General features: G+C 34.5%; 3 protein-coding genes and 1 long non-coding RNA gene across 5 annotated transcripts; 2 read left to right on the top strand and 2 right to left on the bottom strand.

Moving 5' to 3' along the window:
- Positions 1 to 11,610: 11,610 nt before the first annotated feature.
- On the top strand, positions 11,611 to 14,322 carry LOC124362214 (enhancer of split mbeta protein-like). The gene is made up of 2 exons (XM_046816533.1): positions 11,611 to 11,907; positions 12,859 to 14,322. The coding sequence occupies exons 1-2, from the start codon at positions 11,830 to 11,832 to the stop codon at positions 13,405 to 13,407; spliced, it is 627 nt and encodes a 208-aa protein (XP_046672489.1). The 5' UTR covers positions 11,611 to 11,829; the 3' UTR covers positions 13,408 to 14,322.
- A 34,480-nt stretch (positions 14,323 to 48,802) lies between these two features.
- Positions 48,803 to 66,083, top strand: LOC124362213 (trypsin-1-like). Its single transcript, XM_046816532.1, has 8 exons — positions 48,803 to 48,924; positions 57,624 to 57,683; positions 58,496 to 58,622; positions 58,798 to 58,964; positions 60,527 to 60,752; positions 61,520 to 61,684; positions 62,858 to 63,058; positions 64,387 to 66,083. The coding sequence occupies exons 3-8, from the start codon at positions 58,556 to 58,558 to the stop codon at positions 64,515 to 64,517; spliced, it is 957 nt and encodes a 318-aa protein (XP_046672488.1). The 5' UTR covers positions 48,803 to 48,924; positions 57,624 to 57,683; positions 58,496 to 58,555; the 3' UTR covers positions 64,518 to 66,083.
- LOC124362212 (nucleolar MIF4G domain-containing protein 1) lies at positions 62,936 to 69,675 on the bottom strand. 2 transcript variants are annotated; one of them, XM_046816531.1, is made up of 3 exons: positions 69,526 to 69,675; positions 68,134 to 68,426; positions 62,936 to 63,074 (listed from the first exon to the last, which is right to left on the bottom strand). In XM_046816531.1, exons 1-2 carry the CDS (start codon positions 69,658 to 69,660, stop codon positions 68,142 to 68,144), a joined length of 420 nt encoding a protein of 139 aa, XP_046672487.1. In that variant the 5' UTR covers positions 69,661 to 69,675; the 3' UTR covers positions 62,936 to 63,074; positions 68,134 to 68,141. The 2 variants fall into 2 exon arrangements, with proteins under 2 accessions (XP_046672487.1, XP_046672485.1); XM_046816529.1 differs by having other exon boundaries at positions 62,937 to 63,074; positions 68,129 to 68,426.
- An 8,776-nt stretch (positions 69,676 to 78,451) lies between these two features.
- Positions 78,452 to 91,343, bottom strand: LOC124362211. The gene is made up of 3 exons (XR_006922446.1): positions 90,885 to 91,343; positions 83,485 to 83,602; positions 78,452 to 81,838 (listed from the first exon to the last, which is right to left on the bottom strand). It is a non-coding gene; the product is annotated as an uncharacterized LOC124362211 (long non-coding RNA).
- Positions 91,344 to 144,179: the final 52,836 nt, after the last annotated feature.

Here is a 144,179-nt window from a genome sequence, read left to right as displayed (position 1 = left end):
ACGGAGTACCGCAACAAACTACTTATTTAGGGGAGTCGATAGGTGTGATGCGGGTACTGTGACTTTCAAATGGACGAAAATCTGTAACCGGCGCTCGCTATAAATATTAAAGTATCTGTTTAAGGCCGGGAGCCCGTTCCGGAGGGTTTTTGTGAGCTGACATCTTGCGATTACGAATGCAGCTGTAGGAACGCGTCTTACACGCGAGTGGGGTGGGGTGGGCCGGCATCTGGGCTGGTGCCGTGCCCGTCGTGGGAACGGACCGTGGGAAAGGCTACTAGTGAGCACGTGCCACCAGTTTGGCGCCCACTAATGTTGGCGCCTTGGTGGCCACATAAGTTGGCGGCACGCCTGCGCCAAGCTACCGCCACAGCCACCGACTGCCACCTCGCATTTGTTTACGATCATGCACGCGCATGTGTTCTCTCACTTGTCACTTACTTTCTGCCTGCCGCTTCTACTTTACTGATCTCTGGAGAAACGAACAGTACCTGTGTATTAACCATTATGTCAAAATTGGCGGACGAAAATATTTTTCAACAATTTGATTTGATACTGATCTCTCCACCCAACATTCCTTCCTGTACATAACCCTTTCAGGCAAGGATCCCCACATTTTATATTGGCACGAATTGTAAATAAAATTGACAAACACTAACAACTCTTCCCGTTGTGTAATGTAGACTATATACGAAGACAGAGTTGTGTACATCTCTTCCGAAAGTAAACAAAGGCAGAAGACAACCAGGAGTAACTGATGAAAAGAAAAAAAAACGAATTATTAAATAGACATTGCACATCACCGCTTTGTTCTAAATAAGGCCACGAGATCAATAATTCATGCTCAGATCCCACTATAGTGCCAATAAAATTTGAAAATGCTGCAAAACGAAGCAAGACGAACCAAGTAAAATTTCGGTGAAAGCACTAAAATTGATAAAAAAGTAAGCAAAACGTATTAGTTCAAATTTTACAAGTGGTAATTAAGGATGAAAATAAGGACATCTCACACTGACTTAGCTTTGGTTTTTACGTGCATCGCAAAAGTGTTACGTGCTTAAATATTTCGTGCAATGCTTTAATAATATCTGCAGTGGATTGGGATAGTTAGAAACCACTATAACATAGACAGTTCTAACCCAATAAAACAAATTAAAATGAGATAGAGAGACAATAATATAATTAATATGAGAGGCGTTAACGTGGTTACTTCCTGTTCCCACCCAATGATGAGACAGAAACTGGACAGTGTGAAGATAGGATGCTGTGGAATGGAAGTACGCCATTGCATACTGAGGCGCTGCTTCCGGACTGGGGCGTGCGTCATGCTAGACGCCCGACTCTTTCCGGGAACCATCAATAAACATGATGGGAAGCGAGGTGGACTGGCCGCTTACCGCCTGTGACTGCTGTTAGCACGGGTCGCCGCACATTCCCACATACTTGCCGGCCAACCGGGCAATTAGATCGTATCGACCTTTCCAGCCGAGACAAGGTTACCAGTCCTTACTTCGCTCAGGCTGGAAGTAGATTTAACCATTTGTGGACTTTGGACTCTTTATATGGTTTCAAAGCTGCTATTAGTTGTCCATTAACTAAAACAATTCTAATTCGCCGATCGGAATGTTCTAGATTATACCCAAATAATAAAACCTGGGTAAGTCGTTAGTATAAATAAGAAACAACATTGGTCCCAAAACAGGCCTTTGGGGTACACCATAATTAACTGTCGTCCATCAACTAAAACAAATCTAATTCGCCGATCGGCATATTCTAGATTATACCCATATAATAAAACCTTGGTAAGTCATCAATATAAATAAGAAACAACATTGGTCCCAAAACATGCCTTTGTGGCACTCCATGTTGATTATTTAGAATAGGTACATTTTAGGAAAACACTATGAATTCTTGGTTTAGGAAAAAGGCCAGATATGTTGAAAACAAAAAGTGAGATTCTATGAATAAGCAAAAAGTGAAAATTAAGCACAATAATAATATTGTTCCTAGTATGTAATTTAAACAATGTTCTGTATAGAAACTCTTTGATGACAAAAATCTTTCGATGCCGGATGTTTTAAGAGGTTTGACAAAAACGTGCCTGTAAAACGTAATTTAATAATCGGTTGTAATAGTATTACAACGGTGATTTAAATAATATATAAAATCCGACGATCCACTTTCCCAACAGACAATCTCTTTTTAGTCAAACAAAAACGCAGTTATAGGGACGACGTGTCAATCCACGTCAGGGCTATTGACAGTTCCATTACGATTCTGACAGCAACAACTCGTCCGCGTACAATAAATTCCTACAGCCGCGTCAATAAATACCAGACACTTTCCAATCGCTCAAAGCGGAGTGGGACAGGTCCGATATACCAAAGCGTCTGAAAGAGACGTCAAGTCCAGCAACCGGGTTCGCGACTGGTTCTGCCTGGATATGAATTATGGTCACATCACGTCAAAGTCCACTTCTACTCAGCAATCAAGAACCCACCGAGCCGAGTTATCAGACCCGTGTCGCCGAGCATTGATGGCCGGCCATTCGTTACTCGGGCTTGCGCAACTTCTGCGGTCGGTTGCCCAACAGAAGCCAGCGAGGGCCTGATCTCCGACCGGCGGCTCTGGCGGATCATGACCGGCATGAGCTGTGAATTAGCCTTCATTCGTGATTGATTACAACAAGCAGTTCATGCGATATGAGGAAGAGCTAAGGTGATACTGCAAGGACTTTCATGATGAGCATTACCACAAAGTTAGTTATGATGATGATTCGAAGGTGACTCAGGAATTAAAATGGAACTGACTAAAAGTGTAATATATGGAAAGTACAACAAATTATAGAAAAAGCTCACCGTGCAACACCAGCAACTCTGTTGAAATAGATAACACTAGATAATAGCACGACCATTACAGTTCGGTGTGCTTTACTCCAGAGTGTTGTTACATCTTCCATTTCTGTACTGAAAATGTTCTGTTGCTCTCTGCTTGAGATGAGATTTCCAGTACGGCTAGCTGTGTCGTGTGGTAATGCTAATGACAGTGTCGGCTTGCGGCTGGGATATGCGGCTGCCCCGCTAGGTCATCTAGCCGCCACAACTACAACTTCCCACACATCTTGATTTATAGCCCCTGAGACTACTTAACTAACAGCTCGCAGTTTCTGTGGTGCTTAGGGTGAGTGGCAATCCAATCTGTAAGCACCAGATACATATATACAGTATCATATATACTGTATATGATATCCATACATATGTCTGAACATTTTAACCTACAAGAAGTAGACTTAATAGATATTACACCATCGATTGAACAGTTCCGTGCTTTCCAACAAGAAGTGAATGTTGTTTATTACTCTTCCTTTCCACTTTGAAGTTGTGCCAAAGTATAGTTTTATATTTATATCGCAGTAATCTCCTATGTACCTTAAGCAATGATATTTGTAAGCAGATTAGGCTGTCAACAACAAGTTTACAAATTCGAGATAAATAAGCAAATTCTTATTTAATTTTTAACTTATATTAGTTCTTTTACTATGGGTATTAAAATGCTCGCAATCATAATTTATGTTCTTAAGTGTGTTTCGTTAATATGCGTCCCGGTAAAAAATTGAAAAACACAATTAGGCATATTTATTAATTGTTTGTTAATGTATTCAAACTGGTATATTGATACCCCGCTTTGATACTTCAATCACATCTGCGTCTGATTCTATTATATTCTTGTACTATATAAATTTAATAGCGTACTGTTAATTAGTTAATTTATTCCAAACCATGTTCATCATATTGGAGGTGTAATTCTAATACGAAATATTGTAATATAAAATGGGTTTCAAGATGGATTCACTGTTTTTATTACGAAAGTTTTTACTTAACTGCCGTAAAATGAAGATGAGAAACTTACTATGTATAAATACGGCGTGTCAAGTCCAAAAACACGTACAGACAATATACATACGTGTTCAACAATGCAGTTAGAAATAAATTAAATGACGTTCAACCAACAAATTATGCAAAATGTATGATGAAATGCAATGAAAAGATAAAATAATTGGGGATATAAATGAGGGATCAAAACAAACATAGTCATTGGTTAGGCCTAAGTAAAATTAACAATATAGACAAAAGAACAACTAATTAGTGATTTTACTGAAAGCAACCGGACCCATTTTGAAAAATAACTTTGATGGAGTTTTCTGGCTTCCCTGTAACATACTTAATTAATTCTTAAAGTCTTCAGGTGTTAATTCAGTTGTCTAATTTACATGACCAGAATATTCTAGAATTATTACTTAGAGGGTGATGACGTTCGAAGTATAAAAACATGTAAGAAATAGAATTGTTTAACAAGTTTACTGAATATGACGTCAAAGGTCCTTTACATATTAGTATTGTAATGTTAATGCCGTATGTCAGTGAAGATGTGGAAATTCATACAAACTACTTACGCAGGACATGTCAGTATTTTACGCCACAAACTCGGAATTACAGTGATGTTTAATTTCAGATTAGAGCTGTCAACGTCAATCGCGATTCACAATTACTCGTCAAGCGTTGAAAGTGTTTCCTCAATGGGTCGTGTACCAGCACGCTCTGCGTCATATCTGTGAAACACAGCAAATAAAGCACTTTAAATCGTAAAACACCTGCTCGCTTGAGGCTTACGTGATAACCGTCTTATCACGCATTGGAGGTGTGCCACTTGTTATCTTTAGGGCTCCATTCAAGAGTTCGTTTCCCGTGTAATTAGGTCGGATTTATGTAATGCAAAATGGTTTCTGACAACTCATGGTTCGGTGGTGACGGAAACAACAGGGTGTTTCCGGTACATTATACCGGGAAATCGAGAAGGATTAACGACTTGGCATGTACCATTTCTGAAAATATTGATAACAGTTTTGAAATGTTTATAAGTACTCAATCTACTGACTCTAAATAAAAAAGCCATTTTAATTTTTTTATTTTATAGCTGGTAGTTAATTTAGTTTGAAATAAGTTACGTAAGGAATGTTGGAGATGAATGATATAAAAGCAAATTATATTGCTGCAAATTTTCACTAGAGCAAGACGGGCCAAAATAGTCTGATGACATTAGAAGCGGTGTTGCCATATCGCTGTTGACCATCAACTGATCTTTGATAACCACCTAACAACCACACCGGACCTAACGGGTGTATTTCTAGACGGATCAGTATATTTTCAAACATGTAAATCTGGCAACAGAAATTTGAGGCGGTGCTGCCATACCGCTGTTGACCATCAACTGCTCTGATAACCACCTAACAACCACACCGGACCTAACGGGTGTATTTCTAGACGGATCAGTATATTTTCAAACATGTAAATCTGGTAACAGAAATTTGAGGCGGTGCTGCCATATCGCTGTTGACCATCAACTGCTCTGATAACCACCTAACAACCACAACGGACCTAACGGGTGTATTTCTAGACGGATCAGTATATTTTCAAACATGTAAATCTGGCAACAGAAATTTGAGGCGGTGTTGCCATATCGCTGTTGACCATCAACTGCTCTGATAACCACCTAACAACCACAACGGACCTAACGGGTGTATTTTTAGACGGATCATTAAATTTTCAAACATGTAAAACTGGCAACACTGTTAGGCGCGGGGTGTAGAGGGGGATTAAAACACAATAACCACCATTGGACTGTTGTTAAAAGCCATAGTGAGTATGGATGATTTGGAGATTAATTGACATTTCTGCAATCCTGTTTTAATACATTTTCTAATAAATTTTACTTTATAAGGATTATAACGCCACACTGTTGAGCACAAATATTAGAATAGGATTTATTATTATTATTATTTACAGTTCTAATCAGGTATTTAAATAAGTCGTGTTTTCTGTAGGGCCTAATCGATTTGTCTGTACAAACTTTTTAGCAACCAAAATTCGAATTTTTTCATATTTAATTTCTGAGAAGCATTCATAAAAAATTTTAACGTCAAATACTAGCTACGTGATATGTAGACTATCTTCATTATTAGGTAATTCACAGTTCTAGAATTGTGCACATATTTTATGACAATTCCAGTGATATGTAGTTTGTTAGTTTGTACTGCTAAGTATTACAATTCGGATAAGAAAATTAAATTAATAGAATTTAAAAGTACTTAGTTGACTTTAAAAGTACTTAATTAAAAAAAGTAAAATAGTAAAAAAAATAATAAAAAGTAATAACTATATGTGTATTTAAATTGAGTCATAAACTGTCAGATGTTTCTTTCAGTTGTTTAGTAATGTTATATAAATGAATCACTAATGGATAAGTATATTACCAAGTATTACTGTAATAATAATACAAAAGAATGTAACACTTTAACAAGTTTCAGGTAAACACCCAGTCCTCGATCGTGTTATGATCTTCCAAATGTCCTACAACTGTAACGTGTCCCCGGGGGAGGGGGGGGGGCTACAGCCACGGCCACGTGTAAAGCACAAGACCTGAACACGGGAAGGGAAGACAAACAAAACAAAACGCGACCGAAGCGTGAGTCACCGGCCCCGGCCCTCTTGCAAGAAACGGACGATTTGAAATTCAAAAGGGTATAGTGAGTGAGTAGTAGTGAAGGTAAGGTTAGGCTGGCGGCAGCTGTGGGGGGAGATTGCACGCCTGGGGTAACAGTACAAGGCGAGGCGAAGACCAGCCCGACCACCTGCCGTATATTCCCACGAGTCTCCAGCAAGCCCAGGATTGACTGCGGAAGTCCCCCTTCCCCTCCACCTCTCCGACGCGAGGCCACCACTTTTTGTTAAATATTAAATTGCAAACTAACATCACTTGATAAGTACGCAGGACCCGCGACCGGACCTGGCCAATGACTAATGACGCGCGCTCTGCGCATGCGTATTAATGTTGGATTGCGCCGGCGCCGCGCGCTATTATCTGCAATTATCGAAACCCGCTCCACTAATGTTGCCTTATCACTTGCAGTTTGTTGGTTGGCTCTTAATCTGTCCAAACAACAAAACTAGATAAGTCGAGAGCTTTGTTGACGAACTTTTCAATTATATTTGATAAAGATTACAGTATCAATGTGCTATTCATTTGCATTTTTTTAAATACACAACAATTTTAGACTGCACACAAATTCATAGAAAATTCAGCTTTTTTGCAGATTTACGGGGATGTTTTTGCTCATCAAATACCTTGTGTGAGGACGTCATTATGATGTTTTAAGGAAGAAATTGTATAGAATAATTACAAAAATTGATCCCAATTACCTCAGGTGTTTTCGTACAGATATTAAAGTCGGGTTGAAGCAATCATCAAAATCTATCTGTCACTTCTAAATCAATATATTACAAAGTAATTTGAGTTTAAAAACGAACACTACATAAAGAGTATATGGCTAAGGCCATATTACAATTCATAACTTGTTTCTAGATTATCAACATTTCACTGTTTCTTAGATGTCCTTTTAAACCACATGCAATTTTTTGTATTCCTTTTTTATAAGTCTAAACGTCCATGTCTTGTTTCGAAAAAACCTTTGGTTAACCCTGATCATTAGTAAAGGTCTAACTGTTTTTGTCTTTAAAGTGACAAATACTAATCCATTAGAAATATTACTCATGTTCATTTTTCGAATACCTTATTTTCCTATCTGCCAAGTTGTAGATGACATGTATTAATTATGTACATTTGATTAATACTCCTATACAGTTCCACAATATATTTTACAGTTCTTTGCAGAACTTCTTACTGCTCAATGACTAAGCTCTTTCCCTCGTATTTAAATGGTCATAGTGAGGTACTGACTCACTTCAACCTAATTCTGTTCTTCTTCTTCTGTGTTATATCTTTGCCATTCTTGTTCCAAAAACATAATACGGTACACCTCAGATGTGTTTGGCAGATGAGGACGTTCGACAATTCTTTGAATTACTAACACAATTTGTCTCAAGAAGTACTGACTGGGGATGCCTCGAATACGATGATCCTGATAAGGATTCTGTCTGTGTTGAAGATCTCCAACAACACTACCCACGACCCGATATGCTTTGAGTAAATTTGACCCAGAATGTCTTCCGGGTTTTTGTGATGATGACACTGTCAATTTCTAGCCTGGACACGATTTGTTCAATAACTTCTAGGTTTGTATTGTTCAATTCTACATTGCATCTTCTGAATACTATGGGTAAAGATTCTTTATTCTTTAATAACAGGAAAAAATAGACAGATTTCTGCGGGAACCCACATCCTAAGGTGCAACACAAGACGAATCCTTCGGGCTATTAAAAGATTTGGAAAGTGTTGGTGTATTTATGGCTACCAGCTATCTACTGAGATACCCGGCAGACGGTATAAAAACGGGGTCAGATAGTTAAGTGGGAAGGCGATGGCCTAGCACGCGCTCGTTGAGGTTAGGTTATGTAAGTGACGTTCATCGGCTGACATTGCAACAGTGATTCAGGAGCACAGGTCGCGGCTCTGCTTGCGGCCATTTCTCGGAATTATCCGTTGAGCGCTTAGGTTATGTTTAATCAAAACTATACTTGTTACTTTTGGTACATCGAATTTCCATATTTAGATAACTGACTTGATCGCGTTTTCCATGAGGATACTTCGTTGTATTGCTGAAAATATTCTTTACATTTTACGTTAGTCTACGCTTATCATTGTATTAGGCTACTACACTCATTGTTAGTCTTCCATAAATGCGATAACGTCACATTTAGCAAAACACATAATCGCTAAAATTTCACAATTGCAACACCACTAATGGGTTGTTTATTTTCCACCCGTGACCAAATGACGCGGCATTTACATAATGTACAATCTACGCACTTAGTTCAGACCGCTACGTCAATCGCCTAATCTCGAGTGTTTTTACGTACTTTTTTACTCTTTGTTTCAACTCAGAGATTGTTATTCGAGTAGGATCATTGTATTTTTAGCCCTGTTATCTTGTCAGATACAAAAATAGAACAGGTAAGGACAAGAATGAGTCAGTTATAATCAACTGGTGACTCACAATCCGAAGTTAACTTGGAGGAATGTTATCAGTTATGATTCGGCTCGATTAGGCGAGGCGATGTGGAGGAATCCTACTCCACTTCCTTCCCAGGAGCGACCTTTGACGGCGGAATGCATCCTTATTAGAGACGCCTCATTGGTCGGATTTGAATAAAATTCGAATGCCCAACCTGCCTGTTGGAAACGATTAGATTCATTCTGGACCAGAAAAGGTCCAGTGTGGGATTAGATATGGAGACTGTAGATTCTTCAACTGCACCCCAGCAACATATATAACAGGGATCTTATCTGAGTATACCCGGGAATATTTATTTGGCTGGACTGTACTAAACGTTTGCATGCACATTCATTTGCATTTCAGCTGCAGCAAAATTTCGTTTGCTAAGGCTAATTGGAACCAGAAATATTCGGATTGGCAAAAGTCTCGATTGACCGGCCATCATAACTCTCGGACACCGCGCAAACCAATTTAAAAAGCCAAGAAGATTGCTGATAATCTTTCGTACATCGTTGCCAGGCAACGCGATTTCAAACTGTTTCAAACTGATTTCTCTCATTTGCCCCAAGTCTTATCGCCATAAACACTAACGGTCCAAAAACGGTAAAAGCCGAGAACAATCTCGTGTAGGTGAAGGTCGGATAATCGAGTTGGGAGTGCAAGGTTCATGAATTGTTGGAGAAGTTAAAACTATATGAACCGAAACTTGTATTCTGGGCCACTTCCTTGGCCTTGCTTCCAGAATTAGCTATTTTAAAGGTACATTTCATACTATATATACATAAAATAGCAATTGATCGTTTTAATCAAAATATAAGAGGTTTCCTTTCGAATGTGTTATTTAAAAAATAGGAATTATCGTTGTTCGTGTGCAAACAATTTAGAAGGTCGCAGAAACAGCCAGCTGTTAATAGGCCACGGTTATATAAAAAAAACTTAAATTGCAGACTTGGACAATGAAAATAATTTTGAACACGTACCGTACACGATTTTACATAAATCTTTATCATGAGAATCAAAAACGTATGATTTTCTTATCTTCGCCCAGTGAATAAACACCCATAAAATCCACGAGCCGATCCACTGATAAGCGAAGAATGCGGAGCAGTTTGGTTCATGTGGCTAACGATCACATAACATAGGTTCAGCTCGTTTGGTCGTTCCTATACATATCTTAATGGGTTGTCGAGATGTGCGACAACAACAAAACTATTCCAAACAAACATTTCTTGTGATAGCTTCCCAGCTATCAGTACACGCCCAGAGTCACAACAGGCTGCTGGTTCAGAGTTCAACCACTTTTCTGCGCTACTTCACTATTTTTGTCTATTTGTTCATTTAGTTGGAAGAGCACGTTTTGATCGTCGACGATTCAATAAATTATCTATTGAATAAATTGAATAAATAAATAAATAATAATTAAATAAATTCAATAAATTGAATCTATTGAATAAATTATATATTAACTAAGATTTTTCTATATTCTGAATAAATGTTTTTATAGGCCAATTTCAGCTTTTCCCAAAACCTTCGAGTTTATACCTGAAAGACACTGGCACGTGTGACTGTTTTGTTGATGGTTTCCGAAAAGGATAATGTTTTCCAAAACGCACTACCCTTCTTGGGTCACAGACCTTACCTTCAAAACAGACCTGAAGACGCATTGTCCTTTAGAATCCCCCAGGATAAACGGGACGAAGACTCCTTATTGAGCGGAATCGAGCCTCCTTAAATTCAATCATACGCTTATGCAGGTCTAATTAATTAATTAAATTTCTCTTGAAATATAATACCGGAACGTAATACGTCATGATATTTTTGTGAGTAAGTTCATTGATATTAAATTCCCAGTTTTTAATCTTTTTATCTTAATATAACTGAAGAAACCAAAACTATTAAATATTGTTTGGAAATGTACCACTATACCAGAACTCATATTTTTTACGATGATACTTCAGATGCCGCGATGAAACCACACAAATCAAACGCAAAATTTTAAATTCTGACAGTTTTTAAAATTCAACTATTAAATAATTTAAGTGGCGTATGACGCGAAAACAATTTTTTCCGATCTTTAACCGTGTAATTTTAACGTTCATTATGAAATTCCAAAGAAGGGTTAAATTGAGTTATCTGCTCCCCGTACACTCTTTTGGAAGTTACGGTTAGCTGAGTTTTGTAATATTTGTCAACTCTGTCAAACATTCGTGATCAGACCCTATAGGAATTTGATCTGTTGCGTGATCACCAGAGGTGTCACCATCAGCCTACTCGGTAACAACCATACCAACATTTTCTTGGTTTGGAAAATAAAAAGAATTACTGCAGTCAACTGATTATATTCTAGATGTTCATTGAGTACCAGAGTTGGAAATCACTTATCAGTAAAATGCCCAGCATCATGAGCCAACCATCAAAGCGAATTACACCGGACAAACCCGTAGTAACGCAAGCTCACACAGTGACCACGTGCTGTACCGAATGTACTGTCATGCCAGTTTTATGAAATCTTAGGGGCCGAGGGACCAGGGGGGCGTGTGCCTGACGGTGAGTAAGACATTAGGCGCGTGGAAGGAGTGTGCGCAGCTGGTCCGCTCAGGTGGTGGCGGCTGGCTGCTAGCTGCTGTGGGAAAACGTAGCGAAGGCCCGTTCCCACGCGCCACACACCTGGCCCTGGTATATAGGCGGGTCGGCCCCTCCACCCGCCATTCCAACACTGTCCGCCGAGCTGTTCACATCGCTCTACACTCCGTGCTGCCGTGTGTGTGCTGCTGTGTTATCAGTGTTAGTGTTGTGCCCCTTGTGGATACTTGGTGAATATGCTTCACGAGACCATGATCACTTCTGTTGACATCGACCAACTGCAACCCATCTCGAGAACCTATCAATACAGAAAGGTAGGTGTTATCACTGTGTATTCTACAATTTATAATATTTTACTTTTTAAAATCGAACATTGCTTTTAATCAATTCAAAGAACAGAGATAATTTAATTTATAACGGGGAGTCTAACTGAACTCGCCTTTATTAATTTTGACTAAATATTATGATTTAGCTGTACATTATAAAATATTCCAAGTATTGTAATTTTTTATTTTGGGGTCGATACTTCTTGAAGATGAACGTAAATTTCTAACTTCATTAAAATTTATATATATGAGAATTTGGGCGCTTCGGTGTAATAAATATATTTTCCTTTGCCTCATAGTGTGCTTTTTAGTCTACATTTTTCGTTGCATAACTATAAATACATGTAGACTAAAAATAAATATTGTCATTTTAAATACAAACCTGAGGAATAGATTCCATGTATGAAAATGTGGTTGCATTTTAAAATAGTCCTTTCCTTGATATTTAAAAATTTTTGTAACTACTACAAACTTTTGTCAAACGTTAAACTGACAGTCTGTACGATACGTTTTTATAATCTTACTTTTTTTAAATTAAAAACATGTTTTTGAGCTTTGCTTTCAACTTAGAGGTTTCACTATTGAAAATTTCTAAAAATATTTAGTAAAACGATAACATGAGAGTTAGCTGCTTGCCCACTTCACAGAACCGGACGCAATCGAAGTATTGACGTCAAAAATGCCACGTGCTCCTAATTAATCTGTGATAACATTGGAACTGAAGTCTGAGCGATAACGATAACCCGCATACTGCGCCGACTGTGTGCGTTATCTGACGCGTCACTTGTCGTTAACTGCGTTTCACAAGCCAATTGTTTGGCCCCTTTAGTCAGTTACGTTATTTTCTGTGATACTTGGGTTTGTTTAGAATTTCAAAATGTGACTATGGAATGTTTCGTTGTTTGGTTAGCTACAATGATTTGTTTTTTTCTTGTCCAGGTTATGAAGCCTATGCTGGAACGCAAGCGACGGGCACGTATCAACCGATGCCTGGACGAACTGAAGGAGCTGATGGTAACCGCTCTCCAGGCCGAGGGCGAGAACGTCAGCAAGCTGGAGAAGGCCGACATCCTGGAGTTGACTGTCCAGCACCTCCACAAGCTGCGGCGTCAGCAACGACTCGCCGCCAACCCCGTGACCGACGCCGACAGATTCCGAGCAGGGTTCACCCACTGTGCCACTGAAGTGTCGCGGTGCCTCGCCTCCACCCCCGGCGTCGACGTCAGGCTCGGTACCAAGCTCATGACTCACCTCGGTCACCGCCTGAACGAGATGGACCGTCTGTCCCCCTTGTCAGTTCGAGTGGTGGACTCTGCCTCCCCCGCACCCAGCTCGCCCGCGTCCTCCACCTCCAGCAGCCATTCCTCCGCCAGCTACAGCATGCCCTTAACCCCCGCCTCCTCAGAGAGCTCCCTGGACGGTCTGCTCAAGGTGGTCGACATGTCCGTCAAGACCCGCGTCTCCGAGCCCGTCTGGAGACCCTGGTAATCCCTGGAGATTCTGCTAAACTTTGAACATCCCCCATCGTCTTTCATGTTGAATCTCATTAGGCTAGGATAGATTTTGCTCTTTAAAGATTTAAAGTATTTTTATATATATTATTTTTAAAACGATTTGTTCAAATCTTTAACCATTGTTGACTTTTTGAGATGATCGGAATTATAGTGCAAATCATGTTTAATTCAACACACTTTTCACGATTGTTTACAGAATATAACAAAATTGATTCGTTTCAAGAATTGAAATCTGCAAATTGTTTTGTTCTAATTGTTTAGCATCTTTAAAAATAGCTATTTTTAATATTCAGCCATTGTCTATAGTTTTTTGTTATTGCTAAGAAATGTTTCCAATCAAACGTGTAATGTTAGTAATTGTTATTAATCACTAATATCTTTTTGACCTAATGTTAATAATTGTTATTGATCAGTTGAATTTCAAGTATTATTTGTTAATCTTTGTATCTTATCAGTTCTGTTATTTAATTTACAATGTTAAACAAACTGTTTTAGCATTGTTGTGTAGGGTTTCAATTGGGTTAGACCTGTTTTTATTGTTTTCATTTAAAAAGTTCACAATCTACATAATACAATTTTAACATTTTATAATGTATAATGAAGTTATTTTAGCCTCTTTCTGTAATGTATGATTAAGTTTATTGTTGACATTCATCAATTGTGCCTTGTTCTGTAAATAGTGTGTTGTAGTTTGGATATTAGCTTTAGAGAGTTTTTATTTTTCAATCAGCGTTTATTTTTCAAATGTGTTAAAAGTTTTTATTGTGTTCATGAGCTAACGCTGATGTGATAAGACTGCAAACTGTGATATGTATATTGTTATAACAAAGATTTATTGAATGTATTACAAGCTTGCCTGTGATACAATAAAATTTTATTTCAATCAAAACTCTGTGTTGACTACATTGATTTAGTTTTAAGAACCTGGTGCATAACAAAACAAAAAAATAGAAATATAAAAACTTTATCAGAACAATATTTTTATGATTTTCTTTGAGAATATTCTGTAGAAAATCTTAATAAATTGATAGTTGAAATATATTTTGGCCAATAATCAATTAATAAGTTCCAAGTTTTTATAATTTATTTAGGAAAGTAACACTAAAGTCTTGTTTATCTTTGAAAACTTGGTGCTCCACATTTTTATTTTTTACATCTATGGAAATCAGCTGTGTAATGGGATGAAATAGACCTATAATATTGGTCACAAAATATAAAAAAAGAATAAATAACATCTTTATTAAAAGAGTGAAGACGTCTATTCTTAAAGGAAGTTGGTATGAAAAGGTTATAATCTAGTACATCCAGTGTTGTGTTTTTTACTGGTCACGGACTACAATATTTCTTATTAACTGGGCTGAAAAGTTGGCGGCCGAATCAGTACTAGCATAAATTATTCTAAACATATGAGGAGAAATTGAATTGCAGATTACATGAGGTGATAACTAATATGACAGGACGTAAGTTTCCGTATCGAGGTTGGCAGCGGATCAGCTGATGCTACTGCGATCACCTGACTATGACGTCACCACTGACAACCGGCTGGGTGACTGGGTAAACATAACCTCAACAAGTGTTCACCTGCCTCTAACTGTGTTATTAGGTAACACACCGCACTCACTCTCTGGTGCCAATTAGATTAGTGCTAAAATAGTAGTAAACACACCGTTTTGACAGTTTGCCCCGGTATATTTACCGAGTTATTTTACAATTGAAGTTTACTCCAAAGACGAAAGCACAAATAATGATAATCTGCTTTTGTTTCTATTAAATCATATACGCAATGTTTTATTTCGGTACGTTGACTGACGTATTGGATCTCCTAAACGAAAATAAATTTAACAGTTGAAGATGTAGCTTGTATTGGCTATTATGAACTTAATCACCACATTTTAACAGGATACACTATTATTATAAAATAAGATTGGTATGAACATCAATTAATATAATAATTGCATTACTGAATTGCTATTGCGAATTGCGCAAGGCTAATAAAACTATCATACCAGTGCCTTGCTGGATATAGCTGGTCTTAGTAATCAATAGTTAACGGCTTAATACAATTAATGTGTAAACACTTCCGGAGTAAACCGGATGGAAAGTTTTTCTGGCTCATCCCGTAGTTACCTAACTGGCTGGACAACCTTCTCCAGGTCCGCTCTGGGAGTAGAAGTTGACAGTAGTCGTTGCTTTGTTACCTATTCAGTGGTTTATTATTTGTCGATAGATCCGATTTACGAAGTTGGTGAAGAATAGAAGACGAAGCAGACAGTCAATTCAACTATTTAAATATCAAACGTGTCTCTGTTGTAATTAATATGAATCCATATTTAAAATTGTAAAGTTTATTTAGGGATATTTAAATTTAAACAACGGAATTAAAATACAATATAGTACATGAAGCTACAAACTGTATGGGATAAACTATGATGTCTTTCTTTGCCAAGTATATATTGAACACATGCATAGTATGGACGCGCAATGTAGAAATACTCCCACAACATTAACGACGCAAAATATAACTACACAATTTATAGGTCCTGCTTTTCTGCATCATACACATTCGATAACGTGGGGAAAAAATATTCAGTGTCTAAGAAAAGCAACACCATAGCATTATTCATAAATTATTGTAGTATAGACGATCTTTAAATTATTATTGTTGGTTTAATTGTATAATTTCAATTGTATACTACAGGAAAAAATTTACTGGATACTTACTCATTAACAAAAACTGTATACATAACGTAAGTATAAAGTAAGAATTAGATAATTAATACAATCATTCTACCCAATCAAAAGTTTGATATACTCGTATAAAAGTTTGACGCGTTCTCACTAAATTCCCTTTTTGAAGATCAGAATAATATGGGCGCTTTCTGTGATGATTGGCCAGTTGCTATTAACCAAATGTGTCAATGGGTGTTGGTAAGGTCAAAAATGAATTTTGAAATTTTTTGTTCACACAAAAATTCTTGAACCTTTTAAGATGTTTTATGCCTAGAATTAATTTTTAAAATTCATTATGTGTTAAAATGAATGAGCTTTGTTGCTGCAAGCGCTTCCCATTATTGTATAAATCTTGCCTTAAGCCAGTTTAGGAATTCTAGGAACCTCCCAAGTTTCTTCCACTGAAGGAAGCTGTGAAGTGCTCTCAAATACTGGCGGTGGGTGTGAGTCAGAAGTAGACAGACGGCCTTGATACGTTATCACTGACTGATAAGACAACTTGCGCCGCTCCGCTCGCTTGCCAGCGCTGTGACTCACTCGGCGCCAACCCATCTTCTTCAGCTTATTCTTCTCAATGAGTGAGTTGGGACCAAGAACATCCCATCTTCTTTAGCTTCTTCTTCTCAATGAGTGAATTGGGAGCAAGAACAGCCCATCTTCTTTAGCTTCTTCTTCTCAATGACTGAGTTGGGAACAAGAACAAACCATCATCTTTAGATTCGTCTTCTCAATGAGTGAGTTGGAAACAGGGAAAAACCCATCTTCTTTAGCTTCTTGTTCTCAATGAGTGAGTTGGAAACCAGAATAACCCCTCTTCTTTAGCTTCTTCTTCTCAATGACTGAGTTGGGAACAAGAACAACCCATCATCTTTAGATTCGTCTTCTCAATGAGTGAGTTGGAAACAGGGAAAAAAACCCTCTTCTTTAGTTTCTTCTTCTCAATGAGTGAGTTGGGAACAAGAACAACCCATAATTTTTAGCTTCTTCTTCTCATTGAGTGAGTTGGGAACAAGAACAACCCATAATTTTTAGCTTCTTCTTCGCATTGAGTGAGTTGGGAACAAGAACAACCCACTTTGCCAATGGTGACTGGAGATACTATCTCTTCAAAAATGCTTAGTGTTTAGGTAATGTCTTTGATTTTGATAAGGTTTTATAATGAATTATGGTTTTGGTATAATTTCATAACTGAATTAAATACAATGCAACCCTTAAGTTATTTAAAAAATTAGGTCTCATGCCAATCTTTTATTGATCTACAATTAATATCGATTACATAATTTATTTACAGTTTGTCTTCACCTGAATAAAACAGCAAAACAAATCTGTACAATAACAACAATGATTTAAAAATCAACCATCTGACGCTTGATTTGTGAAATATTTACACAGCTAGGGGTATAAAACATGTAAAATATAAATGCGCCTAAACATTTTTTTCCTTTAACGCCGTCATTGCTGACTATCCAAAGGTCGTGACTGCGTCCACAGTCAACGTGTTATACATTCCAGATATTTTTCGCTTCCTGCGTTTACAAAAACACTTTCTTCATTGACAAAAAAACTCAAGCGTTCATTCATGGGACCATAGAGCTGTAGTTAATGTTTTTCACAATGAAATATCATCGTGACCTCGGCATATTTTTTTAAAGAATTGGTCTGGTTTTAGACAACACCAGAAATAATAAAGTAATAAGCGTTCGTTTTAAAGGCGGATTACTGTTTGGGTCATAAAAATGTTAAAATTTAATTTACAAATCTTTAATACTTAACTAAAGTCTTTTTTTATCTTGTATCTACTTAAGTTTTAAATCGGTCAAATTTTATTATATGCCCGCATAATCTAACAATTTGTAAAGGAAGTTACGAGTGGGTGGTTCTATAATATTTATTAGTTGTGTCAGGCATTCGTGCCTCTAAATTTAGATCTATTACGTGATACACTCAATATCGAGGAATGTTTTCCTTCGTTGCCCTCTGGGGGGGGGGGGAGGGGCTCACAGAGGGTGCTGCAGCAACTCTTATCGATGGAAGAAATATGTAGGGTCAACCCATTCAGGAACTAGAAACAAAATTGAATATAGTCTAAAGAACGGTAAAGAATGGTTTTTTTTTCTCTGTCATAATTTATATGACATCACAGCGCCCTTCTGATTACACCCCTTAGAACATTTCCAGAGAATTGTTTTAAAATTATTTGTTTAAGTCCTTTTACTGCTTTGAATTCTTGATGATGATGATATCTAACTGATGATGCCTTAACCGGTGAAAGCGCTTTTAAAATAAAATTAATGTGGAAGAATGAAAAATGTCTTTTGAATTAAGTCCTTTTACTTGCAAAAGTATCTCCAAGGCAAGAATGAAACAGCTTTTTTGAAGAAGTCCTAGGCGTTGTTACACCTAGAGGTGTAAAAACACCTCTGAACAACTAACGACTTATCAGTTATGTATCAACGTGAGGCTGTCAGTCAGTCCATGTGTAGTAGGCTACTTGTATACCTGCTGCTAAACAGTCGTGTACACTGTGTTGTTGAGAGTGACAAGTTCACGTCAACTACGTCTGTCTGCAGCTGGCACTGTAGACTCAAGTGTGGCAGTGTTGTGTCAACGGTCGCACCACACGCTCTTCTCCTGTATCAGGCGGGGAAGAATGAAGTACGTGTGCGCTTATTAGTGCATCGACAACCCGAGTTACATCACGCTTCAGTATCAATATCGGCTAAGGTTAGACATTCTTAGTAGCCACGGAAGCGAAAGTACATATACAAAATCAGTAGGCGTGTTTATGTTAAGTAGGAAAGGAGTTGATTTTCAATTCGCTAACACCAATTTAAAACGTGGAGAATAGTACAGTATATGTGCATAAACAATGACACGAGAAACACGTTGTGGAAATAATGGTGTAACTTTATGAAGACCTTTCATTATTTCCACAAAGGTACGGAAAACGATGAAAAGATTGTTCAACCCCTTTTCTGTGGAGGACAAAAGTAATACTCGTAGTAAATAGAAACCTGAAAATGAAGTCACCTCACTGTATGATACTATCCTAATTATACCGAACATTTTAAGCATTCAAAATAGCCCTACTTGGATTTTTACAAAAACAAAAATTGTAAAAGTACAAATACAAAAAGGCTTTAAAGCTGGACGTTTATTAATTTATCAAAATTTATTTCATTTAAACCAGTCAATAAAACATTTCCTTTAGAAGCATTTTTAACAAGGACGTGATAAAGGAAAGATGTTTAATTATGTATTACAACTTACACAACACCGTTAGAATTGTGTAAAACGTTTGAGTGAGTGAAAATCATTGAGATTCTGGAGAAATTATTTATATTTTGTCTCTCAAGTGAAGTAAACTATGTATTCCAGCTTGTGTAAAACGTTTGAGTGACACTTGTTAACATCATTGAGATTCTGGAGAAATTATTTATATTTTGTCTCTCAAGTGAAGTAAACTATGTATTCCAGCTTGTGTAAAACGTTTGAGTGACACTTGTTAACATCATTGAGATTCTGGAGAAATTATTTATATTTTGTCTCTCAAGTGAAGTAAACTATGTATTCCAGCTTGTGTAAAACGTTTGAGTGACACTTGTTAACATCATTGAGATTCTGGAGAAATTATTTATATTTTGTCTCTCAAGTGAAGTAAACTATGTATTCCAGCTTGTGTAAAACGTTTGAGTGACACTTGTTAACATCATTGAGATTCTGGAGAAATTATTTATATTTTGTCTCTCAAGTGAAGTAAACTATGTATTCCAGCTCGTGTAAAAAGTTTGAGTGACACTTGTTAACATCATTGAGATTCTGGAGAAATTATTTATATTTTGTCTCTCAAGTGAAGTAAACTATGTATTCCAGCTTGTGTAAAACGTTTGAGTGACACTTGTTAACATCATTGAGATTCTGGAGAAATTATTTATATTTTGTCTCTCAAGTGAAGTAAACTATGTATTACAGCTTGTGTAAAAAGTTTGAGTGACACTTGTTAACATCATTGAGATTCTGGAGAAATTATTGATACACTTTATTTCTCAAGTGAAGTACACGATGTATTTCGCAAAATAAAGGCGCTGGCAATTCGAGGGCAAATATAGACAGGTTCAATGTCAGAGGAGTGCACAAAAGAAAATATACTTCATTATACACACTGTTACTGAGAAATTGTGCAACTCGCAGAGGCCTGCCGCACGTCCTACATACGGTGATGTTTGTTTTGAACGTGATTCGCGTGCAAATATTAGCAATATCAATGACCTCAGGTGCGATAAGGTGGGACAGGTGAGGTGCGGGGCCGCGCGCAGCTTATCAGCGATAAGGTCACTCAAGGTCGATGAGTCAGGCGCGCGCGCCCGTGCGTGGCAGCGAGCACGTCTACAGATACTCCATACTCGTACTCGTGCACTTGTAACTGACTGAGAGGTGACATGAGATAGTGTCGCTCCTCGACTAGTACAGACCACAAAACTGACAGTTAAAGCTATCTACATTCTAACCGCAATTCACAAGGTCAACTATAATATAACTCATAATTACGTGTTTATTTGTTAAAAATACTGTATGTGTCCTCGTGATGTGATTATGCACAAAACGAATGTGACGCATTGAGTTTTTTCTGCCAAATAATTTTTAAAGTCAAATTTATATAAATCAAAAAAGCATGAAATACTTGTTTGTTAATGCTTCAAAAATTAAAGAATGTAATTAAAGTAATAATTTATGTAATTTTGTAAACCGACCCAAAAAAGTAGCTGTAAATAAATATGTAAATTTACATTCTATAGCTATAGAATAAACATTTTTTAACTAATTTATCACTCGAGGAAAATTATATTTTTTAATAAAATATGATTAGTTTTAACGAATGTTACTATAAATTTAAAATTTTCACGTAATTCCCTCAACTTATAGGTATTTTGAAAAAACTATATTCTTGTCTGCAATACCTTTATTTTTGGCTTTCGATTCCCGAAAATTCCGCTTTTAAAGTCTATACTTCTAGGACTATCAGAATCATTAAAGTATCCCCGTATTCAAAAAGGATGTGTTAAAAGGCTGACCATAGTTTTGTTTTAAAAATTACAAATCATTATTTCAACTGATAAGCGATTGATGAGTTTATAAAGCGTGTTTTTCTCTCTCAAAGAGTAATTTATTAATGTTCCCACCAACTTAACTTCCAGGATCGTGTACGTCATCCTTTGAATAAGTGTCTTAGCAAAACGTTGGCATAACCGGAATGCACTATAATAGGAGTGTAAAATTAAAAACTAATTTATTAGGATCAATACACGGTTGAACGTCATCTCAGCGCTACCTACCCGCAACTAAGAGAACTACGTGGACAAGGAGAACTAAACGAAGAATGTTAAACAAAATCACACTGTTGACTGACCCTTGCTAATGAAACGGAAACAATGCAACTATTTACTATTTCAGATACAAACACGTAACTGATCCAGAAACTTTCCATAAGTGAGTGTGGAGTGGAGAGGTTATGTTTACAATAAACTGATGGCGGCATTTTTGCAAAGGGAACAAACTTCTATATTGACACTAATCCGTCTGTCTTAACCTAGGTTACTGGAATGTGTTGTGTAGCGAAAAACTAATAACTTAAAAGGAGAAAGACGAATATATATCTCCGAACACACATATCACATGATCTTCTTGGACACAAAAGAGAAAAAGAATTAACAATAGGTCTTTATAAACTGCCTACTCTAGTAGTTTCGTAGATTAGGACTTTTTGTATCTAATCTAATTGCGCAAACAACCTTAACTTTTGTATTTTATCAATCCTTGACGCTGTTTTACTGTGACAAGTGTTTTCGTCAAGACAAAAATATAGATTTACGTATAATTTATGGAGAAATGGTTTATCTTTATCCCTTGTGGTAGCATTTGGGTCTTTTTCGTTTAAGGGCCAGCACAAAAGACCCTAGCTTGCCTATTCAAAACTCAGATCACGCGATGCTTGCCCGGTGCGCAGCGCCTTGCGCTGCTTGCTCTTTTAGAAAAAAAAAAATAACTCGAGCTTGCAAAGTCCAAGTCCAAATCAACTCACCACGCTAAACTCAGACAGAACTAAAGCAGGTTTCATTACAGGCAAAAGATAAGCGGCGCGCGTTTATCACTGATAAGATAAGACGAGTTTATACTAGAAGTAGTACCTGGATTACTGCCCTACGAACTAATAACACACAAAAAAAAACAAAACAAAAAAACGATTAAATACTGTCAGTCAGGTATAGTATGTTTGTAAGGTGCTGGCCCTTAAACGAAAAAGACTCTAGCACTTTTATGTTTTAATTACATCTCCAACCAGTCAATTCCCGCCAGTAGAAGAGCCGTGAGTACGCTATACTATACCACGTGTGGTATAACAGGCTTTGCAGAGGTTGCCAGCAAATATTCAAGTCTATAACACATGTGTTACTATGTTATAGCACATGTTGAAGTGCCGTATGATACTTTGTTTAAAAGTTTATTTACTGTGCAAGTTTCTAGTTGCAACCATAATGTTCACTAATGCTCAGGCAAATCCCATGGAGTGACATGCACCATAATCGACTCGATGTTGCTTATACAGAAATGGCGGTTCATGCACAACTTCAAGTCTTTAGTTTAATTAGTTCGTTCTCTAGAATATCATGTAGACACACAGAGAGAAACGGAAACTTCCAGCCTCTTCGATAACGCTCAGCCAATAACATTACGCTTGAGCACAAATCAGTACATATAATGAAATGGTATATAGTGATTATTGCTTTTAATTAAAATAAAACAATATTTCACATAGCGTTAAACTCGTGAAATTAATATATAATTAAATGAAATAACCCGCAGCACGGCCTTGCTAAACGAACTCCAATACAATTTCTTTTACGCTCCACAATACAATTTAAATTTGATCATTATAATTAAAAAACAGTACAAACTTTATTACAAACAAATCCGCGTAAGCTAGATAAATATTTTTATAACTTACTTGCCTCAATTAACTACAATCTTATTTATATAAAACAATTCTCATTGATGTAACTTAAGAGCGTTAAACTCATGAAATTAATATATAATTAAATGAAATAACCCGCAGCACGGCCTTGCTAAACGAACTCCAATACAATTTCTTTTACGCTCTACAATACAAATTTAAATTTGATCATTATAATTAAAAAAAACTATACAAACTTTATTACAAACAAATCCGCGTAAGCTAGATAAATATTTTTATAACTTACTTGCCTCAATTAACTACAATCTTATTTATATAAAACAATTCTCATTGATGTAACTTAAGAGCGTTAAACTCATGAAATTAATATATAATTAAATGAAATAACCCGCAGCACGGCCTTGCTAAACGAACTCCAATACAATTTCTTTTACGCTCTACAATACAAATTTAAATTTGATCATTATAATTAAAAAAAACTATACAAACTTTATTACAAACAAATCCGCGTAAGCTAGATAAATATTTTTATAACTTACTTCCCTCAATTAACTACAATCTTATTTATATAAAACAATTTTCATTGATGTAATGTAAGTGTACAATTTAATTTAGCCTATAGATCCTTGAATATATTAGGTTAGATGAGTAATATTCCATTGTCTTACCTATGTAAACTGTATTAATTTTATCCAGCTGCAGAAAAATTATCTTTGTTAATTTAAGTTTTTTATATTCCACAAGTTTTATATACATGATATACCTACACATTGAAATCGTTGTTAGTTGTAAATTGTAAACGTTGTAAACAATTAATTGTATACAACTGTAAACGTTGTTTTTTCCTAAAACAAAATTTAGTAGATGACGAGATTTTGAGTTTGCCGTTTACCATAACAAGTTCGTATCAAAAAATTAACATTCCTCCATACATTACACTTAAAAATCATTCTAAATCCTAAATTCTATTTAATAACTAATATTGCCTGCTTGCCAGATGTTGAACGTAGGATTAGAGCCAATGAATCAGTATTCTCATGGAATTACAGTATTTTAATTCAATAATATTATATTCAATAATAGTAAAACAGTATTTCAGTTTTTAGTAATTCATCAATTAATACTAAAATATTATAGTTTTAGTATTTATTTTTTATGTTACGAACACTTGGTTATCTGTAGGCGCTTAATTTTGTATGATAAAATTGTTTTACATACGCGTGTATTCTTGGGCGCCTTCAATAATTGAACGTATTCTCATAACAGTAATGTGAATAAATGCGTATAATGGCGTTTGAAGGCACGAACTAAAACCATTGACCAAATCTAGTGTGATATAAGTTAAACATTAAAACAGCTTTACCAGTGATTAATAAAATAATACTATAATTAAAAAATTAAAGTAATTACATAGCTTTTGTAATTATAATCTGTATTATAGCTGACAAAATAGTCTTTGCATTTAGAATATTGCAATCACCAATAGTGATCAAGAACTGAGCCAGGAAAAATTTTGAAAGGGCTCCAGACAACTGATATTTTCCCGTAGTGGATAGAGAGTAAGGCCCTATTTTGTTCCTTAAAAAGTTCTCCGTCCGCTCCTTTGTTGATCTTTCAGCAGTACATGTCTTTAATACTAAATTATTTAAATAATAATAATCGTTTACTAAAAAAGTAATTTAAAAATTGAAAATTTGGGGTAGGGTTCGGACCCCTTGGACCCCCTAGCTAAGTCCTTGATAGTGATCCAATCTAACTTAATAGGTCTTTACCTTAAATTAGAATCCGTTGGTGGAGATAAATGAAAATTATCTTCAATTTTCAAGCAAAGTTGCGACTACATTTCTTACTGTTAAACCTGATGAGGGCTGGACTGAGTATTGATTAAAATTAAAATTTGTCGGGTTGGTTTGATAGTCATTTCTTACTTGCTGGGAATCAGATACTATTTAATAGAGCGCAGATTTAGAATAGAATATGATTTATTTTTGAAAATATTACAATAACACATTATATACATTGGTATACACAATGTAATACATCAATAAAGTAACCTAAACAACCAAATGTATACACAATGTACAAACCTAATGAGCAAACTTAAATAAAAATGTAACATTCTTGTAAATAAAATTAAAACAAAAACACTAGTAAATTAAAAGAAATATTTTCAATAATAACTAGGGCCTCTAGAGGCAAGTGCCTGTGGAGAGGTTCCTTTTATAACAAAAAATCTTTTTTAGCTCAAAGAAAATTTCAACAAAGATTTTTAGTCACTTTTAATGAACCTCCTTATAAATGACTTGTATAATATTAGTTTTTACTTGAGGTTTTCAAATTAACAAGTTAAAAAAAAAATAGTCCAAAGTTGCCTTGTTCTAATAATTTAAAACTCGGATGTGAAAGAAACTATTAAAAAAAAGTATTAATGTTGACAATTAAATCAAATTAAATGGGCGTATACAAGGGGGGGAGGCTTATGGGGTTGTAACCCCCCATCACTCCGAAATTTTGAAAGCAAGCAACATTACAAGCAAACAAAACACAATTATGAGATCTTAAATCTCAACAATTTACCTAGGGAGGTTTTCCAACCCCCTTTTTGGAGGGCAATTTACACCTCCTAAACCACTCCCTGAAATACTCTTTTATATGCACCACTAAATTAAATAAAAGTTTTACATAGTGGGATTGAATTGTTTAATTTTTTTTTAATACAAACTATAATTATGTTAAAAGTTTAATATGGTGTGAATCAGAGCACGTAGGCTAAATAAAATGCTACATAATTTAGTCAAAATTTCGTTGACTTCATTTTGTAATTGGGCCAGATAGTTTGGTTTATTTTTTCGGATTCGAAATGAACAAAAGAGCAGTTGAAACTCAGGGCTGTAGAAGTTCACCTAATTCTTTCCAACCAATTTTCACGCGAAATATTTGCCCCAAAGAACCCGGTCTCAGTTCGCTAACGCTCAGCCTCATCCCATGCAGTGACATGCACTATCATAAAACCCAGTATTCCTCATATAGAAATGAAGCTTCATTCGCAATTTAATGAAGGTGAGATGAAGGTCTCGAGATATCGTGTGAATACACAGCCAGATACACAGAAATAAAATATTTCCTCCGCCTTGAGCGATCGGCTTAGGTGATTTTTTTGTTTTATTTTTATTAATGAATTTTTGTGTTTCAATAAGCCTCTAGGGTGTTACTTAAAAATAACACTACATAACTAGTCTGTTTCTTCTGAAACTTTAGTTTTTGAATGATTTTTTGAGTTTCAAGAAACCTCTAGGGTGTTACTTAAAAATAAAACTAGATAACTAGTCTGTTTCTTCTGAAACTTTAGTTTTTGAATGATTTTTTGAGTTTCAAGAAACCTCTAGGGTGTTACTTAAAAATAAAACTAGATAACTAGTCTGTTTCTTCTGAATCACTTTAGTTTTATTAATTGATTTTTGTTTTTAAAGAACCTTTTGGGTTTTACACACAAAATCGTAACACCACGTTTCGAGATCTGATCTCCTCATCAGGTGAATAGCCAACCTAACACAATAATACGCGTACAATATAGCTAAAATTTAAATTTCTCTCCATCATAATCATAATAATATTATAAATGCGAAAGTGCCTTTGTTTGTTTGTTTTGCGATATAGGTTTTTTCTTCGAAAATCTCTCCGGGCTACGCCCCACTGGTCTCTAAAGCAACAAATATATCATATTGATGTCTAAAGTTGTGTAATATGAATTGAAAGAGCTTGTCAAATATGATCAACTGTTCTGTGTAAACATCATATCGTGACAGCACGACAATCAGTTTATTCAATTTAACCACTATTTTAATTATAATATTTGTGTTTCAAAATTAAAATTTTCTAACTCTAAACTCCTGTTCTCAGTCCTAATATGTACATTATGTACATTTTCTTTATCGTGAAAACAAGGCAAACTCAACTATAACACTATAAATATCTTAGACCAAAAGTAGATTGCAAGAGACGTAACTAAACCCTTTTTGACGGAAGCAGTTTTCTGAGATCTACATATGTATATATTTCTTGTTCGGGAGAATAAAGTAAACTCAAATTTGACACCATAAATACACTATATTGTTAATTTAAACGGCATGAATTAGGCACATTTTTGGTTTTAGCCGAAATAGACTTTTCAGTTTTACATGTTTCCATATATTTTATTCATTATGATAACGTAGGAAAATCTTATATAGCACTGGGAATATCTTGGACCGGATGTCAACGCCTTTTGACAGGAGTAGGCTTCGTAAATCTACACACACTCATATATTTTAACATTTTTTTGATCCAGTACATAAGGTAAACTCAACTATAAATACATTATACTAGAGGTGAATTTAACACCCGATTGTAGACACTTTTTTTTATCGAAGTAGGCTTCTCAGTCCTAAGTAGGACATATATATATATATATATATATATATATATATATATATATATATATATATATATATATATATATATATCTTCGTCGGGACAACGAGGCAAACACAACTATGGCGCTGGAAATATATTAGACCGGAAGTAGACCACAAGAGCTAGAAGCGTTTTCTTGACCAAATTAGTTTTTTGAGATCTATGTTTGTATTTTTTTGACGAGGCCAACGAGGCAAACTCAGTTGTGTCATGGGAAATATAGCTAATTAACCAGAAATAATCTTATACACGCCAAATTAGTTACAAGAAACCTTAACCTCTGATCGTCTAAACATGAACACTGAAATAATATGAATATGATCGTAAGCCTAATTACGTTTAAAAATATCACATAGAGCCATCATATAACATCGTAAGTGATTTTAAAAAGTAGGTCGGCTACGGACTCTGATTTGAAAAACCGCGTGCGAAGCTGCGAGTAACAACTAGTATTTTAATATTTCTTAAGTGAAAAACATACGTTTAAAAAATAAGTTGTCATAACATTGTGTATTTGAACAAATCAAAGGAAGGCAATAAGATGTTTTCTGTGGTTTATTGAATTAAAAGAAGTACATATAATTTAATTTAATATGATAATCGTACGCCGTGGAAGTTACTAAATAGTTCTACACTTAATGGAGCAACCCCAGTTACCTTTCTCAATGCAATGACTGGAATCTGACTACAAAACACATCAGAGACACCTAGACTACAAAATATAGTGTACTTTAGGTGGAGGTATTCTCATCGTCTCATGAGGAGCACATAGAGTGTACTGCGATGTTTTAGACACGAGGAGCACGAATGTGCTGTGACAACGTTAGATTTCAGACGCTGCATTTAGAGGGAGATGAACTGGAGCTAAACTCAACATTCGTTCTAATATGTTTTCCAAGACTTTTATTTTCTTCGGACCACGCGTGCCACGCCCTGATCTTCTTTATTTATTATTCACATCATCACACATAATTCTTTATACGACTGTACGTTCATCAGCATTGAATGATAGCCTACGCGGCTGTAGAGGAAGCTTCTTCTGTGCGCAAAGCGAGTATCAAGCTCACCTCCACATGCTTTCTATAATATACATATGACTATGGTGTTTATAGGTATATTTTATGAACACCACTGTAGGACGATGTGCTTTTTCATGTAATGGATGAGATAACTTCATCTCCCATCACAATAAGACTACCATGCACAATAAAACAATCTGACATTATGACAAAGCGTGCACAACTGGCATATTTATTACACAATTATACAAACCTACAATTAAACCCACAGACAACCTCTGATATGATGTTCAAACCCTTTCCGTCTCAGGCCACTGCCAGCTTCTGATTCACAAAAAGCCAGTATGTTATCACAAAACCAAGGCAATGGTGATAGCAGGTTGATATATTATGATGCATGGAAAAAAGAAAAACATCCTAGGAAAGTGAACCATACGAATTTGCCTGCAGAAGTTCTTGACTTCAACATGTCTAATAGATATAATGTGCTGTCCCATTCAAATCTAGAGCAACCACAATTAAAAAACACAATGGAAAAAAAGAAAAAAACAAAACTAGTCTTAAAAGTAAAAATAAAAGACAACTTCATATTTCTGCTGAACCTTTTCAAGAACAAGTGAAAGTTGAACTATATGCTGATAGTCAGGGCAGAGGGCTCCCAGAAATTGTTGGTTTGTGTAAGCAAAGGAAAGGTTTACATGGACGGGCTGGTTAAACCCGGAGCTGATATTAGTTATGTCTATAATCAAGCTAGCAAGGCACAGCCACGACCCATTTTCCTCCTAGCAGGAACTAATAACCGGTGGACTGGATCCCTCCAAGACATCTATCAAGAAATGGAAATCAAGTTACTGGCTCTTAGTCAGTCGAGACCAGTCTGTATCACAACCATTCCTCCTCGTTTTGATGTGCAATCCAATGATGCCATTCACTATGACATAGCACTTGCTAATAATTACATAAGGGAGCTTGTCTCCAGAATGAACAATGTAGATCTTATTGACTTGGAACTATTCGAAAGACATTGTTTTACAAAGCATGGACTGCACTTAAACTATAAGGGAAAAAAGAAGTTAGCGTTCAAGATAATTAGTTCAATTAAAAATCTAGTTACAAAACAACACGTAACTGTTTGCATCTGGAGATGGCAGCCTCACTGTAAATAACTTAGAAAATCCATCACATGACAACGTAACCAACTTAGAAGCCATAAACATACTTAACTCAAACATGGCAGATGTTATTAAAAACTATAGACACAAGAAAAAAGTGGGGTTCGCTCAGAGCATCTCTGCTGATTTCCACGATAAGCGCCACATGAACAGCTGGAGTGGCAGTCGTCTTTAAAAAGCAGTTTGGGAAACCTAATACTGCCCATTGCATCAACTAGACATTTGGCTCTGCAGGATAGTCCGAATGGTGCTTCTGTGTATAGTTTAATAACCAAGAGTAGGTATTACAACAAACCAAATCTGCACAGGATACAATGCTGCCTTTTCTGACTTGGAAGCGAACTTCAAGAGTAGGGAACTGGGATCACTTGGTATGTTCCCCAATTGGTTGTGTGCGTGATAGAGTAGATCTGTCACATTTTATATGCAACATAAAAAAATTTCAACGTAAAACCAGGGCTAGAGTCACTATAGTCTCATGTCCTGAAGAGTCTTATCGGACCCTGAGAAATGGTATGTCTCATGAAAATTTCTTAGTACAAATGAATAATCTGATATATGGAAACTCAAGAACTTCTTTCTCATCAGTTATTTTTAATAACAGCACAACCAATGATCATGCACCTGCTGACCAAGAAGATAAGGAACACAACCGTTCTTCACTAAATGTAACACCTCTGGCTCATGTTCAACCAACTGTAGCAGCCTCGAAAACAAGTGCAAAAGTTATAGTGGTTCCAGGTGACCTCACATACAGTGAGGCACTAAAGCAGAGTATGAGTGAATGTGTATCAAGTGTTTCACCAGTTGTAATTAATGTAAATAAAAGTCAAGAAGTTTGTACGGTCAACGAGGAAGACCTGCTTGTAAATAATAGTTTAAGATCTGAATGTTTAGTTGACTCATGTAATGATTCTGACAATGGTAGCCAAGAAGAATACAATAGTCCACAATCTAGTTTTTTAGATTTGGGAAAAAACCGAGTAAAAATAATGTAGTCCCCTCTAAGAATATTAAGATTAGTTCATTTCCTAAGGAATGTGTGAAAATGTAAAAAATACTTTACCTCAATATTCAAGGTCTCAGTAATAAGGTAACTATTTTGGATAGTTTCCTATCTGATTTAAATAATGCTTATATTGTTTGTCTGACTGAGCATTGGCTATGTTATAACGATATACTGTTTTCTTTTCCAACAGGGTACCATTGTGCTGGAGCTTTCAATAGGTCCAACCATATTAGAGGGGGTTCTGTGGTGTTTGTCCATAACTCTCTTTGCAGACTAGAGTTTGTGACATAAGTAGATATTGCTCGGAATTACACTTTGAGAGTTCTGCAACTTTTATCGATGAACTGAATATGATAGTAGTAGCTGTCTATCATTCACCAGCTGGTGACTCCAATATCTTTTTGGATGCATTAGATAACTTACTACTTTTTCTTTCTAACTGGAGGGATTACTCTGTGGTGGTCGGTGGTGATTTAAATTACAAATTTTGACTTAACCACTAAAAATGGACCTGCCTTTGCACTACAAAATCTTCTAAAGACAGCCACAACTTCCTTAAATCTGAAACCGTAATGCCACAAGGGGCAAAAATTGCCTGGATAACGTTTTTATAAATAACAAAAATATTTCGAGTCATGTCTCCTGCAAAATTATGGATTTTCCTTATTCTGATCATAATGGTATCCTAGTAGACATAAATAAATTCCTAAAATATAACAGTGGTCCTCATAGCAGTGTCAATAATTTTAAAACTATTTTGCCTAAAAAATCATTAGATAGTATTGTAATAACACTAGCCTCATATGACTGGGATAAATTCATGACCAGCATAAACAATGTGATGCAGTTACATTTTTTCAATAATTTCTTTTCAACCATTAATAATGTATTATTTTATTTTAAAAAAACTAAAAAAATCAAATGGAAAAAGTTATAATATATCAGGAAATGAGTGGTATACCTCAGATTTGTCTGAAATGAAAAGTAATCTTATATACCTTCATAAATTTGCAAAACATGATACCCAGTTATGGCAAAGTTTTTTAAATCTAAAAAAAAAAATACAGACAAGCTATTGCCTTAGCAAAGCAACGCCATAATGAACATTTTATAAATACAAGCAAAAATAAATGCAAGGCAGCCTGGAAAAAATTATTAATAGCAACAACTGTTTTTCCAATGCCAGTGATGATAAGCCTGGCATTAGTCCTGACGTTTTTCAATCACTATTTCATAGACTCTGTTCTCAATATTAAAGCCAACTTAGACAATGCAACAATTTCTGCAAGTGATCTGTTAATAAAAAGTAATATCAATAAACCCTCTCAGTTTTTTCAGTGGGCTAAAATAACATCAGATCATATTCTAAATTCAGTTCAAAATATGAAAAAACTCTGACAGCTGTGACGTTTATTGTATGTCTAATAATATGATAAAGCAAATAACCCCTCACATTTTATCTCCATTGACACATTGCTTTAACCTTTGTCTAACTTTGTCTAAAGGATAGTTATTTTCCCCGAGGAGCTGAAAATTTCAAGAGTTTGTGTCCGGTTTATAAAAAGGGACTCAAAAATAAACCAGAGAGCTACCGCCCGATATCCATTATTCCGATTCTTGGCAAACTGTTGGAGGCTCTAGTGCATAAGCAAATTAGCAATTATCTCGAAACTAACAATCTTCTTAGCTCTGTGCAATTTGGATTTAGGAAAAAATTGTTTCCACTTTTCAAGCTCTAGATAAATTGTTGCGGGATGTGTCTCTGGCTTTGGAGGATAAGGCCTTTGCTCAAGCCACTATGTGTGACTTGAGCAGGGCTTTTGATTGTGTAAACCATAATGATCTTATAAGGAAGTTAGCATATTACGGTTTTGGTCAAATGCCGATTTTATTTTTTGGAGTCTTACCTTAATAACAGAAAACAAAAAGTTTGCATTGAGGAAAGCTGGTCTCATGAAGTAATCGTGAAGTACGGAGTCCCGCAAGGATCCATACTTGGACCTTTGCTGTTTTTGATTTGTATAAATGATCTGCCTGCTTCAATTACAGCTTCAACCATCCTTTATGCAGACGACACTACATTTTTTTAAATATTTAGCAAAGATTTAAGTGATCTTAGTTTAATTTCAAAAAATTCTATTTCAGATGCTTCAAATTGGTTCACAAGCAATGGTTTCTTATTGAATGAATCAAAAACGCACAATATTATTTTTCAGTACGAGGACAGTTGACAGTCGTAACTTAAACATTCGTCTCTCAGACAATGTAAAATTCCTAGGAGTATACATTGATAGAAACATGAACTGGGACTCTCATATTACGTATATTTCTCTAAATTGTCAAGAGTAGTTTACCTCCTTAGGCGACTAACCTTTTCTGTTAGCACCGACTATGTCAAAACCGCCTACTTTGCATTTTTTCAATCAATACTTAGATATGGGCTGGTTGCATGGGGCAATGGTAGTAGGATCAATGACATACTGATCCTCCAAAAAAAGGCCATAAGAATTATATCCAAATCATCTAGCTTAGAACACTGTAAACCGCTTTTTTAGATTACTAAACATTCAAACTGTCATAAACCTGTATCTATTTGATTTAATTCAATATATTTTCCAAAATCCAAATTTAATAAAGCCCATTGGTGATACCCATCTCGCACAATACAAGATGCAAGAATTTATCAAAAATAAAATTTAATAGATTAAGTAAAACTTTTTAAAGAGTCATCAGGTACTTTCCCTGAAGGTATATAACCATCTGTCACATTTAATCCCAAAGTTTGACAAAAACACTTTTCTTAAAGAAATATTATTTTATGGCTTTTGGAGAACCCATTCTACTCTGTAGAAGAATTTTTTCTCCAATAAGTCTGTTTTGTTTTAATAAGTCTGTTTTGTTTTTAATAAGATTGTTATGTTTTCAATACAGACCCCATCGATGTAACTACAGTGGTACATTGTTATTTACTGTATAGTTCTTTGCATTGCCAAATAATGTAAATTATTATTAAATTACATTAAGTGCATTAATGCTGATATTGTTGATGTAACTGTGTTGAAACTTTTAACTTTTAACTATCTATGTTGGACTTGGCTACCAGAATGTGCTGTATTTATGACTTTGTCAATGATCATGAGATTTATACGACAATAAAGTGATTTTGATTTGATTTGATTTTGATTCATCATTATGAAAATTAAACTCCTTAACATTAATGGAGACCTTTTGGACAACTGAATTATGTCAACCTTTTCTGCCATGATTTGTGTTTACCAAACAGTCTCTTATCAAATTCAAAAGCCATAGAATAGAGAACAAGGGTTAACGTTTTAAAGTTATGTTAACAGTCCTTTATCCTAAATAAGCTACCAAGATATCAGGTAAACATAAAACTAGATTTTATTTTCCCACTCAATTGCAATGAAATTTTTATTGGAATTGTTACACTCGATCTGGATCCAGCTCATTCGAGTGAAATACTGGCACTAAAATGAAATAAATATTATTGTGCACTAGTCTCTCAAGAAAATTATAATACATACATTCTTAAAGATTACAATGTCAAAGATTTACAGAGCAATCTGGATGGCAAAAACTTTGGATCTCTTAAAGGTCTTTTTTATAGATGATTTTTTACAAAAGTAAAAGTCAAATTTCAGTTTTAAGATCATCATCGCGGGGAAAAGTGTGGACGTCTTCTTTATTAAGTCACAGGATGTTCATGAGCAGTGCTTGAAGCCTTTAGGGTATTGATTAATCATATGTCTTATTTTTATGATTTATATAGGAGTACAATACGTTTAGGTGTATCAGATAATAAGGATAGTTTGATGGAAAGAGATTTCAAAATGCATTGAGGAAGTTTTATAAAACATAAAACCCATACTCTCAACTTTCTCAGATACTGCTATCAATTAGTTCAGCAAACTTATCTCCAATGCTTAGATATTCTAGTCTTGGTAACTCAATGTAAAGGATCTCTTATTACTGTCTCAACCAAGAATCTACATCTTTTCGAACCCTCTAGCTTTGGTTAATTTTTTTGTAGGTGATTGTTATTTGATTTTGTAGTCCTGCAATTCTGTCAGAGTTCGGTTGTCGAAGGTATCAATCTGATAATATGTTTAAGTTTCATCGTAAATGCTTCCATTGAGCTTTAATAAAATTTCATTAGGCTGCAAAGATTTTATTTTAAGTTATCTGTATTATATAAGACGTCAACATTGCCCTATGATGTAAATTGAAAAAGGTGCCGAGAACCTTCTCGTTGACTCACAACCTTCTTATTGTGATTTTAATAATATTCCACAAGAAGAAATTGCAATTGAACCACGATTCTGAAAAAACCTGAGGAAAATGTTAACTACAGCGCATCATCCAAGGATTCTGTAATTCTCACTATCAAGAGTGCCCATGATGCTCATGATGACTACCAACGTCATTGATTTATAAAAGAGGATGACTGAAGATTGTTGGAAAAATATTCTCATGTAAAATGTTCTCAGGGGACTTGTATAATTGTACAGTAGTAGATAACTTTAACTGCCAATTATAATTGAAAACTTTGAGTCAATTTCATATTTATAATCATAGAACACTTTTACTTTTCGGCGTATTTTTCTAACAAAGCATGTTTCTGAGAATATTCTCCCTTTCAAAATATTTGCTAAGTACGATCCGATTTGACTGTTTCTTGCAAGAATAAATACGTAGCTATGATGGGAAGGGTTGATTCAAAAAAGGGACTCAAAAAGTCGGTGACGAAGAAGTTTAAATGAACGTGGACGACAGACTCCAGGGGTCAAGTCTGTTACAAAGTCATATATCAGACATTACACTGATCATAATTTGTAAAGGAGCTAAATTCAGCATTCTTAATATTACTCTTGTTACTTACATCACTTTACTGGGAGATGAGGTTATTGTTATATTTTCATATAATAAGATGTAGATGAAACTCTCTTTAACTAATTAATTGTATAAGTTGTTATTAATTATGTTTAAGCATGTGGACGTTTTAAACATTTTCATTTAGTTTTAGGGGAGCATTTTTTCAGCAAAAGCTGTTGATACTTTGATATTATCCGAAGTCCACTCTGTTTCCTGTACAATTATTTGTTATTACGTGATATATATGTAGGTAAACACATACACACACACACTATTAAAAATGAAAAAGTTAAAGTCAACCTTTACGAGAGCTCACGTGATCTGAGCTTGAATTTAGGTACTATCTCGAGGGATGTTTTTCTTCTTTCGCCAGAAGTGCGAAAGAAGTGGCGCCGACCCAAGACCCGCACTGATGACCACGGACATTTCCGATTGGTACTTTTCCGACATCAGATCACGTTGGACGATCTGGCACGTGATCTAAGGCTTCTGGCAAAAAAAGAAAAACATCTCTCAAGATAGTAATGACATTTAAGCTCATATCGCGTGAGCGCTCGTAAAGGTTAACTTTAACTTTGGTACTACTAGTAAAATATTTGTGATAACCTACAATAAATTTTATTTTATAAATTGCCTCCTAAATCTTATATCAGTTGGTGTTGGACCCAAACACACAAACACGTGATCTCTTGATCACGCATCACCAAACCGAGAGGCGGGTGACTTTGGCCCAGATGTTGCGGTGGTGTTGGCGGGGCGCGACCTTGGGACTAGTAATTAATTGTTGCAAGCTGCACCGCCAGGGGCGGGACTGGTCGATGGGTGTTTCATTTTTAGGTTAGGTCAGTGCCAGTTTCCATATAACGGATTGACGGTGATGTAAAGAGATCGGTTTTGCAAGATGTAACATATTACTGCGCATAACACGACACTATGTAACTGATTGGAACTTTTCATAATTTTCAGAGAAACGTTTGACATAGTTTCTCTCTGTACCAGGAGTTTCAGAATTGTGTCAAACAAGATTCCAATGAATGATAGATGGTTTTGTTTATTTTGTATTAAACCGAAAGTAGTAAACGAGAAATCACTCTGGTTCGAATCCTTAAATTTCTTATAATTTCAGAAATGTAATTTTAAATTGGAGAAAATATTTTACATTTGTATTTGTTTCTTTTACCTTAACAACATAAGTTATAAAAATACTTTGTTTCTTTCATAGAAACTAACTCTTTGTAAATTTATGCCAACTTGTGATTTCTTTATGATTTTAATTAGAAAAAATTTCACACAAAAAAATTAAACTAAAAAAATACTACTAAAAAAAAACTCAACTAAAAAAAAATTATACTCATTAGAACTTTGTAGTTTGTTTTGTTTGTTATATGTTACTTTCTTTGTACATGACGATTACAATAATATTGCATATATTTCATTTTTCTTTCATTGCACACGTATTATTTTTTTTCTAAAAACTTAAGATTTTTCTAAATAGTACATTAATCGACAAGAATGAAATTTGTATGGATCGAGCATACATAAATTGTGAAGTGAAACTATGGAAAATTATATTAAGTACGTATTAAAAGTGAAGAATATACAAAGACTGTATAGTCATATATTCCCAACACATATGTTACTTCTACTTATTTATTATTCATGAAAAGTGGCTATAGAAACTATATTGATATTTATGTGACGTTTGGTTTATGTTCTTACGCCACTATCAGTATTGTCTTTTTTCGTCTAAACAGCCTAAATAAAAATTATGTAAACTAAATTAAGATGTACTTAATTTGAATGCCCTACAGGAAGGAAAGTAATAATTAAATTTTGCTTATTTAGATTTGTGTATTAGACGTGTTTATATCTATGGAGTTTTTATAAAAGTAACAATAAATAAGGAAGCTCAAACGAAATGTAAATTTAAAAAGTAAAAATAAAAGTACCATTTAAAAATCTAAAATTATATTCTTGTTTTGTGTAGTTTTAGAATTTTGTATCAGTATACGAAAAGGTTGTTATCAAATTTATTAAAAAATCATGATTGCTAAGTGTTTTGCAACATTTTAAAAGTAAGAAATAGTTTACTATACCAGGGAGCAGCAAAGAATACGTTTAGGGGGGGGGGGGTTAGGCCAATAGTGGCGTGGTGCGTCGTCAATCTGGGACAAATCCGTACGCCGTGGACTGTCTTGTTTGCTGCACTCTCTTATAAGTAAAGAAGTATTTTTAACCACAAACGGTTGACTTTGATTATTGGTTATTTCACTGTTGAAGATGCAAATTATTTTCAGTAATGAAGTATTTTTTCAGTGAAAAGGTAAACACAATCCATGAAGAAATTCTAGGTTAACAGCAGTAATTCGTGGCCTAAAAGCAGCTGATTTTGCAAAAAAAAGATATAACCTATCTTGGAAACCAGACAACTTTTATTAGGATTTGTGTTGTTAGGACTACACTGGATTCACCATCACCCATTTCGATATTATATTTACGAGTCCATGAATATTTTTAATTTTAATCTAAGTTGGCTTAAATCAAATGTTAGCATGAAAGTACGTTGCTAGCTGTTATTCACTTGGTGAATAAAACCAACCAAAAGTTATTTTATTTTGTAATTTCCTATAATAAACTTATTTACCTGGCGTATCAAGACCCTTCTAATAGGTCTTCCTATATTTTCTACAATGTTAGATGCGTATTTCATATTCGGTTATATTAACGTAGCATATAGGCCTATTTCACATATGAAAATTAAGCTTAGGTTCTGTTTGTACCGTAAATACTTTCTCTAAGACTCAGTGGTCCTTTCAGTTGAACAGTTGAGGAAGATTAATCTAGCTGTTTTAGCTGTTTACGAGTATTACTGTCTTCCATGTTACAATTAACAACATTGGAACTTCTCAAAGACCCATTATTAGCATATGTATTTGATCAATCACTGTTCGTCTTTGGAAGAAGCCTTTTTTAAATTCACTAAAAACTTTTCCATTACTCAGAATTTTGCACTAATTTATAAAAGAACGAAACATAACCAAGCCGGGAAACATAACTTGAGCATGACAGTAGTTTTAGGTTATGAAAGTTCTGTCTGCTGTCACTGACGTTGCTGTTTCCCGCCAAGCTTTAACTTCTATCCGACTACTGCCAGACTGCACTACAAGCAGTGTTACCACCCCAAAAGTTTCAACTAAATTACTCGTTACCATAACTCTCTTAAACATTTTACATATACATAAATATGCAATTAACAATTACTTTTACTTATGAATCGAGTAAAAACATATTTTAAAAATCGGGTAGGCCTGGTCCCTCCAGTGATGAAACAATAAATGGAAACAAACTCCAGTGTCACGTGAATCAACATTTGCGCACGTCACCATTCACCTAATCAAATTGTAATTAGTCAATGAGAAGATGACTGTGCTTTATAAAGAGGGCACCTTGACTGTACTGGCCCACATCAACACTGTCTGTGGCCTCGGCCTTGTGGGCTCGTCGCTTGTATCCCGCCCAACTGTGCCTGCAATGCGGTGCGCCAGTCTACAGTATATGGGTTAGTGTGAAGTTATGAAACCATCACTTTCTCCCACATGTGCATTATGTGTATGCGCCACTATCTGCTCTGGAATTGTATTCTCGGATTTCGATACACTTTAAAGTAGTGTACTTTTGCGAAATACGAGATATTGTTATCATTTTATTTTAGGACCTTTAAAAAATAGGAAAGTTGTTTTGTACTTTCATAACGAGGAGAAACCAACCCACACGTAGGTAACATATAAAACTAAAAAGGAAATGTTTAAGACTGACTTTACGAGTGAGTTAGTCAACACCTCTTTGGAAAATAATTTAAGATTTGCTTCTAATATTGAATTCAGTCAGAAATCTTCTTGTAGTTGGCTTTTCGAGACACCATTGTCTTTACCTATTCTTGTGTTTGCCGCTGAAATTTCCTAAAAGTCAAAATTATTTGGATTTTTTAAAATGTAAACGCAACGTTTTATAAAGAAAGTTGTAGATGTTGCTTGCTTGGTATTTAGTGAAGTGTGCCGAATGATATATACACACACACCATGATCGAGTCGATATGCCTACAAACAACACATTAAATTTGGTTTAGATATTTTTGAAATTACAACCACTATTTGGATATCTAATTGTACATTATATTTAAGAAAATTTTGCCATTGTAATCTAAGAATTAAAACAACTTAATATACAGTATAGTTGGATTGAATAGCCGATATTATACTCAAAAAGTTGTAGTTTTAATTTTAAAACGTCCTTAAATCGTGTTGATTACTTAATATTTCATTTTCTTTCTTTAGTCAAAAATAACTTTAGTAAAGGACAGAATGACAAGTGAGTTAAAACTATAAACAACTGATTTAAAATCGTTACTTTTTGTAATTTTATTTAATTTTAACGAGATTTAAATTTTATTTTATTTGTTAAAGATTGCGTATTACTAATTCCATAGTTTCAAACGTATATAATTCAGCGTGAGCAATTTCCATCTGCCAAATTTGCGATTCATTCAATAGCTCTAGACCTAGCTCTAGACCGCTGCCTAGACCTATCCAGCTCTAAACATTTTCTAAACAAAGTTAAAATGAATTTGCTAGAAAGATATTTATATCCCGTCCCGTACAAGAGCTTTGTTAGATTGTAGCTATGTTTAAATTATACCAAGTGGCCTTAAATGAGTATTATTTCATACAACATATTGTTATTAGTAAAACAAAATACTTCTGGTTCTGATTCTAAGTTTTGTGAAAATGCTTACAATATCTCGTATACAACTTTTAAGGTAGGTTGGGGTAACAGGACCCAGGGGTAACTGGGCCATAACCATATCTTTGTTATAATATACGAGTATTTTGGGTTTTTAGCTGTTGGAAGCACTGCGAACTCTGTTTACTGTCTTAAACAACAATCATAACCTCTCCTGTACTATTTTTAAAGGATAGAAGAAGATTGAAAAAGCTAACCTGTTTTTTTCTTAAAACAACACGGTGTCATGATTATTTCAGTGATTTTTTGAATGACTAAGGTAAGTGTTTTTACTATGTTTATTGCTGTAGAAACTACTAAACCCATATGTAAACGACATACTTTCATTTAATTCAGCACATGTGTTCAGTAAGGTTTGAGGTTAGGATAGGTGGCCCCATTTACCCCAGGAAACTGACTGTTTCATGGGGTAACTGGACCACATGTAGGGGGTAACTGGACCATGTAGTGGGCCCAGATGCCCCACAGGACCCAGTTGCCCCAGTGTACCTGTAGTTTCAATTGCAGATTTAAATTAAATTTCTTCTAAATATGCATATATGCATACTTTCTTAAAAAATGCTTTTTAGATGATAAATTAGTAATTTACACTATTATCGTCCCTTTATTGATGCTTTTTACATATTTGTAAGCTAATTGGAAATCTTTATCTCGGTCTATCTTATACTGTGATTATTTATAATTTTCTATTTTTAACTAACGATGGTATTTTTTCCAGAATACAGTATGGTGAGAACATATATAAGAAAGACTCAAAAGGGAGCAGGAACCGCGTACTCCACGGAGGATCTCAAAATAAGGCTCTCGAAAGACATCAAAAATGGGATCAAGACAACGCGGGGTGCAGCTATGTGTTTTATAAAATCCCGCGTTCTACATTGAAACACCGCATTAGAGGGACACGTGGAACTGGTTATGACTTCGAGAGAAGGTAAGGGTGGTGGTGGAGTACAATCATATTTAAGTCCTCAAGAAGAAGAAAAGGAAATAGCAGACTGTTTAAAAATAATGGATAAAAACGGATTTGTTTGTCTAAAGAAGAAGTATTAGACATGGTTCAGTTATACATAAGACAGAACAACATTGAAGGTAGGTTTTAAAAGACCAACGCCCTGGCACTGACTGGTTTTTATCATTTAAGGCAAGGCATGGACTGTCCATTAGGAAACCACAGAGTATTGAGCATGTAAGATGCGATCAAACAAACCCTTGGGTAATATATAACTTTTTTGATGTTTTAGAACAAGTTGTTGAGAATCTTAAACTAGAGGGGAAACCAGCACAAATATTTAATTGTGACGAGACGTCTTTTTGTCATGACCCGAGTAGAACAAAGGTGGTTGGAGCAATAGGTACAAAAAGTAAACGCAAAACTAGTTCAAGTGGGCGAGAAAATACATCAGTATTAATGTGTTGTTCTGCCGATGGCAAAACGATCCCTCTTCTTTGCGTTTTTCAAAGGCAAATATGTAATGGAAAAATTGGATTTCTGACAATTTGCCGACCCAAACGGCAATTTTCCCACCACATCACGAGGTTGGATGGAAACCACCCTATTTTTTTTAACTGGTTTCGTGATGTTTTCCTACCCAACATAACTGAAGAAAGACCAATATTATTGATATATGATGGCCACAACCACTCATGTGTCTACAGACTTGATAAGGCTAGCCCAAAAAAACAATGTAACCATAATGAAGTTACCTCCTCACACACTACCCATGTACTACAGCCTTTAGATGTAGGCGTTTTTTAAAAGTCTAAAAAGTAACTGGGACAAGGTTCTGACTAAGTGGCAGAGAGAAAATCCTCGAAAGAAGATCCCGAAACAGATTTTTGTTGAACTCATTACTAATCTTTCACATGAAATTACCTGAACAAAACATAGTAAGTGGGTTTCAAGCCACAGGAATCTATGATGAAAGTAAAGGAGGTCCTAACAGGTTGATGATTCCTGAGACATTATTTAAAAAAGATGACTTGGTTAGATATAAGAAAAATCATTCCAACTTCAAGCCAATTTATACAAGTAAAAGCCTCATCAGTTTCAGAGATCAGTGCTTCCCCAAGCCATTCTGTAGAAGCAGAAGCCTCCTCTGTTTTAATCACAGAACAGCCGAAGACTGAGTACCTCCTCAGCCAAAACGCAACCAGACACATGCCTTACTTCTACCACTGAAGTTATGCATTCAGCTGCAGCACCAACAGATGCTTGTCCTCTTTCAGAAACAATGCTGCTGGGAGACCAGCGCCACCTCAGTAGCAATGGAACCCGATACTTGCCCTGCTTCTGTTGAAGTAGAGCTGAAAGCTAGTAAACTTGTGGAATCAGCTGTAATGCAACAAACCACCTTGTCTGGTAATAAGCATAAACCAGCCAGAAGCTAGCTCAGCCATGGTGCAAGCAGATGTAGGTTGTATTCGCACAACATCCGGGCGTAAATCCTTTGAAGAGTTGCTGTTGGATATGGTAAAAAAAGAGAAAAGACCTGAAAATACTGAGAAAAAGCATAAAAGAATTGTAAAAAAATTGTGAAATGAAATCATAACAACGAATGAGTATTTAATAAAGAAAGAAATAGAAGAGAAAGAGAAAGAAGATAAAGTGAAAGATAAAAAAAGAAAAGTGAAAAGGAAAACTCTTGGAATTACAAAATAAAGTTAAAATACCTAAAGTGGCAACCAAACGGAAAAAATTGGATATCTTTTATAAATAAGAAAAAAAGAAATTTAGATTTTGAGACAGACAGCAGTGATGATATGGATTTAATAGATATAGTAGAAGAAAACGAAAAGAATGTTGAAGACGAAGTCCAATTTTCAAATGCTTTGCACCAGTGATCAGCCCTTAGACCATTTTCTCTCATTTGAAGAAAATCAAAAAGAAACATTGGAGAATATGTCATTTTTAAGTATGAAGGCGAGTTTTTTCCCTGGAAAAATTGTAAGCCTTTCGGAAGAACATGTAGAAATAACGGCAATGAAAAAAATCCCTGAAGTCCTGGAAATGGCCAGATAAGGCGGACATCGAGAAATATGACTGGAATGATGTAATAGGTGCAATAGAAGAACCAAAACTCATTTCGAAACGAGGATTTTATAATATCAAAGAATTGCAAAATTTGTGGGATGCCTACTAGTAATCTATTTAACTATATGGATGTGTCCCTGGGAAACAACTCATACTTTGTATTTGCCTAGTTTAGTTTTTATGCGTTTTGTAAGGCAAACATTATTATTTTTAAGTCAATTAATACTGTATTTTTTTTAGGTAAAAGAGTTCTAAGATTTAAGTTTTTAATTTGTGTAATTTGTACAATAATTAAAAGTGGTTTTTATATATGGCTCTTGTTTTATTTTAATGTGGAACCTAATCCCGATCACAACGTGGGTGCCTTGCATTGTTTCTATTTTGAAATTCAATCAATTTAAACAAATGTCAGTGATATTTTATACAAATATAAAGATATTGGATCAGGCCCAGATACCACACAGCAAATTATACAAGCACAAAATGATATTTATAGTCAAGTGGTCCAGTTGCCCCAGACTCAAGGGTAACTGGGCCCACCAAACGTAAAAAAAGGAAATAAATGTTTATATTTTATGTCAGTTATAATAATCGAAATGAGATTTCATGTGTGCAAACAGTATAAGTTGGAGCTTCATTTCGATCGCCTATGCTCCTAGTACTTATTTTTATTTTGACTAATATTTAGGTAAAATGTTCAAATGTGTACTAGTCCAATGTAAAATCGTGGTCCAGTTACCCCACCTTACCTTATCAAAAACGTATTCTTTAGTAAGTAAAAGATCATGGAAAAATGTAATTATGCGAATCTTTATGTTGTTTCGTACTTTTGAGAAAGTAAGTGATTCGTCTGTTTCATCTGAAGACTGTGCGAGATAATACTTTTTTTACCTGTTGTACCAGCCTCTCATTAAAAATACTGAGTGAGATATTGAAATGGTGAACAGGCGTTCGAGAAAACCAGTTGGTTTAGTTCACTAGCATTTATATAGATTTATATAGTTCTCGTAAGCACTAGATCGGAATATCACTGGAGTTTATAGTGCATCACGAGCACCACTCATTACCAAAGGATTTTAGGACCAACCTAACCTCCAAAAGCCCACGACCTGTACTACCTTCTGCTCATTAGGATCATCCAGTTATTAATATACCTACATTCTATAATCTCCAACCTCTTAAAGCAAGATCAGTGATTATCCCGATTCTCTGATTTGGAAACACTGGTATGGAATACATGTATCTGGTTCAACTATATCAGATCAGAGCCTCCGACCTCGGTAATCTCCAGATTTTTTTAAACTTCTAGCATCGAGGAAGGCTCCATCTTCTAGAAGTACTCGGACTATGGACTCTGGAATATTTTATATTTAAAGTATTCAACTTCTGAAAAGTCCTTGTCTGTGGGGAATACCTGATCTCTGAAAGTTCCTAGTATCAGAACGAAGGTTGCAAGATTATAAGGTTTCAGCCTACAAAAGTTTTCACACTCTGTGATGTCCTCCTGGAAGGTCCTGACCTCTGGAAACCCACTGCATGGATAGAGATTTCTTTACATAAACACACTCAATGGGTAGGGCAGAATCCATCTAAATATTTAAACAGAGTAGAATACCTCTGATTTTGCATAGAATTCAAAGTAAACAATAATGATTGAGTTTTTATTACATTCACGATAAAAAAAAACAAATTAATTGGTTAAAAATGGAAAATGTATTGAGTTACAAACAGAGATCTTGTTTGTGGCTCAATACATTTTCACAAGATGATTTAGATATGTTTTTAAAACTTCACTTCCTCAGTGTAGTGTACAACGTACGCCAGTTCGTGCAACACGCTGACTACACAACTACATAATAACACAAACAACATTTATAGTTTTCTTAAGCACAAAATATTGGTGCATGTGTTTAATAGGTGAAAATACCCATTGAAGCACCTTTTTGTGTTAGACGAAGTACCAAGACTTCCAGGTATGATATAGTAATACTAAAACTTGTAAAGGACGAGGGCACGGAAAAAACATTTCTATCAGTAGTCATTAAAACAGTCAAGAAACATCTCAACAGTCAGGTGAAGAGCCGGTTGTACGATATTTGCCTTGAAAATAATACTAAACCTTAACCAGTTTTATTTATTTAAGGTATGAGCAGATGGAGTAATCACATTTTATTAAGGAAGAATCATCATGAAGACTGTCAATGTTTTTAGAATATATGGTATTCAAAAGATAGAATTTAATTTCTCGTCAACCAAAACGTTAACATGCAAAAGCACTCTGTGGGTAGAACGAAAATGAGCAATTGAATTTATCCCTAGTTTCCCTCCTTCGTAGAAAAATATAAACACTTTTTATTTACCTCACATGGCTTAAATAATCTTTTACCTCTCCCTAGTTTTCAGTCTTTGTTTATTTGCCAGATTCACGATAAACCGATATTGAATATTATCCTATGTTGGTTATTTAATACCCAGATAGTTCAGATTTCTTTATTTTGTTCCCGAGCCAATATGCCAGTTGCTAGATCTCTCCTTTGTTTAACAGCACATTGTAGCTATAGTTGGTTGACTATCGCTTTATAATGCCTTCATTACGAACATTTCACACTACTTGGCACAATCTAGGTGTTCCTCACAGCCTACAGAAGACTCTGGTACAGTAAGGGATAAAATAGGAAACATGATTTTCGGGACATTAGCCATCGTTCACTGATACAAGAAATCGGTAACACTACGTTTCGAGATTTGCAATCTAATGTTTGGATGAAGTTAACATAACACATCGGGAGCCATAATTATTTAAAAAGAAATTAATCGATGCTTCGTGAATTAAATTAGCGGACCTACCGAGCAGCCAACTACCAGTCGAGATTTACCGCTTTGGTTTCCAATTCTAAAAAACGAACTGACGACTAGGAAACTTAAAATATCAAACAGATTAGAGTTTTGTAATAAACCAATGAGGAGCCACAGTATGATTTGAAAATAATGTTGAAAGTAATGTGTTTCTAGAATAAACCAATGATAAGAAAGGCCTACCCCCGTTTCCTAAATTACCGCTATTTTGTTTCTTCCGTGAAGGTCACCATTTACGATTGGCCTCTGGTCAGTTTTCATGGATTGGCTTTTCAGTACAGACCTATATCGTTAGGGTTTTCAATATTTAATGTTTTGTTTTTATTTAGTGCATGTTTCAGAGATAGTGAGTATGAAGTTGACACAATATATATATATATATATATATATATATATATATATATATATATATATATATATATATATATATATTTGTTGCGATTTAGTCCTGAATCAAACAGAACAAGATTTAATTTCTGACTTTTACATGTCACTTGCTCTGGTATTATTTGTTTATTTGAAACTAGATTGTAGTTATTGAGTTGATTGAGTTAGGTTAGTTGTGCATTTTAGGAAGAGACAAATTGCAGATCTCTAAACAAAATGTTAGTGATTTTTTGTATCACTGAAGGATGGCAATTGTCCGGAAAATCCAGTTTTCTTAGTGAACTTTATCTCTGTTTTTACTTTTGAAATTTCCCATTAGCTTCCCACGCTCTAACTTCAGTGAATGCGAACAGTTACTGATTTTTGGTAATAACATTTAAATACTCAGATCCGCAATACTGCTTGCGGAAGTGCAAATTTTAAAGGCACATACTACATTTACATCCTATGTTATATAACCCACTACAAACATTATCATACTCTTGTAATTACAGGTACAAACGGTAGTGTGATAAAAATTAAAATATCACATCCTTTTTAACATAACTTTCGTCGTGTTATTTATCTATTTGTTTATCTATTTACAGTTATTTATGTACTATTTAAGCTGTGAAAATGTAAGTGTTATAAAATCTTCAAGGCCGTTCAAAATCATAAAGTTACAGAACTAACCCAATGTTCAGGCTCAGATTTGGTATCCATTAGTAAGATAACAATACGTACCATTTTTTCTGAGAAAACATCAACAAATTACTTATAAAAGACTGTTATTTATGTTATGGACAATGATTACAGTTGCTTAACCTGATAAACAGGTTAAGGGTTACTGTGTGTAGCAGCCTGTGTAATTTCCTTTCATTTATATTTTACAATTAATAAGTATTCTACACATAACGTAGCTATGGTAGGAAGTGTTGATTGAGTTGAATTTTGAGTTTAACTCCAATTTACCTTCCTTTTATTTGCAGCGTCTGGTATCTGACACTGTCTCCAACTTAGGTGTATGTGTATATTATGCTACGTTATGTGTAGAAAACCCGTTTGCTCCACCGTGCTTAGAGATCGTGTCTATCACATCGTAGTGCACTCAATTGTGTACCTGATGAGACAATGATACTACCACTTCACCTATTTATATGTGTCTCTGATGTTGAAACTATACAAAACTTTCGTTTTGAGCTTCTTCGTCGTCGACTTTCTTTGGATCTTTTCAGACGACTACGACTCCAGATTCCAGGAGTCAAGTCTGAGACAACATCAGTCTTCAGACGCTGCACTAACAGAAAAGTGAACTAGAGGTTAACTAAACGTTCACATTCGCATTGAACCAACCCTTCTGACCATAATAATAATAATTCTTTTATTGCATTTTGGCAATATACATTGCATTGCAAAAGTCAAGTTTATATTATTATGTTATGTTTATAACCATAGCTGTGTTATGTATAGATTTAACACATTGACTTTGACAGACACCCTAGTGCATACTGGATGATTAAGATAACTGAGAAAGATATAGTCGCTATGAAGGTGTTAAATTATTTTACAATTACTTTCAGATGAAGGGTTCATTCCAAATTGCTTAGTTTATGCCGGGTGTCTTAAAAGTTCCAGGAGTCACGTCTGAGACCGTGTCAGATACCAGACTCTGCAATAAAAGGAAGGTGCACCGGAGGTAAACTCAAAATTCAATGAAACAGTATTAATTTGTAAAATATTAATTTGTTTCTCTGTTCCCAGAAACTTTGTCAATCCTTAACTTTTCTCCGAATGTTGCCAACTGCGCATAACGAGTACGATTCCGTGTCCAGTATATTTCCAGGAAGTAAGCCCAAGGACGTAGCCACCCTGTGTGTATACCTAACCTACAGGTTCGCTGTAATTAGGTCAGCTACTGTGCGCAGTTTGCCGACTGGCCTATATCCGACTATCAACAATAACAAACCCCTATGCCTGACGCAAGGTGGGCCGAGGTTGCGCTTGTGTAAAGCAAGGTGGGGTGTGCGCCATATAACAGAGTAGAGTGGCGCGCACGTGCCAGTCACATAGATGTCGGAGTGGTGAAGTTCGGTGTAGTGAATGATCTACTCGTGTCGTGTCTTTCCACTGGGCTGCGCTGCGAGTGTTTCTATCAGCTGATGCATCTGGCGCCAAGCTGCTGTCGTGAGTGAGGTTAGACCATCAACAATGTGTCTTTAGCTGTAACAAGATGTAGTTAAATATCTATGAACAAATAAAACATTGGATTGTTTAAATCTTAGATAATTACTGCCACATATGAAAATATAAGAATGCACATTCCTAACGTGCCAGTATTTAACCTAAATAACCTAGTAATGAGTAAAACTGTTTTCAGCAGTGTAAATAAAAAATTAGCTACACATTATATAGTAAAGTCTAAAAATTTTTACATTTTTTACGGAATTTTATGGCTAGCGATCTTATAATATTATAAGACCACATAAATTAATTATATAGTTAGTTAATCGCTACATTAAAACTGTATGGATTGCCATTAAATTGGTTTTGCAAGGTAAATGTTCCAACGATCAAGGGTTTTGGCTCTTGAATGATAAAACCTGTTGTAGTCTAACCTCCAAACACAAAATTTAAGTAACACAATTATTTTCGTTATTTTAAAAACTTACGTGAACCAAAATGTTTGGTTTCAAAACACATATAGTCTATAAAAAAATATTTGACAACTTATCACAATAGTTTCATAGTCTAAATAAATAAACTATTTGTAATCAATAACTCAGTATTTTCAAAGGAAATCCATTTTTATTTTGAATAAAAAAGCGTTACAACTGTGACACTAGATACTCCAATCCGAATGATAGTAACTTCAATTGCTTAAAAATTCTCCAGCTTACAATAATTCTGTTTGGAAAAACTCGTTCATCAAAACAAGAATCATATTTTATATATCACCTATATCAGTTTTAGTTTACAATATAACTTCCAGTGACAAAGTTTGATATACCTTTTAAGATGACAGTTACCCGCATAATTAGAGCCTCATCAGATTGAATAACCTTAACCTGTGAATGTATCACCTATGGATTAATATTTCTTGCTCAACATCCTCGAAAGTATCTCAGCCCCTCTTTAAATGCGTAGAAGACCTGGAAGAGAGGCGGAGAGCGGCACAAGTACGTTATCAGACCGTGTAACTACAAATGTAATGGTTGTGTAAGAGACCATATTCGGGCAATCTCGACCGGTTTGGTGACCGGTGACCGGTGACCGGAGTCCGGTGACCACGTGCAACAACACTTTCACTCTAGCGCATCCTCGCCGGCCATGTCCCCGTAATTGTACAGCAATCCGGATATCTTCATCTGAAAGTGACCCGACCAGACAACAATTTCAGTTGAACAACTTCAGTTGCTATTCCATCATTACATAAACTATTTCAAGGAAGGAGTATTCCCTTGGAGTTAACTTTTTGATTGCATTTAATGGATATTTTGGATGTTGAGGAACATTCTTTCTTGTGGATCTCATTACAAAATTAGAATCATATTATAAATTTCATCTAATGTCTTCAAAAACACAGGATTGACCAAAAGCAATGCCAATGTGACGCGAATGTCATACTGCAAGTATGAGTGACTAATCATTCGATTAACTTCAACCTGTTTAATAGTGATCACCTGTATGATAACTTTTTCTCCATTTCGTATTAAACTTGATTACAGCACGTAAGCCATTTAGCACCAATTTCACGTTACATAGAAGCGTTGTTAATTGATTATAAGTGTTGCATGATTGTTCAGCTCTTACTCAACTCACATCTGGAATTTTGAACCGCAAGAAAGACATGTCTTCGTCACAATCTCTTGGAACCATTAAAGATTTTGCAATTTGAGCCAAAAACGGTAATTGCTTTTAATCCACCCTCTCATCCAGCTACAGAATTTGGATGGCAATTGACTTCTTAGGTGCCAGTCAATCATTTCTCTAAGGTCAAATCAGTTAGGGAGTTCGGCTGAAGAGGTCAAGACCCCACACCAGACCCAACCGTACTCCATAACTGACAATACTATAATAAAGAAGTGCTAATGTGAGAACATGCTCAGACAAATCTTCTATCCTGCCCTCGTGATCTCGTCAGTTTACCGCCAACCGTCCTCACGATAAATTAGTGCTTTGTCCTCCACAGCAGGAGTTCGCTGGCGGCCTAGAAACCTTCAACCTACGCGTCTTTCCTTGTCAGGAACCGCTAGAGTTCTACTTATAGAGTGAATTTTTGATTATAAATAATAGCGGTCAAATTCATATTTTTTATAATCCCTTGCTCACTATTGCATTAGCTAGAGACGGTCAGAACATTCCTTGTAGAGTAGACCCTACTGTAAAATCGGGTTGATTCAAAAGGATTGATTGCCTTTTATAACGGGTTTATAAAAAATTTATAATGTTTCTTAATGTCTTAAATATAATTTTTGTTTATTACGAGTTAAGTCACTACATATATTAACAATATAATAGGAAATTAATTAAAAAATACTTTGTTTAATGTTAGGATTCATACGCAAGCCTTACGAACTATAAATATTGTTTTAAAATAAGATAATATCTAAAATTATAGTACAAATATGTAAAAAAACAAAAACAATGTAAGAAAAGAACTAGGTTTAGTTACACCAACAAATAGACCAAAAAGGCCTATTTTCGAAGACAAGAGCCGTTATTTGTTGGAGTTGCAGTGGTAGTAGTCTTCTTATGACATGTTCAAGTAAATTAATAAATAAATTTGCATTATATAAGTGCACAACGTAGTTTTTCATTTTATCGATAGAAGAATTTAACCTAAGAAACGAATTTATAGTCAGCCGTGCTAGGTATGGTGTGAAATGAAATGTAAGATTAGAGAAAGGTTAAAAAGTTATACAATTTTCCCTGGGTCATATTTTTTTAACTTTACACATTAATTTGAAACTTGTAATTTTAGTCTCTTTACCCGAACGTCTTAGGTATATAGTACCTTTGTTAAATGGAACCTTTGTTGTTTTATTTTATTCAAAAGAGGGCTGTTGTAGTTTATATGGAGGCAGAGGCCATTCAGGACTTGGGATCTCGATCATTGACAGTCTTTATCTTACATTTATGCGTAATGTTAGGTTAATTTAAATTTACTTCTTGTTGAAATAAACGGACAATTTTAGTGTTTGCCTATCAGCATTCGACTTTTTACTCGATTTGGAAAAATCCTTTTGTTTGTTGATAATAAAGTTCATTTTATGAGTAATTGATTTGATCGATACCTCCATTAATGGAGATCATTGAATTTTCAAACAATAAAATTATATAACTTTATCTTTTGAAGACATTTTCGTGAGTGGTACTGTATTTAATCTTCGCTTTGAAGATTACATTAAGAAAATTAAGGTTGACGAATACGTATTCTTGTATGAAAATATGCATATTTGTCAACACTAGTTTTGAAAAATTTAAATCAACTTGTCATAATGTTTTTCAATATTTGAGCACTACAGACAACGCACTTCTAAATAATTTGCTATTAAGAGAATAGGTAAACATTCCCCTTGGATATTGCCAATATCATATCTCCCCAGTTATGTCTCAAACTTTCATAACTATTTTCCATTCAATGAACATTTGTTTTAAAACCGTGTGCAAGTACGGGTTTCGACACCGTGTGCACACACGAGTACAAAGCAAACCTTTGTCTAAAATCGGCCACTCCACTTTCCCAGTGGACCGCAGCTCGTAAAGTCCTCACTGTTCACGGTTCAGCGCGCGGAGTAAACCGTGCCTGAAATTATTCAATCGGTGGAGAGTTGCAAAAGAGAGTGAAGCAAACTGTGCGCTAGAGCGGACGTGTGCAAGAGTAACCTTGCGACGGTTTGAGCGGGCGTCAGGGACAGGCACAGGACTTGCAAAACTCGCCAGGAGGTGATACTAGCAAGATCTGACAAGCTGTGTTAACATAAGATGTGCAATATTAAATGTATCCTGCACCAGTTTCATGAACGGACCTACAACTAAAAAAGTAGGCGGGACTGTGAGAATAGCATTCGTTGACTCTCAGTTATTCTTTAATGCTCAATGACCTCTTGAACCTGATACTCTGGAAGGAGATTCATAAGAGCTAGTTAACAGGCGCCATCTGTACATCTGGGTACAAACAATGATTGAAAATGGATTGTTATTTTCTACAAGGCTAAGAGTAGAGAGCAGAGCAGAGAGTTCACGGTAGAGTATTAAAACATCGCGTAATTTTTACAGTTACGATAGATTGATTGGCCATTAGCATTTAGTTTGTAATCAGACACTTAGACTTAGTCGTGAGTTAAAATCCCAAACTTTATCTTCAAAATTTTAAATGTGGAGCCTTCCAACATTTTGAGATCAGATCTTATGGCAGCCTAACTATTGTTTTATGACCCGCTGGGAATCTGTCAGTCTTTATCGTTTATGGCTCAATTTGAGACGTCAAATTAAATTGCGAACCTAATGGGACAAAGAGAATACCCTTTCTCCTAGATTACACTATATTTTGTAGTCTAGCCTAAGTGTTTGTCTATTTGTTTCCAGATGTACAGATAGCGCTTTATGAATCTCCTTCCAGAGTAAACAGTATCCAGAGGTCATTGAACATTAAAGAATAACAGTGCATAGCTTAAATGTCACGAATCTTGCAATGAAGATTCTGGAGTACCGTCAAAGTAAAAGGTACATGCCGATAACGGCTACCGAAAGTGAAACTTCGTTCAGGGTGTTGCAAAGATTGCGATCAATGAGGTTAGAGTTGGAGCAGATGGCAGTCAGGTGATGGTATCTCGGTGAAAATCAAGATTAGGAAGAAGATAATAGCCGCTGCATCGGTGATCGGCTCGGATTGTGTTAGTGGCCTATTCCACTTGACCCAGCAACAGGCGCCTGCATACAAACTAGAAGGCAGTGTTGTCATATAACCTCAACCTACATCGGCACGGTGCATCGCTACACGTGCTCGACCATTGCCAAACTAGGCGCTAATAATGTAGTAAATACCGAACGCAGAAGAAAAGTTAGTATACAAGTGTAAATGTTTAATTGGGTAAATGTTAACCTACTTTACAGCCTAGTGGTACAACTATAGAACTATCTAGCTTCTTTGATTGATAATAAACACTATTTCTTTTTTTTCTTTTTGCCTGTTGGCTGGCCACTATTTCTTGTTCTTTCATTTTGACACAAACAATTTACAACAAAATTGTAACCACGCCTAGTGTAACATATGACAACTTTCATCGGTAAAATTACCAACTATAAATTGACTAGTTTACTCTAGCGGCATCGTAACGAACCATCATTGTCAGTTACCGTGACGTTAACTGCGGCAGACGACTTACGGTGCATAGAGTAGCAGTTAGTGTTAACTGGTGAATCATTAATTTACTAGTGGCCGAGACGAGTTTACTTATGATGAACCATTATCAGTTGCCGTGACGTTGACTGCGGCAGGACGACTCACGGCATAGAGTAGCAGTTAGTGTTAACTGGTGAATCATTAATTTACTCGTACTATTGGCCGAGACGAGTTTACTTATGATGAACCATTACCAGTTGCCGTGATGGCTTTACGTATCATTACTTTTAGTGGTCAAGATCAAGGATGTACTCGTAGACTTTCCAGTACCGGAACGCGTTGAGTGGGGGTGGGTTATGGAGTCTCGCGGCAAAATGGGAGTCCGAGAACCTCCTGCATACAATTTTGAAAACAACTTCTATAAATGAGATTTTATTCATCCTGCGTCGAAGAATTAGAACTGTCATATAATGCACTTGTTAAGATTTGTTTTAGTACAGACAAACTGTAAATTGATTAAACTCAAGTAATTAACTCTGTTATGAATGACATAATAATCTTAAAACTAATACTAATAACAAAAACCATTTAAAATATCAAAACAATATACATACACATATATTTATATAAATTGTGTGCCGGCACTTAGTGTAGTATGGCTTAAACCTGTTAAAATACAATACATTTTCAATCTCAATTTCTCCAAAACATGCAATCAGTAGGCCACTGATCAGGTTCGAGCATTGTTAGTTCCTACAACAGTCGAACATACCCGTTAGCCGTTTGATGAAACGGTCGTATCGACAGACGGAATTCGTGGCTCAGAATCGTTGTGAATATTCTTTTTTTCCAATTTGCTTACGAAGCTTGTCACCAACTGTTGATGATTTATTTTTGAACTTGATTTATTTTCTGGATGTGGGATAACACTAAATTTTCCTTCATTAATAGTTAATTTTGCATGTAAAGTTTCATTTTCAGGCTTTTCCTTAAAAAAGTACACATTTCCGTATAAGTGTAGCGGCATTAGAGCACAACCGTTGTTCGGTTTTGCAGAGATTCTGAGAGCATAGCCAACTTGGCTAGAATGTTAAATAATATTGCTAAGTTAAGTAAAAATATGTGAAATGACAGCTTTTAACAAACCACTGTACACTGCTAGTTCTGTAGAAGCTGTAGTTCTATCAATATTAGCCGATTCAAAGTGCTTAAATTCCCCAAATGCCAAAGTGATCGGTGCAAGGCCCGTTGTTTTGTCAATAATGTAGGCTGTTTAAAAAGTAGTTTTGTAGTTTTGGTTGTCACGTGGGTGTTGCAATGCATTCTCAATTATGTTTTTTAGCTTCAGAAACAATTCTGTAAGCAGTTGTGTGGCTAGCAGAATGTTTGTGTCCAAAAACATTTTTTCGTAAGACGACAACTGAACAAATTTGCCTGATCCGTTGAAAAGTACCATATACTCGTAGATATTCGTCTGTTAAAAACAGATGCTATAGTTTTCTGTTTTGTATTTTCACTTTAAATTTTAATTGAATTTAAATCCGAACAAAATATTGACTGAACTACCTTAAACTGTTTTCGTTTAAGCGCACATTTGTCAACCGAGAGCATGTTTGGTAAAATCACGCAATATAAATACATGAACTATCACAGTTAGTTACTAAAAAAACACACTTGTGAAACGTTTTGCGATGCATTTATTAGTGGTGATGTACTCTGACAATAGAGACAAAATAGTAAAAAGGTCAACGCAGACAAACGACAGACTATGATGAGATGAGAATAGGCTCTCAACATAGCGCCTTGCCGACCCTATTCAAGCTGGCTCAAAACATTAATTCGAATTCAATTTTTTTCTTGGTTCGTTTAAGCAGAAATTTAGCTAACACTTGGAAAAAAACACATAATTAATTGTAATGGAGTAAAATATCAAGGAAGACGTACACAACCATTTTACCAATTAATTAATGTTTCCTTCGCTAAAGCAGTAGGCCTATTGGAACACGCATTTCGGCACCTGTCCACCACTGAACGAGATGGGGTTTGTGATGAATTATTACCAGTCCCCGTCACGGCTTTACTGATGAATCATTTAATAGTAACTTAGCCGAGTATAAAATTAACTGATGATGAACCATTACTAGTTGCCGTAACGTATTTACAGATGAATAAATAGTAAATCATTTACTAGTGGCCGAGACGAGTTTATTGATGAACCGTTAAACTAGTTACCGGTATGTTTTTACTATTTGGCTCTAGAATTATTTCTAGTTGTAGCGGGTTCATTAGTGAACCATTAGTTTTATCACAACTATTTGCAGTGGCCGACACTAGTGACATCTTAATATATCGAAATGAATCGTCCATATGTACTTTCCTTTAGCCTATGGATTAGTGTATTAGCATTTTAGCATAATTTCAAACATTTTTTAAACACTTTCAAATCAAATCAGATTTTTATTGCCAAAAAATTTTACAACGCATGGCAAAAGTCAACTTTTTACTCGCTAAAATGTTTGTCATACAACCCAAGAAATCTCATTCAAACATACAATTTGCAAACTTAGATACATCCATTCGTTCGTCAATTATTTCCACTTCCAGTCTTTTTAAATTGGTGGTCTCCCAATCATATGCTAAAACCGTCCACATTATAAAATGTTTGTGACACTAAAAAGCGTTTCAAACGAGTTTTTAACATCTTGGGCGTTGGAGCGTTTTTTTAAAACTGATAATTTGTTGACGAAATGAACACCTGCCTGTAAAGGCAAGCATTCATAAACCACCGTTCTGTGTTTACCATTTCGATAGCTATCTCTGCCTGTAGTCACATACACATGTATGTCTCTGCCATTCGTCATGGCACATTTAGACATACAAAACAGAGTTGTTTCCAAGATGTAGAGACTGGGCAGCGTCAACAGTTGTAAATTTATGAAGGCTTCCTTGCACGACTATCTAAAATGTCAACTGAGCGATAATGCGGATCGCTTGTTTTTGCAGCTTGAACACTCTCATAAATTAATTGTTTGCACAAGCTCCCCACAACACCAGCCCATAAGTGAGATGGGGGTAAATCAAGCCATAATACGCCATCATCAAAACCTGACTCTAATTGGCTCTAACTGGAACCTGGACTCTAACCATCCACTTTAACTGTTTTCTGACGTTCTAATTACTTGTTAAATAAAATTTTAAATAGTTCTTTACAATTAAAAACATACAATTGTGATATAATTGTGTATCAACTAAAGTTGCTTTAAAATATCTTCCTTTTATCTTCGATAAACTAAACGAGGAACAAAACTTTTGTATACTGTATGCAAATTTATTATGACCCAAATTTTTATCCTTGCTATTGTAAATTTCTTTAAAGTACATTTTTTGATAAACCTTGTGTACACTTTAACTTTAAATATTCAATAAAACTATTTTATAAGTAATTGAGTTAATACGAATCACAGTCAGTTTTAGAATTTACACACAGGTGAGTCTTTTGGCTTATAAAATATTTTTCTATTAACTATGGACAATATATTTGTTTCAGATTCTACCCCATGCCTGGAGAAGCTAAGCAAATCTACATTTTTCCTCGAAAACATTGGAAGTAAGTTTAAAAAAGTACATATGATGTTAATTTAAAAAAGTTTTGTTATAATATTTGAGAGACAGTGTAGAGAAAGAAGGTCAACTTGAAGAATTATCAAACAGTTAAAAATTACTAAAAATTGTGTTACTACAGAGAATGCTCAAATGAGACATATTTAAAATTTAGCACATTGTGAACCACCAATGTCACTTCATACTTGTCCTAGTAAAACTAATTAATTATCATATTTAGCCAAATATGGTAGTCGTTTTTAAATATCATAATGAAAAAATTGAACTTAAATATGCTTCTTTTTTAAAAGTTTTTTTTGTGACATTTTGTAAAGATAATAGAATTTTACATATATTTAGGGATAGTGTTCATGAAGATATAAATTCTGTTTGTTATCATTTCTGACTTTTGCATGGTGTCATATTCACTTTAACCCCGTTTGTAGTTTACATGTTAATTCAGTTAGTTATCCACTTGAGGAAGAGATTAGATTGCAGATTTTAAAATGTAGCGTTACAGTTAACGATAGCAAATGTCGAAAAAATCACATTACCTTCATTTAAATATGCTTGTCCACACACACGCACCATACCTTTACTGTCTCTTGGACAATTTAAGAACCACCCAAGTTCTGATATTTGGTGATCTGGGAGAAACACATTTAATGTATTATTATACTTTAATATCTAGGTTATCTTTTCCAAGGTATATGACTATCTAAAGATAAACATTGTTTATTTTTCTTTCCCAACAAATATCCAGATTGAATTGAACACATGGCTTTTTCAAAGTTTTAATTTATAATTACTTTGTTACAGCAATACATTGAGCAAAGGTCACACTCCTTACTGGAAGAATCAGAAAAATTGTAGCAGATCATGATACGATTCGGCAGAGCTTCTTGTATCATCGTCATACTTGTCACTGTCCACGCAACTCCTTTCGGTAAGCAATTCCATGGTATATTAAAATTACTTTAGGGTCTAAGACCTCTTAATTAATAATTAGGAAATATAAAAATCCAGCTTCAGGTAAATTTTACGTTATGAGAATATAAACAGTGAGATCTAACTGCTTCTAAAATACATTGCTACATATTTCCAATGTGTTCTTTTCTCAGAGAGGGAGTTCCGCAGTGGAGGGTTCCCCAAGTTCCCGTTGGCAAGAGGAAATCTGGAGCAATGTGGAAGCCGCACTGTATCTCACTTCGCCCAACGCAGTGGAAGTGCTGCTATTGCCAAAATTGTTGGGGGCTCCACTGCACCCTATGGTGCTTACCCTTGGCAGGTCAGTTCAGAAAGGACTTCTGTTTGCTGGCATATTTCTCCGATCTGAATCTTTCCAAGAGACTAACGTTACTATACAATTTTCCATGCTTCTCAGTGAACAATTATTCTTATTGCATTGCAGATTCTTTGTAGATCACTGATTGTGAATGTTTTATAATTTTTCGTGGTTGCATATCCAGTGAGGTTCATTTTGTTTTTTTTTTACAAGCCAGTGAAGAGAAGCATACAGATTTTTTTGTGCTGTAGTGCTTTATTTTGAAACTGGTCTTGTAACTTTTTATATTGTCATGAATGTAGTGTAAATCCTTTAGATTTTCATGCTTCTTTGTGTTTAAAGTCAACATGACTGTGTGTTTACTACTATCTGGGCAATGCTAGACAAGGACTAACTGTGAACATTTTTGAATAAAAAACCTTCAATAGGCTTGACAACACATCTTGTGTCCTCTAAAAGTCAATTGAACATTTGGTTTTTAAGTTTTAAATTATTTATATGTTTATTTGCAAAAGTTGTATTGTATTGTAGTATTTTTTGCAGTACACAAAACATCTAACAAAATACATTACATAAAATGGGTGTTGTTATTTTTTGTTTATTTTATAATATTAAAACAATAAGGATATTATTTTACGCCACAACAGTTTACAGCTGGGGTTGGTTGTTAGACATAGTATGTTACAGAACTATGACAATGTTGCTAAGTGGAGGAAGAAACATTGTAGAAGAGGTGATATGTTCAACTAAAAAATAAAATAAAAAATATTCAAAAATGTGTCCTTTTAATAAGGTGCAGGTGCAAAAATATAATTTAACAGTCTTTTGTGGGGACTGTTACAGTAAAGTTCTGAGAATGAATAAGAAAAAAGTGTTAAAGCTCAAAAATAGGAGTAAATCAATGGCAGTGACAAAATACATAATTCAAGTTTGGTTTTGTTAGTTACTTTTAACAGTCTATGGTGTCCCTATTTTACTTAAACTTTACCTCTCAGTGTTTTTTTACTCCAATACAGGTTCAATAAGAGCTTTCCTGAAAACATAATTTTAAAACCATAAATTTTCGAGGTTACATTTGATCTAAAGATTTCAAATAGGCATTTGATGACATGCATCACTTTGCCACTGTTTTAAGGGGGGGCCTTCTCTATAAACTACTATATCACTGTACTACCCATGTGTTAGTAATGTAAATATTTCAAATATAATTGGCCGATTGGCAGCGAAGCCTATCACTTAGAGAGGTCTGGTGAAATTCTTCTTCCACCAGTCTGTCCACAGGGTATCTCGATAACAAATTGAACTATGTACTTGAAGTTGTGCATGAAACTTTTCTACATACACTTGATTTAGTTCTAAAATGGTGCGCTTCCCTCCTGGCCTTAGTGAAACCTCTTACACGATATGTGTTCTTGTAGGAGAAATAGTTTGTTGGTGGGCATACTATCACATTACTGTAATCACTATGCTACAATTCTTAGAAAGTGTTATTAATTTAAACCTCTGTCATTTATACAGAAATTAAGAAAATATAGTCAATAGCAAAAATCCTGTATCGATTCTAGGTAGAGATCCAAGCCTTCCGGGCAGGTTCTCATCGCTTTGAACACCACTGTGGAGGCGCTGTGGTTGGAGACAGACTGGTGCTGACTGCTGCACACTGCTTTGCAAACCTCGACTATCCTGAGAAGATCCGCCTGATAGTCGGCAAGGTGAACTTGTCAGGCAGAGACAGGCATGAGAGGACGTACAAGGCGGAGAAGATAGTTATACACCCTGACTTCAGGAAGGGTAAGTTTCCATTTTCCTTCATGATTGTAGTATTGGTCTCTGGTTATCCTAAGGCATGGGTGTATATGAGGAGGGGGCTCAAGCCCTCCCCCCAATTTTAAAAATCATTACAGTTTCACCCAGTAGTTTGTTAAGCTAGAACACATTTATGAGGTTAAAGATCCAAAATTTCCAGTAGGAAGATTGCTGACCCTCTATTTTTGGAGAGTATTTTGTATTTCCTAAACTACCCAGTGAGTTACCCCCCACCCCGAAATAATTTTCTATATACACCATTGTTTTAATGTGGTGAATCAATATTGGGTTTAGAATTTTTTTTTCTGCTAAATTCTTAGCTGTAAGATAACTTCCCCAAATACTCGTATTGAACAAGTCAAGTTTTTCTGATCACTCCTCATGAAAATTAATGACATTTAAAGTAGGAAATTTTATAATATGGCCCAAATATAATTGGAGAAATGACATATTTTAAAATATTTTATTCATTGTCAACATTAAAATTTTTCATATTTCAAACTAGGAAACAGTATGATTCAGTGTTGACATTGTTGTAAAGGACAAAGTTTGAAATTGCTATTGGATATACATATAAGACACAATTTGTTTATTACATTTGTTTGCCACTTGTTTTTTTGCACAATTTATTAATTATATTGTGTAATAAATCAACTTGTATACATTTTGGTGGCATTAACTAAATTGTGGCTGTAGATGGTCATTTAAAATATGTTTCTACCTGACCTTGACCAGATTACGTTGTGTTACAGATGGACCTCACAGCAATGACATTGCCATTATCAAAGTTCGTAGTTCCAGTGAAGGAGGGATTCACTTCAACTCTCACGTCCAGCCCATCTGCCTGCCCGAGACGTTCACTCAGAGGGTTGCCACCGGAGACTGGTGCACAGTCACTGGCTGGGGCGCTCAGAGCCGTGAGTACACCTTGCTTTCTTCTCTGTTTAATATAGCAATCTTTAATCTTTAATGTACACAAGGGTGGATCCTGCATGAAGTTTGAGGAGGGGATGTGGATACCTCCTACGGAAGGGGAATCAGGACGACACTTACTATTCCCACTAAATAAAAAAATTCACATTTTTACGAATTTTGGAGTCTAAAATTTACTTTTATACTAAAAAAGTCTAAAAAGATAAATATTTGAAGTCAAATATAAGGAGTCATGACCTCTGTTACCTCGTCCCTTTATATCCCCCACTGAATGTAGACAAAGAAATTTTCTATTAATAAATAATACTTTTCCTTATATTCGATTTGGAATTCTTCTTTAAAGTTTTAGACTATTAGTTTTTTAATTTTCCTAGTAAAGTTTATATATTTTTAATATAAAAAAAATATAACCTGTTTGATGAGTAGAACAAATTTTTCCAAATAAACAATAAATAGTGAAAAAACTACAATAGCGTTTGGATATTTATTAATTGTATCTTTAAATGAGACATCTCCCACTGCTCTATGATTAAAAATTAGGTTGTAAAAGCGCATGAGAATTAAAATAGTAGTTATGGTGCTAGAATCAAGATGGTTGCCAGTACAGCCAGCTTTTAATGTTACGTTATGGTATTCAATTATGGTGTATTCATCAACACCTATTACATTAAGACAAATTTTTTATATTGACAGTAAACTTTAATGCAAAATTAAACAATACGTATTGTTATATTTTATCTTAAAGTTATTTTGAGCTGTACTTGTTTTTTATTTTCCCTAAATAAACATGGTAACTGTAGTAATAACTGAAAAATACAAACTTTTGTAAACTTAGATTAAAAATTATGTATCCAATACTTAATTTAAATTTGAAGTTTCATCAATTCAGATAGGAAAAAGAATAATGTTTCAAAAGTATTAAACATTTTATTGTAATCTATTTTACAATCTGTATAAACAACAACAAAAGGTAACTACTAAAGATAAATTATTTACAAATATAAACATCTTTGTACAAAAATATATTACAGAGTTTGTGGTTATTTTATAATGGTTACATTTATAGTATATATACTGTCTCAACGTCAACACATGTTTTAAATAAGAAACATTTTCAATTCCTGGTAAATCCTGTAAAACGTTTTGTGTTGTGACAGAGGACGACCTGGAGAGTTTGTCGGATGAGCTCCAAGCAGCCTCGGTCCCCGTCCTGGACCAGCACACCTGCCGTCAGAGTGACGTGTACGGCGGCCGAGACCAGAGCATCCTGGACAGCATGGTGTGTGCAGGAGTCCTGGAAGGAGGTGTGGACGCCTGCGGAGGAGATTCCGGGGGTCCACTGGCATGTCAGATCAACGGTGAGTATCCAACTTCCTATTGAGAATACAGTACAATGAGGATAGTTATACTATAATGGATGTATTACCCACATTATTAACTAACATCAAAGTCTTCCGGTTCACGTCGCGTCAAAACATTACTTACACAATTAACCTCTTGAAATATTTCGGCCTCGCTGGAGAGAGCCATCTTCAACGAAGTTATTTTTGTTCTTGATTATTTCCAAAGTTTCTCTTATTACCTTTCGACAATAGTAGGGAATTTTGGCAAGTACTTTTGTTTTATGGACTTCTATTGCATGTTTGGTCTTCAAACCGTGTCACAAAGGAATCACATTTATAAGGATAGAGGAAGAGTGCAAGACAAGTGTTAGTTCTGCCCCCCCCCAAACTCTCTTATACAGACGACTGCTGACTATTGGTAGTTTCGGTTTAACATCTGTTGACTGAAAATGGCTCTGCACAGTGAGGTTGAAATATTTTAAAAAGTTAATTGTGTACTACATCACATAACATGATACATTCTCAGACACAAAGATATAAAGTCATTAGAAATTTATGAATTATTGTTGACCTTATTTTTGAGCAAATATCTCATGCAAAAATCAACTGAAATAATATTATTATTGATAAGAAAACTTCTATGAAATAGCGATTATGTTACATTAATATTTAAAACAATCTTTAAGGGTGTTTGTTAGGAAAGTCAATGGCCAAGCGGTCTTAGACGCCGGACTTTGGATCTGAGTTAGAGATTGTGCAGATTAAGATTCATGTGACCGGTTTTTTTGTCAGCACTAATGATCTAGTACTGTATCGACTTTCCCTCTTATTCTGTGTGATCAGTTCCAAGCACAGGGCAATGGCCCATGAAGAGAGGTAGAATAAGGCTCAAAATATAAGCCTCTCCTAAACATAAAAATTACAACAGACATAAAGATCTGTATAATTTTTCATCATATCTTTGAACTAGGTTATCTTAAATTTTAAAAATTTGCAATTTCAATCTTACACAGTGGTGGATTGATCAGAGGCATTGTTTACTGGTCAGCATAATCATGATAGCTGTCCATAATATTTGTAGCTTAATATGTATTGCACAATAAGTTTCAAGTTTATTCAAACCACTAAATCGAAGTCCGTGGAAAATTGCCAAGATAATATGCAATTAATAGAGAAAACTAATAAAACCTGACCCTACTGGTTTGTTCTATCAGCATTACGATGCTTGGTTCAGAAGATTTTATTGGTCGGCCTGGTGCGCTGGAACTATCAAAGCGAACCAACCTGTAGTCTACACTTTTGTCTGATATCTAATGAGTCTTTATCATTATGTTTCATTGCAGGAAAGTTCGTGTTGGCTGGCCTCGTATCCTGGGGTGACGGTTGTGCTAAGAAGAATCGTCCTGGTGTCTACACCCGTGTCAGTCACTTCACGCCTTGGATACAGGAGACTATGGCTAAGATGGGGTTGTAGCCCCCACCACGAAAAATTACCCCTCTTCCCCACCAAAGATGATCTTCAGTTAAGATGAATAGGAATGTCTGCTCATGTTCTTTTGGAAATGAGACGAAAAGAAGATAATATGTTGCTTTTAAACAGTGGATTCTAAAACTGTCAAAACATGGTCTCGAAAAGTGTTAGCCTACACCCAAACATTTTATTGGCTACTAAATTTTAGGAAAAGGTATGATTATACTATTGGTTTTTAAAACAAATTAATTCGAGAATCAAATTACTTTCTGAACTCTGACAATGGAAGTTGTCACATTTATTAATAAAAGGTCAAAAAATTGACTTTATAACAGCTTATAACTATGAACATTTTATTTAATTTTTTTTTCCAGAGACAAAAATAATTCCTATTCAACTAAAAATCATATTTTAAGTTCCTACATTTTGTCTTAGAGACCTTATTCTATAGCACACCCAGTATAACTGCAAACTAATTATTTCAGGAAAGGTATCTACAGATTTACTTTTCAAAACAACATTTCCACATAGGCTATGCTATGTCAACCTACACTGTATTCCAATGAGCCGTGAATAAATTAAAGTGAATCTTAAATAAATGTATAAATAAGTTAAGACAAAGAACATTCATGCAAAAAGTATTACGACACAAGTAAAACCAGACACGGCTGTGATAGATAGTTAAGTTGTGTGTACAGAAACTGTTGATATTAGTGATTAGATACTTTATTTTTATGTTTAACTGTGTAAAAAGTGCTTAAAGTTCCTGAAATTACCTGTACAGTAGCAGTAGTTAAATGATAAATAAGTTTATTTGTGTTACCTATGTTTAAGTTCAATATCACATACTTATTGTTTATTTCAACGCAAACCTAATCTAATAACATCACAAAACAATAATTCTCATTCCTAAAAAATATGATTTCCAAATTAACATAATTGGGAATAACCCAATGTTTAAGACATAATGTGGTGTAAATGTAAAGGAAGAATCTTTTAGAAAGAAATCTTTTTATTGTGTAAAGCCATTGCAATAATTCACTAAATTATGACAAACTCTTGTAGTTTTGGAGACCATGTTAGAAGATCAACAAACAAACCACTAAAATAAAAATTAATATTTTTTTACACACACACACACGCACACCACACCTTCAGAAATTGTATTTGTCAAGTGATGTTTTGTCTATATTAAACAGATTTTATTATTTTACATTTTCTAACCACATACTGCCTATACATTTTCTTATTTGTCTACTCTGTACATTTTTATGCTTGTCATCAGTGATATAAGATAAAAGTTTTTTAAAGTGATTCTTTGATTTTTTTTAGTTTTATAAACAATTGATTAATTAGTGAACTAAAAATAAAAGACAATCGTTTTATTTTGGCATCTCAAAAAGGTGTCTGCACACCTTATGACCTTGTACTTGGTTTTAATGTTCCTAAAAATTGTGTAAATGTATACCTTTTAGCCTTTAAAAACATTTTTCAAATTCTGTACAGTAAAATGAATTCTATTAATTAAGTACCCTTGTTAGTGTAAGTTAACCTATAATAAAATATTAACATCAATTTTAATTGTATTTATTTTTCCTTTTATTTTTATAAAACGTCTTTAAGCTGAAAATTGACCAGTGAGAGTGTAATATGAGCCCAATGACGTATTATGCGTCTTCTTATAAGGCTGGATGTACCTCGACTTAAGAGGAGTCATTGGAGAAACTGGAGGAAAACGGTTTCACATAAAAATTCATATCATTGTTATTAATCCTTATTTAAAGCTGGAATTAACTTTGTCAATCTCTAAAAGATCACATAGTATTAGAAACAGTATTAAAATGTTCTACATTATAACTTAAATGAAAAAATTAAGCTGTTTTTATCTTTTTGTCTGGAGTCTTTTTATTTATTTTTTAAAGTTTGATTTCAACAAAATATTAAAGAAAGATCCAACTCAAAACTTCTTCAATCATTAGCTGTTGATACACAGTATTTTTGTGAACCAATAAAAAAATGTATAAGCTTAATTTGTAAATACAGCAGTCTTGGTAATTCAAGTCTTAATAGTTCCAGCTTCCATATAATTCTTGAGATACTTTGCAGTACAATAAACAAAATATAGAGCAATGAATAATATTAGTAAACAGCGCCTTTAACTAGTAAATGCAGTGTAGAAATTGTGAGGATTGGGCAGGCCGTTCTGTAGGGCGCATAGTTCGTTACGTGACTGACTCGTGACTTATGTGAAGGCTAAGCAGTGCTGGACATAAAACAACAAGCAGAAGCAACTGCAGCCAATACTATAATACTTCAACGCTGACAGAATATTGCTGACCACCAGCTTTACAATGAACTTGTCTACTGTACATAAAATTATATTGTATTTTATCTTTTATACTGTTATTTTACTTTAATAAAATGTAATCGTTCATTTAATTGATAATCCCCTTTTCTCAAGATGCTAAGTGTAATTTCAAGTTTTTTAAAATAATTTCAGGTAGACTCGGTCCCGTCTACCTCCGATTACTGAGACTACTGCATAGTGGGCTTTTTTTATAAAGCACTAAAAATCATGTAATTTATAAATACAAATATGGAACACACTAAGAAAAACAAATAATTTTTTTCAAATAATTCAGTCATTGGTATAAACTGAAAATGCAATTATTCAAACTTAGAACATAAACACATTTCAGTTTATTTTAAATTATTAACATTATTTCAAGTCAGAGTTCCAAACATTTAGCAGGAATTGAGGGTAACACTTAGTGTGAACTCCCTTCCTGTAAATAAACATATGTTGTCACCCCAAACATAAAGAGGTGTAACTGTCTAAATTTAAAAATTGTGTTTTCCACACAGAACATATGTTGACATAAAACTATCAGAAAAAATATTACCCATATGATGGAATATCATTATTTGGATATAAATACATATACACTTTATCAATGTCTACAACTGTTGCTTATGAAAAAAGTTTATGATGAGGTATAACTTTGTTTTTAACCACCTAAAAAATTGTGTTTCAATATTCACACCACTGTGCTCGTGTGGATTTTGTTTTGTAAAAGAATGATTTATTCGCCACTATGCAATGAATAGTATAATTATTGTAGTTGTAATTATATACGATTCATCAACTATATATATTCTACACTAGCAGTTAATAAAAGGGTTAAAAATCATTCTGCTAACCTTAAAATCTGCGGGAGTTAAATATATCCTATTTGAGCCAACATTGCTATCATGATGGCAGTTCTGAGAACCTCTAAGTCTTGATCGAATTCATATTAACTTAATATCGTGTCTTTAGATAGGTAACGTCTTGACAGGTGTAAGGGATATATAATTATTAGTAAATCAAAATTTATGACTAAAGAATAGACCACCATAGGAAAGGAAGTGTCGTAATACAAAGAGAAATAAATATCCGTTTGAATTACTTTCACCACCACTTTCTTTAAGAGCTTTTTGGCACATCATATTAAAAATGTGCAAATTACTCAAGAACTTTTAATCCTTAATCAGTCTCTTACATTATCACTAATCCACCGAATTACCGAAACAGTAAACTGTAATTTTGTTTAGCATAAAGAGATGCTCAGTACCTTACTTGCACCTCTAGAAGAACTTGCTGGTGTCGACACTGATGAGGGCAGTCTCCGCCAGCTTGACCCTATCTCTCAGCAGCTGCGCCTGGTCAGGTGCCATGGTGGAGGTCTTCTTGAGCACAAACACGTGCAAGAACAGGCGCAGGCTCTGGCGGAACATGTGAAGCTGCTCGGAGCGTGCGGCTCGTGCAAACACTGCGACCAGAGTCTCCTCACTGTCGCTGAGAAGTACAGAAAGCAGCACCTGTCGCACCAGGCTTACCACTGGCTTGCTGATCTCCGAGAACTCTACCACCTGAAGATAGATTTAATCACTTATTCATTTGTTTTAAAACAATTCACACTTTTTTAATGCTTTGGATACTAATGTGTGGATATTCTGGTGTGTCAAGAAATGCAGAGAAATACTAAGGATGTGCCTTTATAATGTTCTGATATCAAGACGTTCTGAATGCTTTTTTTGTATTTTTTATTTTTAACTAAACTAATTGTATTTACTATACAGCAATAGCTATAAATATATAAATAGGAATTGCTGTATTAATATAATATATCTTTGAATATGGTTTTCTCCTGACATTTTGTGATTGTACATAAACTACACATTATCAACTTAAAAATATGGAAAAAATAAAACGTACACATTTTGTTCAACAAGCGTAATAAAAGTTGTATTTTTATTGTAAAACACAATAAAAGTTTGTGATTATGTATAATTTTATCTGGATTGCTTAGTGATATAAAACATTTTGCATTCATAATTTTTGGTAAGAGCAATTTTATTATTACTTTTAATGTTTATATAAAAATGTGCCATGTCATTTGCCATATAATTTATTTACATACCATTTTTTTTAATAATTAATTTTTAACAAAGTATAAGAAAATTACAGGTAAAAATGGAGGGTTAACTGATACAAGATCAGGCTCGTAGGGATACCAAAGCGCCAAGTCTAGATTTGTGTTGAGATCACCCAGTACCAAGTATTTTTTCCTATTTTAGCGGTTTTTGACATACTATTGAAAAAGTTATTTAAACTTTATTTTTTACAGTAAACATTTATCCATAAGATTTATAAATATTTTCATGCTAATTAGGGATAAAACTATAAATTTATAATTATTCCCGTATTTGCTTTTAAAAGCTAGTGGAAAAGTCTAAAATTGCTCAATTCTGCTGGTCTGAAATCATCACATGAAGTGGGATAAAGCCAAAAGAATACACAGAGAGAATTTTTCAAACATATAAATATTGAGACTTCAAACATAACATTAGGAGATCAACCTCTAATTCAACCTTTTGTTGAATTTTGGCACTTTGACTGTCAATATTATAAAAATGAATTTTACAAAACCTAATAAAATGTTATTGCACTAGATAACACTGCACTTACCTTCAACACCGATATGGGCAGAGCCTTTTCTAGAAACAAATGAGCAAGGAACTTTGCCAGGTTTGTGATCTGAAACTTGGACTTGAAACTTGACGTCTCCTTCAGCTTGTCCCACACATGGTATTGCAGGGTCATCTGAAAATGTCAATTAACAGATAAATAATAATTATTTTGATTACAATCTTAAGTCATTACAATACATATTTATGGATACAATTTCACCCCGATGTTCCACAATCAAACATTAACAGATACGAGGGTTGTTCAATAAAGACTGAGATTGGGCCCGGGATTTCCCCCATACTGCTCTGATAAGACATGATGCCAGGTTTTTTCCAATACCTTTGGACCCTATTGTTTACCAACAGACATTGAATTGCTTTATCTCTATCACAAAGCCATCAGTGCTCATTTGAACATCAGCTTGGTAAGTGCCGCCTCCAACGTTTTATCATGTCCAGGTTTGCGTGAACAACGATATGCGATTAAGTTTTTGTGTTAGACTCAACAAAACTGCGACTAACACTTACGAAGACATAAAGCAAGCTTTTGGGGATGACGCAATGTCTCGTGCTTCCTGTTTTCGCTGGTTCAAAGATTTTAAGGAGGGAAAGAGAGGACCCAGAGTTGCAGGGAGGAGATGGTGCCCCAGTTACTGCTCTCACTGAGGGAAAATCATCAATACAGCAGCGGCAATGATCAAAAACCGACCGACGTCTGACCGTCAGACAGATTGCTGAACTCCTTGACATATCGGTAGGTAGTGCTCACACAATTTTAAAAGACAATCTTAACATGTCTAGAGTGTGTGCTCGTTGGATTCCTCGTTTACTCACACCTGAACAAAAACAAAAAAAAACCGTGTTTGTCGATGTTTGCCTTGAGTGGAAGCGGTTCGTTGAAGAAGATTAGGGATTGGTGGAAAGAGTGTAATCACTGCTGATGAGTCTTGGGTTTATCAGTATGACCCCTGCAATGAAAATCCAAAGCACTGAGTGGGTAGAAAAAAAAATGAAGGTCGCCCGAAGAAAGCTAGGGCAACCAAATCTGCAAACAAAGCAATGGTCATTACTTTTTTTGACTATAAAGGAATGGTGTACACTCATTCAGTTCCACGTGGACAGACAATCAATGGAGGACTATTACAAACAAGTTTTGGCTACATTAATGAATGATCACATTTCTCGAAAGCGTCCAGAACTTCGAGGAAACTGGAAACTTCATCACGACAATTGGGGGGTGGGGGGGGGGGGGGGTGGGGGGGGGGGGGGGTGGGGGGGGGGGGGGGTGGGGGGGGGGGGGGGTGGGGGGGGGGGGGGGTGGGGGGGGGGGGGTTTTCAAAAGCCTATTAGAGAAACCACAGTGATTCTTACTATTTTTGCAATACGTTCGTTTTACTATTTCTAGTAAGTCTTTTTCGTTAATAAAAAATCTAAAAACAATTTTCAGGAATAGTTTTATTGACTAATAAGGTGAATTAACTATTGAGTACATTAGTTTTTATGGTTCACTAGGGTTTCTTTCACATGTTTACCCACAATAGAAAATATGTTGAAAATCAATTTGGCATTAGTTTTGCTTTCACTTACATATACTTTTTTATTGATTTTGTTTTTATTTGCTACTTTTCATAACTGTTTAGTCTGATTTGAAGAATTACTTATGTGTTCAGCATTTTTTAGTTTTTTTGCCTCCTTTATTTTTAAATTGTTGTTAGAAGTTTAGGTGTGTACTAATTAATTTACCTTTACTATGATTACAGATCATATCTGAGATTACTTTTACATACCTTAAAAGAACACGCATTAAAATAAAATTGCAAAATATTTACAAACTCTTCAAAACAAGTTTCAGTAACCTCTAAACAGAAGATTTTGTCCCAAATTTGATTAGAAAGAAGAAACTAGAATTTCTAAATTGTATATATTACCATCATTAATAGATACAACTGTCTTAAAACACGTTCTTAAACTATTATGTATAGGTCTATTTAGTTTTATTTACATAATCTTAATTAAAACAAACATATATGAAATGCTTTCCAAGATGGTCGCTGATATAGAAATTAATAACCCTTGACTACAGTTTCTCTGCTTCCGAAGTAAAGACATTGTCTAAACAGTTATTAAGTATAAACGGCAACATCCCCGTGAGTTTTATTTTCATTGAAGCGTATTCCTTAATGTCACCAGCTCTAAATATATTCTAAATATACTCTATATACTTTCTAAATATATTCTATTCTATTCTATTCTAGATCATATCTGAGATTACTTTTACATACCTTAAAAGACACGCATTAAAATAAAATTGCAAAATATTTACAAACTCTTCAAAAACAAGTTTCAGTAACCTCTAAAACAGAAGATTTTGTCCCAAATTTCAGCCAATGTCCCAGTCACCAGCTGACAGCCAATGTTCAGTCAAGCACAACACATCTAAGTGACTGCAAACCTTTTTTTCCACAAAATCCCCATTTTATTAGACATATTGTACAATTTGATGGTAGAAGTTAATGATTCATTCTCAGTGACTGTCTGTCATGAACGGAAATCCCTGTGGACCCAGCAGGTAGTCCTATTGTTGATGATATGCTAGATATCATTGAAAAAGTTGTGTGAGGAGAAATACAATTTTCTTATGACAATGTATTTAAGTGGTTACACGAGCTTAATGAATCTAACAACTTTTTTACATATATATTTGCACATTCTACAAAATTACTGAAATTAATAGGATATCCCAGGTGTTTAAAGCAGGTTGAAGATATGTATGCCAATAGTTTAATATTACCCTAATAAGGAGGACCCTACCTTTTAAGAAATATCTTACAACACTTGTTTAAGGACAAATTTGTTGATCTGTATTTTTTGTATTGTAATGAACTAGTGTTTATGTGTCTAAAGGATTTCTTTTAAAATGGATTTATGTGAAATTTTGTTTTTTAAATAAATAATATTTTACATTTTAGTGCAAAAACCTAAAATTTCATCACCAAATAGCCCCACCGGTGCCATACCTCAAAATGCCTTGAGTTGAGTTCTTAGTCTACAGGTTAATAAACTAGTTTTCTAAATGTTGAATTATCTTCCTTGACATGATAAGCTTATTTGGTTAATGTAGATTAGCAACACAGTTTCAGTCTACTGTATTACACAGAATTACGAATATTGGTGAAAGGTTATTTAGGAGTTTTTATAATGTAATTCAAGGTTCCAGTAGCAGGTATTTAAAACTTGAAAATATTTAGCAATATGAAGGTATGAGTACTTTTTATAATTTTAAGTGGAAAATTATAAATTTTAAGATTTAATCAGACTTTAACGTCTAAAGAGTAATACTGTATGTGGTCTTGTAATAGTACACATGAATTTAACACTGAACGCTCAGTGTTACCAACTGTACGGAAAGCTTATCACGGGCAAATTACCCCAATCAAGACACAAAAATGAAAATTGTTTTGAAATATTTGACCTTAACAACTCCCTCAACTTAGGCTAATTTCCCTCTTGTTCTTTACAAGGGGAACATCAATAGCAGTTTTTGGATTGTGCAAGATGATCCTTTGTGATTTATGTTGGTAAAATACAACTAAGACTATGCAGATTTTTGAAATTCAGCGTATAATTCTAATTTATATATATACCTTATGAAAATAATTTGTTACCAATTTAAAAATCTGTAATTAAAAAAAAATGTCATGATTTGTATATGTAAAATTAGATCTTGATTCCAAATGCATTTTTATGATTTATATTTATATTATATTAAATGGTTAATACATAAATAAACATAGAAGTAATGTGGACAAATGACACCACAACATAGACTTTCCAGAACTAAAATAGCCTGAAAACAGCTGTATTAAACGGTTTTTAAGCTATAAAATGTGCCAACTTCATATATGAAATTCTTTGAGCTAAAATACAAATGTTTTCAGATATTTATGATTTACAAATTGTGGTTGCTCATAAGATTGGTTGTAAAATGCACATAAAAGAAACAAATACAATTTATCACAGAATACATTTATTAGGTACACAACATACTATCACAACAGTTTTATAAAATATTCTAACAGCGATAACATTGTTTACATAAAGATTTAATAGGATAAAAGCTGGTACTTAATTTACATCACTATAGAACATGATCACAATAAAGCTATACCATTATAACTGGTTTAGGTTCTCTACAACTAAATTTAATAAAAGAGAATAATAAACTATTAAGAAATAAACCATAAAGTCAAAAATGTACAGAAGTATTGTGACAAAATACGAACTTAACTAAATTCTTAAAGAATGTTTTCAAGACCTAGAAGGTACATGTACATAACAATCTATACATAGATGACAGATTAGTGGAACTTAAAATAAAATAGATATCAACAAGGCACTATTAATACACAATAGTTGCTAACCTAATAGTCTAATAAATATTTTCTTTTTTGAATTGGTCTGTAGTTGCCCAGAAAAAAATATGTTAGTGTAATGGAGTTTAAGGACAAACTTATAATTTGTATATAGTTTAACTCATAAAGCTAAAAACATACTCTCATAAATCCTTAAGAATTTCTGTTCAGTGTAATTGACTAGTATTCCCTTTCTCATGAAAGTAGTGATAATTACAAAAGTATTGTTCATTATATAAACTGCACTTAATAAATTTATAAAAAAGAATATTTGAGTATGCAAGCTAAAAATAATAGAAGTGGTATTTTTTTTTAATTATCTTGAATCAATGTTTATCAAATCGTTTCAAAAGCTTTTGTTTAAATTTAACTCCTAAATACAAAATTAATAGCTTATTTACTATTTTACACTCTAAATCTCTATAATATATTCACTAATCTTGTTAATCAAAATTTGCTATCATCTGTAATAATATCATTTTTTGCTATAAGCCAACAGCTGATGTTGACACAATATTAAATCACTTTTTGCTTGTATTTTTTTAATTTTCACAGACTGTGGTAAAACATATAATGATTGAATTAAATGGTGTTAAGTATAAACTTTCACCAAATGCATCGATTTATACAGCTGAGCCTTTTGCACTGTATAAGTGCTCTCAGCTTATGAATAACCTCCCCAACTGTGACATATTAATCTGCACTGATTCTCTTTCTGCCATAAAATCACTACAAAGTACATGTGATGGCATAATAGAAGATAACATGTCCCTACAAATAATAAAAAAACTGATTATCTGATCTCAAATCGTTCCTAACAGGAAGATACTTGAAGAAAATAAAAAAACTTGTTACAAACTACAACAAAGGCCAGGTGGTATAGGAGTATACAACCTATCAGTCCTTTACTGCCATGGTACCAAGATATGAGACTTAGCAGAAGAGAAATAGTAAATATAATCAGACTAAGTATAGGACATGTCACAGTGAACAAAACTCTTCATCTAATGAAATTTTATTTCTATCCTCTGTGCTTAAATTGCACTGCAGGAGTGAATGAGACTGCGGATCATCTACTAATGAAATACCCACAATTTGACTATGCAAGGAACTCATGTTTCCAACAAATAAGGAGAATACCAGATGACAATACTTCAGAAAAACTCAAAAAAATTTTATCCAGTTTTGATGCAACATTATATAAGGAAAAGAGTCGATTTCTGACAACCACAAAAAGAAACATATAGCCTAATCAAGGAATAATGATCAAAGGTAATCGCAGATTAAATCAGTGCAAAAGTTTTTATTAAGTGAAAATTGACTTCATGGTGTAATTCCAAGTCAGCCGTAAGGCATTTAGATACTAAAATAAAGGTATTTTTGAGGTCTTGTATACATATAATTTCATTTATATAAATAATATACACAGTCATAGTTACACCGGTCTGAGAATTTTTTGTTCTATCATCTACCATTATTTTAGTTATTTTTAACATTAGAATTCATCAATTAATTGTGATGCTGTAGATGGAGCTTGTATTGGTCACTGTTAAATTACATTAAAATACAAAACCAATATTTAATACATTTTATTGTGAGGCCTTTCGATATCCAAGATACCTTCATCAGACACATCACAAAATCGTGATGTGTCTGATGAAGGTATCTTGGATATCGAAAGGCCTCACAATAAAATGTATTAAATATTGGTTTTGTATTTTAATGTAAATTAATTGTGATGTTTAAGTCTATAAGCATAGAACACAGTACAATCAAAACCTTATGTAATCAGGAATGAAATACTTCACTAAACTATCATGAACAATATTGAACCAAGCAGTTTGAATATTGAGTCTAATTATAATACAATCAATATTATATTGTTTTCTGAAGTAATGTAACCGCAACATCTTTACAGACAAAACCATTGGATTTTCTTATTTACATAATTTTCAGAAATTAATTTGCATTTTGTATGTATAAATCCACAAAGCCCAACAGAAAATTGTCTAAGAATTACTTATCAAAGTTTATTGAGAAATCATACAGTTATTGAAGAGGGTTAGGATTTAATCAGGAATATTGTATGTTTAAAGAATAGTAGCTTAAAAAAATAACAATTGACTTTAAAATTCTAAGTTTTTAAAACTAAAATCAAGTTTGGTACTGGGGTGAAAAATTAATTCAGACCATTACGTTTCTATGCTTAATACATGAGAAAGCCACTTAAATATCATTAGATAAGAGGATGTTTTACTCAAATTCTATAAATAAATAAATTATACAATTGATATGAAATTAATGGTAAGTAATGGCCCTGGACTGGAAGAAATAATGCAATGACTTGGAAGGAACAAGAATATGATTACGATGCTGCCAACCCATTGTATATATTTTCACAAACCAATATATTTTTCTTCTACGAGACACTTATGTCACAGTAGCACTAGGAAGCAGTGTTATGCCTTATTGAAACAAATCATCAGGTGAAATGGTAAAAGACTGGTTCGAGGTCAGTACGCTTAGAACTGTCGATGCAACAATACGTTTTACTTTGTCCTCCTCCGTAGACTAATGGATATAGTCTCGGCTCTCTAACTGAGAGATCACGGGTTCAAATCCCGGGGAGGTCCAATCAGGCATAGACAGGATTAGTGTACTTTGCAAATAAATATCAGTGTAATAATAATAATAAAACCAGTGAACATCGAAGCCGGCATAGCGAAAGCTGAGGCTTAAAAGAGAAAAAAAAAAAAAAATACGTTTTATGAACAATGTCAATGCAATCTCCCACAAAGTGAGAAATACACAGTGCCATCCATTATCTCATTTGGATAGGAAAAACTGCGGTTGAAGTAAAAACTGTACATGGTGATAAAGATATGACTTGTATGAGTATGTTAAAGTGGTCTCATGAGTTTAAAAATGGTCATACGTCTGTGCATGATGATCAGAGGAACGGAAGACCTTCAATTGTGACTGAAATTCTGGAAAAATTGAAAATACGCTCTGTAATGATCGCAGATTCGCAGTGGATAACTTTTTGAAATATTTCCGCTAATCTCACATCTCTGCTACATGAAACCCTTGGATATTGGGAACTGTCTGTGAAATGGGTCTTAAAACAACTGACAGACCAACACAAGTTGAATCGAGTGGAGGCCAGGCAAGAGTTTTTGAGGCGCTACAGACTCCTTGGTGATAAATTTATTCGCTCCATCATTTGGAATTATGCCGTTTTTACCTAATTATAAACCAAAACCAAAGTTTTTCCCTTTCAAATGAGATAATGGATGGCACTGCGCATTTCACACTTGATAGGAGACTGGATTGTGAAGGAAACAGGATTTTTCCTTCAAAATCCTTCCATTGTTAAAAATAAACTTCAAACAGACTGGATTGATATTTTCACGAAAATTATTATCGCATCGACAGTTCTAAACACACTGATCTTGAACCAATCTTGTTGCGGAGAGGAGGTATCAGGATACACAGCAGTTTAGCCAAAATGTTGAAAAAGAAATCCCTCCAGCTGTCCGGCTTTCTGGGTATGCCTTGTATACAACACAATTAGTCATGTAGGAAAGTGTATATGCAAGTGAGTGGCAGTTAAACGATGCAAGTATAAAAAATATTTTTAGTCTTGAAATCTATCAAGTTTGAGCAGTCCTGGAGCAATTAATTGGTGTGAAACAATCAACATTGAATGATAAGTGAATGACAAATCCTTCAGCATTACATACAAACAGTAAAAAAAGAACAACTCGACTTTAATTTTACTGCCCTGGTTGAAATGAAATCTCTGTCACCATTCTAAGTAGTTATAATTCAAACATTAAACTTAAAAAGGGAGGAATTTTAAAAATAATCTCAACAGACTTCAATGTATTGATAAAAACATCAATATTTCTGGGAAATTTGAGACATCAAGGTTTGAAAAAATATTGAGATTAAGGGTGGCAAAACCTCCTCCTGTATGTTTGTTCAGCTAGTAAAGGGCAGAAAAAAGGGTTGAGTCTAAATTTCTATCTGTGCCACCGTTTTGTTTACCAAATTTGACTTACTGAAATTACTACTAGTGACAATTCACATTGTAATAGTTTAATTTGAAAAATTAAAATGTATTAATTATAATTAATAAATTCATATTAGGTTTCTTACCAATCCTAAGATGAGAAAAAAGTTTAGCTTACTGAAGTTTTTAACAACAAAATTAAATAATAAATTACATTTTTACTACTTGTTTCTGTATTGTCAAGGCATTTTCTTGTATTGAGTGTGGCGATAAGTTTAAGAATAAAAACAAGAAAAATGTTATTAGTCTAACTTAACAAGTGTATACTCTGTTATTTCATAATGTAAATTTGAAGTAATGTGACCAATTTCATTTTTATTACTAAAATATAATAGTACAGTTTAAGTACATATATAATTATAAAGATTGCAATAAAAACATGTATCAACATAATATAGGCAACACTAAAAAAAACGAGACATCATAAAGATATCATGTCACATGCAAGAAGTTTGTTTACTTTCAAGAGAAACAAAGAGTTTGGAAACTTACATTTAAAAATATGTACTTCTCTAAAAGGATAGAGAATAAAATCTCTCTTGACATAACCACTACTTCAGTTTATAACAATTTGAAATCATAACATGAATAATACAGTTGTTTACCATGGCTACAAATACTTGAAATTCATTGTGTTGATAGAGTTTGTATCATCATCACCCCCAAACAAGAAGTAGCGTAGGTGCTGAAACGCAATTTTTAGAATGTAACACACAAAATTATGCCTCTGTAAGATTTTTCATGAGTAACAGTACTTGTCATGAACACATTTCATGTATATTTATATTCATAAAGAGTCACTACATCGTACATGATTAACATAACATGTTTTGATTTTGATTTTAAAAACTTATGATTTTTTTATTTTTGATGGTTAACCTTATTGAAATGGTTTTAAGTCAAGGCCTGTAAAAAATTGATTTTTAAATTAGTGAAGGGTTACGCTACTTTGTGTTTGGGATGACGATAATCCTCATATTCCACTGGTTGTTTGTGTACGGTAGGATGTGTAAAGTTTCAATTTCATGTGCGAGTGGTTTTGAAATAAATTTTTATCTAAAACTTGCCGGCTTGGAGAACTACATATTTTACCAGATTTTTCATGCAAAATAAGTGCATATATATATATGCTACTACAATCAGTTTCATACAAATCTACTGTTCGAATAGTGAATTGATATCTTTTAAGATCAACCAAGGATATTATAACGACAAGTTAAAAATCTCTGTGCATAACACTACACGAAGAATATACAGTAATTGACTCAAAATAATTATTTCATTAAGGTATTCCTATAAGTTCTAGACCTACTTATCAAATTTTGTATTAATACTGAAATAAATTCTTAATTCTTTGGTTAAGATTAGTCTTCTAAAATACAATGAAAACAACTTAAATAAATAAGCATCAAAGAATAATCAACGACATAATCCGAGACGTCTGTACTTGATGAGCTTGGACCAGCACAGTCTTGGTGATGTCCTCAGCAAAGATAGTCACAGAACACCAGAGACTGTGGAGAATACACTAAATGTATGTTATATCTAATTTTGTTTTATTAGTTATAACAATAAAACTTATCTCGTGAAGCAAAGTTCTAATTTCTCTAATCTCGTAATAGTTCTTTATTACAGCCCTTCTTTGCATTACGTATATCTAAAAGCGACGAGGCTTAATTATAATTTTTGTAAATAGCTTCTTTAACTGTTATAAGTTTTGCAAATGTTATTATTAATTTGGGAATAGAAGACAATGATAGGGAGAATTGTCTTGTATAATCGGGTATTATGGGGAAGTATTGATATACTTTAATTTGTCCAAATATAGTAAAATGAGTGTATTAAGTAATACTTAAATTTTGTTTTACTCGATTTCATCAGTCACGAAGGGGGAAATGCGTTCAGATTTGGCCATTAGGAATTAAATAGAGACCAGTAATAGTTAAAAAACGTGTGAAAAAAAATATTTGTCCAAGTAATTTGAATTCCCATGACAAAAGTCACAATCTTTGGCTAAATGTGACAACTGTGGAAAATTGGGATTTTGAAAAAGATTATTAACTAAAAAAATGGAAAAACAAATTATTTTTTATTTATTAAAATGAAGTACTAAGATATGCCCAATCAATTTAAATACTACTTTTGGTTTAATAAATTCTTGTAGGTTCTTGACATTGATGATGATTAAAAGTCAAAGTAAAAGTACATTTTGACTGGAATCAAATTAAAACTCGTGTTAGAGGAAACGGCTATAATTTATCATAGAAGTATTTTGTTAATGACACATTTTGATAAACGGCTGGTCCTTTTAGAAAAATTACAAATGTTATTTTACATTCTTTCAACACTAAATTCACAAATGTTTGTCAACCTGATACTTCAGGGCATTAATCCTCTACCCTTGAAACAGTGTTTTAAGAATTGTTCATCTAGACCAGTGCTGTTGGCCACTGCTATTTCTGTGTTAGCTCAGTACACTTACTAAAATGTACTCTCAAGTTTGGTGATCAGCACTGCCAGCCATCATGGGTTTGTGCGTTTCCTTCTTTTTTCTCTTAGGACAAGAAGCTTATAAATTCCAGTTAGTCCTATAAGAATCTTTCTGCTGCTTCTGGAGTGACAGGATATTCTGAATGGGTAAGGTTGGGGTTAGTGGCCGCCTCTTATCGAGATCCATGAGAAAGAATTTAAGGCACTAATCTCAAAGTCATGCTCTCCCGGAAGAAGGGGAAGCCAGCTCTGAACCAGCCTCTCCAGTCAACCCAGGCAGAAGCTGGCACACCCTTGCTGAGGCTAGCAAGAACCTCTGAGATTAGGGAACAAGCCCCACCAACTCCAACAGTCATCTCCCGTAGTAGACTAGACCTATCAAATTGCCCTTGCAGCCCAGAATCTCGACATTTGTGGTTAGTGATTTGCCACTACTGGATATCCATAGAGTTGCCCAGATTTAAGTGACACATTGGTTTTTGCTGTGCCAAGTGGTAGGTTCAACTGGAAGATATAAACCAGCCAGAAGTGATCCCTGCTGGGTGTTTTTTTTTTTGCGTTTCCTTAGTAGCTAAACAGAATATATCAAACAAAATAATGTCTGAATGGCAACTTGCTGAATATATGACCTCAGGGAAAACACAAATTACTAGATATGTCCGAGTTGACACAAAAACCACGGAGCTGGCCAGTCAACCTGAGAAGATAATTCAACTAAAAAACTCTTAGCTGGCAAAGAAATGGCAGTGGCCAGCAGCACTGGCTGTACGAGGAGAAAGGGTTTATAGACAAATTTGGGACCTAATAAATGCTGAAAGAAAAATTTCAAATTTTCTCAAAATAAGATGATTAAGAACTTGGAATCACAATAATCCACTAAAAAATCACCAAGGTAAATATTTTTTTAAAGTAATTTAAATTTTTATCTTTTTGATTTTGACTGTTTTTCTGTAAAGTAAATAATTTGGTTTAATTTATAAGATAATATTCCATTTCAAACTTTTTCTTTTGTTTTCACTTCAATCTTACTATGTATGTACCATAGGATTACTTTATAACTATAAAAAAAAACAAGAATACACTAAGCCTTATAATAAACTAATAAATACAACTCGTTAACAGTAAAAATCGTTCTCTTGTATATTAACATTTAAATTGTGATTTCACTAAAACGAATTTTACATAAATATAAACTAAGTTGTCCTCTCATGGTACAGCAAGTTACATGTCTTTAACAATTATTTTATACCATTTACATTTTTTAATTACTCAAAAGTTGCAGCCTGCCAAAGGTCTCCAACATTTAGGAAATTGCTGATCATCTGGGAATCATGCTGAAATTGAAAACACAGCCAATATAAGTTTTAATATCAAATTATGATTAGGAATCTTTTTTACTAACTAATTAATTTTAAAATTCCACCTGCTTGCAAAACTTCCACATAAAAATACCAAATTATGAAAAGGATATCTTTTTTACTAATTAATTTTTAAATTCCACCCACTAGCAAAACTTCCACAAAAAATTATTAGTACAGGGATATTACATTAGACACTGATTTCCTAATTTCACACTGGTTTATTTTTTTGTTTTAAATACTTTTTCAAATAGCAATTTAAAACCTACCAGAAGTAACCTCTCCATTCGTATGAGGATAATTTTTTTCAACCTCTAATCTCACGCTATGACGGTCAGACACGTGGTAGGTCTGCTGTGTGTGCAGTAGTCGATCGCCCATCTTCACCACCACAACATTCGTCACTGCCAATTTCAAGTAACTAGTTTGCACTGAGTTGTAGTTGCATAAACATCGCCGCCTCTATTGATTCTCCCGCCAAATGTGAATTGAGGAGTTTTATTCGTTTCCTACAAGTAGAAGGGAATAGTGTAGCAGAAATCCATTGGCGAATGCGCCGTGTTTACAGAAAAAACATTATAAGTGATTGTGTTGCACATGAGTGACGTAGAAGGCCACAAAACACGACGTAGGTTGGTTATTATGTTGACTGACACCCACAAAGTCACCAAATGGTTTCAGCTTTAACATTTCTCCATCATTATAATGGACATTGGCCATCTTATAATGTACACAGCACATTCTCCATTGAATTTCTGCTGCACTATTCCCTTCTGATTAAAGGAAATGAATAAAACTTCTCAATTTATATTTGGTGGAAGAATCAAAAGAGGGGGCGTGTTTAAGCGACTGTACCTACAAACTGACTACTTAAACTCGACAGAGACAAATGTAGCAGGGAAAATGCGCGACTGACTACTGTGTATACCGTGGACTCGTCACGTATCTGGCCATCATGATGATCGGATGTTGAAAAAACCCTTGTATATTTAACCTATAACGTTTTAGCCTAGAAAAACATTTTCTAAATTCCTTGAGATTTGGAGCTTGACAAATGGGAAATTACAGCTTTAAGCATGAGATTGAAAATAAGAGCCACAATCTTTAACTATCTTGCAAGCATGGAAAGAGAATATTTATTACTCTTGACCTTCTGCATGGTTACCTTAAGTTATTATAAGATATTCAGTATTGCCACATGTATTTACTTACTAATACTTATTTACTGTTTAATACTTTTGATATCTGACAGTCCAAGTAGTGCTTCAATATCTAACAATCAAAATGTTGACATTTACTAACTGTACACACAGTGTGTTTGCGATTAAATAAAAAAGAGCAGAAAACACCTAAAGGTTCCAACACTGTACTATATAATCACTGTGTTTACGATCAAATATGAGCTAAAAGTCTCTACACACTGGTTATTGTAAGTAATAATTTGAAGTATTTTGAATACATTTCTCCTAAAGCCACAATTTGGAATAAAGCAAGTTAAAACGATGTTTTATAATTATTATCATCTTGATAATTATAATTATTATCAATTGTTTTATAAGCTTGACGATTTAATTATGCCCGAACATTATACATGGGTTTGGGGTGTATTTTGTAATACTCACCTACTGCATCACTATTGGAGTTTTGTCACTTTCGGGATCGGATCTGTCAGGACATGACGGGGAACAAAACATGTAGTACAGTACAACCAACAACAGTCCTATCAACACGGCACCTCCCCTGCGGGCAAACACACAAGGAGTTGTGAATATAGTAACAAGAGAAAGTTAAGAAAAATTATATGAGAAAACTATTAAAAATCAAGCACTGTTATGACCAGTATTGCAATAAGTTATCACACACACACATATCCAAAACTATTTCATACAGTAATAAAATTATTAAATAAAAATAAATTATGCAAAGTGAACAAACTCTAGTGCTTGCTAAGTCTAAGGCATATTTAAGCAATTGCTTGGTTTTTGGTGAATAAAAAAGTAACTATAAAGGTAATGAAATTACTGAAATGTTTCCAAAGACCTAGCATTTGCTTACAAAACAAAGTAAATAAAGAGGAATTAATAGCTCCTAAGTTACTAAGTGCTAGGTTTTGCCTGCTACCTGGGAATACTAGACTAGCTTTAAATTAGTATATAAATAGATTTTAAATCAGTCAATAGCGCAGACTCAGACGCCAGCCAGTAACTAACCTAAGTGGCTTTTTAAATTTTTAGGAAATTTATATAAACAATATTATTTTATTGGTAGGAATACTCCCATTTTGTTCTCTTCAAATTTACAACAGTCCAAAAACTACAATATAATCTCAACCAAACAGAGAGAGGTGCATCCAGTAAAATGAAATCAGCTATGGAGCAATACGTAACCAATTTGAAATAACAAAAAAGTATTAATAGTTGTGCTTAAAAGATGCAATGAAAAACAAGACTGAAATAATAGAGGAAAAAATTATGACTAAATTTTCCAAAGAGGACAATAACTAACTTAATTGTACAAAATAGAAAAAATAACAAAACACTTTTAATTACACTATATAAATTTGGTTGACCTATTCTCCCTGTTCTATGTTCACATACATATATATGTTGATAACCCTCTTATCCTCTCCTCTTATGCCTACCCCCAATCCCCAATCCTGATTCCCCTCTGGTCCTTTATAACAATGGACTATAGGGATATAACATATATTTTGGATGTTTACTTTAGACACGTTACTTAAAACGATCTAAAAATAAATTACTTGTAATCGTTAAAATTTTAGAAAAAAATTTTTTGTGGTCGTAAACCATATGTTGCACAAAGATTATTAGTGTTTAGGTTACATATTTATTAGTCTATTGATCTAGGGGACCAAGAGAAATCGGGTTTACGTGGTGGGGAGGAGAACAAACTTAGGAGGGGTAAGTTTAAGGAATTTCAATGTTGTCAACATTCATATGTGAATTTTGAGGTACAAGAATAGGTATAGCAACTGCATTTGAAGGTAATTAAAGAGTTTTGCAGTACTTTTTCCTAATTTTTCGTCATTTAGGTCACAGTTTATACTTCCATGGTAAAGTTTATTCATCATGTCTACCTCCATGGTGGAGATTATTGTCAGATTTCCTTTGTTATTTCAGTTATGTTAACTATTACGCAACTTTTTGACAATCTTGATGTTGCTTTTCCTGGTTAGTTAGATTCGGTTGTGTAATCATTTAAGAAATAATCATTGTTATTCTTGTTTGTGAGTGATGTTTTTCTATAAAAAAGTTAGTGTCGTAAGTTCACTTTAAAGTATTTAGCAATTATTTAGTCAAAATGGACAGAAAATATGTTATGTTATTTTTTTTTTTTAACTTCTTAATGTGAATTTAAATTCTTGGTGTACTTTTACAGCACCTGGTGGCAGTCATTGCACTGTTACATAGAATAATATGGTTAGGTGAGTTGGTAATATTTTTAGAAACTCAAGCAATAGTGATCAACCTTATGGAATTTTACATCAGTACTACCTTGAGGGATGTTTTTTCGTTCATCACCCTCAGCACCAGATAGCACCAATAGTGCTGCCACAGACTACACTAATGACAGAAGCATTAATGTCGTCAGCCCATTCAACTATTAGTTCCTTTTATGACATAAAATAAACAAACAGTTTTTTTAAGCATTTTCCTTTTGAAAACATAAAATATTGTAAAGTGGCTAAAGTAAACATTGAATGAAAGAACATTAGGCCTATTAAAAAAATTGTTAAAAATGTTTAAATCGTTTTAGGTAACTTTGGTAGAGTAAATGTTAATTGTTAAAAGTAAAAATGTTTGCAGATAATGTTTACATTTGCCATGTTAGCTATAACAATCTAAAACTACTTTTATCAATTTTAAAAAATAGTATGTTTTCATTCCCAGAAAGGATTTTTAGGTGGTCATGATCCATAATTACACAATAACTGATGATAAGTTTGAAATGTTGTTATAAACTTTCCAAATAAGTTGAAAGTTTTAGCACTCCTAACGCCTTCTTCTTGAGCTTCCTTAAAATCTAACCCAACTGTTAGACGAGTGACTGTATACAAACTAAAGAAATTGTCGAATCCTACCATAAACAGGATCGACTGCATGCCACTGTACGAGGTAAGTAAATCATATACTTTCATGAGTGGGTATCTCAAACGATGGAAGCGTGGTAAGAACGCACCATCTTGGCCACCACTCAAAGTAACTGATGTATTAACCAAATGAACAAATTACAAGATATTCTTTGTTAACAGAGGCTTCAAATCTCTAAAATGTGACTTCGTCAGTGTCACTATTGAATCGCTACGTTGCAGGCCAGGTCTACATCACTGGAAAGAGGTGGTAATCGCTTGGTGCCAGATCTGGGCTATAAGGTGGATGATCAAACACTTCCCAATCAAAATTATCCAAGACTTAATGTGCACGATTGGCTGTATGGGAACGTGCATTGTCATGAAAAAACAAAATTGTTAAGCTCAATTTGCCCATATTATGCTTGTTTTGTATCGCTCGCCATAGCTTCTGCAATGTTTCACAGTACCTCTCTGTGTTGATTGTTGGTCCTCTTTCAAGGAAATCAACCAGAATCACACCCTTAGCATCCCAAAAAACAGTTGCCATAATCTTTCTCACTGACAGAATTTGGAGACACTTTCTTGGTATTTTGGAGAATGTGTGTGTCCCCATTCCATGGACTGCATTTTTGTTTCACAGTTGACGTGCTTCACCCATGTTTCATCACCAGTAAAGATACGATCGAGAAGTTCGTTATCATGTTTGTCGTATTCATCAAGGAAAGTTAACGATGCAGCAAGTCTTTTTTTGTGATCTTCCATAAGAATTTTTGAAACCCACCTGGCAAAAAATTTGTGGTAGCCAAGATTCCCTACAATTTTATTAAGTAAACCATGAAGTTTTCCGAGAGTTCAGTAACTGTGAACGTCGATTTTCACGAACTTTGTCATTGATTTGAACAAGGAGTTTTCCCCTCACTCCTAAAAACCGCGAAAGTGAGTCCGATTTTTAAGAAAGATGATCCCCACTCCCCCCACACAATTACCGGCCTGTCTCAATTTTGCCAGTTTTGAGCAAAATATTCGAAAAACTTTTCTTGGTAAGAATGCTTCAATTTTTAAATAAGCACAACCAGCTATCTGAAGAACCAGTTTGGCTTCAGGAAGGGTAAGTCGACAATAGACGCAGTTGTACGTCTAGTCGATATGGTTGTAGAGGGGCTTAGAACGTCGGGATCCCACATTGAGTGTGTTCCTAGACTTATCGAAAGCATTCGACTGCGTTGACCATGTTACAATGCTTGACAAACTTGAATCTCATGGCATCCGAGGCGTGCCTCTCCAGTAGCTCAGGTCATTTTTAAGCCACAGAACCCAAATTGTCCAGATCGCAAACAAATTATCTGAACCAATTCACCTGAGCTATGGTGTCCCACAGGGCTCAATTCTCAGTCCCAATTCTCTTCCTGATCTATGTCAATGACGTAGGTTCATCACTTTTGCACGGAAAACTTGTGCAGTATGTTGATGACACGACTCTCTGTTTCACAAGCAAATCAAAATTGATTCTGGAACAGCAAAGTTTTGTTGAGATCAACAACTGCGTCCAACATTTCAACAGCCTCAAAGTGACAAATTTTGCAAAATTTTATTTTCTAAATTTTGCTTTGCGATCAGTAGACAGGCATGACGAGCCAGCTGTTATGTTGGCTGACACAATGCTGGAAGAAGTCTACTGCTCGAAATTCCTGGGAATATACCTAGATCGAGGGTTGACTTGGAATAATCACATCGATCACGTTTGCTCCAAATTGGTTTCAGGCATTTATGTTTTGAGGTCTCTAGCCAAATACTGCAATATTCAGGTTCTAATGATGGCGTATTTTGGCTTGATTTACCCCCCTCTCACTTACGGGTTGGTGTTGTGGGGAGCTTGTGCAAACAATCAATTTATGAGAGTGTTCAAGCTGCAAAAACAAGCGATCCGCATTATCGCTCTGTTGAAATTTAGAGAGTCGTGCAAGGAAGCCTTCAAAAATTTACAACTGTTGACGCTGCCCAGTCTCTACATCTTGGAAACAACTCTGTTTTGTATGTCTAAATGTACCATGACGAATGGCCGGGGACATACATGCGTATGAGACTAGAGGCAGAGATAACTACCGAACTGGTAGGCACAGAACGGTGGTTTATGAACGCTTGCCTTCACAGGCAGGTGTTCATTTCGTCAACAAATTACCAAATTCAATAAAAAACGCTCCAACGCCCAAGGTGTTAAAGACTCGTTTGAAACGCTTTTTAGTGTCACAAGCATTTTATAATGTAGACGAGTTTTTAGCATTTGATTGGGAGACCCACCAATTAAAAAGACTGACTGAATCCGTCGCTGGAAGTGGGAATCATTGGCGAATGAATTGATGTATGTAAAATTTGTAAATTGTATGTCTGAATGAGATCTATTGTGGGGTGTATGACAAAATTCTAGCAAGTAAAAAGTTGGACTTTTGCCATGCATTATAGAATGTTCCGGCAATAAAAATCTGATTTGATTTTCAACATCAAATCTTCAGTCAGTAGACTACGCCACAGACTGCTACGACTATCATCATGAACGTTGTTGTGGCCATTTTAAAGTCAATACACCACTGCCTTACTCTTTCACTTAGAATTCCATTTTCATGAATTTCACACAGTTGGAGATAGATTTCAACTGGTTTATGGTATTTTGTCAACAAAAACCTTATCATTGAACGCACTTCACAAGTGGTGGGACTTTCAATTGTAGCACACATTTTACTTAATTACAGTAAGAAAATTAAAACAAATATAGACTGCGCGACTACACCTCGATGCATACTCAACACCAGAGTGTTCTGATACTAAGATGGCGGCTGTAGCACTACCCAATACCGCACATCTGTTACTTTCTGGATAGCCCTGGTAAAACTCACTGTCTTAACTTAGATACTGGTTTCTGCAAGTGAAATCTTGTCTGAGTAAGTATAATACACAGGAGTTCACAGAAGCAAGGCAGAAACTCGTTAATGCCAGTCAAGCCAATCCAACTTCTGGAGGATGAGCTCCACTGCTCGAGGTAAAGAGCAGGACGAAAGTCCTAGGACTAAACCGGTTTCCATCTATTTGAATCTTATAAGGTTAATGTAGAACACAGATTTCAATGTTCACTTCATGACAGCTTTCAGATTTTAAGGAAGCTCAAAAGGAAGGCATCAGGAGTACTAAAACTTTTTTTAGTTTTCTCTTCCACCAAGAAATCTTACTTTTATCTCAAATAGTCTATCAATATAGGGGACTGAGGGGAATCGGGGTTTCTAGATGATGGGGAATAACAAACTGTGGAGGGATCGGCGTCGGTGGAGGGGATAATCGGGATACCAACATTCACGCGAAAACAGTTTCTACCTCTATAGCGAATTTTGATTGTTGTTTTTCCTCTCTGCTCTTGGTCTTTTTTTACCAATACGCATTTTGTTATTAAACTATTTTTTCCCATTTCGTGATTAGTCAGATTTTGCTGTGTTGTACATTTTTAAATAAAGACATTGTTCGTTACTTAGGGATTATACCGACCACACCAGTACGAAGAACACAAAAATATAAATTTATAGAAACAAACATGATAGAACGAAAAAAACAACTCTTTAATTACAAAATTACAAGCATTTCCAGGTATTGTGATCGGTATTGTTGTCGCTGTTATCTTATCTTTCTCGAGAATCCCGATTACGGCAGGCTGCGCGGCATCACATGATTATTTAAGTTTTTTGCACGGTACATAATTGCCTTTCCATTACAATTCAATTTATATTTCTGATCAGCCCCTCTAGAATTTGATATTTTACTGATAGGTACTATCTCGAGGGATGTTTTTCTTTCATTCCTTCGGTGCTGCACCATGCTGATGGCCGGAGGCACTCGCATTTTGGGTGGCAGAGTGTGATCAAGAATAAAAACAAGTTTTGAGTGTTTTTTTCAATAAAGAGTTTAGTTTTTGTTTGGTAATGTTTGTTTTTGTTGAATTTTTGTGTTTGGAGAAATGTAGGGGTAAAACACGGAAGTACAACAAAGCGACGCACCAGCTGAACGGGCGCGGCGAGACTCTGCAATCACGTTATCTACTAGACCGCTCGACTTTGACCTCTGGCTGAGGATGGGGAGGGGTTTGCGATAAGACAATTCCTGTTTTATATTGACGAAATATTGTTCTACGCTAATCTAGTAATCAGTAGAAGCAAAATGTCAAATAACGATTCATGTCTGGGTGTGGTCGGTATAATCCCAAAGTACCCATTGTTCTTTGTGTTTTGTCGTCGCCATTAGCCATTTTTTATTTGAGTTTTGTACAATGGATTTACGTTCTACAAGTTAAGTAGTTTTATCGTCAAACAATATGTAGCCTATAGTGGGTGCTCTATAAAATTTTTCAATTTTGTTGGAATTAATTAAAAGTTCTGATACTGTTTTTTAGTTCACATGGAATTTTAGATTCATTTTCTTTTTTGGTGGCCATTGTCCTCTAGCAAAGTATACGCAAATGTTTTGTTGTTTTAGGAGAGTGTAATATAGTTAGGTTAGTTTGTAATATTTACTGATTAGCCTTTTGGAATTTTATATATTAATGATCAGTACAATGATTTTCGTTTGTCATCAGTGCCAGGCGGCACGGCAAAGGTGCTGCTGTATCTCATGCTGATGGCCGTAGGCATTACTGATACCGTTCAACTACTAGTACTTTTTGTGGGATTAAAAATCTTTCCAAATTTTATTTTTAAGCATTTTCAATTTGAAAAAAAAAAACAACAAATATTGTGAAGTGGCTAAAGTAAACAATTATTATTTTTGCTATCAGGACTGCTGGAGCATACTTAAGAAAACATTCTATAGGCCTTTATAATATGAATTTGTTTGATAGCCTAGAACTGGATAGAAAAACCTTAATGACTTATGTAATGTAACAAAGTAACTTACCACAAGTACCAAGTGGTATAGGTAAAATAATTGCAGCATATGTTATGGCCACAACAATATTGCTCTGTGGGATGGCATACCGACCACTCACAAAACACCGCTGATGTTCTTGTAAAACACAGAAACTGTGCTATAGTTAACAGTGACACATGCATTATATTAATACCCATTGTTTTGAAAATAAAGAAATTAAACGACTATAAACTTGGCAATATTGCTATAGTTTTTCCAAGCTCTTTCAACGAACTTGAACAAGTAATATTGATACACAGATAACAAAATAACAATTCAGCACTAATTCATATTCATTTAGTTGTAACGTGTTGATTAACTGACGAATCGAGTTTTTTAACCATCAAGGTGGTAAATAATTATTTATTTTGATAAAATATGAATAGTCGACGTGTTTTACACAGCGCAACACATCTCTGCGCAATATGAAATATGAATGTGTGTATTGAATCAGCTGATCAAGATTACACAGACAGCTGGTATAATACTGATTGGAAAATGGCAATGACAAAGACTATAGAGCTACGTAAACGATGCTTTTGGTTGCCATATATCGATTGATTTAAACCACGCCTATTCTTCGTTTCATGCGTTTAATTCTTATTATGTATATAATGTGTAAATACATAATTAAATTTACTGCCTATACAATATGTAGCAAAATTAAATTCAAGTAAAATTTCTATAGGTCATATTCACAACACAATTACAAGTTTCTACTTTGTCCGTATGTTTATACATACATATAATATGTACAAAATCATAAAAAAAGAATCTCGACAGGTTTTGTTAGTGGAATCGTTCGAATCAAATGTAGGTTTGGATATCAGGATTTACATTAACGCTTGTTTATTTTTGCGTTCAGTAATTTAAAACAAAGTTTTAACCGCTTTAGAAATATACAAAGGAACTAAATCATTTATGAAAATGATAAACATCGCAGGACCCAGAACATAACCCTAGAGAACCTCTAAATGATAAAGAAAAGCTTGCCGATTCACTTCTGTTGTATTTTACCATAAATAAGCGATCACTCACATAGCTACCTGGTCATGGGACCAAGCAACACCCAGGGCAAACATTTTAGGCAGCAAGTGTTCGTGGCATGTGCTATCTAAGGCTTTCCTCAAGTCGATGTATACACTTCCGACCTGGTGGCCTTTTTGGAAAGCAGATATGATAATCATCCTAATAAAGCACCAGATTTGTTGCCATTCATCTATTGCTAAAGAAACCGTACTGGGCAATCGTAATATGGCCCTTATCAAAATGAAAAGTCTGGTATTTACCCGTGATTAAAAAACTTTGGCCAAAGAAGATTAGATAGCAATTGGCCAGTAATTTTGCATATTCGAGATTTTCCCATTTTTAAATATTGGAACGAAAAACTTGTCTTCAGACAGCGAGAAACCCCCTGTAAAGAGAGCAAGAATGCTGCTACAATGATTGAATATTAATTGTGGGATTCTGTCAGGCCCTGCCTGTCCTTTACTAATATTCAGAGAAGCGAGAGTATTTCAAATTTCTTCACAGATGACGGAAAACCATTAAAAGAGGAAGATTTACTGGGAGGAAGTTTACTGGGTGGTCTAAACACTGATGAAAAGTTCTCGGCATAAAGTCTACAAGTGTTCTGTAGGTGTTCAGCTATCCTATCATGAAGGCACATTTTAAGTACTGCATGGCTCCCTCGATTTTACGGATGTAATTCTGGTAGCAGAGCCGTCTGTTCTTTGCATTCGGCCATAATACGTCAAATTTCCTTATAGATTTGACGTATTTTTCAATTCAAATTGGCTCTTTAGCTATGAAGTTTTTTCTTCATGTCTTAAAATTACTACGGCAAGTTCAGAATCGTGAATATCAGGTATTAAATTGGATTCAACCAGGACAATTAAATCAAAGTCTCTAGCGGCTATGGAGAGTGTCAGTTTATCCAGTTTAGTTCGAAAAGCATTGATGTTTTGAAAATAAATATGTAGTACGGTATCTGCTCTTCACAGCTTGATCGTTTTATGCGTACTATTTAAAAATCGTAGGAGCTTCGTGAGTATTCTTGATTATAAGTAAATTCTCTCCTTTTGGTTCTAAAATTCATTTATAAGTTCATTCAAATATTGACGTTCACTAGAAGTCCGATCTCTAGTCATCTTTAATTCCGTATAGCCTACTCATTACTAACTGTTGACACCAAATCTTGTTAGAAGTATTGACTAAGCAGTTCAAAAAGCGGCATTGGCCTCGTTATGGAGTTCTTAATGCTATTATATTGGTTATGTAATTCTGTAAATCACCATTTAAAACGTTTAGTTTAGTCTGCTAATTTACCAAGGCCGGCGCCCGGTCGTTTGAACGCGCAAACCACCAAAACTGTCCAGGGCGATGTTGCCTCAGCAGTCTGGCAGTTTGCGCGTGCCAGGGTTAGGGTATTGTAATCATATGACTAACTAGATTGTTTTGAGAAGTAACACAGAAAGATTCACGTTTTGAATAACGTAAAGTATGAAATATTGAATTAGAAAATGAATCATATATTATTCATTTTTTAGTTACTGTAGTTTATTATAGTTTCATATCTTAAATATCATAAATTAAATATTAATAACTTGTTACTTGGCTACTTGTTAATTACTGTACGCTAAACTTTTATAAGCCACTACAAATATAAAGATACAGATTTCTTCGCTCTTACCCAGCAAATATATAAAAAAAGTATTTTGTTGGTTTTCAATACTAGGAGATATCATGTGTACATGTATCAGATAAACTACTGCACGGAACATATTATATAAAACGTCTATACACAACGATACTACTAAAGAAGGGTGATTATGTAAGGTCTGCTTCGTCTTTTTGTGCAATATTCTTCCTTTTATACTATATAAAATAGCTTATGTTACGTAACGAATATGTAATATGTATACCTTAGTTCGTTTACTTAGCTGGTTACGATTATGATTCTTCTCCAGACGTGCCGTACACTTCATTTTTCTAACAATAACGAGAAGAATGTATTTTACTGTTACATTACATGCACATACAGTAGGACCTTTGATATATCGAACCTCAATATATCGAATACCTCGATAAATCGAAGTTTTGTCATTCCCCTTGAATGTCCCATTTACTTCAATGCTAATTTTACCTCTACATATCGAAGATTTCAAGTAAATAACCTCAATATATCGAATTTCGCCAATAATATTGCCTGTTTTTTACCTCTATATATCGAAGTTTTCTTATAATTACCTCAACATATCGAAGTTTCAGTCTATCAACGAAACGAACTTTAGTACTGTATTGTCGTGTTGTGCAAACAAAACAACCATCAAAGTAGAGTATGTACCGTATTTTTCATGTCGAGACTTGAAACCCCCACCACCGACACTCCTTTGTTTTCTGTAGACGCCAGTGGTGGATCACCACTCCACCCTCAGTTTAATTTGGACGTTACCACGATTAGTGCGAGTAGATTTTTTTTAACAACAGTAAATAAGTTTTGCAAAACTCTTTATAACATGTACGAAAGCCTACATTACAGTAGCATTTTAAACAGTAGAACCGTATTTCAGACATGTGTATTTATACTGTACAACATAACTTTTTAAGACGTTACAGTATTTCATATTCATATTCATGTAATAATACTCTATACGTTTAGTTAAAAAATAAATAAATTTAAATTGATGTATGGTGTACTTGTTATAATTTCTTATTCACATTTCCCGATAAAGTAATGTACGATTCTTAATTGTACTGTATTATTGTAGTGGGGCCTCTATATATCGAAGTCTGTCAGAGTTAACCTTGATATAATGAATAATACAACAACAGTTGTAAACCTCTATATATCGAAGTCTGCCCCAAACAGCCTTGATATATCGAACCTCATTATATCGAAATTCTTGATATATCGAAGTTTTTGTAAATCCCCTTGAGGTTCGATATATCAAGGTCCTACTGTATATAGTATGAGTATCTACAACTGTTCGAAGTAAAAATAACTTTGAATCACAACAGTGGTCCTAATAATATTACAGATGCGGAAGTGCTCTGTTTGTTCGTTTTGTTTTCACGCGTAAACTACTCAACCGATTGCAGCCTACTGAAATTTTTTACATGGACCTGGTAACATTTTACATTTTACCTTATTCATCCTTATGGTTCTTAGGATGAATATAAGCCTGTTTTTATTTCGAAAATTCCTCCGGGCTACGCCCCAGTGGTCTTTAAAGTAGAAAAAAATCCCATCTTGGTCTCAAAAGTTTTGAAATATTGATTGAATACACCTGTTAAATTAATGTAATCAACTGTTCTGTGTAAACATTGTTTATTATTTTCAATGTGTTTAAATTTATAGTGACTCAATTGTCTAAAGATTAACTATAATATTTCATGCCTTTTTTTTAGATTTCAGCGATTAGGTAAGTACTAATCTACCTTAGAAAATGTCATAAAACATAAGATGGTCCGATTTTAACTCCGAAGACTCCCTTTAAAAAGCAGGCGACAAGAATTACGCTAGATGAAATTTAGCTGGACTGTACTTCGAACTAATGTACAAATTCCAGCTATAAATTCTCAAAAATAAAAAACTGTTACTGTAAATAAATTTAAATAAAACCCATCTTTATTCTCTTTTGACAGACGTAGGCTTTTCTCATATGTGATGTATATTTTCTTGATCGGGGGAAAAACAAAATAAACCATGGAACGAAGTAAATTACAGTAGGTAGCCATAATTATAAACTTTTTGACGTATTTTCTTGATTGTGGCAACTAGTCGAACTCAACATTAGTGTCGGAAATATAATTCACTCACACCAGCAGCAGTCATAAACATATAACGTTTACAAAATTGCGTGCAAAGCAGCGGGTGGCCGTGTAGATATAAGGGACAATGTAGCCTACTTTACTATACATTTAAAGACTGTTATGAAACCTATCTTATCTTTTGACAAAAGTAGGCTTCTCAGAGCTGCGCATGTATATATATCAATATATGTATATATATATATATATATATATATAATATATATATATATATATATATATATATATATATAAACACACACACACACACACACATATATATATATATATATATATATATATATATATATATATATAGATCAGGAGAGAGACAAAATCAACTTTAGAACAAAAAATACTAAGACTGGAATAAATTAAAATGACCGTAAAATGTACTTTTTGATACATGTATATATTTTTTATTGTGGGAAGAAGGCAAACTCAACATAGGCGTCGAAAATGTAATAAATAATCGATTACTATTAATTTTAATTAAATTAATCGTATATTTTTATCTCTAATATAATGATAGGCTACTGTCATTATTTTTCACGGCTTTTTCAGCAAAATGTCCATAGGTTTCTTTCCTATTATTACAAATATGTATTATTATGTAAATGTTTAGTTAAATTGTAATAATTATTAACCAAGCATACAAATATAAATTTAAAATTCAGTACTAATTGCCTTTTTTACATCTTCATTTTCTAATGTTCATTTTTTACATCTTCAGTTCATCTGAATTTCAGTCTTCTTCGTTTTATGATTATTCAATACCAACTATTAATAAAAGGATGGAAATTATTTAATTTATTAGGCCATCCTTTCCCCCATGGCACAAATGGTTTTCTTTTTCTCGTATTTTCGAACACAATACTATGTACTACTAGGTTGTGTCATGAATTGGTTATGAATTTTTCTACTAGGTAGCGCATGAGTGTTTGGTGAACAAGCCGCCTCCGATGCTAGTTGTAGAATTACTCACTAGATAGCAGGAGCTTCATTGCTGTTGTAGCATTTCCTCAGAATGTAAGTCGTATTTATTTCTAAACGAACGAAGATTCTAAATTTGTTTCATTAAAACATCAAAATATTCACCGAACCAACTTTGAGAATTGCCTTTTAAAGTTGAAATTATTATGTACATTAAATATATATATATATGAATACGGAATTCTTGTTCAAACTTTAAATTTAGTCATTTACATTATTTTGTATATAACTAACAAGGTTTAACTATAAAAAATATGATTCAGTAATATATTACAGAAGAGAAAATAATTCAAGTTTGAAATGTTTATTAAAATATATATTTACAATATTTATGAAGTATAGATAATTGCTTGAATGAGTAATAAGTTTGTCTGACTATCTCGATATATGTGATTAAATCAATTTAGTTTTGAATAAATTAGTGTTCTGATAGTAATAATGGTATTGTAACAATCTGGTGTAGGTAGTGATGCAAATGAGTAATAAAATGTCCGATGCAGACAGATCCAGTCATAAGTTATTCTCCTAAGGCATGACGGTTTTAAAATTAAAAAAATTCATGATACACTTTTTCTTATAGATATATAATAAAAAAAAAAAACAGAAAAAGTAACAAAATAATTTATTTAATTACGTTTTTATTTTTAGTAGAAACAAAATGTGTCAAATTGGGCCCAAACCCAAATGTAATTCCAAGTTTTGTTGTAATTAAAGTCTACATTTGACGTTTGGTTAATTTTGGGTACATTAATATTCAATAAAAATTATTGTTTTCATATGTTTTATTAATAAAATTAATTTTTATTGGATACCAGTAAAAACTACATTTTACTGTGGAAGGCTGCCAGCTAGCAAGTCTAAATCGACTAAATCCCCAAGCAATCAATCTAAAAGCCCAAATGGGAACGTCAAAACTGTGATCATATTTTTGTGCTTTGATCCCAAATGGGCATAGATTATTATTTGAATGTAATTAATTTTATGATTACTTCTTATGTAAAACGCTAAAATGGCTCAATAAAAGAAGGTACAAAGCATCAGGAAAAACTCCCAGTCTTATACACACTGAAAAATGCATCTAGCATGTTCAAAGTTAAAGGAACATACATTTGAGGGACAATATGGTGACACAAAATCAGCTGCTACAGCTGACTGAAAAATAGTCCAGTAATAAAAACAAACAGTGTTGCCAACTTATAAGATGTTATCGGGCCCATCTGGGCGTTTATTTCAGATGTAGACAAAATATATTCTTTTAGGCAAATGTTACAGTTAAATGTACCCAAATGCCATACAAGCAGACAGGGTTAAATCATTAGCTGAACTTCTGTAATCCTGATAGTGCCATGTCCGATTTTGTATATCTCTAGATATATCTGATTGGATCTGCCCATATAATTGCATTTATAGTACATTACGTGTTGGTAAGAACTACTGTTATACCAAAGACGTTGTAATAAATTTGTGTAATAAACTTGTTAAACTTATTAGCCAGATGTAGGTACTAAAATAATTCGTTGTCCCATTATCCAAACAGGTACCTACTTGAAATAGTCATTTTTATTCATAACTGCGTTCAAGAAATGATCACAAACCATGGCCCACAAAGCGAAAAGCTTTTTATTTTAAATTATCATTTATATATTATTATATTTAAAAACTTTTTCTGCCATGAAATATAATTCCCCTCTCAATCTGGCTCCAAAATGCTCTTAAATGTGTAGTAGCATTTTAAAGATATTTTATGGACAGTTTTATTAAGTTCTCCAAAAAGACTATATTTTGACTAACCACCAATTTTATTATTCAATCAGTCGAAATCATCCGTTTATGAGGAGTCGGAAAATCCCCAGGGGTCAAAATTTTCACTTTTTGACTAATTTATTCGCAATCAATAAAATAATTCTAGTCTGTTGTTTAACGCGTGTTACAAACTTTTAATGAAGCAATTCACAAAGAGCAGTTTTGTTGCAACAATCAGTCAATGCCATTCTCAGTATAAATTTTGTATATAGTATTAAGTGTTTCTGTGGTTTTCTTTACTTGAGATTGGTACACCTGGTTTCGTGAGCTGTCAGCGGTCACCTGTTCAACGTTAGTTCAAATGGTATTTGAATTAGTTAGTTTCATTGTCAGTTTGTTTTATTAGCTTTCACTACTGAAATTCCTAGATCAACTAAATATGAAAATAGCGCAAGTTTAAAAGTGTAGGAAACTGTAAGGACTGTCTACATGTATTGTATGTGTCGTGCATGAAGACAATGCTGATGCGCAGATAGTGATGGTACTTTCAAGGAACCCATTCATTGTACTAGGGCGAAAAGTGTCTGCTCCAGAGTGTCTCAGAGTCTACCCCATTTCAAAAAAGACCCATTTAAGGAAGCATTTTCAAGAAAGAAAACAATTCTTGAGAATTTGTAACACTACCTAGAATACTTATGTAATGGTAAGGTTTGTGATCAATCCAGCAAATATGACGTATGGATTGAAGTTGGTTTAAGTTTTTTGTATTGGAGTAAACTTTAATTTAAAATACGATTTCCAGAAAGTTTTGATATTTCCTGCTTATGTACAGTTTTAAGAAACCACTTATAACACTAATATTTACAACTTATTTCAAGTTATAGGAGAAGTTACAGTGCACACTTTAACCAGAACTTTTGGAGAAATACTGTTTTAAAACGTTTTTTACAGGATGAAACAGGATTTCATTGAAAAAAAACAAGTATTTTTGGAGATTTTATAAAATACCGTACCTATACTAATTTTTGACGAAAGTAACGATCTTGAGGAAAGTGTAATGAAAAATTGACATTTTGCATTTTTTTCTGAGAATAGGTAGGCCTACTTACATAAACTTACACAAATTATTAAAAGTCCAGCAACATTTACTTACATTATAAGTGTAAAATCCAGTCCTTTACAGACCACTTTACAGGAAGTGGACCCTACAATATTGTTTTGTATTATGCTCCTCGACAAAATGTTGACATGGAATTCTTGTGGATTCATCAACAACAGCTTTGGAATGAGCAGTTTCTGACTTATACGCGATTTGAAAGATTAAAGCTTTTATGCTAGAAAATCATATGCATAGGAGCTTATTTTTGGCTAAATTAACCTCACATATTCTACAAAAATATATTGAAAAGAAACTGTAATATGTAACATATGGAAAAACTGTATTCAAAAAGCAATAAAATTGGCAATTTAAAATATAAAGCCTTGTAGGGTGATTTTAAGGAAATTATCGATAAAGTTAGAGAACGTGTTAGGTAAATTTAGGAATAAGCAACTTTTTCTTAACACTAACCCATACAAATCAGTGACTTATATGGGGATTTTTTTTGGGGGGGAGGAACTCACTTGGTGGTTTAGGAGGTATTAACTAACCTGCAAAAGTAGAGGCTCAGGAATTTTTTAAGATCTGATAAATGTGTTCTAGCTTTAAACAAACTAGCCTACTGGGTACAATTTTAAAGTATGTCTTTCAAAATTTTGAGGGGGCTTTAGATACCTGAGCCCCCCTCTCTTTTATACGCCCATGATACAAATGATCAGAATCATCGTTCAATAGCGGGTTGCATGCAGGTTAAAGACAATTCAGAGGTCATTTATGTACAGAGCAGCTACGGTTGTTTGTAATTTTGAGCATTTTTTGCAAATGTTCTGTACAGAAATACCTTAACAGGCACACTTTAACGTCCTTAATACTGAGTAGTGCGGTTCGCTGGTACAGGAAGAGCTACCTATTTGTAAGATTACTCAATTAGTAAGTTATTTTCATACCAATCCCGTCTGCTGTTTGCAATTTATTAAGAAATCATAAAATATCAATGCAATTGAGTAAGTAAATAGTCCTTCCGGCTCAGTCGGAACGAGTAGTAGATATATTTTTTGAGTATCATTAAGTAAATATTAATATGGATTATTTTGTATAAGTACAGAATTTAAACTACATTCGTAAAAACATATTTTGCTCCAGATCCATTATAAATAATGGAGCTATGCGTTTTTTTTTTTAAGTTGAGCTAGGTCTTTGTGATTAAAACATCTTATGGAATCTACATGTAACTGGTCTTGAACTTTATGACGACTTTATAATATTGTATTAAAGAAAAGACTAGACAATTTTATTTGTATTCCAAAACAATATTTACTTTTCTTCTGGGCCCAGAAATTACGGAGTTGGACTTTTTGAGGAGGATGTGTATGATGTGCCACTTAGACAAATAGAAGTCCACATCAAATCTGGATCCGATGATAGTGTAATGTGTGAGCGAATGGCCTTATCATGAGTGACGGAATGTAACAGGAGTTGTTATTTTATATTTATATAAAGCTTGCAATACAATGTACATTGTGGTATTGCAATAAATAATAATAATTATTATTATGTGAATAGTGATCTAAGCTCAATTTCACCTTCCGCCTAGTGCAGCGTCTGAAATCTGACAGTAGTGTAGATTGACTCCTGGAATTTGGAGTCTAAGTCTGTCTGAAGAGATCCATAAAACGCTAATGTTCAAACCGAACCTCTTTGTATCGTTTCGACATCAGAGTCACCTAGACTACAAGGAGTTCAGTCTGGTTACCTAGCAGCTATTCAGTGTAGTCTAGGTGAAGTGGTGTTCTCATTGACTAATCAGGTGTACAACTGATTCCACAACAATGTTTTAGACACGATCCAAAAGCATAAAACCAAGCTTTCTAAACATAACGTAGCTATGTGAATATTGAATTCCCTTGCAAATCAACCATTCCCACCACAGAAGCTATCAGAGAATCATAGTTCACTATTTGCAGTATTTTCGGGTAAAGCTCAACATTCTATCCCCTTTATTCCGGCAGAATATATTCTGATTGCATGGAAGTTTTTTTTTTGGGTGGAATACCCTTATCAATGAGAGGGAAGGACATTTGTCACCGATGAATAAATAGGATATTTCTACTCAATGTTATGTTTTCATGTTCCGAAATCTTAAATCTTTTTTAACGCATCTACCATTGACGTATCAACAGCCAGTAATATCCTAAGATTTTCATAATAGTATTCGTGAAGCCACATATTTTCAATCAAGCATCCTTCTGCGATTTAAAGGGAACGCGATGGCTTCTACGCACCTCAAAATTGTTATATCACTGCGGCTGTTAAATTTTTTGTCTTTGACATTCAGACTCGTCCTAGTGACTTAAGAGCTAGAACTAATATCACATTTAGCTCAAATTACAGAATGAACTGGTCCTTGAAGAGACATATATATGTGCATTCTGTAATTTTAGTAATTTTATATTTGAAACGTATCTCATTTGTTACAAAATAAAGAACGACAATGAAGTGTAATAATACTATATATTTGAGAATACAACAACTATAAATGCCACATCGAAATCTCTCAGAAAGTCTCCGTTTTTGTGTTTGAAGTCCGGTAAGACATGCTCGGTACATTAGGTAGGAAATGTGACAATTACTCCTTCCAAACAAGACAGACCGAACGTTAACATTCTTCTGAACTTGTCCTAATGAAGATCTAATTCCTGGGGCTCGTCCCGGGAGGTTTTTACCTGAGGCAATAAAGACGGAGACGACAGCTCGGTCGCGAATCGTCACTACAAAAGTCTGTATATGGACGCGTAAACTGGTTTGTGGGATTAATTGTCCGAGGCGATAGGAGCCATGCTAGGTCCACGCGTCTTGAATACTCTATGCAGGGAAATTTTTTGCGGCGTCCATCGACTGGCAACACTGTTTATTGGTCTTGTACATGGATATTGCCGGGAAATGTCTTACTTTACTTTCCTGTAATCTATGCTTCTAGTCGGCCGCATCTAAATCGCCTCATTCGGTGCGCGCGCTGGCGCATTTTTTGCGCATGCGTGGCTCATAAAATGCGCACAACTTGATTAGTTCCATGTCCTCCTGCGTTATTACTTTATTATATTACTCTACTCTTTTTCCGCCGCGTCAATAAAAGCCGATAATGTGTTCATTACCGGCTGTGGGACGTTCGGGGAAGATTAAAGCGTGCAGTGCGGCTCGCGATCGTGGCTTTCACAATTTATATATACACACACACTCGGCTTTTATGGGTGATAGTAATTCTCTACAAATTTAGCGGCAGTAAAGAGGGAACACTTGATTGTTGAACTCATCAAGTGTCTGGGATTCGTGACAAAATGAGACATCATAGATTGAGCTGTAAACACGAAGGGGTTCTCAAATGTAGTGAGAATAATACTACAGCTTTTGTTTTTTTGTTGTTTAACAATATTGTAATCCGTCTGAGAGTTCTTCACTATTTCTACACAAATGAGCCGTAAGGTATGAGAAATCGACAGTTGGCATTAACATTGCTCTCATACTGATAGCTAATTAACCCTACTCAAAAGCAAGTAGCTATTTGGTTACATATCAACTTATTTTGTTATTAGAATATGGATGTGTTTGTATAAGATCATTCCAATCAAAAATTTATTTATAAGTACTTGAAATCTGAGATGTTCTACTGACGTTTTCTTAATAGTTATATAGCCAATGTTTGTGATCTTTCCGGCATTACTAATAATCATGGATGGAGTTTCATTTTTATAAAGTGATTTTTTTTTATTTGTAAGCCTATAGCGTCAAAATTATTAACCTCACTAGTAACGTATATTTAAATGTCAGTTGTATTGTATCACAAATGACTGTAAATACGTAGATTGTTAGTGTATAAATTATTACAGTAGATGCGTTGTTTATGGAAGGAACAAAAATACTGGATCGAGTGCAGAACCTTTTGGAATTCCTAAAGACTCGTTATTTTTTGACTGTACACATTGACGACAACTAGATACATATAAAATAAATAAATGTAAACGCATCAGATCATTTGAAACATTGTTAAGACAATCCTTGTGATTTTAGGTCAAACAGGAGAAGGATTTGGTTACACATTAAATGCTTTTTTGAGGCCAAATTGTTCTTTGGCTTTTGTGAAAGACAGTTAGTTGAGTTTAACCCACGGCTTATAGTAAAGTACTTGCGCCATAAAAAGCTTGTAAAAAAATTGGAACTGAGGGATTGATAGAGAGCTGATATATTTAAACCAGTACACTGAGGTATTGGTCTGATTGGATTAAATAACTGACTAAGTTCTTAAGTTATCCGATGGCCAACATCCGTCGATTGGACAACTTGGATATACCAGACAGAGACACGAAAAGACACCAAGAGAATGCCTTAATAACCCATATTGCCGAAATATAAAAACCCTGGTCTTCTTGCTCTAAAATGAAACAATAAACCGATACATCAGAATATGAGTCATACGTCTTTATTTCAGCCATACAATACAAATGTACAATAGGCCAGGTCGAATAATTAATTAGTTAAAAGTCCATTGGAGCAAATCAGGCAAAACAAGAGTCCATGCACAAGCCATGTTAAAAAAACAAACTCAAACAAGTAGTAAGAAGCTACGTAGTGGATTGACAGCTGATCTATGCTAGTGATGTTAATGAATAATTCCAACACAAGTTGCAATGTTATTGTGATTAGCTTCATAACACTCACTGACATTATAAAAGGGATTAGGCAAGAGCCTATTTTTTATAGCTCTGGAACATTTTGAAGACGGGAGATTCCGGACAGAGATAGGAATTTGGAATCTGCAATCTGATTTATTCCTCAGGAGGATTACTAACAAGTAACTACAATTTAGGTTAAAATAAAACATTCAGTCCAGATCGTTGTGACACGCGAAATTCAGGAATCACAGCAGCCATGTTGTGAGTCAACTCCATGCACACTAACTCTAAAACATGACCTTAATAAAACAAAAATAATAATTCTTAAAACCGAATTAAATAGTACAGTTGACAATATGTGTGCAATGAACGATCAACCACTGATAACTGACCAGAAGCCAATAGTAAATGCGATCGTCACGGCAGAAACAAGGTGGCGGAAATAAATGAACGCGAATAGGCCTTTTCATTTTTGGTTAAGTATAGATGAATTTCTCCAAACAATGCGGTGACTTCGCATTGATGTATAAGAAATCTCTAATCTGTTTGAAATTATAGGTTTCCTTTTTAGTTTATTTTTCAGTATAGGAAAACAAAGAGGCCTTTTTTCGACTGATCGGTTGTTCCACTAATTTAAATATAAGGCCTCGATTAGCGTCTCTAAAACCTTTCTATAGCGTTACCTTACTGACAGACAGAAAGCGGCAGAAGAAGGAACTGTCGGGTCATTGATAATGAACACAGACCATTATTATCTTGTGAAAAATACTTAACATTTACACAAACCTTTTTAACCGAAATTGAAAGTTGTACTGTTTATAATGAATAAAACGTATTATCTTAATGTTGATATATAGAGTAAATTCTAAATACCAGGTGCTAACACACTGTCCTGTCCCTGTAGTGTTGTTATTTATTTTGGTTTATTAGTAATTTTTAATTTATTGCTGATATATTTTATTAATATGCTACATAAATTTAATTATTCGCATCGCCGCAGTAGTATTTCATTACAGTAGCTCGTAACCTTTTAGCTTAAGGTCCAACTCTGATATATTACGATGTTTAAAATAATGTTTTGATAAAACTACACACAACGGCATAAATTAAAAAAAATCACCATAGCAGGTCCTGTAAGATCACTTATTGCTAGGCGACGTTACGTCCGTTAGTTTTCCCATAGTGGCGTAGTCCGTGACTAATCGCTTCGGGAGGGTACAGCGCGCTTGCGTACAACCCTTTACTGAGGGGAGGAGGGGTGGGGGCTTACACCTGAGCGGTCACGTGACACATCGTGACGTCACCGACATTAATCATCTGCAGTTTTTTACGGTTTCATGCAATCCGGGAAGTGAAAAATCAATCCATCAATCGGGGAGAAAGGGAGGCACACCATCAATAACTGCAAGTCTCCGGAACTACGAGCGGAGCTGCTTTTTGAAGCGGACTTCACCCCTTCGAGTTTTTTGAAATCAGAATTTTTCACACAGCCGCGACATGCGTGGCGAAAGAGTTAAATGATGGATGGTTCGTGATCGATCCAGTCTGAGGCTAATCGACCGTTTTTCCTAATGATTCCGATTTCATGGGAATGATTTTCGTGTTTGGAAACTCTATTGAGAGCCACTTCTGGAAAGAAATTTGTGAAAAATGATTCGAATTTGCCAGACACCGCTGAAACTCTACGTGTAAGAAGTCTCTTGTATAAACCGTTTATGACGATAATAAATTTCGTTTTTCGTGCTGTATATACCATACCGATCGTGTCGTGTAGATTGATACGATTGGCATCGATAGATTGGATTCAAATACAGGAATTTACAAGTTAGGTTATAATTATTTATACTCAATCTAATGTTTGAAAATTTACTTTAACGTTGCGTTTTACAGTGACTAATTTTACTTTTAAAACATTAAAAAAGTAATATTTCTAAGTAGTGTTGGGGATTGTATTTGTAATTGAGAAAATTAATAAATTTAGACCTAAAATGTTTCTGAAAATTTCATTACTAATAAAAATAAAATTTGTTATTTACATGGTAATCGGAGTCAAGAATAGTCGTCTTAAGATGGTGCAAAGAAATATTTTGTTCATGTTGCTTAGCTGTTTAAGATAACTTCTCTGAATACAGAAAAGACATAATTTTTATCACTTCACGTGAATTATTTCTACTTTTTCTGTTGGGTTACGTTATCTTGAAGGGAATTGAATTTAACTAAAAAAAAAAAAAAAAAATAGGCTACTTTTCAAATCCCAAACCGATCATACTGCGTTAATACTTCAACATAGGTCTCTTATCAAACCCCCTGTCGTGAGGGCCCTGTATAATTCTTAAAATCCAACAAAAAAATTCGAAAATTAGCAATTTTTTGATTACAAAGTAATATTCATGTATTACAAATCTACTGACATATTAGGATAAATGCACGAACTATATAACGTCGGTGGACTTTTGTTTAGACCACTGCTACTTCTGGACACTGTGTCACTGTGTGTTTTTATCACAGAAACTCTTGTAACCGGATTATAACGACATAAATACATTAATGTATGACAAGGTTAGCAGGTCACGTGGTACGTCTATGACACGTGCTGTTTGAAACCTGCGAATGTTCTCACCGTCACCGTCAGGAGTTCGCGTGATTTGCAAATTTGTATATGCAATATTATTTCTGTGGAACTTGAATACATAATACAGCCCGGTTGTGGTTAGTTATGAAAAAGTGAGATACAAATAGAGACTGCTGAGATGAAAGTTTCCTCACTGGCTCTCTGAAATCGAGCCAGTAAAAATTTATATCGATATCCTACTAATTTACATATTAAAAGAGAAAACAACGCAATTTAAAATCGTATTTCCTATAGAAAAATATCACATCGCTGCATGCCATGTCTACACAAGACCCTGGTCAGCAGTTGAGAAACGATAATTATATTTTAATTAGTTCAGCTCCCATTGAGGGTTTTTATTCAAAGACGGGCCATCACGAAGGTGATAAATTATTATAAGAATAAGGTTCAATTCGGATCTAAATTAATTTCCAATTCAAAGCAATTCTTTTGAAATCCATTGAAGGACAACAAAAAACTCCGAGGCCCGGACCTGTGTGTCCAGACGTTATTCATCCAGTAATTACTGGGTTCCTCAAATATTCCAAAAATAGTTAATAGCACGGGACTATCACTCAAACGGAGTGGGCTAATGAAAGATCCCCTCCCCCTCCCCCTCCACCTCACCCGGTACAGTTTTGACAGTTATTAATAGTTGCCTAGAGTCATTCCCGGTATGTCCGTATTAGGAATAATTCCTGCATTAATCAAATACTACAGTACAAAAACAGAAAACATTCTTCCATTCCGAGTGTTGGAACCCTTTCGGTAAGAGGGAGGCGATCTCCCGCCATGCGTTCGTCGCTCGGGGCGAAACGGCTTCTGGTCCGACGGTCCTCTCTTTCGGCAATAGTTCATTATGTATGAGGTATTTTATGGCGTAAAGTCTATTAGGGGATGCCGACAAGCTGTCAACTGAAACCCTAAGTATCGTCCACTCTTGGGCCACAAGAAATTGGTAGTAATATTCTTGCCAGACGTTCCAACTTGACGCACATAAAAATTAATATAAATATTGTCTTCTGTTTTGTTGGTGTGGGGGAGGGGAGGAGAGGGGATGGTGACGTAAGTACTTACCGAGGTAACAGAAATACTCACTCATTCGTCTTGTGATTGAGTGATTGACAAAAATAAAACAAACTACAACAATAATAAAAAGGGAACTCGAATTGTATCCAAGCGAACTTAATGTAAAATTTAACCTCCAACATTGAAATGTATAGAATGTTATTTTTGTTTTTCTATATAATTAAAGAAACATCTGTATACTAGTTTTGATACTAAGCTATCATAGATCCTCCTATTCAGTTTATTGAAGATTTATATTTTTTTAACATGAATTAGGTAATTTATAACTGTATTTTGAGTTTTCCTTACCAATTAAATTTTAAACTGAATCAATAATCGATTTCGAACCTTACGGCACCTTTCTTCAGTCAGCAACTGTTGTTATTATTATTCATAATACGCGATATAAAATGATATTTTTATTTCCTTAAATAATTGTAATATAGATCAAAATTCATAACATAAACTGGCACATACTGAAATATATACAAAGAAGTAGTAAACTTGTTTAATAAAAATATATTCTATTTCACTGATACGAGAAGGAACGTGTGTTGACGAAGAGTAAAACAGTCGTAGCCAGAAGATGCCGTAAGGAACCGATTGCTGGATCAGACTAAGAAAGGAATGGTAGGTAGCTACAATACAATTATTTGTAGATTTGTGATATTTTGTCATTCATTGGCCCATTCATATAATTAGTCCAGACATTAGGAGCCAATTTGCATTTTATAAACACAAAATCTGGGTTTTAATCGATAGAGGAATTTGTCCTAAGAAAGGAATCCATCGTCAGACTCGTTGGTCGAAATGGGAGGGCATTAAAAGGGTTATAAAATGTTAATCGATATTTTTTCTATCAGATAATATTTTTCTTAGCTTGACACATTAAAACCATATGTCAGACAGGTAAATGAGTGTTGGAAGTTGCAAGAAAAAACCTATCTCGATTTAAAAAAAAGGTGTATGCTTATCCACGAAGGTTTGTATAAATACCCAAAGGCTTTATTTTCTGACAGTGAGTCTTAAAATGTTTATCGAAACTGCCGTTAAAATGTTCAATAATGATCTTATATCAACAACCACCATTTTGTAATTATTAATTAAGCTTATGCTGTGTGATGTGCGGCGTTATGCTCTAATAGTTGAGATCTTTAAAATTACACGCGTAACGACGTAGGGTGGGATTTCAGAGTTTCGTGTCACCCTCCACGGGCAGTCCCTCCAGTGTAGGCGTGTGGTGGTTGTTGCATAACAATGCAGTGGCTGCAGTAACATAGCCGTATAGCGTTGTGTACTTTATAAACTTTACTTCCTATCGTGTGAAAATTTATACAGACAAAACACTGTACACACTCTGTATATTTTGAATACTGTAAACACAAATAAAAAAGATGTTTAAGATTTATATCAAACCAAGCACACGGGTTCATTTTATCGCTAGTGTTCACATTCCACAATTCCATAAGTCCGGTTGTCACCTTGTAGTTTTGTAGTTATAGAATTGCGGTGTACACGGTACACGGTACACGGATAGGTGAGGCCGGGTCGTGTACAGGGCCCGGCTAACTGGACCGAGTATCGTAAATCTGGTCTGTCTCACTCACACAAGCACAATCGCGCGCACGGGCGACACGCGACACGCGGCGCACGATACTTTCTTTCACACTGTTGTCGATCATTTACCTACCGTCGTACAGTCTATACACCATTACTGATTTTACTCTACTGGAATTTTTTCAATGTTTTTGACAACCTATATGATAAGATAAAAGTTAGTATTAGCAAAAACAAGACTTCCTTCAATTTTGATAAGAGACTAATCGCAACCGGAATATCGATAAAAACTAACCGATACAACGGATTATCGCAGAATCGAAGTAATGTAAGGAACAGTTATCGTACAGATGGATATTGGACATTCAGGTAGACGGACTGCCCTTCAACCTTTTGACCCCAGAATCCATAGATACTTCCCTGCACGAAGAGGCACCTGTGTCCTACGTTTCAAGTCTCTAGGACCTTTCTTTTAGGAGTGGACAGATGGAAAGAGAAACAGACCGACTGCCCTTGGGTATTTTGACCCTAAAATCAACAGGCTCTTCCTTGAATGATTGTGAACCTATATACTACGTTTCAAGTCTTTATGGCCTTTATATCAAGAGTTATACCGTAAATGGACGGACAGACAGACCGACTGCCCTTAGATCCCTTGATCCCAAAATCTATAGGTTCTTCCTTGCACGAAGAGGCACCTATGTACTACGTTTCAAGTTTCAAGGACCTTTCTATAAAGAGCGGATAAATGGACAGACTGAAATACCAACTGCCCTTGAGTCTTTTGACTCCCAAATCCACAAATCCAGAGGTTCTTCTTTGGATGGTTATGAACCTGTGTACTACTACGTTTTAAAGCCTGTAGGAGCTTTCTATCAAGAGTTATAGCGTACATGGACGGGCAGACAGACCGACTGCCCTTAGATCCCTTGATCAAAAAAATCCATAGAGTTCGTTGGACCAAGAGAAACGTATGTACGAAGTTTAAAGTCTCTAAGGACTTTCATCAAAAGTTATCACACACTCATTGACAGGGACACGATTTTGAAAAGGCCATCTTAATTTTAGCCTCAATAGAACTACAAGCACTTTTTGTGGTCGTAGAATTATGGCATATGTCTCATGTTAAAGATAGGATTAAAACTTACTAATGTAAATTCTTTTTACTTTTATCGATATTGTATCGACCTATGAGTGATAAAATGCTCCTTAATGTCTGTGAAAATTATCCTTACCAACATAGTACATTCTAAGTACAAATTTATTAGAAAGCCAAAGAATTGAAAATAACCTGAGCTTTAAAAATACAGCAATGAACTTCATTCACACAAACCTTTACGCTCTCGAATATATACGATATTACAAAATAGTTATATACAGAATGAAGATAAAAAATTAGTCTTCATACATAATAATAAACCCGTAGAAATTGTATGATTAAATAAGGTCACATTTATAAACTACTATCTCTTTCCTCCTAAAGGTTTACAGGACAAATGGTGCAATGGCACAACAAATCACAGCAACCTACACATAAACAAAGACTTCTATCAATTTCGGTAAACTGGTTTTATATATAGCAGTGAGACACTGCTTATTGTCCTTTTATTGTTAGAACTAATGGAAACCCCTGCACGCTTCACTGGGCAATCCCAGATAACTGTGCAATGGTAGTGACGCAATAAATAACCATTGAATTATTTGTATTACGAATGGTTTTAATACATATGCGACAAGGAATTAATTAATTGCAAAGAAATACATTACTAACTCACTAGTAACAACTTACAATTGTTGTAATTGATGATTAAATATAAAGATATATAAATATAGTCTACATACAAGAAGTTTTTCAATATAAATTCTGTCGCTTCTCGCAACCTCGTCGCCATATTTTCCTATCTTTCAGATCTGCTTCGTGGATATTTCACCGCTCCATTTCCATGTGAATGTAGGAAATCCATTTCTTACATGGCCTTCCTTCTTTATCTCTCTGTGCTGGTTCCAAACCTTTAGTGGTATTCTTTCTTCTTCCATTCTTCTCAGGTGTCCGTACAACTTCAAATTATTTTTCGATTATGAAGTCCATTATATTGTTTACCTATATTCTTTCTCTTATAACACATCTTCTCACATACTCAAGCGATGTTGGAACGTCACATATTCTGTAGCACATCATTTTGGTTGCAAGTTTTTATGACAAATTTTTACGACCCATGAGTCAGTTGAATGAATCGTTCTTATTTACGTAAACAATTCTTGTTTGAGGTAATAAAATATCATCTCTAAAATTATTTAATACTTGATTTATATAAAAACTTCCATTCCACGTTTCTCTGAGAATGTAAGAAATAAGAAACCAAAAACGAGAAATCTAATGAAACAATGCTGATTTGAACTTAAAAATGTAGTATACTGAGAATTACTATGTAAATTATAAAGTTGTATATATTGTTACATACAAAAATAAGGTGTTAAATAAAACACCTTTAGTTAGTTTTATAACATTTTAATGGTATTTGTAGCTACAAGACTCAAGATCGTTTCTAAGAGAATTATTATCAGAGAAACTAACAAGATTATTTCTTGTAAGCTGTGGTAGCGTACTCACACTATTCCAAACGATTACAATTCAATTTTGTTAATTCAATTCTGTTTCGTCAGTTCAAACAGAAAGGTGGACAATCTGAGAGTTGAATATTCATCGCCGTGTACCTGTGAAGGTATTCTCCCCATATACGGTGGAATGTTGTTAATCTGCGAGCATCTGTCCTCCACCCCCTGCGACCCCCGGGCCGCCACCCTCTCCGCACTCACGTGTTTTGAGTAGTTCGCCGTGTTTTCGACACGTTTTTCACCCAAAACACGACACAGATGTCGGGGTAAAAGATGGTTCCCGGTCTACGCTTTATGGACGCGTATTTTAAGTCAAAGTCTACAAGACCTGGAAGCTATTTATCTCAGAAAACATCTCGTAAATAGTCCCCGTTTGTTTGCTTTTAAAATTCATTTAGAGGTCTGTGGTGTCGAGGGGTTCGGAGACCTTGTAGGCGGATGTGTATGGGTAGCGGAGAAGCGAAAAAAGTTAAGAATCTCACACAAATTGAAATACTATTTACGGTAAAACTACATTGTTTCTTATCTAACAACATTTCAGCCCACATAGTCTTAAGCTTCTTAGCTTTCTGTTTTATCATTTCCATATATTGTTGTATTTTAGTTGTAAATTATATTTACGTAGTTGGAAAGAATAAATAAATACAGTACACAATAACGTCTTTGGAATGTGATGGTAATGCTCAATAATTTTGGTTGGGAAAATAAATTTTATTATAAATTAATAGCCCTGACATATTCCCTAGAGATAGAATAGTTTGAGAAATATATTTATTCATTCCACAAATAATAGGCATTTAACGTAAGAAATATAGGACGTTTTGTAATCAGGCATAAATGAAAGTTTGCATTACGGAAAAAGTACGTATTTGTTTCTATTAAAGGCAATGCCGTTCAACCAAATATAAATTTTGTAATTTTTTGAGCGGTATTCTGTAATAGATTTTAATTGAATTGGGTTAGAATTTGTTGTTCTATAATTACTTTTTATGATGAATGATATATAATAATATATATAATTGTACTTTTTATTTATAATTTATGATATATATATACTTTTGTCCACAGAGTTGGACTATATATATATATATATATATATATATATATATATATATATATAATAAACATTGAATCACAAAAAGTCCAACTCTGTAGACAAACGTATACCACGTAGGTCAAGGCAAACGTATTTCACCATATGAATATAGGTTTTCAATACTTAGTTTCCCATCTGTCTGTATGTATGTGTTCTTTCTAAAAAAACTTAATATATTAAAAACTAATCAATTAAATTATACCAAATTTGGCTCACATGTTTAGGGTAACAAGAGCAGTTACTGAAAAGAATATTATTAAATTATGTATATTATTTTTCAAAATGGTGGCTATTAAAAATGTTCAAACTTCGAATATCTTACAAACTAGCTTTTTTCTCACGAACTACAAGAATAACAGTTGTTGGAGGGGGGGGAGTTGTTAGGGGAGGGGTTGTTCAGGGGGGGGGTGTTAGGGTATTACAAATCTAATGACACCAAATCTATTTAAATCGAATAATAAATAACTGATTTAGAGCAAATGCACTGTGACAAGACATGGCCAACATAGAGAGCTGCCGTGTATTCAGTTTTTTTATTGTTGGCTATTCGCTCAATGTGAATAATATTATTTACTTATTAATATTTGTCAAATAATTCCTACAAAACCTATCCGAAAATCAAAAATTGATATTTGTCTATTTTAACTTTATAATAAATTACTCAGAAATCAGAAATAAAAAGTACAATTAGATATATATTTATATATGAGGTCGAAGTTTTCACATATAAGAACATTCATTATTGAAACGTGGCGGCCACATTCCTGCCACGGGCGAGCAGCTGGGATGACTGGCTACGTTGTAATGGCGGCCAGGATAATGCACGACTAATGTGTTTACGCGGGAAATCGGGGTGATTAGGCGCGTAAAAACTAGTTTTGACATATCAAAATGCAAGGGTCGAGTCAAACACCGGAGACTTCTTTGTTTTCACTTACGAGACGTTCCAGTCCCGGGTCAGGTAAATGGGCTTCTTCATCTTTTTGGCCTTCTCAAATTCGTAGGTGCCAACTGCCAATTACCCAAAAAGCCTGTCCGTACAATTGAGATGGGAATATGATTGCGTTGTCCGTTCTCTTTGAATGGATGCAGGCCGGGACCAAGTAGGTGAGTTTTATCGTCCATGTAATTTCGAAGTGGAGTCAAAACATCACTCTAGTGATGAAAAGACCTGTTTACCTAATGATAAACATTTCATATGCATTAACCTCTTGAGCAATGACCCATGTAAATTTGTATACATAAATCAAAGTCGGATTAATTACACCATTTATAGTTCAAGAATGACTGTACCGACTATAATGATCTTTGTTTTGTTAGATTCGTCTCCTCCCTGAATAGCAGAAAAGTATTAAAATATCGTAAAAGTTCACGGAAAAATCAGGTAAATAACAAAATAAAAATATTTTTTATAATTGTACTGAATGAAATAACCTGTTAAATGTTATCAACTGTTCTGTGTAAATATTGTTTTACAACAGGACAACCGTGTTTAATTTATTTAATCACTATTTTCAACTTGTTTACATATGTAGTCTAAGAAGATATCCAGATAAGAAAAATAAATCTGTTAGTTAAAATATACTTTCAACCGTACATTTTACCAGATATTAAGTACGCAGTAAGTAAAAAAAAAAACAAAGACAAAAAGACAATTCTTCTATCTAACATTGATTATTAATTTAAAAACTGTTATAAAACCCATCCTAGTTGTCTTTTGACATAAAGTAGGCTTCTCAGACTTGTGTATGTAAAATACAAATTTCCTTGATTGAGGAACCAAGGCGAAATCAACAATAACACAAAAATATTAAGACTTAAATAAATTACAATGACCATAAATATGCTTTTTGACATATTATGTTATTGATCCTGTCAACAAGTTAAGCTCAACACTGGCGTCGGAAATATAATTTACAGGAACCAGAAGTGCTCATACACTACACAGCCAAAGTCTATGAAATTACATGTGGAGACGAGGGTAACTGCTAGCAAAGTAATACAGTGCTAAACTATATACATATATGTACAAGACAGAAGGCGATAGGCAGTTCTGGATGCATACAAAGTACCTACAGCACAAAATAAATTAACTATCTGTAAACATATAGAAGACAAGACGTCGAATAGATGTGCTTTGTTAAAATAAGAAACTGGATTTAAAACATTATTACTCAAACATTTGTTTTGGCAAAGTATACTATATGAGTCATACTTGTTGTATGACTCATATAGTATAAAATTTAGATTCAGAATATTGGTACGACTACACCCAACTTACTCCCCCCTCCCACCGCTACTGGGAGGGGATTTGGATTAACTTAAGTCTTTCAAAATTCTTTTTAATGATTTAACAAATAATTAGTTAATTTTCAATTCAGCGGTAAGACCGTTTGGAAATGAAAAATGATGTATTGAATCAAGAAGCTACCAAGAAGCACCGCCAAATTGTATATCGAGACAGGTTAATGTTATTCTTTTCAAAGGAGTAACTAAATGACTGTAATTTGTTTATCGAAAATCTTGTAAATTTTATCGTAGTTTTGAGTGAACACTTGTTTTAATTGACGAGTTGTTTAAGATTATGAATCAACATTATTTGGACTCACAGTCATAAAAATTTCCAAATTTTCACCTTTTCATGTCTGTTCCCGAGCTAATTCAACAACAATGGCAATGGCACGCAGGGCGACCAGTCAGCTTTATTTCTGTCGCCCGGCCCGGCAGATGCAACCCGTCCTCCTCTGTCAAATCCCGTATTGTTTCTGCAGCTATTTCTACTTTGTTCTGTTAAAAGGTTACAGTTTTTGACGGCGTGTTAGTGTTGGCGTATCACCTCCACTCATATTTTTGATAAAGAACACTCCGCGGCGCTCGGAAATCTTTTGTCTCACCTGTCAAATCTGTCAGGGGCCACGTCACGCCGCGTCCGCCCGACCTAACCGCGAAATATCTCTCTTAGATTTATTTCTGGACTATTTTCGGCCCGGATCGTTTTGGTTTCTCGCGCCTAATGGCTCTTGGCGATCGTCTCAAAGTTTGCGGTCCCGGGTTTTGCTGTTCGTTCTTTGATTTGTAACATATTGTTCTATTATCGCTCAACACCTTTTGTTAACAAAACCATCCTCACGTGACCAACAGACGAAGAGCAGGATGATTGAGAGTTCGAATATATCTAATAAAAAAGGGTCCGTCTATCAGAACAATGTTATGTTCAAGGGACAAAAACCCCCTAATAAATAAAAAAAAAACATTCAAAATTCAGATACAACAAAAATTAGGAAAATATATTTTTAGAATAAACAGATTTTACTCTTTGACCATTTCAAAGCCTTCTATGCCAAAAAGATACAAGAGCGGTTTATTGAGTTTCACATATACATGGGGTGTGTTGATAATTCTGAGATTTTATTCTTTGACGATACTTTTGATCAACTCATAGCCTCCGATACCTAAAATATACAAGAGCAGTTTATTGAGTTTATTGAGTTTCATACATAGCTGGGGTGTTGATGATTCTGAGATTTTACTCTTTAACGATACTTTTGATCAATTCAAAGCCTTCTATGCCAAAAAGATACAAGAGCAGTTTATTGAGTTTCACATATACATGGGGTGTTGATAATTCTGAGATTTTACTCTTTGACGATACTTTTGATCAATTCAAAGCCTCCTATGCCAAAAAGATACGAAGAGCAGTTTATTGAGTTTCATACATAGCTGGGGTGTTGATGATTCTGAGATTTCTCTTTAACGATACTTTTGATCAATTCAAAGCCTCCGATACCAAAAAGATACAAGAGCAGTTTATTGAGTTTCATATATAGATGGGGTGTTGATGATTCTGAAATTTCTCTTTAACGATACTTTTGATCAATTCAAAGCCTCCGATACCAAAAAGATACAAGAGCAGTTTATTGAGTTTCATATATAGATGGGGTGTTGATGATTCTGAAATTTCTCTTTAACGATACTTTTGATCAATTCAAAGCCTCCGATACCAAAAAGATACAAGAGCAGTTTATTGAGTTTCATATATAGATGGGGTGTTGATGATTCTGAGATTTCTCTTTGACGATACTTTTGATCAATTCAAAGCCTCCTATGCCAAAAAGATACAGAGCAGTTTATTGAGTTTCATACATAGCTGGGGTGTTGATGATTCTGAGATTTCTCTTTAACGATACTTTTGATCAATTCAAAGCCTCCGATACCAAAAAGATACAAGAGCAGTTTATTGAGTTTCATATATAGATGGGGTGTTGATGATTCTGAGATTTCTCTTTGACGATACTTTTGATCACTTCGAAGCCTCCTATGCCAAAAAGATACGAGAGCAGTTTATTGAGTTTCATATATAGATGGGGTGTTGATGATTCTGAGATTTCTCTTTGACGATACTTTTGAGCAGTTTATTGAGTTTCACATATACATGGGGTGTTGATGATTCTGATATCAATATCATGTCTGGATGACCCCCACTTGACCTCCGTGTTTACCAGAAGGGCCTAGGCTCGGTGGGGTAGATCCCATACACGTTAATGACATCTCAGGTGCCAGCGTCCCGGTCCCGGCTTTTGAACGTTTTTTAGCGACAGTGACGAATGGATCTAACCCATTCCCGGGACAAAGCCGCCTTCAAAACACCATTTTTCTCAAACTTTGAAAACTGTCCCGGCCGCATTGTGCGCTACCCTCTCTCTTCTTTACGGAGGGTCGCCGATCAAGAACTGTAATTTCGCCGGTTTCCCTAACTCGGGAGTTGAGTTGATTTCGTTAAACTTCCTCTATCATTACGGTAACGGTTTTGCTGTTAACTATCATTAATTCTGGCTGTGGCGGCGGTACTTGTTCGGCTTCTTTATGTTTTGTTACGCTCTTATTGAATCGCACAATGCCTGACAGCCAGGTTGTTGATGCGGAAGAAAGGTTTGCCGTGCAGTAACACACGTAATTGTTAAATATAACAGGTTCTAGAAATAAATATAAAAAATTCTGTCAACCTCTCTTCCCCATGTGAAATATAAAAAACCTAAATACGAATGAAACTAGTTTGATTCGTAACAGGAACAACAAAGTAAAAATATGTAATGAAAATAAACCTAAATACAAATAAAATGAGTAAATATAAATAAATAATAATTAGAGTATTTGTCATCGTAAAATATATACATGGAAAAAAATTTCTCAGTTTTTCGTAAAAATATTGGTTTTTAAACTCTTGAACACATTACGGTAATTTTACAAACGTATGCCCAAAAATTATAAAATAAGATTTAGTTATTATGATATTTTGTCATTTGTGTTCAGGGTTGTGTCGCAATCATTAAAATTCTTAGTAATTTTGAAAGTTTCCAATTATTTTTAGTTCTAACGAAACATACATTTTAAATCTATGTTTGATAATAACAAGTATTAATAATGTAGTGAAATCAGTTAAATTCTGTAAAGGAACTTATATAAAGTAAGCTTAAACAAACTCCTACTCGAAGGACAATAAAAACCTACTTCGAAGTTTATGAATTATTTTTTTGGAAACCAGTTATAATACGTAGCTATGAATCAGGTGCAGTAGAAAAATATGTAAGAGTATTCTAAAAATTCAAAAAATTTAAATGCCACAAATAACCAATACCACAGGTTAAAATACGTGCCTGTCTTTGTAGCGTTCCCTACAGTATAGACAATAACAAATACCATAGAGCGATGTAAATCTTTAATACAATATTGTATAAGCCTTTTAACTTATTGGTCACAAGACTGTTATAAAGAACTTTGCCGTGGCTCGTAAGGCTTTTAAAAACTGTAGGAGTGAAATCCCGGTCTGTATTCGCTGATTGTTCTCTTGTAGAAACTTTTAATCGATTTGATCCATTGCCCAGATTTCATTATTCTTGACTCAATTTGTAATTCTTACACGTTGCCTAATTATTTGATTTAGTTGATGTAATTGATTTTTGGGAAAATATCTTTTATGTTTCCTTTTAAGATACATTTCCTAAGTATAGAAGAAGTAGACAAAAATTATTTCTCTCCGTGTGAAATTAAAGATATTCAAAGTAAGGAGACAAAGTAGGCCAGATAACTTAAATTTATTAATTATAAATTAATTAGTTCAATTTGTTTACATTTTTTAATCAAGCCCGCATAAAAACAGCTGAAGATAAAATGTGAATTTTTCTAGTATGTACACGAGTTATACCACCAAGGAGTGACGTATTTTTATTTAAAAAATGTATGTTTTAGTTCCATATTATTTTTAAAAGATAAAATGGTGAAAATTTATAGTATAAACATGAGATATAATAACATCAGGAAATTGACGGTTTTTACAGTAATAATTAATTTTGTTAAGAAAACCAATACAAAACACGCCATTAAATTAAATTATATTCATTTCAAAGAATATAATTTTCTTAAGTCATAAATGATTAAAGAAACATGGCAAAACCAGAAGCTACAACCTAATGTTATTGCCCATTTAAAATGTCTGAATCCACATAAATGATGAATAAAAAAGTTTCTTCTCCTTTTTTTGTATTCAGAGAGACTATATTAAAGATATATATTCTGAATTTAAAATATTTTCCAACCCCAAAAACAATTGCAGTTAGTTGTGACATATATAGTCATTTACAATCAATTCCACAAATATTCATTTTACTGTATTGATGTGTTTGTTTATTATTAATAAACTCTAGCATATCGTACTTAAAATATTTATTCGTACATAATAATATTATTATTCGTACTTATTCACCAGATTCGACAAAATTTAATACAGAAAACAAGTCCTGTTCAGATAAGCTTAACTCTTAAGGTTCTCTTGCAACAGTTTAGCATTGAAAGTTCAGTGCTATCTAACTTCGAAGTTAAACTTCGTTTTAACTTGCTTACGAATCGGGATCTATGTAACTTTACTAACCCAAACATGAACTCAATATGGAGTTAAGTTTAAACAGACTTATTGTGGTTTAAATAACAGTTATAGTTTGTTGTTGGCTGTTACAGCTGCATACCTATTATGTGTACCTTCTTAGTCACGGTAGACACCATGTGTTACCGCCAAGAACAGAAAAAGAAAGGTAAAATTCCTTGCTTCATCGGTCTATCGAATTTTAATAGAGGATGTAAGCAGACTTGAATCTGATAAGGTTGAAATAATCTTCCCCTGAAAACTAAGTCAGAAGTTTACTACAATATTAAAGAAAAGAAATTAATTTCTCATAGGTGGACAGATAATAGATCAGAATAACTAATTGAATACGATTAAACAAAACTAATGAATTACAAATTGATAAGCTTGGGTAATACAAACTGCAAGTATTTGAATATTATATATTGAACTATGGATATTACAGTCTTTCCAGTTTCGTCGGCGGAAGTAGGTATATTTTGCAACAGGTGAAATATTAATATAATTTCTTCTAGGAATACTAAATTCCAACTATATTTGTGTAGAAATATTTATCTCCATGCCAATAAATAATAGAGTTGTAAATTTTTATATTAAAAAGATCAATCTTTTTACAAAGTTTGAACTTGTTTCAGCATTTTCTGCCTGTTTTTGGTGATCGAAACATTGTTATGGGGTTTACACGTGGCTGATAGTTCAATATACAGAATTGTTTATAACACAAAGCTTAGGAAGTGCGATATGCATTCCAAAAAAAAATTTTTTTTTTACCTTCTCTCTACGTTCTTAAATAACAAATTAGTGGATAAGAAATAATTGAATGGCTGCCATATTGAACGGATAACGAAGATGCCCTAACAAATTTCGTCATTAAAATATATAAATATATATTATATAACTTTAAATTGGGAACAGTTTTGAACAGTTGGGTTTATGTTTGGTGAAGTTATTAAGACATTTGCCATAAATGCTACTATGATGAAAATTGCAATAGGTCGATTTTCTATACAACCAGTTCAATACTTGTGAAACGCATCTCCTAAGTTACGACTAACTAAGTTAGAGTCTAGTGCAAAAAAACTATTACAGTTTATGGGTAACGAGTGAGTGTGAAAATAATGAAACCAGAATTAATTACTACGATATATCTTGGAATAATTCAGGACCCTTGGACGAAAGATGAGAAACACTTAAAGCTGCTGTTGTATAATATAGATTTTCTGAGACAATTTTATAACAGTTTCTTTTAGTTTTATAATTGTATTGTATAAAATTATATTTTCCTGATGCTTTCTAAATAATTTACGAACTAGAGTGAATTTCCTACTCTATGATTTAATTCTAAAAATCTATCTATGATAAGATTTACGTTAGCTTTAGTGGGTTTAATTATTCTTTCAACATAACATTGCGCATATTTTTCTAAGATATTTTTACATTGAGAAGTTGTAAAAATACTCAACCTCCCTGGCTCAGATTTAATTGTCCCATCTGGTGTTGTGGTGGTGGGTGTGGGAGGGAGGAGGGGGTTGATGCCTGGTGCAGCTACCCTCTCATGCCCGGTTATGTGTCACCCGAAGATGAGGCGTCTATTTGTGTCCGGGGTGAAGGTACGGGGGAATGAACTTGTGGGAACCGGGGACTCCACTCCATCCAAGCTCTCCACTTTTGGGAAACTAATGACAAGTGGTTTACACCTAGGTGGATAGAGAGCTGTTCTAACACGTTGCTAATAGAAAATTGTGTTGTAAAACCATTTTGGACGAACAAAGTTACTCAGATCCAGCGATGTTAGTCAGATAACTTCAGTATGAAGTTTGAATGGAGATTAGCACAGAAATTTAAAGAAAATAAAGGTTAACAAAGGTTGAAGACTTTAAATAGTATTTAATGTGAATAAACAAAACTTCCCATTATGGTTTATTCTTTGGACGAGGCCTTCCGAAACCAAAGGTTTCATCATCAGGCAACTCCACAAATAAATATTTACATTGTTTTTCTTATAATTAATATTAAAATACCATATGGTGTTAATATGCAAATACAAAAATTTTGAAAATATTTCACCCAGTATGAAAAATTAGATAGGACTACAGTATAGAATAAATTGAGAAGAAAGAGGACTGGAATTTTCAATAGGGCAGTGTACATTATACATAAACAGAAATAAAGAAAAACTCATAAACAATGATGAAGGCGTTATTGAAAATTCCAGTCTTTTTTTCTTCTCAATTTATTCAAAAATTATACTGTAGTCATATGTAATTTTACATACTGGTTGAAATATTTCCAAAAATGTTTCATTTGCATATTTACACCATACGGTATTTTAATATTAATTATAAAAAAAATAATGTAAATATTTATTTGTGGAGTCGCCTGATGATGAAAACTTTGGTTTCAAAAAGCTTCGTAAAAAAAACATTTGAAAGTTTTGTTTTATTAACATTTAATACTACTTAGCAAAGCTGTCTAACACTTGCATACATTGTTTTGACTAAAAACGTGAGTTTGGACATTTGGAAGATTAAATACATGTCTTTATTATCATAGTAGTGCTGATAATAAATAAGGACGATGCTGAAATAAATCAAGAAGCTATACAAGATTGCAAATGAATTTAATGAAAGCTTATAGTTTAAGTTCTGATATATTATTATCTAGTGTTATAATATCCTCTTATATTTGCAAAGATGTAACATTACCTAAATTCTTTCTATTATTTCAACCCCCTCGATGTGTCTTAAAAAGCCTAAGCTAAGATTCAATTTAATAATTTTAAAATTATTTTAGGATTCAGATAGAGTAGTACAGTGTTGGCCTAATGCTGATAAATGATTCCAAAGAAGTATATATATTGTATGTCATTAGGTGTTACTTCTATGTATGGTATCATTAAAAGACTTTAAAGATGGAAATTCATTTCCATTCTGAATGAAAAACTTAAGTGAATGGTACATTAATAAAGTTGGGTGCGTCGGAATGTCATTTGACTAAGAGAGCGCTCTGCCACTGTCAACCGTAGCCACTCCCCACACAAGCTACTGAAGGAAAACAATCTGTCAAACAATGAGGCACTGGGGAATCCGTAATCCGTAAACCGTATATCATTGCTTATTTTAGCCTACCTGTAAATGAATATTCGGTGTCAAACCTCAATGTAAAATATTGCAGAATGCATATATATCTGGAAAAAACTTTAACGTGTGAAAATATTATAAGTCGTAATGAAAGATCGTGTGGGGTGATTGTGGATTAAACTCAACTTTTATAGGTCAGTAGATTATGATATAATAAACAATGCCGCAAAGTTATAGTCTCTTCAGATTCACTTCACTCTTGAAACTGAAATCTGAACCAAATATTGTTCTACCTGTACTGACTGGGCATTTTTTAGACATTGTTTATTTGTACAATTTCTTATTTTTAGTACCACACTAAAAAGTCTTATACGAAAACATCACACTGTAATTGTAAATTTATATTCTGCGGAAGTAGAACAATTTACCTTGTTTTACAGGACCGGGTGAGGTAACCTTCTTATCTTATCTTATCTTATCTACTAATGCCTCCGGCCATCTTTGCAGCTGCGTCGGTGTTGCCCACTGCCACCCCTTGATATAGTGCATATCATGTAACTTAAATTAATACAATTCTAGAGGGTATACATACAATTATAGACAGATCAAAAGAAAAGTTCGAGTGTTTTAGTCTGTGCTAAAATGCAACACAGTTATGATCAATTTTACAAGTAAGGAAATTAATATCCGAAACTGATATTGCCTTTTGAGAATTACATCAAGCATGGCATATACCAGTTACCATCCTTATGTGGTATATCCTGCCAATGTTATTCGCTTTCCCAAAAAATCTTTCACAGACCTTAACAGTTCAAGATATTTTCAAAGAGAAAAAAGTTTCAGAACTAAGTAATGGTTACATAGTGACAAATAGTACTTCATACCAACCAAAGTGTGCTGCCGGAAACGGTACACCGCCATTTTCTTATCGAGCACTTAACATGAACACGTTTCCACCAATGGGGTCACTGGAGTGTATGCTATCGTGCGTCACGGGCTGTCGCAACACGCAATGGCGAATATACGGGCATACGGGCAGTGACACCACCTCTCAGTGCCCGTGAGCATGAGTGCATCCAATTGGGCGAAGCTTAAACATTATAACAGGAACACCATTTAGAACCTTTTAGAATAAGAGAAGAATAAGGATAATTTCTCTACACAATAGAACTCAAAGGTTTTCTGTCAAAAAGTCAAAACATCAGTATCAAAAGTAATTATAAAAAAGCAACAGAACAACTGTTTACAATAGAGCTTACAATCTAAAGATAAAACAAAATAAATTCTTGTAAAAATTTTAAGTTATTCTACTAAAAAAAATCGGTCTAATAAGGACATGGGTATCACGAAAGCCTCGTGGAGACTGTAGAAAGCCTTCCCGATCAAGTAAGCCTTTAAATAATTTTTGAAACTGTTTACATTTGTTTGAATTTTGAGTACATTTGGAAATAAATTGTAGAGTTTAGGAACAAAATAAAAAATTGAGTTTTTGAAAAGGTTGTGCCTGAAACGATCTGAAATTAGGTAATTTCTGTGACGTGTGTTATGGTCATGATTTAAATGTGAAAAAAGATTTTTATTTTGAAAAACAAACATGGACGAAAGAAAAATGAGAAGGGAAGCCAAGGTTAGGATCCCACTAGATCGGAAACGCTCTCTACAGCTCTCATCTGATCTCATTCCCCAGACGACCCTCAACGCTCTCTTTTGAAGTGTGAATACTCTATTACAGTTGATGACACTAGACAATCTCCAAAATATTATTCCGTACCTCAGCTTTGACTCAAATAAGCCTAAGTAACCCAGTTTAAGAACTTGTTCTGAGGAAAATGTAGAAAGGTACCAATTGAGGCATGTAAAAAGTTGTTAAATTTGTAGTAATATCGGTTACTTTTACTTCGTATTTCAACCTCTTTTACTGTGATCAATGGGAAATAAGCGTATTAAAAGTGAATTTTGCAATAATGTAGACAGTTAGTATGGCGATATACGTAAAGACGACTTATTAGCTTGCCAGTATTTGTGTGACAAGAGTAGCACATCTCCAATCTTCCAAGGAACACAGGATAAAAACGCACATCCGCCTAGAGAACGCATTAATATTCAGACAAACCACATGCACAGGGTGGCCCAGAATAACCCTTTACTCTCGCGGTAAGAGGAGATCAATGGTATATGTGGGCATGTTTCTCGTCTGACTGCTGCAGAAGGTGGATTACCGAGAATGATTGAGAGTCTAGTGAGCTCGGCCTGGGGGAGTACACTGCGGCAGATAACACATTGCCTGAGGGGTGCGCGCCCCTTGAGGAGTTCCTTACTCTTTTCCTAAACTGACATATTTTAATCTGACAAATATAAAAATGCACTTCCGCCAGGGCGGGAAAGAGTTGAACAAATTGGTCGCGTCTTTGCTTGCATCCGCTCGCGCCTCCTCCCCCTCGCACCCCTGCCGCGGTCGTGAGAACCGTGCCTGGCGCCTCACCCTTGCTCTTATCGGGTTACGGGAAGGAAGGGGTAAGTTCGCTGAACGGGACTCTGGCAAAAAAGGAGAAAATTGTTTTTGCAACGTCTAAAAACGGTAGATCCACTATGGAATTCGTCAACTATGAAACCGAATCGCATACACCAATATCTTCTCGAATAACTGTTAATAAATTAAAGAAATATAAACAAAAGCAACCATTTTTGTTATTTTTATTAATTTTTGGAAATATAAAATATTTTTATATTTACGTACAGCAGTGAGATGTTTAATTTCACACACACTAATATTTAATATTGTATGTATACTCTGTTTTAGAAAATATTCAATAGAAGCTTCTACAATGGGTTGTATATTGTAATTATACAAGTAGGCGAGGAGAAAACTAACAGCTTAACATATGTGCGCTTTTTAACTATCCTTATTACCACAACAGCAGACAATATCACTTGAAATGTTTTCGGTTATTGAATAATAGAGAACTACAACTCTCTAATGCTGTAAAATGTAGCGTTAGAAAGTGAATAGATCGAGTATTGTTTTTATTAGAAACTGAAAACAATATTTTATAGTCATTAAGATTGAATACAAATTAACTTAAAAGATAACAACATACCGATAAGGATTTGACGATAACATCAATTTACCATAACTGGAACTCGTTCCCAGCGATAGTGACGTAACAAATGTTCTAAAATAATGAATTTTGAAGCTGTGGCTTCAAAATTCAAGAAACTAAATATGGTGAAATGGTAGATTTACATTGCCAATTTTCAGTTAACCACAAGATAAGAAAAACTATTTCTAATAAAATTTCGTTTCCGTAAACTCTTTAAGTTCATAATTTTGACTCGTAAGTAGAATTGTGAGACCAGAACTCCTTTTGTTATTATTGTAAACGTATTATAATATCATGTGTATTATTGAAGTAAAATCGATGTTAATCCAAATTTGTGTGTATAAATTACCTTTTTCATTATCATCGTTGGTCATATATATATATATATATATTTTGGGTCTGTCTATGGTTCTATATAGTGTGTTTACATTTGGGTGTCCATGTGATATATATATGTGACCGTTGCACTTTATATATATATATATATATATATATATATATATATATATATATATATATGATGGCTCTGATTTCTACTCTGATTTTGAATGGCTTTGAGTCTGAGATTTTATTAGAAACCAGATTTTTGGAGTGTTGTCAGATAGTATACACTATTTATAAAGTTTTTCTAAGAGGATATGTTACTTCAGGTCAGATTGGGGCTACACAGTACGATAGTGTAGTCTACATTGAAAGTCTATGCGTTACTAAATTATGAGGATAAAGAGAAGTTAAAGTTACCTCATTACTTTCCCCAGTCGCACAATATGTCCTCTTCTGGAGTATGTTTTGAAAATTTCTAAGTTTTGAATACGTTAAATGTGATACAATTTTAAAATACAGATTTAGTATTTTTTTAAATTTGCGACACTTTAGATAAATATTTAGCTAAGATAACTTGGATTGTTGTAACTTAAACAGTTTTACAAAATTTAAAATTCAAACTCCAACATGTGATAAACAAAGTGAGTTAAAACATACTCGTACATAGGAAAATACTTTTTTATAATGTTTTGAACCACACTTCCCGAACGCCACGTATATTTAACAGGATAAATAGTATTCGGAAGAAAAGATAAATCTATCCAACCTCTTCTGCCATGTGAGATGATTAGTTTTGATCCTTTCACTAACACTAATTCTGGATAGTACACTAACCAAATCCATAGCTTCCTCCCATATATACTTAGTGAGGCTTCCTCCCATCAATACTTAGTGAGGCTTCCTCCCATCCACACTTAGTTAGACTTCCTCAGATACATACTTATAAAAGTTTCATCTCATCCATACTTAGTGAGGCTTCCTCTCATCCATACTTAGTGAAGCTTCCTCCTATCCATACTTAGCAAAACTTCATCCCATCCATACTTAGTGAGGCTTCCTCTCATCCATACCTAGTGAAGCTTCCTCCCATCCATACTAAGAACAGAGTCTTCTCATCCATACTTAGTGATTCACTTCATTCTTCTTCACTTCAGTTAATATAATTGCTTGTGTAATAATGATAACAAAATAATTAAAAATTGGTCCTAAACAATAAGACTTCAGAATAATCAACGGGCTTCCTGAAACACTTAAAATCATTCAAAACTTCAATCAATTTAAACTTGTTTCAAACGTCTTTGGATGTCAGGTGTGTTATTCTGTTGATGAGTTCCTGACCGTTGGGACAATGAGAATTTCACATTAAGAATCCACGCTCAGTTTGGATACGATAATAATGAATGGATGATGGAGTGCATGACAATATGCATGTCTGAATGTTATAGGGATTGTTTATTTGTATACACGGTAAAGCTAAAAAAATGTATAATATCCTACTGCAATAAGGAATTATAATTATTATTTCTGTCTATGACCGTTGCACTTTATCAGTACCATTGACCTTGTAATTTATCTAGTCTTCTATCTAGTCCCTTTATCCTAACTATCTAAGTCTCCCCCTTATTCTGTTTCATAAGATCCTTGTACAGGCCAGTGGCCCATGAGGACATGTAAAATAAGGCTTAAAAGTGATAAGCTATAAAAAACGTACTCCCAGTGGAAGACAAAGCAGCCAGATAGTCGGTGCGGTGGCCAGTTCTATTAATATGTGAGTAGTGGTAAAGAATATATATAATCATTTAGAAGCCTCGATCCTCCGAACAGACTAAAGACACTACTAAGTTAAGTGATGCTTTGTAATGTCTCAAGCATGTTCATGTGTTTCTGTGCGAGTACTCCACTTTCACGAAGCTCACTCGCGGGCGAGCAGGTGAAGTGACTGACACATCCGGTGACGAAGGAAGCACATTCCTGCAGGGTGTGTCCTGGCTGTCAATGCGGTGTAACATTGGCACGCGCGGACACAACTTCGTATTCACTGGCTGCTGGCAGTGACAGCCATAACAGCACGTGGATTTGGAACTTGGGTCTGCGTACAACAATACAGTATACAACCATCGGGAACCACCCAATCGCAGTGACAGTCATAACAGCACGTGGATTTGGAACTTGGGTCTGCTACAACAATACAGTACACAACCATCGAGAACCACCCAATCGCAGTGACAGCCACATAGCACGTGGATTTGGAACTTAACTTGGGTCTGCCTGCAACAATAGAGTATACAACCATCGGGAACTACCCAATCGCAGTGATAGCCATAACAGCACGTGGATTTGGAACTTGGGTCTGCCTACAACAATACAGTATACAACCATCGGGAACCACACAATCCTTCCTTTGGTCTAAATCATTTTCTTGAAGAATAATCAATAGAGAACTGCTGAAAAAGTAAAGGATCGAATACAATTTTAGTACTTATAACAATATATTTCCTGCTTCACCCCGCGTCGAAGCAATGCTTAAATTCTTGAAATAATTCCGCTCGCTGTGAAGTCATCTTCACTCAACAAATTTTAACTCGAATCTCCGTCTCTATCTAACTTGCACGTGGCATGTTGGCTGCGCGTTAGCGAAGCCTATAATTCGTGGTTCTGTATGCTACACGATTTATCTAGAACGGATTGAGCTATATTCTTGAAATGTTACGTAAAGCTTCATTTATATTTAAGGAACATCGAGTTCGATTACGGTACATGACAGTCCATGGGATTTAGCGAAGAATTATGTGTTTGTCTTATGGGTATTGTTGATGACAACGAGGAAATCGCAGAATAAATGCATTTGTAAACAAGCTGAGTAAAATAATATCAAATTTTAACAGTTAAATTTGTATTTACAAAGTAAAAAGGAAAATCATAACTCGATATAAAAAATCGGTGACGAGATTTGATTTCAGCGCATTCTTGCATTGTAGTATCCTCACTAAAAGCCACTTCCCTAGGCCACTTGATTAATTGAACAATGCTCCTAACTTAATGAATACAAATGTTAATGTATTATGTTGCATGAAATTTTATTTCTACATAGATTGAGTTATATAATAGTGCATGACCAACCATGGAATTTTTTTAACCCAGCAGTGATCACTTCTGGCTGGTTTATATCTACCTACCAGTTGAACTCACCACTGGGCACAGCAAAAACCGATGTGCCACTTCAATCTGGGCAACCTTGTGGATGTCCAGTAGCGGCACATCACTAACCGCAAATGTTGAGATTCTGGGGTTCATGGGCAATTCGATAGGTCTAGTCTACTGTGGAAGATGACTGTTGGAGTTGGTGGGGTTTGTTCCCTTACCTCAGAGGCTCTTGTTAACCTCAACAAGGGTGTGCCACCGCCTGCCTACTTTTGACTGGAGAGGCTGGTTCAGAGCTGGCCTCCCCTTCTTCCGGGATGACTTTGAGATGTAGTGCCCTAATGTTTCCTCATGGATCTCGATAGGAGGCGGCCCCTACTCCCTAACGTTATCCCATCCTGAATATCCTATCACTCCGGAAGCAGCGCAAAGGTTCTTCTTACAGGACTAAGTGCAATTTATAAGCTTCTTGTCCTAAGAGAAAAAAACCATGAAATTTTGCTGACAATCATTGAAACCACACAAAATAGTCAATAGTTCACACAAATAATTTTGTTTGCCGGGGGATGTAAACATTTCTTTTACGTATGACTGTCAGTCTGTAAATCTGTCCGCAGGACATCTCGATAATGACATGAACTGTAGAGTTGAAATTTTGCATGCAAACTCAGCGAAGCCTGTTACGCAACACGTGGTGTAGGTTACTCCTACCTTGGTATAATTTAACTTCAACGAAATCTTATCTCTCATTTACAGTCTATGGTATTTCAAAACCCATTTCAATAACACAAAATATCACAATGACATCGTATCCAGAAGCATACTAGAATACTCAGAGAAATGTAAGACACTTGTGTAACATAATATCTGAAAGATGTGAGCTCGTTAAGGTACAACACTAACCTAAATATTCAAGGAGGACGTAGGAAGGACAGCGTATTCCGCAAGAGAAACCATTGTTGTGTTTTCAAAGAACTGTTCAGCATTTCTGAATAATCGTATTAAAATAGTTTCTCAGAAAAAAACTTTCTTCATATGACAGCTTAAAAAGGATAATCGAATTCATAAGTAGCTTTATTAAAGGCACTTTTTAGAAGGGATATTTTAATTCACAAAGGAAGTATATAAATTGTCTAGTGATTTTTACATAAATTAATATGGTGTTGGGTATAGTGATGTGTTTAGCGAATTTGCTAAAACAGTAACAATATAGGTTGTTAAAATATTACTGTGACGGATTTTACGGATTCTTCAACTCCTTTGCGGATCTCTTAAGTAGTCAGTGGTAATATCTTGGTAACATGAGTATGTTACAGTATGTTACATTCAAAGTAAACGATTAACATACTGGAATCTTAGACCACACAGCAGAAGTAAAGCTTATGAATCTAAAATACAGCTGATTACTGATTCACATATAATTTGATATCCTGCATATTAATACGCGGTTACAACACCAAGTTCCCAATGACTGCTCAATCTACCTTCCAGATTTGTGCGTCAAATTAAAGCGGATAATGGACAGATTTGACGATTTGTTAAGACTTTCTGTCCGGTCTTAGAACTACGCTCCACAGTCCTTAAAAGGGTAAGTAATTGCAATTCTTATGGAAGAATGAAATTCAGTTATTATTATTTGCCAGCTGTTTACAATCTTTGCTATATTGAATTATAATTGCTTCTGTTTATAAATGGCATTTCTGATCAAGAAAAAGTATGCAACGTGAAAAAAATAATGGCAGTAGTAGGGGACGGATATTGTTTGTTCTGTTCTGTATAATGTATTCTGTGCCACCAAAGCAATCGGACAAATTTACTGTCCAGATGGTGAGAACGCTGGAAACGTGGAACTGTAGGGTATCCGTGAAATACACACGAATTGTTTATTTCGTGTGCTTAGATAAGTTTAAAGGGAAATTGAGACTTCGATCCAGCACCATTCAGTGGTGCTGTTGACTCAGGCCATTATAGCAATTTAAATATTTCCAGAATAATCTCCATAGTAATAAAAGTACAAAAAGAAAATAATAAAAAAGTTCTATTGGGCGTAATAAACTGCTATGAGACATTTGGTTAAATTATGCAGATGTTAGCTTTGGTTAATATGAATATTTTTACTGGCCAAAAGTACAAATAAGTCGTCTTTAAGTAAAATATACCAAGATAAGCAAGAAGTGTTAAGTTGTGCTTCTATTCTGTAATTATCCTCCAATAGCGGAGTAACGACGGTTATCTAGATATGTTGTTAAATATTGCAGAATAGCGAGAAAGTTTGCAGTTAGTTGTCTCGTTCAAAATCCAGAATTGATCCTGGTGCTGGATTGATCCCTGACAAAGAACCACGACGATAATAAGTAACTTTGTTGAGAAGGATCGTTCTGTAGTAAATGACAGTAATACTGCATTATTTGATTTACTAAAAGAGTTGTTGGAAAACATTGAAAATTGGGGGGGGGGGGGGTCCGGACCCCTTGGACCCCCTCGCTGGCTACGTCCTTACTGTCAAGGTATTTTAAAATCGACTTCCTACGCTATTACTTTTTTTCTTTCTACTCTACGAATATAATTTTTTTAATTTATGAGTGTATATTCTCGTTCTTGTATACGTAAGGTTATCGCAAAAATATAGTATGGTACTTTGTGGCTACTTGTGGACTGATATTCAGTCTATTATAAGGCTGCTGAAACTAAATAAACGACGTTTTACTTTTGTTGATTGACTTCTGGAAGTGAACCGGAGGAGTGTGCTCCCTGCAGTTGACGTCTCTAATCAGCCAATACCGGCGTTTTACAGGCCCGTCAGTCTATCAAATGACCCAAGGCCAATATTAGCATTAATGAGTGATTTATACTCGCTGCCTCTTCTGAGCCCCTGATAAATGCGGCTGTTGGAGGATGAGAAATGATGTGATAATATTGTAATATAAATGCTACCGCCTGCGCGCAGTGCCGCGCCGGTGTGCGCCGGCCGGTATCGTGTTTCGACATTCCTCAGGATCGGATCAGCAACATCGGTGATTGTCGAGAAATGGAATACCAGGATCAATGGACTGGAATTTCGCTAAACACGCGATATCGCAATGAGAAATTTCACATTCAAGTCAGTGCAATGTTTATGAAGGAGAAAGCGTTGTCTTCGTGCAAACTAATTTTGCATTGTGATTTGTGAATTTTGTTTTATGTTCCCCTAATACCAATAAGTAGTTTTTCAAAACGTAAGAATATGGATATGTTGTGTGAGTGCATGCGAACCTCTACACGTGTGCATATCACCATGCAGAATAACCCATGGAGGTGATGTCGCTCAAATTTGGCTTGTATGGGCAGCAGTGTGTTGTGACCCCAAGGAAATGTTTTAAACCTTTTTTGTTGTTATTTGGACATCCAAAAATTTGAAAAATATTGTCTTTAATTATATTTAAGTCATGTATTACCATTTGTAAATTGAATACAATAATGCATTACCCACATTTCTTGAATAATTTCCTCTTGAATGAATGAACAAGTTTTAATTTTGTTTTAATATATGTATTCAATGAGTGAGAGAAACCATACACTATTTTGATTAACAACACATTTAGAATTTACCTATAACTTATAAATACATAAAGAATACGTCGGTTGATTTTAATCTAAGAAATAGTACTTGATAATTAAAAAAAACCCTACCACCAATATCATGTAATTAGGTTAATAAAATTTAGAGCGTAATACTTTATTGGCTTACCAAAGGAAAACAGAATACCATAGACATTATCATTCACAAAACATGTACAACTGAATGAAAATATAGCCATAAACCATGGTACATAACTGAGCAGTACACTCAGGCTAGCTAGTCGGTGGTAGCTGGCTGATCATTGCTGTAAGTAACGTATTCTTCGTAATGAAACGATGTGTGGTCATATTGATTTAAATTTACAAGTTGTAAGGAATCTGGCAGTCTTCTAGAGCAAGCTTGTTGCATTGAGGAGAGTAAGATTCCTGAGGAAGCAGGCACTCGAGATGAGTAAGATACTCAAAGGCATTCTGAGGATTTGAGATGATGACGTATTCTGGGCCTTTTCTGAAGTTCCTGGTCCCTTAAAACATAAATTGAGACGTCGGTTGTGTCTTTTTGATCCCAGGAAGGAAGCAAGTGCTGGCTTTACCAATTAGCCAGCACAATAATTAGGCCTAGAGGCTGAGAGCACACGTAACTTTAGGCCCCTGAGTTGTCCAGGTCACTAAGTCCATCCTGATAATCATTGGTCTTTACATTGAAAGGTCTCTTCCAACATCTTGTACTAAATGGTTCAGATCCTATTTATTTCTGTGAAATGTTAAAAATATTTCCACTTGCATCGATAATCACGGAAACAAAATCAATATTGTTTCATTATTTATACGTTTTGACTCAGTTTTAGTCTTGTTATGGTACCAAAATATTTTACTATTTGAAAGAAACTGGAAGTATCTCTTAAAGAAACAAGAGTACTTCAAGATTCAAATTCATAGCACAGTTCTGTCCTAATCCTAAACGGAACCGTAAACCTATCTATCTCAGTTGGTACTCTTGAGGCAGTATTTCCAGGAATTAACACCTTGAAGCCAAATGAAATATTTAAATAACGAATATATTAACACTAGAGATGTGAACGACGCTTCTCAGCTTGGTGTTACTACTTACTGAATATTTATAGTTTTCTAAACTTGTATGTAGGGTGAAAAATAATTCTAGGATTAGGGGACTTCTTCAAGGTATGTGTTCATTGTTATTAAATTACATTTTCACTATCTTTCTCACACAACATAATTCATAAGGCCACTGTAGAAATCAAAGTCACACCTTTTAGGAATTCCTTCTGTTCGAAAGCGTCGATGTCCGTACGTTCTAAGACTTTTGATCTGAGTTAGAAATAGCGAAGGCTAAATTTTGCCTGAGACTGTAGAACTAGTATCAGTACAATCAATCATATACTGTATAGAAATTTTCCCTTATACTATTTCATAAAATCATCGCACAGACCAGTGGCCTAAGAAAAAGAGCAGAGTATGGCTTAAAAGGGAATTAGTCTTTCTTTACATACAATAATGTATTCGTTTACATGTGAAGTGGTTAGTTAAACCATTTAACACCTATGTGGACATTTATGGTACCTGAACACTTTTCTCCGTCTATCAATCAAAAAATCAATTACATCAATCAAAATGGGGTGATGTTTTTGGGAAGTTTCGGTGAGTCAAATTTATGTTTTTATTCAAAAGGACAATGTTCAACCTAAACCCAGAGATTTGGGAGTGCTGATGGCCGAGCGGCTAAGTCGTTGGACTTAGGGTCTGAGTTAGAGATAGCGCGGGTTCAAATCCTGCTGTGACCGTTGCACTTGTTATCAGTACAATCAACCTCGTACTGTATCGACTCTCTCCTTTATTCTGTTTGATAAGATCCTCGCACAGGCCCGTGGCCCATGAGGACGGACAGAATAAAGCTTAAAAGGGGAACGGCCTCTCCTTAAAAAAATAATAAAAAATAAAATATCCTGTAAACAAATTTTTATTAAAAAAAACAAAATTTTAGCACTTCCATCAATTTATTTTTTTAAAGTCTAGTTTTTATAAAAGATGAAGTAAACATATTTCCCAATAACTGCTTGGTTACTCTTTACGCCATCGTCATTGCCGTATACACAGACTTAACTGTACGAGGAAGGAGCTTATTATTCCGCCATGAAACCTTTCAAATTCCTTCCAACCCATCTGAAGAGTGAATGCAGCGTAAGACGTTTAAAAGCTTACATCAGACATCTCCTTATAATCAAGACGATTTACTCTGTGGCCGAAGGTAAATTATGGATAATTAGTTTGTTTGTTTGGATTAGTTCTTAGATTTTGTAAAGTGTATTTTTATTGTATTGTATTACTTATATTTATTTATAAAATGACTGACGCGTTTTATATTTATATTTCTTATATTATATTATTATATAAATATTTATTCGCGCGTTTACTTCAGTATTTGAAAGTGTATTTAAATATATAAGAAAGTAATAATTAAGTAAAACAAATCAAATCAATGAGCGCTTTTTCAGAACTGATTGGTGAAGTAGGTACCCCTTCTAATCCTTGAGCGAATTTCTATTATGGAGGGAAATCTTTACTCTAACATTGACAAGGCCACTTAATATAGTAATATAGTTTATACATATTCTAATTTCACAATTAAACACATATAGTCTGCTATATTGCATGGTGAGACAGTTTCATTATAAAAAATATACTCATGGTAAAATATTCTACAAAACTTCCACTAATTTAAATATTACATTTGAAAACGCTCAGCAATCAAGCTCTTAACTTTGTGGATAAAAAGGTCGGATCATTTAGGATTTTACGGTGGATATATTTTTTTTGGTGGATATAATTAAGACATTAACTGAAATGACCCCAATGTCTGTGTAAGTGGGCGACTTTCGGCTAGTAATGCTGTTACACATGAGACAATAGCTGATATGGTTTAAAATAAATTAAATCTAAGATAAAAGGACACACGGTCCGGCTGGCTGCTGGATATTCAGTTCCAGTTTTAATGGTGGATTAATTAAATTATGTAAATTGCCTTGGCAGAACTGGACTATTGGTCTGAGTTATTGAAGTCAATAAATAAATTATATAAAAACACTCGTCTGGAAGAATTTATGAGACCTCCATAATAACCTTCCTTCAATTTATTGTGAGCCATTAAGTGACTTTGTAAACTTGTGAACGAGAAACACCTCACCCAGGTATGAAGTAAATTACTACCTTAGACAATTTCGTAATATTGACTATAAAGCAATTCCGACAAGTTTAAGAAACCACAAAATGTTGTAACCACTTTGATTTTTTCACTTTATAAGAATCTGAGTAGATGAATCTGACGAGGCTAATTTTATTATGTAATCTATTTATGGAATAAACAATTTTATTCGTGATAAACCGAGACAGTGGAGTATCATATAACGCAACGAGAGGCTGACAGACAGACTGCCCTTTGGCTTTTAGGGCCCAAAGTCAATAGGGTTCTTCCTTGGACCAAGCGGATTCTACGCAACAAGTTTCAAGTCTCTAGGACAGTCTCTAAGAATTATCACATAGAAGGACAGAGAGCGAGACGAATTCAGTAAGGCACTGCCGAGTCCTTGGTATACATGCAATGTAAGTGACTAAAAAAACAACATTTAAAGAGTTACTTCCCCTATTATTCTGAAAGGATTTCTGTTGTGTTACTGACCATAGTAAAATTGTTTTATCATTCATTTCTAAGTCAAACTAGAAAATTAGTTTCCTGTAATATTGCCTCCTGGAGAGATAAGGTTTTACGTTATGAGGGCAGCTCTGATTACAAGTTCACAAATACCGATAGTAGAGCCAAATGATAGGTTTGTTATAATATCTTGAAAGATAAGGAGTCTTTTCTACTGATAAACGGCAACAGCGATACAAGGCTTTTCCACAATGTGCCGAAACTGAGAAAGAAATAGAATCTTCTTGTCCACACATAACTCTGTTACCTCCCATACCAAGGAGACAACTTCTACAAAGCTTCTATTGCTATATCTGTGTTAGGCTGATCTATGAGACAAAAATGTAAGTTTGAATCTTTATCAGAATTTTCTACCGAACATATTTTTTGAAAATCCGGACGATGACCATAACAAAGTCCAAATTCCTCAAAACTTTTGAAACTAGACTGCTTACATTGACTGAGAAAATCGGTTTACGATCTACAAACAAAACTGCAGAATAGTTTTAAATGATTGATTGTGCATTACTAAGAATTCGGCAGTTTGTTTCAACATCATGTCTCTATCAATCCTATAATTCTTGATATAAAGATCCTATAGACTTGATATTTGGTACATCGGTTCTTCTTGATACAAGAAAGACTGCTATTGATTTTGGGGTTTGAAGGTCAAAATAATTAAAGGTTATAAATACCGTTCTAAGTTTTTTACGTTGAATAGTCAGGATGGCAACAAGAAAAACGCAAAGTAAAAAAATTCGAAAACTAGGTACAATCATATGGAAGGAAGTTTATCACGTGACAAAAAAAACACGTGTGATGACATAATTTTATTGCATTGGTTGTTAAGATTAAGAAGTTCTTTTGGGGTCCTTCAATATTACTTTGTATTAGTGTATTTATTTAAATTTTTAAGTGATTTGAAAACATTATAATCACATATAAATTGATTTTTTTACTGGAGTTTTGTATTTTTTTAGTCGTTGGTTTTGTAGAGATTAAATGTAAGAAAGGGATATGTAGTACAGGGCTAAAGCCTCTGTACTTTTGTCCAAATTTTGCGTTATGATGTATGAGAATTAGTTTATTTAATGTCATAATAGCCTTATTTTAATTACAGTAAAGGTTTTGTTAGATTCTTAGAGGAACAGGTTTACAATATTTGCACCGATTTTTTGGTTAATTTGTAGGTTAATAATTATTATCATACTAGCTTTATTTTGAAACTTTAAAATAAATTACCTGGTTACTATAATTTGAGAATAGGCATGAACGAAGAATATACAATTCCCAAATACTCATAAACGAAAGGAAAAATTGTTTTTCGACATTTATTTTTTCAAAGGTACTGTGTAAATCATTACTAAATTTTTTATCACTTCTGTAATCAAGAAAGAGTAAAGTGTAAAAATTCTCGCCGATTCTTCCATTGTGTTTTTACAATAGGTGTTGCTGCGATTATACTAGTACAGTCGTGCCAATGAAAAAGGAACTCTAAGAAAAATTAATTGGCAAGAAATTGCTGCGAGGAGGTCGCATTTTTCATGCTTGCTCAGAGATATTATTAATTGACGCTTTGAACATTCACACTTGTGTGTAAGCGTCGTTGTTGTTGTCCGGTCGCTGTGCATTTCTGAATTATTAAATTAGAAATACAATTCAGCCGGTCATTTCTGTAAGTACGAGATGTTTTGCATGAACACTTTATCGTTCCATTGGTTCCCTGGAGCCAAGAATAGATATGGAGCCCAAATATGTCATCCATTTTGGTACTTTACTAAACAGAATCACATACTTCCATTTTAACACTAAAAAGGTTTATAATTATCCTAGTAATTTCCTCATAAATTTGCAAAATTGGGTTTCCCTGGAGCCTAGAATAGATATGGAGTCCAAATATGTCATCCATTTTGGTACTTTACTAAACAGAATCACATACTTCCATTTTAACACTAAAAATGTTTATAATTATCCTAATAATTTCCTCATAAATTTCCAAAATTGGGTTCCCTGGAGCCAAGATTTGATAAGGAGTCCCAAACATTCGTTTGCGGATGCGGTTCTACGTACTATATTGTAAGAGTTACTTTTCCACAAATACGAGTAAATAAATAAGTTTTAAAACATTAAATTACTTGTTTGTTAATAAAATAACTAATACAATTGTTAGTTTTATGTCTTAAATGTATGTATTTCAGTTATTATTTTTGGTGTGTAAGTATTGTAAGAACGCAAAATTAAGCATAATTAGTGCACATTTTCGAGTGATACTGTGCAAAGTGTTAGAAACATGTGTTATGATGGGTCATTCGTTATTAGTTTGTTACGTAGTTGACCAGTACAACTTTTATATTTCACGTGCTACTAGTTTACCTCGTACCTATTTATGAACATTCCACATCTTGCGTATGATTACATAATTCAATATCTAAATATAAAAAGTTCAACTTAACTGTATTGATGATTGGCGCTTTTAAAGATGAATCGAATCACTCTAGCATAAATCCGAAGAATTCGTATTACTACGTTCTAGTTTTTGTACATAACTGTTAAAAAAAGAAATCTAAGTAGACTGTCCCTTAAAAAGTATTGTGTATTAAACGCAGCTAAGAAAGTAATACGTTCTTTAACTGAAATGCTGGTTTGATCATTAAAATACGAAGGCGACAGAAGTAGCAAAATAAAAGATAAGTAAAAACAAAAAGTGAGACCTCTATGATGTAATGGTTTCCATGCGTAACCGCCAAATAAAAGATCCGGGTTCGATTCCCCGCGAAGCGAGTATTTTTTGTTTATCAATCTTTATTTAAGTTATACATGTATATATATATATATATATATATATATATATATATATATATATATATATATACGAATTCTAAAGTAGTTTATTTAATGTTTTCTTCTTTAAGAAACCTCTCCTTAGAGGGCAGTACAAGTAGATTTGGTGTATAATAAATTTCGTAAGATAATAACTTTCTGTATTTGGCAAAAAAATTGAAAACAAATCCATCAAGACACATATACCACATTTTTACACTCATATACAGGCACATAAACGTAATCATAAGTGTTGGTTATCTCGAATTTAAAATATTATACCTTGAAAGGAAGAAGCTCATTTGAATTGTAGAATTAGATCAATTAATTTTTTTTTAACTTAATAATTCATAAGTCGTGATTTGGTGAATTGTATTTTCATATCATGTCAAGTTAAACCTGGAACTAATGGAATGATTACAAAAAAAGAACATTAATTGTTCATTCAGCGTTTTCTTACGTATTATGAATTTGTAATAATGAATAAGTGAATTATTAACTGCATAACATTACACAGTATGTGTGGATTTACATGATATCTTATATTTACTATTACGCGATCGCGAACAAAGCTGTTCCCATATAAGTTGTGCCTTACTTAATTTAGTCTATATTGACAAACTGATCTGGTTACTTCTGGCAATTCTGTTTAAGCGCGTCTAAAGAAGTATAGCTATTGGCCTGTAGTTTGTAACTGTGCTGGGGGATCCATCATTCACCTCTTAGTGGTGGTTTAGAAATCAAATTTCATCTAAAAATTGGAAATAGACAAGACTTAACAGCACTGACTTACACCTCTCCTTCTTTGTTTTACAAAAAAGGAGAGGCCAATCCCCTTTTGAGCCTTATTCTGCCCGTCCTCATGGGCCACTGGCCTGTGCGAGGATCTTATCAAACAGAATAAAGAGGAGAGTCGATACAGTACAAGGTCGATGGTACTGATAAAAAGTACAACGGTCACAGACAGGATTTGATCCCGCTCTATCTATAAATCAGGCCCAAAGTCCAACGTCTTAGACCAGTCGGCCATCGGTACTCCAAAAACCAGGACCAAATCCTAATCAGAAAAGAAGTAAATTTTTCAATTTTCAATTTACTCGAGCCGTTGGAACCACGAGAATATTGCATTTCCTCCAACATTCACATTTAGGATCATCATAAAATTGTGTGATAGATCCATCATTTCAATCTGCATACCAACCATTGCTCGCTCTGCCGCCTCAGTATTGCACGACTCCGACAAATCGGCAAGTGCCATTTTCCCGGCGTGGCGTGTCAAGCGCCGGTGTCGCCTGAGTATCTCCCTCTGGCCGATCGCAGATTGCGAAACGTCGACATAGATATCCCCATACTCGGGCCACAAACCAATTAAGATGGCGTAGATAGCGCCAGTTTACGGGGCGCATTAGGCGAGACCCGTCACCTGAAAGAAAGTTATTTCGCGTATTCATCCGGACAGGCTCCCATTGATTCAATTATGCCAAAACAAAAGCATTCCAGCGGTAGAAATCGTGATAAAGTACATTAATCAAGTTGCGACACAGGTCGGTGTGCCGCGTGACACTCGGTGTGTTGTGTGTTTGTGTTGTGTCTGTGACCCGTTACCTTAACAGGTATCGAGCTCTTTATCCCGCGATGATTTAGCTCTTTGACTTCACCGATGCCGTGTGGATATGCTGCAGTGTGCATGACAAGTCACTTCACGTTCTTAACCGTGAATGCTCTCAAAGACGAGGCCTACAGAACTACATAAAAGACAAAGAATTATTCACGAGTTGAGGAACTTCGCAATGCTTTCACAACTGGAATAGAATTTTCTCGGGATTTATTGAAGAAGAGATCCCGAGAAGCGAAGAAGAGAAGCATTGTGCTTTGAAGATCACTAATACATTCCAAACCGATTGATTTCTACACATTAATAAGCATATTAAAAATCAAATCCAATTTAAAACTGTGATGTAAGGAAATGCCTAGCAGGCCAGAAGGCTTGAATTGATTAGAATGACTTACTCAAAACATGTAAATTACTAGGTAAATAAAACCACATAAACAATATCACTTGATATCTGAGGATTCCAGCTATAAGCCATAGTCATTGTACGATGTTTTCGTCTCAGGAGCCACTTCCGAAACAGTAAATCAGTGAATGAAAGTTGATCTTTAGAAAGATGGCCAGAGCTCTGAAATCCGAGTGAGAGAGAATATCTTTGTGGCCATTTAAGGAACAAAATCAAACTCTACGCAAATTTCTTTGAAATTTAGTTGATTAGTTATTAATATATCAATGCTTTACATCTAAATGTAAATCTCGGCGTATTATTCCAAATGAGAGCAAACATTTTAGATAACCAAATCTGCAGGTAAATTAGAACACCAAAGAAAACATTGGATCTGTCAGCAATGACCTCATACAAGATACTTCAGTAAGGAAAGTCTGTGCTCAATTTGAAGAGGCGTGTTCTCGAGTTAGCAATCGGCCCACATTTCACTCTATGGGTTTAATGGGTTTAAAAAAGTACTAGAGAGAGTCTGCAATTATTCACGTCCCCTATGGAAATTCATTATGCTGTTAATGAATTCTATGTTAAAGTTCTATTAAGTTTAAAGTACTGAGCAGAATTTTACATTAACTTAATTTGATTTCTTGAATAACAAGCATGCCCAGGAAGCAGAATTTTCTGGACATTTTCCATCGTTCAGTGATACATAAGTTATAATTAATTTTTCCTATTATTAAATGCATGTTTTAGCGTTAGTCTACGTGGAGTTGACCATAATATGATTGTTATGATTCCTGATTTATGCGTGTCACAACGCTCTGGTACTAGTTGTTTATTTTAACCTAAATTGTAGTTATGTGTTAGGTTAGATACTTACCTGAGAAAGAGATCAGTTTGCAAATCTCGAAACGTAGTGTTACTGACTTTTTGTGTCACTAAACGATGCTACATTTCCAGAAACATCCTGTTTCCTTCACAATCCTTCCATCGCCAAAAACAAACTTTAAACGTTTGTAACGTGACTATTTACGTATTTAGGGATACACCTTTGTAATTGAACAATACTCAAAAAGCCTGCCTATTTTTACGTAGAGACACATGTTACATCATAAATGTATCTCAAGAACAGCTATTAATAACTGCTATAAAGTTTCGTTCCGATGACATTTGGCAACCTGCAACTAATGACGTCTCATAAACTGCTGAACATGGTGACAATGAATAATAAACACGAAGAGAAGATCTTCCAAAATCGAAATAAGTTGTTAGCAAATCCATTAACATTATGCATGATTCAGGAAACACTCTCTGAGAATACACACACACACAATATCTGATTTGATCAACAGTGTGTCAACCAAAAGTGCAAGGGGTTGATCCACTAGCCACGAATACGCAAAATCTATGTAACTCTATGTAATACCCATTAACAGATCAACAGTTATACTCGTATGTATGCCACTTCTGAGTGTGGCACCTACAAGATTAGGGTTGTAGCCACCCAAAACTGCAAGCCAGCTTTATATTTTACTTGGATGTTACTTTTACGTGTCACCTCCGTGGTACAGAGATCTCACCGAAATCTTGGAGGTCGCATCAAATTTCATGTTGATGTGAAGAAAGTGTGGCAGCGGCTTTATCTGATGCTTGGATTAAGGCACACGTGTATTGTTTGGCACATAAAAATGGTTTAGTATAGGAGAAGGTTGTTTGGTACAGAAGAGGGTTATTTGGCACAGAAATATGTTGTTTGGTATAGAAGAAAGTTTTTGGCACAAAAAGGTGTTTAGTTCAGAAGAAAGCTGTACAGAAGAAAGTGGTTTGGTGCAGAAGAAGATTATTTGGCAGAGAAACAATTTGTTTGGTACCTGGTTCAGAAGAAAGCTGTACAGAAAAAAGTGGTTTGGTACAGAAGAAGATTATTTGGCATCGAAACAATTTGTTTGGTACTTGGTTCAGAAGAAAGCTGTACAGAAGAGAGTGGTTTGGTACAGAAGAAGATTATTTGGTACAGACAAAAAAAACGCTGTAAAAATGGTCTGTAAAATATGTGATAACCTGTGTTATTGACACTCAGGAGTTAAATGGAATTACTGTGTTTTGTGGTTTGTACCCTATGTACTATTGTTTAAATGTATAGTCATTACGGTGGCTCTATAACTCTATAATATCCGTTGACGTATGTACATTTCTCCATGAAATTGTAAATAAAGACTATTGACTATATAGTATGATGCTTTGCGTGCAACATACTTTGGCTTGGAGCTTGGTCCGTTCGAAGCGTTCAGGGTTTAAGATTCGGATAGTTATCACAAAGATTCTGCGAGTCAAGTACAGGAGTAATAAAAGTACAGTATTACATTATTCCACGAGTA

Source organism: Homalodisca vitripennis, chromosome 5 (genome assembly GCF_021130785.1).
Source record: "Homalodisca vitripennis isolate AUS2020 chromosome 5, UT_GWSS_2.1, whole genome shotgun sequence".
NCBI classification, from domain to species: domain Eukaryota; kingdom Metazoa; phylum Arthropoda; class Insecta; order Hemiptera; family Cicadellidae; genus Homalodisca; species Homalodisca vitripennis.
This window is presented reverse-complemented; position numbering and strand designations above follow the sequence as displayed.

Bases quoted from the DNA above. Each gene is read 5' to 3' on its own strand.
- LOC124362212 (XM_046816531.1), bottom strand. From the start codon at position 69,660: ATGACCCTGCAATACCATGTGTGGGACAAGCTGAAGGAGACGTCAAGT. The intron at 68,427-69,525 runs GTAAGTGCAGTG...ATCTATCTTCAG, and splicing joins TGCCCATATCGGTGTTGAAG to GTGGTAGAGTTCTCGGAGAT.
- LOC124362214 (XM_046816533.1), top strand. From the start codon at position 11,830: ATGCTTCACGAGACCATGATCACTTCTGTTGACATCGACCAACTGCAA. The intron at 11,908-12,858 runs GTAGGTGTTATC...TTTCTTGTCCAG, and splicing joins GAACCTATCAATACAGAAAG to GTTATGAAGCCTATGCTGGA.
- LOC124362213 (XM_046816532.1), top strand. From the start codon at position 58,556: ATGATACGATTCGGCAGAGCTTCTTGTATCATCGTCATACTTGTCACT. The intron at 58,965-60,526 runs GTCAGTTCAGAA...TATCGATTCTAG, and splicing joins ATGGTGCTTACCCTTGGCAG to GTAGAGATCCAAGCCTTCCG. The intron at 60,753-61,519 runs GTAAGTTTCCAT...GTTGTGTTACAG, and splicing joins ACACCCTGACTTCAGGAAGG to ATGGACCTCACAGCAATGAC.